This window comes from Oncorhynchus kisutch, linkage group LG22 (assembly GCF_002021735.2).
Source record: "Oncorhynchus kisutch isolate 150728-3 linkage group LG22, Okis_V2, whole genome shotgun sequence".
NCBI classification, from domain to species: Eukaryota; Metazoa; Chordata; class Actinopteri; order Salmoniformes; family Salmonidae; genus Oncorhynchus; species Oncorhynchus kisutch.
This window is the reverse complement of record NC_034195.2, coordinates 2,833,584-2,977,762: the sequence shown is the minus strand read 5'-3', so window position 1 is coordinate 2,977,762 and position 144,179 is coordinate 2,833,584. Positions and strand designations below refer to the sequence as shown.

The 144,179-nt window shown below is 41.4% G+C and overlaps 1 protein-coding gene across 1 annotated transcript; it reads left to right on the top strand.

Moving 5' to 3' along the window:
* Positions 1-29,802: 29,802 nt before the first annotated feature.
* On the top strand, positions 29,803-139,770 carry LOC109867644 (chemokine-like protein TAFA-5). The gene is made up of 3 exons (XM_020456897.2): positions 29,803-30,747; positions 73,836-73,985; positions 139,616-139,770. The coding sequence occupies exons 1-3, from the start codon at positions 30,657-30,659 to the stop codon at positions 139,768-139,770; spliced, it is 396 nt and encodes a 131-aa protein (XP_020312486.1). The 5' UTR covers positions 29,803-30,656.
* Positions 139,771-144,179: the final 4,409 nt, after the last annotated feature.

The following is a 144,179-nucleotide window of genomic DNA, read 5'->3' as shown; positions in this document are numbered from 1 at the left end:
GCCATAACATGCTGATTTGGCACTTTCAATACTTTTATATATTGCATTTGGACATTTCTGATTGCATTTGGCAATGGTTCACTGACTTTTGACTTCCTATGATATCATATTGGATATGGACAAAACATATGCCTCATGGACACCTCAATAAAACATGATAAAGGTATGTTCATACAGTTCTTATACATGTATAATTGACAAAAAATCGACCAGAAAGCACTTTTTTAGAGTGATAGATTATTATTTTTTTTTATTAGGCTTTTTAGACATGTAGTTGTTCCAAAGGTCTGTGTCAGTGGCTTGTAGGCTGTGCGTGGAAGCCAGGAGATGACAAACATGTTTATGCTAATTGATGACCGCATCCTGATTTTTTTAATTTTACCTTTATTTAACTAGCCAAGTCAGTTAAGAACAAATTCTTATTTTCAATGACGGCCTAGGAACAGCGGGTTAACAGCCTTGTTCAGGGGCAGAATGACAGATTTTTACCTTGTCAGCTCGGGAATTCAATCTAGCAACCACGAGGGCAGGTAGCCTAGTGGTTAGAGTGTTGGACTAGTAACCGTACTAGTCCAACACTCTAACCACTAGGCTCCCTGCCACCCCTCAATAATCATGATTAACCATTTCCTAAGGTATTCACTAAGTTTGATTTAGGCTTGCAATTACATTTAATTTGTTGCCCCTCAGCAATCTGGCAGACAGGCGGAGAAAGGTAGACAGCAAAGCATAGGCTATTTACTTTTCTTAGTCAGCTGGCTGGATAACTTCTGTAGTCCTTTGCTAGCTAGCAAATCTTTCCTTGTCCTTTTTACCATCAAACCGCCACATTACTTACAAAAGTAAAACAAGAATGCCAGAGAACAGGGACTACTGAGCAGTTAAATCCTTGCATTTTTTGAGAAACTGTTGTTTTCCAGCTGTTGTGTTGTATAGCTTACTGGGCTCTCTGTCCCAACTGCCGAATGGAAGGTTGATGGATGTGCTCAGGCAGGCTAAGTATATGATGTTAAAATGGCTTTTTACTCTGTTCCATCTGACTGCGCAATCCAATGTCTCATCAGCCCAGCTAGGCTATTTATAAACTTGATCTCCACTATAAAAATCAGCTAGACATTATCTCACATTTCTTTTCGTTTTCAACAGCAGCTATTTGTATAAAACTTGCTGTCTGTCGCTCCGACATTTGCAACATTGTGTCAATATTCAAATTCGTTCAAATTTGCTGTCCCATAGTAATGAACGTGTCCGGACGAGACAGACAGGCAGGCTGTAAGGGGTGCGTAACTGGTGGCAGGGAAGTCAGACGTAGGAGAGAAGAACTAGGTAATAGCCGGAGCAGTTTAATTGCATAACGAAATAAACAAACATGGGTACAAAATCCGACGCGCACCAGTAACATGTGCACAAGCACTTACAATAAAACATTTCACACAAAGACATGGGGGGGGACCAGAGTTAAATACACAACAATAAATGAGGGAAATTGAAACCAGGTATGTAGGAAAACAAGACAAAACAAATTGAAAATGAAAAATGGATCGACGATGGCTAGAGGACCGGTGACGCCGACCAACGAACACCGCCCGAACAAGATGAGGAGTCATGACAGTACCCCCCCTGTAATAGCTGTGTTATTGCATGTACATTGCTTGGTTGATTAATTTGATGCTACACAAATATACATAACATACCGTTTTCTAAACTAATCCAATCTGTTAGTAATTTGATTTATTCCACCCATTGCTGAGATGGTTGTTTCAGTTTAGATTATTGAGGGAGTCTAAATATTGATGATTACCTACTGGCAGTCAATCTGAATGCAGGTTGCAGATGATTAACAATTCCTCTTGTTGGATATCCTAACTCTGTCTGGATTCCAATAGGAATTACACATCACTTTTGCAAGCCAGTTTAATTGACCTGCAGACCTGATGAGGTCATTGAACTAGGAATTCCTAACAGTCATGTGTTAGGGTATAATTAGGTCCTCAAATAAAGGCCTTACTATGATATATGTAATGTATTGCTACAAATACATGTTATAGGCCAATAAGGCTGGTGGAACCATCCAAAGATTAAAGGGTTCTCGGTAGAACCCTTCACAGACAGTTCCAGGAACAACCTTTAGATGATATAATGGTTCTAGGTAGAACCATATATAGGAGGCTCTGTAAAAAAAAACCTGCATAGAAGATCAAATCCCGGTTCAACTTATCATCTTTTTTTTCTAAGCTTGTATCTTATTCTTTTCATCTGCCCACAGAGTTTATCCTGCTAATGTAATGGGCATATTATCCAACCTACATCGATTTAAAGACACACTCTTGGATTTATAGCCCAGGTTTAAGTTTATTGTTAAGGAACACCTTAGGCAGATGATCTTGCGGTATGTGGGATGATTAGAATAGAGGGGGAAGGCTGGCTAAATTAAATGCAAGGCATTGGTTATACATCAACAGGTTCCTCGAGCAGTCCACTTACCCTGGACTGGTCTTATACCAGGTAGCTGCAGGCTGATGAAATTGCAAATACTTTTTTGTAAATAATAAATACAACTCCAAGCCTGAGGTTTTTCATTGAGTAGCTGTGGCTGCTAAGTGGCTAAATCTCAGACTTTGTGGAGTGTTCTTAAAAACCTAATCTTTCAATCAGAATAGCCTTATTTGGCAACTACATTTACACATACCCAGATTTTGCCTTAGTATAATGGTGCTGCCAGCAATAGACAATATACATGCATAATACAGACATAAGTCCACCTCAAACAGAAGAATATCAGTACATTAAACATAACACAAAACTCTGTAGTATAGACTGAATGCAGATAGAATATACAATTTACAGAGTGGAAAGCATGCTGCCTTAACGAATATATACAATGCATATACAGTGTTTTGTAGACGTGTACATAGTGCAAATGCAGCATAGTGCAGATTAGTATTTGAGGGGATTAATGACAAGGTGCAGTAATTGACCCAACAACCTCAAGTGGGAGGAAAAAAATCACAGCAGTGACCAAGATGGCTCGACAGAGGACGTACTATCTGTGCCAGCTGAGGAAACACAAACTCTCTCAGACAATTCTGGTTTGGTTCTACACGTCCATCATTGAGTCCGTCCTCACCTCTTCTATCATCGTCTGGTTCGGGTCTGCGTCTGCCCGATGCAAGGCCAAACTGCAGCGCATCGTCTATTCTGTGGAGAAGTTCATCAGCTGTCACCTGCCCACCATCAAGGACCTGCAAATCTCCAGGTCTTGGAAGCGTGTCAGTTTTCCGTCTATCTGTATGTGGGGATGAATTGGAGCATCACATGGTCCGAGTTCCCCAGTGATGGCTGGGGACAGCACGGTATGCTCATTTGATGGTGCCGTATAAATGATCCAACGTAGTCTGCTCTCTAGTTTTGCATTTCACCAGTTGTTTATATCTGGGCAGCTCGTCGCTCAAAAATATGTAATTAAAATCCCCCAGGATGATCAGTCCGTGTATTTCTTTACACTTCCGTGATCTGGTCAGCCAGTATTGTAATGCTGTGTGGTCACATACACTAGGAGGAATGTAAACACCCGCCAGGATTAAGGAGACAAATTCCCACGGAGAATAGAAGGGCTTGCAGTGGATGAAAAAGGATTACAGATCAGGACAACATAATTTAGAAAGTTCAGTGACATCATTACACCATCGCTGATTGATGTAGAAGCACACACCACCATTTTTACACTATTTTTGACTGAGTTCAGGGATGTGATTAGCTCTGTACACTTGAAATCCGGGTATATGTATTGCTTCGTTCGATGTAGTGTCATACAATCAGGTTTCCAGAAAGCAGAGGTGAGAGAAAAGTATTTATTTTGCAATTTCATCAGTTTTGATGACGAGTGAATGCATGTTGGAGAAGAACAAGCCAGGAAGCGGAGCACAGAGCCCCATCTCCTAAAGTGCACATGAGTGCATCTCCTCCTCCCGCGTACAGTCCCATTTTCTTGGATAGTATTCCAACTCGTAGTCGAGGTGTCCTTACATAGTATTCTGTTGTCAGGGGACAGAATTTAGGGGGGATGAAGCCGGTCGGACGCAACCCAGGCAACATGGAGATGCAGGGATTCATGGTCGGGCGAGAGCCAAAGCAACCCTCCTGACCCTCCCAGCCCAGATCCCCCTGTGCCGAGGGAAGGGAGAAGCGGAGGGCATGGGTTCGCTACCCTACCCAGTCCTCAGAGAGTCACAGATACTCCCGCCTTCATCAGATGAACTGCAGCATGTCGGTTGAAGCGATTTAATGAATTAATGCGTTTGAAAGTTTTTAATAACGTGATAGTGAAGAGCAACATTCCTCTCAAGAGAATTAACATTACAGTTACACCAACTGGTAGGCTAATCACACATTTGTACATGAAAATGAAAATACTGGCAGATCCAAAGAAATTCCTTGTACAGTAGAAGATCTAATTACATTTAGAGGATTCAAAATTGATATCTAAGGGACTTTTATACAATTATAATGCAGGGTTAATAGAAAAACTGTTTTAAAATGTATATGTTTATTAAGTAGTCTTGCTTGTCTCAGAGCAGTGCATAACGGTGCTGAAATAGTTGACCACACTTTGGTAGACTTTTGCTTGTTGTGGGGGGGGATTTTCTCACAGTAGCCAGGCTATTAAACTAATCATTGGATAACAGATTGGCTCTCGGAACTCATTGACATGCGTTAATGTGTGTGTTTTGATATTTTCTCTCTCTCAATGTCTTGACCTATGAATGCTCAGCTTTGAAAAGCCAAATGACATTTACTCCTGCACTCTAAAAAGAAAAGTTTTCTGGAGTATCCTTTAGGTCTTCTTCAAATAGAAACTGTGGGGGAACCCCTATAAGTTCTTCGAAGAGCCTTTGAAAAGGTTCTTCGAAGCAACCCTTATAATGCAACCCTTATCATTTCTGGAGTTGATGTTTTTAACTCCCTGTCCACCCTCCCACCATTATAAAAGAAATTGTAATAATACAAATATTGGCATTATTGATTTAAATAATTCATTATTTATTTAGTGGAACCACAAATGTTAATTAATATTTACAAACAATTTACCAAACAATTTATTTAACTAGGCAAGTCAGTTAAGAACAAATTCTTATGTACAATGACCGCCTACACCGGCCAAACCTGGACAACGCTGGGCCAATTGTGCGCCGCCCTATGGGACTCCCAATCACAGCCTATTGTGATACAGCCAACCTAACTAAGAAATACATTTGATGATACAATTATCCCCCTACCCTCCTTGGCAAGAGTCTATTGTCCTGCTAATAGCCCACATTGGCACTGTACAATGTGACCAGTTGGGAGTAGGCTACAGTACCACAGTAAGAGAAAACATGTTTTTTTACATTTCCACACCCTAATTGAAGTCTAACCAATACCCAAATGGAAATTCAGAATCTCATTGATTTATCAAGACCTGTCTCCATGCTTGTCTTGCTCTCTTTTCCACCTTCCACTTGGATGTACTGCTAAATTCTTTTAAATTATTTTGGAATCAGTGTAATGTGTAATCAGCATCTTGATATGCCACACCTGTCAGGTAGATGGATTATTTTGGCAAAGGATCAATGCTCACTAACAGGAATGTAAACAAATGTGTGCACAACATTTTAGAGAAATAAATAAACTTTTTGTGCGTATGGAACATTTCTGAGATCTTTTATTTCAGCTCATGAAACATGGGACTAGCAATCTACATTTGATATTTTTGTTCGGCATAATGGACAAATTAGTGAACAGAGTACTTTCAACAATCATTTTGTTATCCAACCATAGATTATTCTTGCTGTCAAAACTGAGAGGACAATACAGTGCTGCTGCGAGTCATTACGTTTTTTGGGGGTCAAAGTGGTTCCATTCATAATATGGAGTTGGCGCCCATCTCGAGATTATTCCATTTGAAGCACAGATTCCCTTCAGAGTTTACCCACAGTATTGTTTTGCACCCGCAGGCCGCTACAATTTCAACACTGTAACCCTTGTAAATTGTGTCCCGTACAGTGAGCAGAAGTGATATTGCCGAAAATGTATCAGTATGATGGTAAAGCAATAGAAAAAAGCAACATACCTTTGCCCTACAATAGGTCGTTCATCAAAATGAGGAATTGTCAAAGCAGAGCTCTATGACTTCTTCCTATCTGCAAGGCATTTGTTGTGTAGGATATCACTGTTACTGAAATTGTTTTTCCCCATACCGTGTGCAGCCAGCCATCATGCCCTTTGCTCTGAGCTTTTCTTGTAAACTAAATCAAGTTAAAGTTAAATGTGCGAGGCATGCCAAAGCGGAGTCTTGAGGACCCTGAATAATGTAAAGAAATGGTTCATTTGGCTTGTTCAAGAATCTGCTAGGGGTTGAACTAATTTATAGAATGCTTTCAAAACAGTCACATAACCATAATGGCTGTATGTGCATGCTTTTCCAAAGTTCTCAAAAACAAGTTACCGAATGCAGAAGACCAGACCTTAAATCCATTCATTTATTTACATTATTCTTTTTCCTGTCTAATTTGCAAGCCCAGATTGCTTTGTGGTTTAGCTGTAGCCCGTTTAGCTGTAGCCAATCACTGAGGCATATTTTACACAACAATAGGCTTTTAAGATCAAGTGGAACTCTGAACCCTGTCCATTGGGTTCACTCTGAATACACTGGGCCAGCAATATGAGCTGTGTGTGTGTACACGTGTCTACATTACATATTATAAATATAATATTTTTTTTTATAACTAGGTTATAATTCTCCCAACATTGGGACGTTCATTGGCATTTGAGTAACTCACACTCTTGGATACCCCTTATAAAAGTCTGTGCTCAAAATATAGACAACAGATGAACTGGGATGACGTTTACTCTCACGGGTGGCTAAAATAACTTTCTGAAACCACGCCTCCAGTCTTCTGCTCTGACCCAGCATCCCTAACGCAACAACCCAACTGAGTAACCCAACTGGCTGGGTCAAAATAGTGCAACTTGTCTTCTGTCCAATATTTACCCCAATTGGGTTGCTTTTAACCCAGCATGTTTTAGAATTTAGCATTTTGTTTAGATTGCCCCCATGAGATCCATTCAATGCAGTAATAATTAGACTATGGGGCAAAAAGCCAAAGTCCTAGTGTCACTTTCTAATAATTTTCCCTTAAGGATTCTAAACAATTTGCAGCCTTCTGCACACTCCAAAAAAATGCTTGTTTAAAAACAACCCAATTTGGGTAAATATTGGACAAAACACAAAGGAAGTTCGGTCACAAACAACCCATTGTTTTTAAATTGGGTTGTTGATGCTGGATTATTGAGCTATGATCCACCAGGTCAGAACAGAAGACTGAAGGTGTGGCGTAGGTTTCAGGTATTTATTTTTGGCCACCCGTGAGAGTAAATATAATTCTGGTTAATCTGTTTTGTTGTATTGTCAGTTCATTCTTTAAGCTGTGCACTGACCCTGTTGTTGCTTTAATAAGGGTTACACAAGCCTATGAGTTCCAATGTGTACCCCAATGTTAGAATAGTGTTAAGGGATTTTTTATCAATAATGACTAATTATGTATACATTTCAATCAGGACTGACTAATCAGAATACTATCATGTTACTGTATATGTATGAATTTTCTTTTAATCCTAGTACTGAATATAATGTGTGTAATTATAATCAAGAATTAGAACAATGACTGTCTGTTCCTTGGTAGAAATGAATGAACTTATCGTCAGACTGGCTAGAATGCTTATCTACACAGGAAGACCTTGGCTCAGTCATAAATTATCTAAAGTGGTGGGAGACTATGTGGGAAGGCTTGAGAACTATACTGCCATTGTACTGGAGTGGGGAAGAGACGGGACAGTTTGAAAACTAATGATGTCATTTTCAGTTTATAACCTGTGGTAAATTGTATCGTGTTCAGTACTCTTGAGAATAAACGCTACAGATTGATTTTGAGACTGGTCTCTGTCCATTTTATGCAAATAAGGGTCTTACAAATTCTTAGGAGTGGGCAGAGTGCTTAATGGAATTGGTTAAATAAAACATAAAGGAATTTAATTCCTGTAACAAATTGTCACTGCTTTGCTATAATATTATATTAATGGTCATTTCAGTAAAATTGTCCAAATATCATTACAGATTCAAATGTTTCCTCAGTTTAAAAGGAAATTCACATAATTGAATACACCATTAAGGTCAAATTCAAAATAATACACAGACTAATAATAATAATACACAGAGTAATCAATCCAACTTAGGCAAATCAAATGCTACAAAACATATTTTTTTAACAACAACAAAATACCAAATGCAATCAATCAAAAGGGAGTGGTTGATGGTGTATGTGTGTCTTTCTGTTGGGAAAGGGGAAAGGGGCTGTGTCTGGGCTGGCAGTTGTTGGATTGAGGTGGCAGTTGTGATTGGTCGGTGCAGTGTCCAGGTTTGGCGCTGGTGTTGTGGCTGGGACTGAGAACCTGGGTTGCTACTGGAGTTGTGACTGAAAGTCGTACTGGGAACGAGACTGAATACCAGGGTTTGGAGCTAGGTCTGGTGCAGGGACCGGGAAACAGGAACTGCGGATACTGCAGGTGTTGGATCAGGATCTATAGAGTGGAGGAAGGACAACCTGAGAAGCCGATACACAAGGAAGACCCGGAGGTCAGTGGTAGCACACCCTTATGGCCTGCTCACTCCAGGTGATGGTCAGGTGTTTAGTCCCTCCTCGCACCACTTCTGGTGTGCTGATGAATGGTTCCTTGTTCTGGTTTGGTTCTGTGAGAGAGATGGGTGTAGTGTGAGCAAGGGGAGAGTGTTAGAGAGGGAGAAGGGGGTGGGTGTGGTGGAAGGTATGTCCATCAGCCTGTGCTGGAGAAGGAGCAATGTGATGGAAAATTTGGGCGGTGTCTGTGTTAAGGTCTGGGTCTGGTTCTGGGACTTCGTTGTTGTTGTTTTTTGTGGAGGAGGTAGGGGGTTGGGATTTGGGTTAGTGGGGCTGATGTTGGCGTTGGCCCTTGTCCTGCCGGCACAGGAATTGGTGCAGGTTTTAAAGAAGTGCCTCCCAGGTCATGGTTTCTCGTCTGGAGGTTGTTGATGCTGCTCCCTGGCAATTTGCAGCTCCATCCTCGGTAGCCTCCTCAAAGGGGATTAGTGTCAGTCTCACCACGTTGTAGCGGCACATCACTCCTGGGTTAATCATGGACGGTGGTGGCCAAGGATGGAGAGTGTAAGGCTGTTATTATTAAATGTGTGATGTGTTTGGGTTTTTGATCTTCCTCAAATTAAGGGAATGATGACACAATTTTTTCAAGAGGGAATCTTATTTAATTTGTCTTCAATTTACGGCTCAGTCATTTCATTCAGGGTAAGTGGAGTTAGCCTGCTCTGGAGCAGGTTAGTTCTGAACAATTCATTGCCATAGAAATTTACCTGGCTGGATGGTGAGCCACTTTCCTATGACTAGTTATCACGTGTTGAATCAGAGTTGACCAAAACTACCTTACAAACTTCTCAAACCTGCTTTGTAGGATACCGCTCTGGGTACCCAACATGTGTTCTGTCCACTATTTACCCAGCACTGTTGGTAAATAGTGTTGATTTTTCAGTGCCAACAACTCTAGTGTTGATTCAAGTGTTAAATGAACACTCATTGGTGTATAATAACCAGTGTTAATCCAAAACCATGCCCATCATTATCATATTTCCCAGCATGCTCTATTGCATGTTCTCTACAGCTAGAACGATCTACAAAAAAACAGCTGGAACGATCTACAAAAAAAACACGTGTTACTGAAATGGTTGTTCCTGTTTAGATGCTTTAGCTAGTCTCATATCTTAGTCTACCCCACCTGGCAGTCATTCTGAATGCTGGGTGTGGGTGAATTAAAAATTCCAACTATTGGCTATGCCCACTCTCGCTGGATTTCAAGCTAGCATAATATGACTTGCAGGTCTGAATGCCATGAGTTTCAGGTCACTGATTTAGGGTAAAGCTATGCTTTCCAACACCAACTTTTTCTGTAGAGTTTAGTTCAGTGAGATTGTTTCTCGAGGTCGGTAGCCACTGGAACAGGTGGTTTATGGCTTGCCTTGAGAATGTCCTTGTGTTCTTTGCATAGCAATGACTGGAAACATATATAAATTCTGAGCTGAATTTGGAATAAATGTATTCCCATTTGACCTCCGGCCGTAAAATTCATTAAAGTGTCCTATCTTTAATGGGTACATTAACTTTTTCCCCTTCGACTCTCAATGCAGTGTGTGATGTTAGAAAAGGAAACTTAACTATCTTCAGAGGAATGCTATGTCATTACATCTCTGGCCAAAACAATATTTTAGTCAAGGCAATATCTCAAAAGGATAAAGGACTTTTTTACCTATTCACAACCTCTGCTGAAATCCACTGTTCAAATGTATCTGAGGATCAGGTTTGCAATTGGATTGTTAAAACACACAGTTGAGATTCTCTGCAATATGTTTCCTGATATTTTTATATGGCATTACCATAAAAAGTCTTAGTTACTACATATTTGAAGTTAGGTATAAGCCAGACAGTTCCAATCTTTGGAGCAGACACTCCAGATGCTCTACTCCAAGAGGCAAAGATTTATTTCATTGAGCTACATGCTGATTGGGGCATATTTCTTCAGCAGTGTGATTTACTGTGCTGTCATGATTGTCATTGGTTGAGTGATGACAGAGGCGATTTATCACCCAGGTGTTTGGATTGGTTATTGCCTCTTGTCTCTATGGGATCTTTGGTTAACATAGTGCGGTTTGCGCTTGTGAGGATCGACGCTGGAGACAGGAAGTAGGTACAGGGAGAACATTTAATAAATAACGGACTTGAAACAGGACAGGAACAGCGTCTGGACAGGGGACAAAATAACAACATCAATGCTGACACGGGGATGAAACAGAGGGAACAGACAGATAAAGGGGAGGCAATCAAATAATAATGGCATTCAGGTGGGTCTAATGAGGTGCAGGTGCGCGTAACAGAGGTGACAGGTATGCGTAATGATAGGCAGTCTGGCACCCTTGAGCATCAGAGATGGAGAGCAGGAGCAGGCGTGACAGAGCTTGCAGTTGACTAGTTCAATTTATAGAAGAAAAAGCATGGATCAGTTTATTTGTCAGTCTTTAGCTATTACTGTGTAGCCAAATCTCAGAGCCCATGACCAAATCTGGCACTAGCTAGCTAACTCATTTAACTTATTTACTTCTTGGAGCAGAGATTGCTGTCAAAAATATAAATAGTCAAAGAAAGTAGCAAATACTGTTACTCATCCTTTGGAAAAAAGGATTCCTTTTGTAAATCAGCCTAATCACGCATGCTTCCCTGCCTCTGTCTCCATGGCAGCGTTGTACATGTATTTGAATAACATTATACAGGTAATTCTCCAGAGCAAAGGATATGTAGTTTAGAGATCTACAATTTTGGCCAAAATCAAAAAACTTGTAGCTAATTCTACATATACACGATACTAGTAACAAATCAGCATTTACTTTTTTTAGGTCATAGGAGCGTTGTCAAAGATCAGGATCAAAATGTCAACACAATTGTTTTCTCAAGAAATGTAATTGTGATGATACCTTGCAGAAAATGTCTCCTTGTGTGGGGCAGTTTCAGTTACAGTCAATGTCTACTGTTGGTTAAATTATTGTCTTTATTCCCAGGAATGTTTTAAGCAATTGACTATTGAATACTGTAGAGTGTAGATGTTCTCTAAGGCTTACACCACTATGGTAGACTGAGTAGTCTAGTGATAGTTGTAAATAATTCATAATGCATTTTTATCCCACACCAACCTGTGTCCAATAACGTGTGTATGGATTTACAAGTTGTTGGGTCAAAAGAAAATGACAAACATAAATGCATATTCCCTTAACATACATCCTATATGTCTAACCACTACTATTGCCAAACAGTCTGCTTTTCTGCAGAACCAAGAAATAGCCACATAGCTAGCAATAGAGTGTGACAGTTTCATTAGGCTCATCACATTACCATATGTTCCAGTGCTGCCCCTCTGTCCCTTGAGTCTTTGCTACAGGCCAGGCTTCTCTATCCCCACAGGAACCGGAAGGGGCCCAATCAGCTTCCTGGGAGACCTCTGATCTGCCATCCCACAAAGTCTTATGTTGATTCTGGATGGCTAAAACTATCTGGCCTTGCCCTGATAAAGTTGAGTCTGGGGTGCCCTGCGGGAGACAAGGAGGCAGACAGGGTTATGGGAAAGGATGGCTACAGTAAATAGACAGTGGGGTCAATTATAGTTCAACACATGAAATATAGAATTTAAATTGGAATTCTATTAACGTATTGGGAAGAGTCCATACGTTTCAATTATGTTTTTTTCCAGTTCATGAAGTGAATTTCATCTTACCACGTTAAAATGGATAATGATTGCAATGCTGTTAGATGCAGAGCTCTCTGTAGGGTACAGGTAGGGGACAGTTGATGAGCCCCAGTAGTCATATCTCCCTCTATGACCACTGACTACAGACAGGACTGGATAGGCCTCCACCAGATAACACTCACCTCTCTAATCCTGTCTCAGTAGTGGCTGTGATGGAAAGGACACAGGGAAAGTAAGCGTTGAAAGAATTCTAGCTACAGACTCTTGGGGACCATCTCTACAGATTTAACCACCAGCCACTTTATCCAACCACCTCCTGCTACTCCTAAATTAGAGCAGGAAGATTGATCACAAAGATTTCACGACAGGGGGGTTAAGAGAGGCCCAGACGCTTATCGAATCCTTCAACAGTTCCGGATCTGTCGCAGAAACTCCATCAATATTCCCAGCCACCCTTTGATTGTGATCTTTTCTATCAACTAGTCTCCGGGCTTGCAGGAGTTATTATTGCCTGTGCTTTTTTCTCATTGATTAACTCTAACTCTGCTGTCCATCAATGGCCTCTTACTTCATGTGAATGAAAGTGAGACATCAACCTGGACACTTAGACATCATCCATCTTGAAATCATGAAGGAAATGTAACTGTCCAACCCTCCACATGTTGGTGCTATTTTATTGCATTCCATGTCTCTGACATTTACAGATTTCTTGGCATGAGGAAACCCAGGCAGTTTTCAGAGCAGTCGACTTGAACTAGATTTGAGTGTCCTACGCTTACTGCAGAAAGTTTCAAGGGTAGACTATGTGTGAGGATGAAATGATTAACTGCATGGAAATGTGTGATATTTCACAGACCATATTGCTGATATATTGCTGAAAGAATCCACTGCATAATTTTCTCAATGGAATATGCAAACAATCTGCATACACTTCCATCACCATAAAATGTATGTAAATGTGAGTGTATTGCACACAGTAAATTAGTACGGGTGCTTTGCGGAAAAACTGGATTTATTGAAATGGGGAGCATGGTGCATTTATTCAAATTATCCCAGGCACCAACCAATGCGGAGGTTTAGAGTAAGGCTTTGTAGAGGCAGTAACAGTACACTGAAGATTAGAGTACACCTTTCTTTTCTTTCCTTCTTTCCTGCCTTTTGTTCCTCGAGGCACTATGCAATTAATTTGTGGCAGTGTGAGAATCCTCTTGACTAATGGCATTTAATTGGCATGTGGTTTTCACCGGGAGGCCTGGGAGCCGGTGGAGAGAACACCTGCATTTAACTGTAATTACAATGGATTGGTGCAAGCAGGTTGGTTGCTAGGTAAAGTGTTTACACATTACAGCATATTAATGAATATTTGTTGTTTTCACTTGCACTTCTTGAGACATTATTAAAAGCTTCCACACTGGCAGTGACTACAGGGCAAAACAGACCAAAAGGACACGCAAAATGTTCAACCTTTTAAGGTTTGAGGTTATTTTATTTGGTTATTCTCAAGTCAATACAGAATTCAAATATCAATCAAGTTTAAAAGAAACAATCATTCATGAGGGTCAATAAATATTAAGCAATTAAATCAAGTCATCAACTGAAGAAATCATCATCTCATAGCTAGAACACACAGATCAAATCAAACGGAAAATAAAATCCAATAGTTGATAGAAGAAGAAAAAAACACGAATTAAAACTAATAATAACTTCAAACTAAAATTAAACTAAATGTAATTTGTTGCATTTACCGCCCTCAAATGGACTATGAATCTTGAAGGATTTCAAATATATGCTCAGCACTTGTTGGCTGCTTTTCCTTCACTCTGCGGTCCAACATATCCCAAACCATCTCAATTGGTCGGGTGATTGTGGAGGCCAGGTCATCTGATGTAGCCTTCCATCACTCTCCTTGGTCAAATAGCCCTTACACAGCCTGGAGGTTTGTTTTGGGTCATTGTCCTGTTGAAAAACAAATGATAGTCCTTTTAAGCGCAAATCAGATGGGACGCATATTGCTACAGAATGCGTCTTACAAAGACACGGCGGTTGGAACCAAAAATCTCAAATTTGGACCAAAGGACAGACTTCCACCGGTCTAATGTCAGATTCATCATAGCTCTTGATGGTTGACTGACCTTAAAGTAATGATGGACTGTCATTTCTCTTTACTTATTTAAGCTTGCCATAATATGGACTTGGTCTTTTACCAAATGACTACTTTGAAGAATCTCAAATATAAAACATATTTTGATTTGTTGAATTTTTTGGGGTACCACATGGTTCCATGTGTGTTATTTCATAGTTTTGATGTCTTCGCTATTATTCTACAAAGAAAAACCCTGCAATGAGTAAGTGTGTCCAAACTTTTGACTGGTACTGTATATCACTCTTTGGCCTATCCCTCTGTCCTGGCACAGATCTAGTACTCACAGGGATCCTTTCAGGATCCCTCACCCTTGACCCATCATTCACTACTTTCTTCACTGCTTCAGCATAAGACGCCTTCTTAGACTCCTTCTGCACGACTCTGAGTCATGCCACCTCAACCTGCCTCAACCTGCCTCTCGCACCAGAGACTTCCGATTCCCAGCAACATGGGCTACAGTTGACTTTATTCACCGAAACTACACAGTCCTCTATCCCATGCCTTCCTGCACACTTCTCACATCTTGGAACCTCCCTCCTACAAACTGCTGCAACATGACAATAAACGTTGCACCTGAAACAGCTCAGTGGATTCGGCACAAAGCTCTAACAGGATAATTGATATATCCTAACATGTCAGGTAAAGACTGACTCAAAACACAAAAAGACTGACAGTGACTCACTCTGTTTCACCACGCTCACCTCCGGGTCTGCTTTGCACCAGGAATCTTCCATTTCAATTGCGCCACCTCCACACTTAACGCTACCCCAGAAATCATTCCTTTCAAATGGCAAAAGCAAATGGCAAAGCAAGAAACAGATCTTGACCCAAGTTGCGTGACACAGATAGCCTGCTCCCTCTAGTCAGAAAAAACACATGCAAATATCACAAGTCCACTACAGGTTACCTTCCCTTATTTATCTGCACCCAACTCCTTCCCCACCCACCCTGAAACCACAATTGGTCTGCAAAAAGGCAAGGATCCACTTTCTCCAAAGATATCACTTCTACTGGACCAGACTCTACTTTGTCATGTCCATTGATACTAGGCTCGGGTTCCTGGTTCCACCTCACTTAACTCGCCCTCATTCACTTCCATTTCACCTCCAGAACTCAGTCTGCGCAAGGCTCACTGTTTGCACTTGACACCAATCTTCTTCAACACCTCATCTACATTTTTATCGCCATCTTCCTCAAATTTAAATCCAACCTCTGCTTTCCTCATTCTCGTTAACTTCTTCTTCCTCTTTTCCCCTCCATTCCTCCTCAGAAATCCCCCTTTCTATGGCCCTGTCCCAATTTCCACTTCTTAAGGTCTTTGCTTGTGGCCCGATGGCATCCCGACATAAGTCCATCTCATAAACTTCCTGCTCACCTCAGAAATGTTTCTTCTCCGGGAGCCAACATTTTGAGAGCATGAGCAGTGGCCACGCATGGAAAAACTGCCCCCAAACTCAACTCTGTTCTACTTCCGTCGCAGAGTAAAACCTTCAGCTCTCTCTTAGTACACAGATCAACCACAACTATTTTCCTGTTATTGTTTAAGGTCAATTTATCTGGTTATTCCAAAATTCATTACATGTAAAAATGTCAAATCAAATGTTGTTAAAATTCTAAATCAGAAAAAAATCTGACAATAAATATTCAACTTAATTAATGAAATCGAAAGAAAAACAAATAATTACCCCCTCGAAGAAATATACAAATGCATTCAATCAAACAACATGTAACAATCATCAGTCCATCAAATAGTGACTGCTTCATTTCATCTGGTATTTACAGTTTAAAATGTTCAACAAGTAAACATTCAATTAGTTATTCATTTCAAATCACAGATATTAAACAATAAGTGTACAATTTAAATTAGGCAAAAACAAACAGCCATCCAATCAAACAAACAATCAAAAACAATCAATAAATTCCATAATAATCTGAAAAATCTATCAGGTAATTCAGTCAGAACACAATGTGTCTTGTGAAGGGAATTGGCACTTGTGGTTGTTTGGTCCTGTGTCGGGTTGGTGCTGCTGTTGTGGGTTGGTCTGGTGTGTTTTTGCGGTCTGTCTGTGTTGCTGGAGGGGAAGGGGTGGGGTCTGGGATGGCAACAGTTGGATGGGGTGGCAGTTCTGGTTGGTCGGTGCTGTGTCAGGGTTGGTGCTAGTGTTGGGACTAAACTGGGAACTGTGCTGGTGCTGGGGCTGGGACCGTAAACCATGGGTTGGTGCTGGGCCTGGTGTTGGGACTGGGGACTGCGAACACTGGGGCTGCTGCAAGTACTGGGCTGGGATCTGGGACTGTAGAGGAGACTGGACAGAGATCAATGTTGGCACTCCACTGTGGTCTGCTCGCTCTGGGTGAATGTCTGATGTTTGGTTCCTCGTCTGGCTGGTTTTCAAATGTACCCCTTTTTCTCCCCAATTTCATGGTATCCAATTGTCTTAGTAGCTACTATCTTGTCTCATCGCTACAACTCCCGTATGGGCTCGGGAGAGACGAAGGTTGAAAGTCATGCGTCCTCCGATACCCAACCAAGCTGCACTGCTTCTTAACACAGCGCGCATCCAACCCGGAAGCCAGCCACACCAATGTGTCGGAGGAAACACCGTGCACCTGGCAACCTTGGTTAGCGCCTGGCCCGCCACAGGAGTCGCTGGTGCGCGATGAGACAAGGATATCCCTACCGGCCAAACCCTCCCTAACCCGGACGACGCTAGGCCAATTGTGCGTCGCCCCACGGACCTCCCGGTCGCGGCCGGTTATGACAGAGCCTGGGCGCGAACCCAGAGTCTCTGATGGCACAGCTGGCGCTGCAGTACAGTGCCCTTAACCACTGCGCCATGAGGTGGAAGTCCCGAGGCAAGGCACAGATCTGGGGAAGGGTACCAAAGAATGTCTGCAGCAGTGAAGGTTCCCAAGAACACAGTGGTCTCCATGATTTTTAAATGGAAGTAGTTTGGAAACACCAAGACTCTCCCTAGAACTGGCCACCAGGTTAAACTAAGCAATCGAGGGAGAAAGGCCTTAGTCAGAGATGTGAGCAAGAAGCCGATGGTCACTCTGACAGAGCTCCCGAGTTCCTCTGTGGAGATGGGAGAAACTTCCAGAAGAACAAGCCAGAAGGAAGCCGCTCCTCAGTAAAATGCACATGACAGACCGCTTGGAGTTTGCCAAAAGGCACCTAAAGCTCTCTTAGACCATGAGAAACAAGATTCTCTGGTCTGATGAAACCAAGATTGAACTATTTGGCCTGAATGCCAAGCATCACGTCTGGAAGAAAACTGGCACCATCCTTAAGGGGAAGCATGGTGGTGGCAGCATCATGCTGTGGGGATGTTTTTCAGTGGCAGGGACTGGGAGACTAGTCAGGATCGAGGCGAAGATGAACAGAGCAAAGTACAGAGAGATCCTTGATGAAAACCTGCTCCAGAGCGCTCAGGACCTCAGACTGGGGGCAAAGGTTCACCTTCCAACAAGACAACAATCCTAAGAACACAGCCAAGACAACACAGGAGTGTCTTCGGGACAAGTCTCTGAATGTCTTTGAGTGGCCCAGAAAGAGCCTGGACTTGAACCCAATCCAACATCTCTGGAGAGACCTGGAAATAGCTGTGCACCGACGTTCCCCATTCAACCTGACAGAGCTATGTAAATGTGATATTTCCCTTTTTTTTAATGCATTTGCAAACATTTCTAAAATGAAAAAAAGAACAATTGAATCCATTTTAGAATAAGGCTGTAACGTAACAAAATGTGGAAAAAGGGGTCTGAATACTTTCCGAATGCACTGTATGCAGCTTTTCCCACCAGTGGTGTGTTTCCACCAAACGGATTTGTCGCAGATAAAGGTCAGTGTGTTTAAAAAACAATTTATTTTACCTTTATTTAAATAGGCAAGTCAGTTAATACAACGGCCTACCAGAAGACAAAAGGCTTCCTGCGGGGACGGGGCCTGGTGTAATTAAAACATTTTTAAAATACAAAGATAGGACAAAACACACATCACGACGAGAGAAACAACACAACATAACAAAGAGAGACCTAAGATGACAAAATAGCATGCCAACAACACATGACAACAACATGGTAGCAACACAACATAGCAGCAGCACCACATGACATAGTGCACACAATGTAATTTTTTGCTTCAGCTTTCAGAGATCGAATATAAATCAAATGTTCAACTCTACCTATAGTTTTGTCACATAAACTGTTGCGTTAAATATAAAATGTGCCTACTCAGGTAAGCAATTTACAGTGCCTTGCAAAAGTATTTATCAGCAAGTGGCACCATCATGCAAGCGGCACCATGAAGACCAAGGAGCTCTCCAAACAGGTCAGAGACAAAGTGGTAGGAGAAGTACAGATCATATTTGGGTTATAAACAAATATCAGAAACTTTGAACATCCCACAGAGCACTATTAAATCCATTATTTAAAAAAAATTGAAAGAATATGGCACCACAACAAACCTGGCAAGAGAGGGCCGGCCACCAAAACTCACGGATCAGGCAACGAGGGCATTAATCAAAGAGACCAAAGATAACCCTAAAGGAGTAACAAAGCCCCACAGCGGAGATTGGAGTATCTGTCCATAGGACCACTTTAAGCCGTACACTCCACAGAACTGAACTTTACCTGATAGTGGCCAGAAAAAAGCTTTTGCTTAAGAAAAAAATAAGCAAACACTTTTGGTGTTCACCAAAAGGCATGTTTGAGACTCACCAAACATAAGGAAGAAAGTACTCTGGTCAGATGAGACTAAAATTGAGCTATTTGGCCATCAAGGAAAACACTATGTCTGGCACAAACCGAACACCTCGCATCACCCTGAGAAAACCATCCCCAAAGTGAAGCATAGTGGTGGCAGCATCATGCTGTGGGGATGTTTTTCATCGGCAGGGACTGAGAAACTGGTCAGAATTGAAGGGATGATTGATGCCGCTAAATACAGGGAAATTCTTGAGGGAAACCTGTTTCAGTCTTCCAGAGATTTGAGACTGGGACGGAGGTTCACCTTCCAGCAGGACAATGACACTAATAATACTGCTAAAGCAGCACTCGAGTGGTTTAAGGGGAAACATGTAAATGTTTTGGTATGGCCTAGTCAAAGCCCAGACCTCAATCCAATTGAGAATCTGTGGTATGACTTAAAGATTGCTGTACACCAGCGTAACCCATCAAACTTGAAGGAGCTGGAGCAGTTTCGCCTTGAAGAATTGGCAAAAATCCCAGTGGCTAGATGTGCCAAGCTTATGGAGAAATACCCCAAGAGACTTGCAGCTGTAATTGCTGCAGAAGGTGGCTCTACAAAGTATCGACTTTGTGGGGGGGGGGGGGGGGGGGGGGGGGGTGAAATGTTATGCACGATCAAGTTTTCAGTTTTTTTGTCTTGTTTATTTTTTGTTTCACAAGAAAAAAATTTTTTTTAGCTTCAATGTGGTAGGCATGTTGTGTAAATCAAATGATACAAACCCCCCAAAAATCTATTTTAATTCCAGGTTGTAAGGCAACAAAATAGGAAAAATGACAAGGGGGTTGAATACTTTCGCAAGCCACTATATAAACTTGATCTCCACTATATAAAGCATCTAGACATTAACTCACATTTCTTTTAGACTAACATTTTGTTATCAGTAGCGGAGATTTTTATAAGGCAGAATTTCTCATCCAGTCGAAATCATGAATCAGCTGGCATCATCTTTATGGATATATAAAAAGAAATGTCAATTGAAAAAAGGACAAATTAAATTAAGATGCAGCTAGTTTGCAATTGTGTTAGCTGTATTGTTTGTCAGCCCCTCTGAACAACAGTGTCCTGATGAGTGAGCACATTTTCTATGCCAGGCAAAATCATGCCTCATTAGATCTTTGATATGGATATATCCAAATAAATGTCACTAGAAAACATCTTAAACAAATGCAAATGCAGCTACTTTGCTGTTTTTCTGGCTGCACTTTTTGCCCTGACTGTAATTTAGCCTTAGTTGGCTAGCTAGCAAACAAGGGATAAGAACCTTGCCATTCGTTATGGCAATGGAACATTTAGAATGACTAGGTCATGTCCATAGTTACAGAACAAAAAGACAGAATGACTGGGTCTTGTCTCTATCAACCAAACTGAAAGAACGAATGACCAGCCCGCTTGGGTAGCAAACCCTACTTTTGTGTCAGGACTATATCTTGTGGAAGGTTGTAATAGTATGAATACATTTATCAAAATAAACATGTCAATCATTATTTCAATATTTTGGGAACCCGTTGTATAAAAATTATAATGCCCTCAAAACCAGTGTTTGGAGGATATTATCACTTAATTGTCAAACGGCAGTCGAGCATCGATCACCATGCCACCAGACTAAGACCCTCAATATCTATTGGAAGGAGCATCAAGATCACCATGGACTTTCACCACCCTGTAAAGTTCTTTGTAACTTATTTCATTTGTATCCTAATAAACTGCATGGTTTCCAGAGTCGTAGTGGGAAGACCACACCATATAATTTAGTGAATACAAGTTTACTATTATTTTGGTTACATCAATATTTGTACATACAGTTGAAGTCGGAAGTTTACATACACTTAGGTTGGAGTCATTAAAACTTGTTTTTCAAACACTCCACACATTTCTTGTTAACAAACTATAGTTTTGGCAAGTCGGTTAGGACATCTACTTTGTGCATGACACAAGTAATTTTTCCAACAATTGTTTACATACAGATTATTTCACTTATTATTCACTGTATCACAATTCCAGTGGATCAGAAGTTTACATACATTAAGTTGACTGTGCCTTTAAGCTTGTAAAATTCCAGATAATTATACCATGGCTTTAGAAGCTTCTGATACACTAATTGACATAATTTGAATCAATTGGAGGTGTATCTGTGGATGTATTTCAAGGCCTACCTTCAAACTCAGTTCCTCTTTGCTTGACATCATGGGAAAATCTAAAGAAATCAACCAAGACCTCAGAAAAACAATTGTAGACCTCCACAAGTCTGGTTCGTCCTTGGGAGCAATTTCCAAATGCATGAAGGTACCACTTTCATCTGAACAAACAATAGTACACAAGTATAAACACCATGGGATCACACAGCCGTCATAGCGCTCAGGAAGGAGACGCATTCTGTCTTCTAGAGATGAACGTACTTTGGTGTGAAAAGAGCAAATCAATCCCAGAACAACAGCAAAGAACCTTGTGAAGATGCTGGAGGAAACGGGTACAAAAGTATCTATATCCACAGTAAAACGAGTCCTATATCGAAATAACCTGAAAGGCCGCTCAGCAAGAAGAAGCCACTGCTCCAAAACCGCCATAAAAAAAGCCAGACTACGGTTTGCAACTGCACATGCGGACAAAGATCGTACTTTTCTGAGAAATGTCCTCTGGTCTGATGAAACAAAAATAGAACTGTTTAGCCATGATGACCATCGTTATGTTTGGAGGAAAAAGGGGGAGGCTTGCAAGCCGAAGAACACCATCCCAACCGTGAAGCATGGGGGTGGCAGCATCATGTTGTGGGAGTGCTTTGCTGCAGGAGGGACTGGTGCACTTCACAAAATAGATGGCGTCATGAGGAAGTAAAATTATGTGGATATATTGAAGCAACATCTCAAGACATCAGACAGGAAGTTAAAGCTTGGTCACAAATGGGTCTTCCAAATGGACAATGACCCCAAGCATACTTCCAACGTTGTGGCAAAATGGCTTAAGGACGACAAAGTCAGGTCTACAAACCTGACTCAGTTACACCAGCTCTGTCAGGAGGAATGGGCCAAAATTCACCCAACGTATTGTGGGAAGCTTCTGGAAGGCTACCTGAAATGTTTGACCCAAATTAAACAATTTAAAGGCAATGCTACCAAATACTAAATGATTGTATGTAAACTTATGACCCACAGGGAATGTGATGAAAGAAATAAAAGCTGAAAGATATAATTTCAAATTCTTAAAATAAAGTGGGGATCCTAACTAGGATTAAATATCAGGAATTGTGAAAAACAGAGTTTAAACGTATTTGGCTAAAAAACTAACATCTTCAACTGTAAATGCATTTCCACCACCGTTTCTTGCATAATTAACTTTACCGACACAACAAGATCCCACTGTTGAACAAACAAATTATCTGTAGGCATTCATTAAAATGATTTTTGCATATGGTATGACTTCATTCGCATAAAAACTGTTGATGGAAACGTGTTGAAAGAGTCATACAGTAGTTGAACATCACAAGTTATTTATACTTATCTGTACAAAATCTTCATCATGCAGTTCCAGATACAGCCCTGCAGTTAGTTCAAGGCAGCCAATTCAATAGTTTCTGAACAATAGTAATTTCCTAAAATATGTATTCACTTTCTCCAATCTGTATTAAATATTTTTCAAAAGTAGTTACTTTCTGAGGTTCCTGCCAGTGTTAGTGTAGACTACATTAATGACACCATGACATTTGAACGTCTCCCAGATAACAGGAACAGCCATCAGTGCCCTTGGTATTCTAAGGAGATAATACGTGGTGAGTATATGAAGATGAGGCAGGTGGAGGGAACTTAAATATGTTAACCAACACTACCTGATAAATATGGTGCTTTACACATAAATCACCTTGTGCAGGGTGGGTTATTATTTTTTGATGCATAAAGGAGAAACATGTGATTCGGTACAATTTAATAAATTACAACAGTTGAAACATCTGTCTGTGATACTTGCTGAATCTCATATCACCCTTAGAAAAAAAGGGTTCCAAAAGGGTTCTTTGCGGAGGGATAGGGATCTACCAAAAAAGACAAGAAGACAAGAAAGACGAGGGTTCTCTGTATGGCAAATGGTTCTACCTAGAACCTTTAACATTCTAAGAACTGTTTTTGGTAGAAACTGAAATATGCTGAGCACTTGTTGACTTTTTATATGAGTGTAGCGTGGTGTGGTGAAAAGCAAAGCATCATTGAATATTTTTCCACAATAGACAAACATAGGCTCATTCTGTTCAGAACAACTCCGGATATAACTTTACATCAAACATAGTGATCATAAACGTTGACACTGTATATGACATGAGTTTAATGATATAGAAATGTGAAGTGCACATTTTGACTCGTGGGCAATTGGCTTGCTTGTATAACTTCAAAACAGTGTTTATTATAACCCTCAACATCTCATCTAAATGACTATAATGTTATAATGTTTTAAACAAATCATTGAAATGACTTGCATACATTAAAAAAATATATATATATATTTTGGGGGGTATTTTTGTCGGTGGGGAAGAGGGGGTGCCGTGTCTAAGCCGTTTGCTTTCTCACTTGACTTGCATTTTTATTAAGTATATGTTTGTTTTTGTTGACAATTTCATTTCACCCCAACATTAATTTCTTACAGTGTGGTTGAGTGGGTACAATTCCAACGAAATGTACAGCCGTACTGGCCCTTCTGTTTATAATCTGTCTAAATAAAGCTAAATAAATCTCATCTATCAAATCGAGTCCTCTTAATTTACAGCATTTACCTCACACAGACAACAAAAAATGTGTGTAAGGCTTCGAAGAGTGATGGGTGTGAAGTCAGGCGCAGAGAGCAGAGGATTCGGAAAAAACATTTATTCCGTAACAATCACAGCGAACAAAAGAGGGTAACACCAAACACAGGCGTAAAACAATCCAAACGGTACAACACCGGTACATACGTTGTACAGCGGAAAATACAGCACCTTTCCTCCGGCCCGTACCCCTCCCAGTCCACGAGGTACTGCAGGCCCCTCACCCAGCGTCGAGAGTCCAGAACGGCCCGCACAGTGTACGCCGGGGACCCCTTGATGTCCAGAGGGGGCGAAGGGACCTCCCGCACCTCACCTTCCTGCAAGGGACCAGCTACCACCGGCCTGAGGAGAGACACATGAAACGAGGGGTTAATACGGTAATACGAAGGGAGTTGTAATCGATAACACACCTCGTTTATCCTCCTCAGGACTTTAAATGGCCCCACACACTGCGGACCCAGCTTCCAGCAGGGCAGGCAGAGGGGCAGGTTTCGGGTCGAGAGCCAGACCCTGTCCCCCGGTGAGGAACACGGGGGCCTCACTGCGTTGATGGTCAGCGCTCTTCTTCTGCCGTCCACTCGCCTGTCTTAGTGATTCCTGGATGGCCTTCCAGGTCTCCTTAGAGCCCTGCACCCACTCCTCCACCGCAGGAGCCTCGGTCTGGCTCTGATGCCACGGTGCCAGGACCGGCTGGTAGCCCAACATGCACTGAAACGGTGACATGTTGGTGGAGAAGTGGCGGAGTGATTTCTGGGCCATTTCAGCCCAGGGGACGTTTCTCGCCCACTCTCCTGGCCGGTCCTGGCAATACGACCGCAGAAACCTACCCACCTCCTGGTTCACTCTCTCCACCTGCCCATTACTCCGGGTGATACCCCGAGGTCAGGCTGACCGAGACCCCAAGACGTTCCATAAACGCCTTCCACACTCGGGATGTGAACTGGGGACCCCGATCAGAAACGATGTCCTCAGGCACCCCGTAGTGCCGGAAGACGTGGGTGAACAGAGCTTCCGCAGTCTGTAGGGCCGTAGGGAGACCGGGCAACGGGATAAGATGGCAGGACTTAGAGAACCGATCCACAACGACCAGGATCGTTGTATTTCCCTGAGACGGGGAAGATCAGTTAGGAAGTCCACCGATAGATGAGACCACGGCCGTTGTGGAACGGGGAGGGGCTGTAACTTCCCTCTAGGCAAGTGCCTAGGAGCTTTGCTCTGGGCGCACACTGAACAGGAGGAGACATAGAATCGCACGTCCTTAGCTAAGGTCACCAGTACTTCCCCCTAAGACTGTCCTCGAAATCCCCGGGTGACCCGACAAGGGTAGCCTTGGAGCCCACCGAATCAATTGATCATGGACAGCAAGCTGCACGTACCTACGACCCTCCGGGCACTGTGGAGGCGCAGGTTCCCCGCTTAGGGTCCGCGTCAACCTCCCATACTACCGGTGCCACCAGCCTAGCAGCTGGAATGATGGGAGTAGGATCGATGGACCGATCCTCGGTGTCTTAGAGGTCTATACGAGATCGAAAAATCTGAATCTGGTGTAAAACATGGCCCACCTTGTCTGACAAGGATTCAGTCTCCTAGCTGCTCAGATATACTCCAGGTTGCGGTGGTCAGTCCAGATGAGGAAAGGGTGCTTAGCCCCCTCGAGCCAGTGTCTCCACACCTTCAGGGCTTTAACCACAGCTAACAGCTCCCTGTCCCCCACATCATAGTTTCACTCTCCCGGCTCGAGCTTCTTCGAAAAAAAAAGCACAAGGGCGGAGCGTCGGTGGCGTACCCGAGCGCTGTGAGAGCACAGCTCCAATCCCAGCCTCGGACGCGTCCACCTCCACTATGAACCCCAAAGAGGGGTCCAGATGTGCCAACACCGGAGCGTCGGTGAACAGTGCCTTCAAACAGAGGAAGGCTCTGTCCGCCTCTGCCGACCACTGTAAACGCACCGCCCCCCCCTTCAGCAGTGAGGTGACTGGAGCCGCCACCTGACCAAAACCCCGGATAAACCTCCGGTAGTAATTGGCAAACCCTAAGAACCGCTGCACCTCCTTTACCGTGGTTGGAGTCGGCCAATTATGCACGGCCTTGACGCGGTCACACTCTATCACCACCCCCAGAGGTGGAAATGCGATAACCCAGGAAGGAAACGGCTTGTGTTGAAAACTCACATTTCTCAGCCTTAACGTACAGGTCATGCTCCAGCAGCCACCCAGGTACGCGGCGCGTGTGGCGGAGTAGATCAAGATATCGTCAATATACACCACCACACCCTGTCCGTGCAGATCCCTGAGAATCTCGTCTACAAAGATTGAAAGATGGCTGGAGCATTCTTTAACCCATATGGCATGATGAGGTACTCATAATGGCCAGATGTGGTACTAAACACAGTTTTCCACTCATCTCCCTCCTGAATACGCACCAGATTATACGCGCTCCTGAGCTCCAGTTTCGTGAAGAACCGCGCTCTGTGAAATGATTCCACCGCCGTAGCGATGAGAGGTAGTGGGTAACTAAAACCCTTCGCCAAGTCAGGCCCGTTCCAGATGGCATTGGCCCACTCCAGGGCTCTACCCGTCAAGCAAGAAACAAGGACGCTCACGCTCTCCTCGTCCGAGGGAGCCGGCCGAACGGTGGCCAGGTAAAGCTCAAATTGGAGCAAGAATCCCTGGCACCCCGCCGCCGCTCCATCTTACTCCCCCGGAGGCTCAATAAGCAATGCGCTGGTTCCGGATACCGCTGGAGGAGGTTGTAGCGTTGTAGGTGGGGGGGTTGGAGGGGAAGTAGGGAGACCACTCCTCTCCCATCGGTCCATCCTCTCCATCATCTGATCCATCGCCGATGCGATGGGGGATGGACGTATGATGAAGGAGGCTTCGAAGAGTGATGGGTGTGGAGTCAGGCGCAGAGAGCAGAGAATTCGGAAAAAATCATTTATTCTGTAACAATCACAGCGAACAAAAGAGGGTAACGCCGAACACAGGCATAAAACACTCCAAAATGTACAACACCGGTACATACGCAGTACAGTGGAAAATCATTGACAGGACACTCCTGAACCAAAAACAGCAAACAAGCCTGCACGAACACAGGTGGGCTAACTGAACTTAAATAACCCCAACCCAAACCCCCAAACAAGGAACAGGTGAAACCAATTAGACCAAACAAAACGAAAAGGGGAAAAGGGATCAGTAGCAGCGACAACCGTGGAGCGCCACCCGAAAGGTAAGGGGAGCCACCTTTGGTGATAGTCGTGACAATGTGCAAATGTTGCCCAATTAGCGAGAGAGATGGGGACAACTTCATGTTGTGTGCGGTGCTCAAGTTCAGAGTAACTGTCAGTCAAAACCCATACAGTTTAGAGCCTGAGCTCTGACATAATTCATAGCATTTTGTTAGACACTGAGTTCCAATTTATCCGTGCGCAAATATGCCATTTTCAACCCTATATGGGTATGTGTGTAAAGGGCTACAACCAGTAGCTTCGGACAAGAGCGTAAAAACATGCAGTAGTGCAATAAAAGGAAAGAGCCAGAGAGACCATCCAAAGTTTGAATTACCACTTCATGAACCAATACATTATGCAGCAGACCAATTCATTATATCACATTTTTGCTGAGACAAGATGAAGTGAATATTAACTCTTAGGCCAGTAAAATCTACATTATGTGAGGAATTCTTCTGAATATTGAAAATAAAGTATTGCTGATGAGGGCAAACTTTTTAATGTCCAGCTTAATGAAGAGCCTTTGTGGCAGGTGTTAATTTATATAAATCAGGAATCAAGCATATTCTGAGAAGGTACGGTATATCCCATTGTGTGACGTACTGAAAAATACTTTCCAATATGAACTCTTAGAATGAGTGGTGACTTGAGGAACCCTTGAGATCCTTTGAGTTCCTAAAGAGACAATTGCTAGTCAATGGTTCATATTTGCACCTTTGGTTAGTTGAGGGGTTCTTGAACGAATCTGTAAAGATGTCCTCTGGTGATTTTTTTTATTTTAATTTTGAAAAGCAATATCCCAAGTATAAATGCACACAGTACATTTTCAGGTGTTAAAATCTCGGTGTTGAGGTAAAAAAGTGTTGTGAGTTTTATATCTGAATGTTGATTTTAGTGGGGTTAACACGAGTGGGATTGAAATTGATGTGACCTGAGATAAATACATGTTTTAACCAAAGGGGTATCCAATAAGGCAGGTTTGAGCAGTTACTGAGGTAACTTTGGTGAACTCTGAGTTCAACTCGGGATAACCGGTCATATGAAAGTGGCTCACATTTTAGACAGGTAAATTTCTATGGCAACAAATCCTTCAAAACTAACCTGCTCTCGGGCAGTATAATTCACGGCTAACTCCACTTACCCTGAAAGAAATGACTGAGCCGGAAGTTGAACACCAATGAAATAATATTCCCTCCCTCTTGCAAAGATTGTGTCATCATCCCATCATTTGAGGAAGATGACTAATTCAATATTTTATTATTATTATTATTCTTTTAAATTTCATGCAATGTAAAGCTTTTGTATTACTTCAAAAGTATATAGATAGGAATGGGGGAAAAAAGGTGCTTGTGCATTGATAAGCACACTAAAGATGGCATTAACGATAAAATGAAAGCTGCAATTTTAAAAGAGGAAGGTCCTAAAAATGGTCAAAGACTCCAGCCACCCTAGTCATAGACTGTTCACTCTGGTACCGCATGGCAAGCGGTACCGGAGCTCCCAAATCTAGGTCCAAGAGGCTTCTGAACAGCTTCTACAGCTAATCAAATGGCTAACCAGGCTATTTGCACCCCCCCCCCCCCACACACACACACACATACACTGCTGCTACTCTCTGTTATTATCTATGCATAGCCACTTTAATAATCCTACTTGCATGTACATAATTACCTCAACTACCTTAACCGGTACCCCTTGTATATACCCCCACTATTGTTATTTACTGCTGCTCCTTAATTATTCGTTTTTCTCATCTATTACTTTTTTTGTATTTTCTTAAAACTTCATTGTTGGTTAAGGGCTTGTACGTAAGCATTTCGCTGTAACCTGTTGTATTCGGCACATGTGACAATTGTATTTTATTTCACACCATAGCCTGCTGAATTTGCAAGATAACTTTTCTTTCATTTTGATTTCGGAACAAATGAAAATGTGGCTCTGATTTGCCCATAGATTGATGTTTCAGCATTGTCTCAATTAAGATTTTGCCGTTCACCTAGCCATGTGTGACATGCACACGCAATGGGTGTTAAACTTCTGATCTCAAATGCACTTTGTACAAGTGTAAAGAGGTAACATAGCACTGACATACAAACTGTATGAGTAATTGTTAGTAAGGATTTCATACATTTGTCCTTCCCTGACTGATTTTCATATGTTCCAACACTTATCTTACCCCCTCTTTCACCTGCTCCATTTTTGTCCTTGTTGTCCAGGATTCTGTCAAGGTTGGTTGGTCTTAATCTGTGTGTTTGTGAGTGTGTGTGGATTTTCTCAAAATCCTGACTGTGAATTAGTGTGTCCTTCTGCCCATTTGTATGATACTGTCTAATTAAATCTTTCTCATATACATACCATTTTACAAGCCAAAATATAATTTTACTGGCACTACAGTAAATATTGTTCAAATTAGTTGTGGTTTGCAATAAACGTATACACATATCTATGTTTAAATCGGAGCCTGCACCGTTTATACTTGCATGTATGCCCCCCAATCTGCCATCAATCGTAAACGGTCTGTGGAATTGCTCGGAGATAAACACTTTAAATTGCGTGGACGTCACGGTCAGGTAGAGCGCAGTGAAAGTCGCTCGTGAACCTAGAACCGGGCAAACCCAATAGGTACAGTGATCAGCATAGTGACGCAGCAATGTCTCGCACGAGCTTCCCATCATTAATTTCACAAGTTATCAGGGGTTTAGCATTGAATGGCACTGGACCTGATGCTCAGCGTTGTCGGTGAGCAATGAGGTCCTATTAGATGTGGTTTCATCTCGACTTCATATCTATCAGTTGTGGGAATTTACAAGGAAGGTTGATCTAACTTGGAAACAGCGAAGATGGACGTATCGCAAACCAACTACTGTCTATTTAGTGATATCTCAAATTCGGTAAATATCGAGACAAAATTAATTTTACCGAATTGCTGCAAAGTGGTCCGGTGGCGCAGCCGTGTCATATAGGCATCCTGGAGAGTGTGGCTAGCCGAGTCACTGCGTTCGAACCTCAGAGAAGAATTTGCGGTGACAAGCAGGTTAATTTGAAAAGCCCGTGAGAAAATCTCTCACTTGTAATTATGTGATTGATGGTCTAACGACTTGAACTTTTCTCTCCGCTATCTTTATTAAAGAACGAAAAGGTTGCATTCATTTGGAATTGAAGGGATCATATCAAGTCTCTCTCATGGATTGTGCCGATGTTGTATTTTACTTTGAATTCAAGCCCACAGAGTCGCCTTAGGGACTTGCCAACTGATATTTGTTTCATTTTTCAACACCGCTGCATTGGATCAAAAATGGATTTGTCATTGTAGACTACTCCTGCCTGCTGCTGAAGACCGCGCTCTCCTTTGGGTGTTTTGGACTTTTCTTTCTCAACGATGCAGCTCATCCGACTAGCGTGGGCTTTAACGGGAGCTGCAATCTGCTGTTTCGTTATCCTCCTTATTCACTCACATGTTCTAAAAGAAGGTAATTCCTTATTTATCTCTTCTTGCCATTGTAGACCATTATTCTGAAACACACGTTCTATTTTACAAAAACTATGGCATCCTTTTCAAAGACTTTGTATTCATGCAATTTTATTGCATACGGTTTGGTCTAAGTACTTGGTTTGTGAAGATGATTGGTGGTCTGTGTTTCAACTATAAGACACCTATATGTCCCCTAAAATAATGATTTTAAGTATGCATAGATTTGTAAGCTGTAGTTAATCAAATATACACATTTCAACAGGTAATATTACAGTAAATAGTATGCCTGGTGCATATATATGACGTGTGTGTGTGTGAGTGATGAGGAGAGAGAGACAAAATGAAGAAAACTGAGAGAAAGACAGAGAGAGAGAGAGAGAGAGAGAGGGAGAGGGAGAGAGAGAGTGATGTTTTAGGGCAGTGGGTTGAGAGCTAGAAAGGTCTTCGTTAAAATTATTGATTTAGTTATTCTTCAATAGATGACACCAGAGTCATACTGATGTGCAATGCCAGGGGTCAATTGTAATGATATGTTATTAGATTTTTTTGGGGTGACTAATACATACAGTACTCAGTTCGATACACACAGTACATGCAGTTCGATGTTCCAAATTACATTCACATTTGCAGAGAATGCCAGCCACATGTTTTGGCTTTTGAAAGGGTCTGTTGTAATCATACGTTTACAGACAACAGTGGTTGCACACACTTAATGGTCATCATTTTAATTCACAATAAGATTGGTGTCCACTAATGCAATTGTGCCAGAAAATAATTACATCAAATTTGGAGATTGGAGTCCAAAAGGAATGTGATGGCGAGAGCTGTTGCAAACAATTAACTTGGCTTGTTCCTGGTGAGTGGGTAATCCACTGCTTTGTGACGGGTGCCTGGAATGGAAGAATGGGTGACGCACCGTGTCTCTTTCCCCTGCAAGTGGGCTTTGTAGGAATAAATGGCACAACCATTCCTTCATCCCCCTTCACCCCATGTTCCTGCTGAATCTTTGTGAGAAAAGCACACTGGTAAAATGAAGTGCTTTGTAACACCAAAACTAGTGGTAACTGAGCTGCCACTGACTTGAAGGAAACCAAACCTTAACTTTGCTGGAGTATTGAAACACATCGTGCAGAGATGTTTTGAAACCTAACATGGTGTGTTGAGTGTTATACAACACCTTGCCAGGGACTGGGAGCACTACTGGAAAGGCTTGAAAACATTATGTTGGTGTTTCGAGTCCTGTGTAGTGCCGAATTAGATATCTTCTTTGTTGGTGTCTTTTCCTCTCTCTGAAGCTTCTAAACACCGTTATATCTAAATGACTATAATGTTATAATGTTTTAAACAAATCATTGACATGACTTGCATACATTTAAAAAATATATATATATTTTGGGGGGTATTTTTGTCACTGTATTGAGACAGTTATGAAATGAGAGAGGGGATAAACAGATTGAAGAGATGGAGTGGTGAATTGAACCCTAGTTGACGGTGGGGAAGAGGGGGTGCCGTGTCTAAGCCGTTTGCTTTCTCACTTGACTTGCATTTTTATTAAGTATATGTTTGTTTTTGTTGACAATTTCATTTCACCCCAACATTCATTTCTTACAGTGTGGTTGAGTGGGTACAATTCCAACGAAATGTACAGCCGTACTGGCCCTTCTGTTTATAATCTGTCTAAATAAAGCTAAATAAATCAAAGTATTCTCAGCCCTGAAATCATCAATCAATATTTAAACCATTAATTGAATGAGAAATACAGTTTTTGTGTTTTGATGCTACATTTTACATGCACTGAAACCCTCAGTGTTTTCACAACACTCTTAAAAACACCCATATTAAGGTTGAAGAACCACTTTGGGTGTTTCAGGGGATGTCATTTATATTTGAAAACACATTCTGTGCATTAAAACACTTACCTTTGGTTTATATTCAAACACCAGATCTCATCTTAAGTGCACTACTTTTCATTAAGCAATCATGCTGTTTTGAGACCTTTTCTATGTTTACAGTGCAGAATGACCCATTGTGAACAGTAATTGCTCTCCCATGCATGCCCTATGTTTTACCAAGAGATTAAGTGCGAGTTCCCAATTTTGTTTACGAGATTAGAGACATTTCTTTATAAGATTCATTTGAATGGACGAGGTTAGTGGGTAGTTGCCATAATGGCCTAAGGTCATTTTCATATAAAAGGACACATGAGCACTAACATGTGTTCATGGGAGCATGTCAAATGAAAGATTAGTCTATATTTTTCATAAATTAAGACCCCTGCCAACTACTGAACACATATTAAGTATATGATATATTTTCTGCCTTCTGCAAGTTTAAAAAATATTTCCTTGAAATGTCATTACAAAAACCCCACATATATTTAAGATATTTTCCAGTTACTGTAATGATCTTCCCTCTTGAGGAGGCAAGGTAATCAAAGTTCAGATTACAGTAACTGTTTTCGTTCTCTTTCTGTCATCTGGTGGTCAATGCAAGAGTGCGAAAAGTCTGGACTCTCTCTCTGTCTCTCTCCAATTGTCACATTTTCTGTCGCTTTCTGACAACTACTAACACTGAGCACCGACCGACAACGGTCAATCTGAACCAATCATAGATGTATGTATATATATATATATATATCACAGGTTTGGACAGCACAGTGCAGTACATTATAGTACAGTAGAGCACAGTAGAGTACAGTAAAGAAAAGTACAGTACAGTCGAATAAAGTGGAGTAGAGTTCAGTACAGTACACAGGAGAGCACAGTACAGTAGAATAAAGTGGAGTAGAGTTCAGTACAGAACACAGGAGAGCACAGTACAGTAGAATAAAGTGGAGTAGAGTTCAGTACAGAACACAGGAGAGCACAGTACAGTAGAATAAAGTGGAGTAGAGTTCAGTACAGTACACAGGAGAGCACAGTAGAGTTGAGTAGACTGTAATGTGCTGTATTGAACTAAACTCTACTGCAGCGTTTCCCAAAGTTGGTCAAGCCCCAACTTTGGGGCTTGAACGAACCATTTCATACAATAGTGCGTTGAATTTGTCCTCTGGTGTGACATCGTTATTTAATGTCAATATAAAGGAAAGTTAATGATTCAGAAAAAGACACAAAAATTATTTTTACACATTATTAGTTACTTCTGTATATAAATCAGTCCTCATATTCCAGAATTTCAATTGAAAAACACATAATTTCCTTGTACAATGACGGTAACGAAGTGTTTCCATATTAAATTATGTGTAAGATTATTGAGAATTTAACCAAACGTAGATTTAAAAAATATATATATAATAATTTACTTGTGTATTATGATGATGTTACCTGTCATATGCTTAACAATTATTTTTACATTTTGTCCAAGACAACACGTTCTATTCCTTTTCATTTATCAATGTCTCTACATAGGACATTATGTCACACTGTTGGACACGACAGGCAGTCACATTCTACAGTTAAAACATAATGATGCTTTCAGAAGTTTCTGACCACTGTAAAAGACAACTTCTAAACATTAGAAATGGATCCTCGTCAAATATTTTAAAGTGTACTCATTCCAATTACAGAGCCTCGAGAGAGAGAGAGAGAGAGAGAGTGCTGTTTTGTTATTTTTAGTAAACTTCCCAGTCGGCTGTGGGTAATTTGCACGCCTGCTGCCTTAATCCTTGGGTATTGTAGCCATTTCTCAGGCTTACTCTCTGGAATCGAACCCTGATTCCCCATTTCCTGTGGTCACCACAGTATCACAGAATTAGCGTCAAAAGTTGATAGGGATGCCACAAAGGGCATGCAATCAGCTTGAGGTTATCTAGAGTCACAAACAATTTTGGGGGCACCCAAGACGACCCCACAAGGGTTTTGGGTTTGATAAATGCACCCATCATCGAAGTTCAATCTTCTTTGGCATGTAAAGCTCTAGAATTTCCACAGTTAACGTTGGAGTGATGAAAGGATCCATAACTGATGAGCCATTAGCAGTTTCAATGTACTGGTCATGTGATTACAGACTTGCATGGCATAATCGTTGAGACAAGCATATGCTACTGGTAGGATCAACCAGGTAGCCCCTAGCAGCATTGAGGTTAACCTGTGTGCACCCTGCAGGAGGCCTTGACCTGCCCACAGCCGAAGCCGTGGGAACCAAGTCGCCCCTTGAGAGGTGATATATTAGAGAGTTGGTAAAGGAGTATACCACACTATGGAGCCAACGACAGAGTTTTAGAAAAGTAATGTGTCTCTGATGCTGGCATGTACTGAACTGCCCTGCCCTGCCCTGCCCTGCTCTGACTTAGGAATTGCTGCCTGGGCGTGCCATGACCCGCACAGATATAACATCGGAGGACCACAAAGATAGGCGGGTTGACTGGGTCTCGCTCGGAGTGAGGTCGGTCAGGGCATATTGGATGCGGGGTGAACATTCTCCAAAAGAGGCCCTTTCGATGGGGGCCCTGCCAGGGTGTATCACATATGTCAATTGGTCAGGAGAAGTGAAGCTGTTGGGACAGTCAGAGTGGTACCAAGGAGATGGTTTGTCAAATGCAGGATGTGAGAACCAGGGGTATGAGCAGCACAGCCAGGCCCTAATATCCACCTGCACAATCAATAGGGCCAGGTAAAAGAAAATTGAACGTTCCCAGGTGGCAGAGACATTTCCCTGAGGTCGCTGGAAGATTAGTCACCTGCATGGAGTGAGAACCAGGCATGGGAGAATAAGTATGTAGAATTTGCACTCAGAACAACTTATAAGGATCGAAATTGCAAAAGGATATGAATAGGTATCATACTGTAGATTTTATTTGATGAATAATAAGCCTAAAAAGGTCATTTTATACGTTTATTGATGGGTTATGTCCAGAGTGACAGCAATTTCCTCTGGCGTGAGACCATCTTCATGTTACACCAATGAAAGAAAGCTGTCACACCATTGGACATCTCATTCTGTATGGTCCATTTGGGTTTTATTGTGAAGGGATGAATCGAAATGTACAGAAACTGTACCTGGAGGAAATTGAGGGAGAGTCATGCTTTTTACATTTCAGTCAAGGAAAAGGTTTAGTATTTTTTCAGTCTAGTCCAGGGGAGCGTCATGTAAATTGTAATTGATGAAATGTCAATATTTCTCAGTGTTTTAGAATTAGTTGCTTATTTGGCTACATCGATATGCCCCTCATCTCTGATTCTCTACTGGGTGTGCAATATCAAGTGTGCCTATAGGCTCTATAGTGTGGTCTCAATTAGAAGTCGACCAATTATGATTTTTCAACACCGATACCGATTATTGGAGGACCAAAAAAGCCGATATAGATTAATCGGCCAATTTGTAATAATGACAATTACAACAATACTGAATGAACACTTATTTTAACTTAATATAATACATCAATAAATTCAATTTAGCCTCAAGTAAATAATGAAACATGTTCAATTTGGTTTAAATAATGCAAAAACAGAGTTTTGGAGAAGAAAGTAAAAGTGCAATATGTGCTATGTAAGAAAACTAACGTTTCAGTTCCTTGCTCAGAACATGAGAACACATGAAAGCTGGTGGTTCCTTTTAACATGAGTCTTCAACATTCCCAGGTAAGAAGTTTTAGGTTGTAGTTATTATAGGAATTATAGGACTATTTCCCTCTATACCATTTGTATTTCATTAACCTTTAACTATTGATGTTCTTATAGGCACTTTAGTATTGCCAGTGTAACAGTATAGATTCCGTCCCTCTCCTTGCTCGGCCCGAACCAGCAACACAACGACAACAGCCACCATCGAAGGAGCGTCACCCATGCAGAGCAAGGGGAACAACTCCTAGAAGGCTCAGAGCGAGTGACATTTGAAACACTATTAGCGCATGATAACTAGCTAGCCATTTCACTTCGGTTACACCAGCCTCATCTTGGGAGTTGATAGGCTTGAAGTCATAAACAGCGCAATGCTTGACACACAACGAAGAGCTGCTGACAAAACGCATAAAAGTGCTGTTTGAATGAATGTTTACGCGCCTACTTCTGCGTACCACCGCTCAGTCAGATACTTAGATACTTGTATGCTTGTATGGTCAGTCAGATTATATGCAACGCAGGACACGCTAGATAATATCTAGTAGTATCATCAACCATGTGTAGTTAACTAGTGATTACGATTGATTGTTTTTTATAAGATAAGTTTAATGCTAGCTAGCAACTTACCTGGGCTTACTGCATTCGCGTAACAGGCAGTCTCCTTGTGCAACGAGAGTTGTGCTGGACTTGTTAACTGTAAGATTGCAAGATTGGCTTCCCTGAGCTGACAAGGTGAAAATATGTCGTTCTGCCCCTGAACGAGTCAGTTAACCCACCGTTTCTAGGCCGTCATTGAAAATAAGAACGTGTTCTTAACTGACTTGCCTAGTTATTATTTTTTATTTTTATAATCGGCAAATCGGCACCCAAAAATACCGATATCCGATTGTTATGAAAACTTGAAATCGGCCCTAATTAATCGGTCAAACTCTAGTCTCAATCAAATGATCCATAGCCTATAGGCTATAATCTACAAAGTGCATCCTAGGAGAAGCACAGAGCAAAGTTATATTTTGAAGAAAAGTATTTTTGCTCTGCTGGGATGGTGTAAATAAAACTGGGCTGCATTACACACTGCAATGGATATTCTCACCCTGAGCTCTGGCCTGCTGTACTCTTGTTGATCAAAACTTTTTTGGGGCAATTTAGGAGTCAAATTTTTAATTAGGCCTATTTCCAAAAAGTATGTATCTTCCACGTAGACTAATCTATAGCCTATGTGCGGTTCAGTTTGAAAAACTGTGCGCGAAGATGAGAAGAAGGACTGGAGGTTAACTTTGATAGCTTGCTACTATTATAATTGATTTGAATAAAAACTATATGTTTCTTGCCCATGATGTGTTTATCAGAGTTATTGAGTAACTTGTCATGCTGAAATGTTAAGCAACTGCCACGGCACAATCAATCAGAAATGGACAGCTCATGGTGCGGAAAGTAGGCAAATTCGAGGAAGCATAATTCATTTAAACTGTCTTCATTTTAATGAGACATTGAGACAAGAGGGCTTTGTGTTGGCACCTATTTCTTCATATTTAAGAAATAAGAGGTAGGCCTACCTGTGAAAGAAGAAATTAGGCTATAGGCTGCTATATCCATACATTTGTTGGCCAACTCCTGCACCCACCATGCACTCTTGAAATAGCCTACTTCCGTGTCAGTGAAGGGCTGGTCAAATGACCAAATTGCCCTCTAGTGGCCTCATGGGTGGAATTATATTAATATTCTTCAGAATTAAACATTATTTTTAAAAACATGCTGAAAATCTGGTGCTCTATTTCAGCGGTTTTGCTATATTTCAGTCTTCTGTGATGTATATAAAGTGTAATATTGGGGTGCAAAATCAAAATTGAATACATTTCAACTCCATATCTGACATTGTACATGCGTCTTCTTTTTTAAAGACCATAACCATGTGTGTGAGTTGTATACTTTTGTTTCAAAGTAGATTTGTTTAAGACTACCAAGAAACACTGTGTGACCCTGATTTAGCCCACTGTAGTAAAAGGTTCTTAAGTTAAAACCAGGATTTGAATTGAGGTGGTATGAGAGGGTATGCCATAGGCCTACCTTTTAGTCAAGAAAAATGGCAAAAGGCACAGGCCTACCCACTGTTAACTTAATATGTTGAAGATTTGAAAACCGGGCTGGTTATATAAAGTGATCTATAACAGTGCTTCGGTCCGTGATGCTTTAGGCTAGAAATAAGCTGTAAAATACGTGACTCCGATGCATATGGGGATATCATTGTTTAGTTTCTTTGACATTCAGAAGCTGCACTTCAACCTTCTATAGCCAAGGAGACAAACAATAGACTTGGCTTGGGAAGTAATCTAATGCTGTCACTATCAATTGATTAAGCTATTCACTTTCTGTACAATAGAAGATCTTTAAACCCAGACAGCTTTTAAGGAAACTCTTGTGACCTTCTCTCCTTGGGTTAAGCCAGGGATATCAAGGCACAAGGCAAGACCCATATGCAGGCACAGGAGGCAGATGGTTGCAGTCTTAAAATGTTTAATAATCCAAAATGAGTAGGCCAGAGAATGGTCATGGACAGGCAAAAAGGTCAAAACCAGATCAGAGTCCAGGAACAGAGTGGCAGACAGGCTCGTGGTCAAGGCAGGCAGAATGGTCAGGCAGGTGGGTACAAAGTCCAGAAACAGGCAAGGGTCAAAACCAGGACTAGAAAAAGAGAAGAGCAAAAGGAGTACAGGAAAAACAAGCTGGTTGACTTGACTAAACATACAAGATGAACGAACTGGCACAGAGAGACAGGAAACACAGGGATAAATACACTGGGGAAAATAAGTAACACCTGGAAGGGGTGGATACAATCACAGGTGAAACAGATCAGGGCGTGACAAGGGAAGCAGAGTAGCCAACAAGCTTCCATTTGTCTGCATCTGTGGGCATATGGGGTGGAAAGCTAGGCCTTTGAAAGTACCATGCTCAGATTCCTAATTACATCTCAGATTTAATTGTTTGCAAACATGTACAGTTGCATTGCAACCAAGAAGTGAGGGTATACAGTAGGCGTGTTCTCTGCTATCCACTTTGTTTAAATTATGTAGTCACACCAAAGGACCAAGAAACTAACCCCTTTTATGGAACTGGCAGAAAAATTTAAAATTTTCATTCATATTTCTAATAAAGCTTAGTCTATTCAGACCATGTGCTCCAGCAATGTCTTCTGTACTTCTTCATTGCAAGATAACCCTCACCGTGCAATGTTGCACAAACTCTTTTTTTTTTGTCACACCATGTGGACATTGATTTCATTTTGTGACAAAACCAAATCAGAACTATTTTGAAATATCATGAATTGACTTGAAAATATCATGAATTGATTATTTCTTGAAAAATTCTTAAGAGTTTTGATTTACAAAGCAGAACAGGGGAATTGTATTTGTTTTTTAATTCATATGAAATGAACAGCATTGGAAAAGTATCACATTTGGTTCAACATTTGGGAATATTTGTGCAAATATCTGGTATTCCCTTGATCATTTTACATAAACAGTACTGACATAGTGGATATTTTTGCCATGATTTGTGTCTTTCAAATGAATATTGTCTGTGATTTTATTGAGCAGAGAGTGAAGAATAGAAGGGAATATGACGTAAGCAGCATTGTATTGTATGGTGCACAGCAAATTGGTTAGTTTTACAGTGTGGATTTTTCAGTGTAACATTTATATTGTTGATTCAGGAGTTAAATGAACAATCAGTGGTATTAAATAACCCCCGTGTTGGTGTTAATAACCAGTGTTAAACCAAACCACGCCCATCATTATCATATTTCCCAGCATGCTCTTTAGCATGTTGATTTTCTGAATTGTTTGTTTTTAATATCTGTGTTTTTGCATTATACATTGATTGGTTGATTAGAGTTATGCTACACAAAGATAAATAAAAAACATTCTAAGCTATTCCAATCTGTTAGTAGTTGGACTTATTACACCCATTACTGAAATGGTTGTGCCAGTTTAGATGATTTAAGTAGTCTCATTCAGCAATTCTGGTGCTACTCCTGAATGCAGATTGTGGGTGATTAACAGTTAATATTTCTAGATTTCAATAGGAATTACACATCACTTTGAAAGTGAGAAACATTTGACTTGCAGGCCTTTTTTTATCAAGATGTGTTTTTTTGTCAGAAATGCCTTCTGGAACGTGTAAACTTTATTGGGCCTTAAAAATAAACTTGTATGCTATCTGTAAAGACGAATAAAATTGTTAAATTACAAACGTAGTTGGTTTAGCTACAGAAAAAGTGAGCAACCTTCTCGTTAGACATGATTTACTGAGATAATGAGTGGGCAGGACATGCTGAGAGATGAGTTCAAATTGGTCTGCCATGTAGATCAATTCTGTATAACATGAGCTGGTCAGTATGTGTAGGTAATACATTCTAACACAGCTTTTTTGAAAGATATTACGTAGTAGAACTGCATAACTGTTGCTCTCCACTTTCTGAAGGACCGAGTTTTGAAATCAGTGGAATTTGTCACAAACCGGCTCAAAGCCCGTAACAAAAGGGAGACAACGTGGAGATAAGGAGTAACATACATATTTATTAAATAAGTAACTAAGTACAATATACAATGGTGTGTGTAATTAGTAATCAGTAGTGTAAGTGAGTGTTTTGCATGCATGAATGTGATAATGCAGGGTGTTGAACGGTGCCAAAGCAAACAACCAAAAACCACCAAGATTCACAACAAAATCTATAAAGGTGTCTGCATGGAGAGAGTCTCCTCCATGAATGGGGAAGTGGTGTATTTATCCTGGGAGACACCGGGCCCAGGTGTTTCCCATGTAGCTGACGACCCTCCCAACTCCACCCACCGGCATCCTAATAAGGAAACAAGAACAAAGAGAGAATACTGCAGACAGAGTGGGAGGGTCGTCACAAATTAGACTATGATAGAGGAGATGGTGAAAAATTCTGCCATTTGATTACAAATAAGCAGACGGAGTTGAAAAGAGAACACACAGAAGGCTGTTGTATAAAACACCTGTGTCTGGATTTAGAGCTTTGGCCATATGCTTTTTTCCCACACTCCAACAACTTTGGTAACCAATGCCTCAGTTCAAGGACTGTATCAGCTTTACGGATCTTTAATGGCCCTCCATGATGGAGAAAAGTGGCATAGCTGAAAACGGGTTTCTTGTTGCAGCTGTGTTAGCTTTCCTTTTAGGATCAATTTATTTGGCAGTCCCCGTCTTTGTAGAACATAGGTAATTTGCTAAGCTGCTACCAATTATTTATGTTAAAAAACTGGGTTGACAACCTGTGATCTGTCCTGATACTACAAAGTGGCTTCCTTTCCTTGTCTCTTCCTGCACTGATCATAAATAATTGGGCAGTTAAGTTAGTGCCTTGGTAAATGTATGATATTTAATTCACCATTCCTGTATTTTAAGACCACTAAGCCAGTGCACATGTGGGAAAGGAGATTCGGAGAGAATGCCATACACTGTTGTGATACGACAGGGCTATGTTCCACACTATGCTGTGAGTAGAGTTGGCACCACAGGTCTCAGAGTGGTGTGGCAAAACAAACATTCAGGGACCCATAGATTTTCCTGATCCTAAACAAGTAAAACTCTGGACATTATACGGTATGACATAATTAGTCTGTTGTAAAAAGGTTTCATGTCAGCTATGATGGGACCAGAATGTTTCGAATCAGTTCACATGGTTTAAAAAGAAATCCTCGAATGACTCCTGGAGGATGAAAACCCTGTCAAACTGTAGCAACCTTGTACTTGTTCATATGAATTGTATTTTGAAGAAGGTTTGCATCGTTTAGTCCTGCCCTATGCAACTGTAGGCCTAATTACAAGTTAACTTACAGTCTGTCTGCTATTGTGTTTATTGATTAATTCCAGTTAGTCATTTTGGATTTTAAAAGTCTAGGATTTATGAAGTCTAGGTAGTCTAGTCAGCCCAAGTTTCTCACAAACAAATGGGCTATAACTAAATACACAATGTTACCGCTTCGTTTTCCCTGACCAGAGCAACAGGGTGCATAGTAGGCAAGGCTATGTAGCTGCTGCTGTTAGTATGCCAACAGTTGATCAGACTGAAATATAGTTTCCACGCAATGTTTCCCTTCAGCATGTCAGATCGCTAATGTAAATACACAATGTTACCGCTTCGTTTTCCCTGACCAGAGCAACAGGGTGCATAGTAGGCAAGGCTATGCAGCTGCTGCTGTTAGTATGCCAACAGTTGATCAGACTGAAATATAGTTTCCACGCAATGTTTCCCTTCAGCATGTCAGATCGCTAATGTAAATACACAATGTTACCGCTTCGTTTTCCCTGACCAGAGCAACAGGGTGCATAGTAGGCAAGGCTATGTAGCTGCTGCTGTTAGTATGCCAACAGTTGATCAGACTGAAATATAGTTTCCACGCAATGTTTCCCTTCAGCATGTCAGATCGCTAATGTAAATACACAATGTTACCGCTTCGTTTTCCCTGACCAGAGCAACAGGGTGCATAGTAGGCAAGGCTATGCAGCTGCTGCTGTTAGTATGCCAACAGTTGATCAGACTGAAATATAGTTTCCACGCAATGTTTCCCTTCAGCATGTCAGATCGCTAATGTAAATACACAATGTTACCGCTTCGTTTTCCCTGACCAGAGCATAGTAGGCAAGGCTATGCAGCTGCTGCTGTTAGTATGCCAACAGTTGATCAGATGTTTAGATGTTTAGGTGTTTGGCTGCTACATTTATGTAAAGAGTTTTTGTTTGTGTCTATCGGGAGTGATGTGTTATCAGGTTTGTTTGTGTCTATCGGGAATGATGTGTTATCAGGTTTGTTTGTGTCTATCGGGAATGATGTGTTATTAGGTTTGTTTGTGTCTATCGGGAATGATGTGTTATCAGGTTTGTTTGTGTCTATCGGGAGTGATGTGTTATCAGGTTTGTTTGTGTCTATCGGGAATGATGTGTTATCAGGTTTGTTTGTGTCTATCGGGAATGATGTGTTATCAGGTTTGTTTGTGTCTATCGGGAATGATGTGTTATCAGGTTTGTTTGTGTCTATCGGGAATGATGTGTTATCAGGTTTGGGAATGATGTGTTATCAGGTTTGGGAATGATGTGTTATCAGGTTTGCGCACCTTGAGCTTTGTTCGTTGTGCCTGTCATGCAAGACTTGTGGTTTCCCATGAATCTGATGTGAAGGACAGAGAAATTGTGTACGAGTTGACAAATCATGAGGCAAATCGAAAGAAGGCAAGCAGCCCTTTGCCCTTCTTTTTAAAGCTTTTTATCAATATATTAAACCAAATCAAAGGTGGTGTGGAGCTGCCACACTTGATTGAAAAGTTCTGTGGCAAATGCTGCCTCAACACACATATTATGGCAGCGAGGCTATGTGGAACAAGTTGTGTGAACCTTTCTTAAGTTGCAGTTACACCCCCAAAACGTCTGACTTTCCATGTGTTTCCACTTTCCAAACTGCTTTGACTTTGGGATCAGGAAGCATCATGACATAGATGATAGGGTCTGGGTTTGTTTATACGCCATGATAATAGAGATATTAACCATTATATGAAGAACAGCAACCGACGATGCATGATGTCAAAAGCAATTTCAAACTAATCATTTTTTCCCGGTCTCGATTTAAAGGCCAAACCAGGGAACCTTAATTTGTGGCATGGCCATGTAATGCAGAGTGTGATTGTTATTCTTATTTTCAATTTGGAGGGGGGGAAAAAAAGAAGCTGTTTAATGAATATCCCATATCAACTAATGTCACTTTCTCTTATTCCCTCATCCTTGAATAAATTGCATGCCAGTTGCAATTGTATTATTATGTTATGATTCAGGCTAAGTGAAAAGCAATATCATCATTTATCACTATTCATTATTTGTGATAATGAGTGGGCCTGGCTATAGCTGAGATGTTCATTCCACAATGTAGAGCATCACATTTAGTTAATTTGCTCTCATTGCCTTTTGCCTTTCACTATTTGTCTTCCTAATGTATCATGGGCGCCATGAATCACATCTCTCTACCTGAAATAGGAGAAATGGAAATGACAGAAAGTGTACCTGATTAGGATATGTAATAACTAGCAGTTGGTGTAGATCCTCAATAACCACCTGTATTAATAACCACCTGGAGCCTCTTTGGATTCTTAAAAAAAAGACCTTGTTAGTGGGGTTGCACTGAATAGTTTTATATTGATAGCAAAGTGACCTTCATTTGAATGAATTAATATACCATCAGATCTTAGTTGATGGAAATGCTTGAATTTCATTCTTAAAAGATCCTTTGTGCAGCAAATTATTTTGGCTCTTTCTCTTTGCGTATCTGTACATCAACTTTACTTATTTTCTATCATTTAAGATCTATATAAAGTATTGCATGCACAATGTTAGTTACTATATTCAAGAATAACTCGAAAGGCTTTCTCTGCTAGTAAATGTCACACTAAAACAAACTAGACAAGGAAGTGCCCTTGACAAATGGCTGTATTCACTTATCTATCCTGCGTCATCGATCAACCCAACATTTTTTGCCATGCATCTTTCAATCATCCATCCAACCTTCCTCCATCCATCCAACCTTCATCCAACCTTCATCCATCCATCCAACCTTCATCCAACCTTCATCCATCCATCCATCCATCCAACCTTCATCCAACCTTCATCCAACCTTCATCCATCCATCCACCCATCCATCCATCCATCCATCCATCCATCCATCCATCCATCCATCCATGAAACCACAACATTTATTAGGAAATGCTGTCTTTGTTAATGGTGGGGAAACATGCAGGTGCACATGTACAGTATACTGTATTGATTGTGTAAAGTCTAAACGCCACGGTCCATTTGTCAAAATTATTGTCATACTGTTGCCCACAAATGGTTTGTGGTAAAATGTAAACAAATGGTCAGATTCTTGCTGAATGATCTCAACAGTGGCTCACTTTTATAATGACGTTCACACCATAAACAGAAATATGCCAGGTTTGCATATTCTAACAGAGTAGATTACTTACTGTACGCTGCACAATACAAATTGTTATACTCAACAAAAACTCTGAATATGTCTTTGGAGATTAAGTGAATGTGCCCTTGTCAAACAAGCAATAAATGTAATTTAAAAACAGTACAAATGATAGAGTTCAAAGTCATATGGTCAGTCAGTAAATACAGGCGCATACACATACATTACATGAAAAGTGTTTGTGTTTATTCCACGTTCAATGCAGAGTCCTGTTGCTTTTCTTGATTCTCAGTCCTCTGAGAACTCTGTCTGAATGTCCCTATAATATAAAGGCCTTTAATGAAACGTTCACGTGACGAAGAAAGTGACTTGTGCCAAAAATCACACGCAACATTTGAACTTAAAGTGGTTGTGAATGTGGGCTTTAGCATTTCTTCATTAGCTGCTACCTTTCCTTTATCTTGTTTACACCTCCCTATTGAATGCGTCTCCCCCACCCCCTATATATGTCTGTTTAGACTTGGAGACAACAACTCTTGGTTTCTAGCTGTGCAGCATGGTAGATGGAGGAGTGAAGGATAGCAATGAACTGGAAGTAATGAGCAGACAGAGATGGGCAGATAGAAAGAACGCTACTGCCATTCTCTGTGGTTACCATGGGATACCCATTAGACTTTCATCTTTGGCTCTCTGACGCATCTTACATCATCTAAATGTTGACAGAATGCCAATTACTGCAAATAACTACCTTTCTCTTGGGCTTCAACTGGTGCTGAACCAGGTCTTTTCTGCGACATGTGATGCAATATAATTGAAGTAAAAACCTCTGCTTGTGGCATTCAGAAATGTATGGGGTATAGAGCTTGGTATAGACAGCAATTTTCCAATATGTCTGTTGAGGCCAATTCCTTTTGGATGGCAGCTGGTTCTGGAGATGGCAGACAGGTTCTGGAGATGGCAGACAGGTTCTGGAGATGGCAGACAGGTTCTGGAGATGGCAGACAGGTTCTGGAGATGGCAGACAGGTTCTGGAGATGGCAGACAGGTTCTGGAGATGGCAGACAGGTTCTGGAGATGGCAGACAGGTTCTGGAGATGGCAGACAGGTTCTGGAGATGGCAGACAGGTTCTGGGTAGTATAAATAAAGGTTTGGGTGACCTGGTGGGTCACAATACATTTTCAAAAGCTTTATAAATGTCACAATATGTTTATGCAAAAAATAAAGACATTTCTGTCAATTTTGATTTCTTCATTGAAACCATGTATTGGTAGATGGAGTGCATATTCTGATGAAACATCTTTCATGTTTACCTTTAGCCATGTACACACAAGCTACATGAAAAATTCCTTTTCAGTCGAATGCAACCATTTTGAAATGTTGACCTCTGTCACTTTTCTTCATGGAAATAAGCTGTCAAGCTTTGATATCTCCATGTGAAAAGAGGAAGATGTGATAACCGTTATCAGACTCTCTTTCACTGGCCACCTGAGCAGTGGGAATTAGAGTGATAAGATACTTTTGACCATGTAGTGTATGTGGACACCAGCCTCCACTCGTCTGGGATAGCATTCCACTAGATGTTGGAACATTGCTGCAGGGACTGATGCTAGGCGATTAGCCCTGGCTCGCTGTCAGCGTTCCAATTCATCCTAAAGGTGTTCGATGGAGTTGAGGTCAGGGCTCTGTGCAGGCTAGTCAAGTTCTTCCACACCGATCTCGACAAACCATTTCTGTATGAACCTCGCTTTGTGCACGGGGGCCATTGTCATGCTGAAACAGGAAAGGGCCTTCCCCAAACTGTAACAAAGTTGGAAGCACAGAATACTCTATAATGTAATTGTATGCTGTCACATCCATGAAAAACAGCCCCAGACCATTATTCCACTGCAATTTACAGGTGACACTATGCATTCAGGCAGGTAGGTTTCTCCTGGCATCTGACAAACCCAGATTAGTCTGTCAGACTGCCATATGGTGAAGAGTGATTTCATTACTCCAGAGAATGTTTCCACTGCTCCAAAGTTCAATGGCGGCGAGCTTTACACCACTCCAGCCAACGCTTGGCATTGCGCATGGTGATCTTAGGCTTGTGTATGGCTGCTCGGCCATGAAAACCTATATCATGAAGCTAACGAACAGTTCTTGTGTGACGTTGCTTCCAGAGGAAAATTGGAACTGGTAAGAGAGAGAGAGTTGCAACCAAGGACAGACAATTATTACATGCTACGCGCTTCAGCACTCGGCAGTCCCGTTCTGTGAGCTTGTGTGGCCTACCACTTCGCCGCTGAGCCGTTGTTGCTCCTATATGTTTCCACTTCCCAATAACAGCACTTACGGTTCACCAGGAAAATGTTATGAACTGACTTGTTGTAAAGGTGTCATCCTCTGACGGTGCCTTGAAAGTCACTGAGCTCTTCAGTAAGGCCATTCTACTGCCAATGTTTGTCTATAGAGATAACATGGCTGTGAGCTTGATTTTATACACTTGTCAGCAACGAGTATGGCTGAAATAGCTGAATCCACAAATTTGAAGGGTTGTCCATATACTTTTGTATATGTACAGTGGGGCAAAAAAGTATTTCGTCAGCCACCAATTGTGCAAGTTCTCCCACTTAAAGATGAGAGGCCTGTAATTTTCATCACTTCAACAAAAACAAAATCTGAAAATCACATTGTAGGATTTCTAATGAATTTATTTACAAATTATGGGGGAAAATAAGTAAATAAATAATAAGTTTGGTCAATAACAAAAGTTTATCTCAATACTTTGTTATATACCCTTTGTTGGCAATGACAGGTCAAACGTTTTCTGTAAGTCTTCACAAGGTTTTCACACACTGTTGCTGGTATTTTGGCCCATTCCTCCATGCAGATTTCCTCTAGAGCAGTGATGTTTTGGGGCTGTTGCTGAGCAACACGGACTTTCAACTCCCTCCATAGATTTTCTATGGGGTTGAGATCTGGAGACTGGCTAGGCCACTCCAGGACCTTGAAATGCTTCTTACGAAGCCACTCCTTCGTTGCCCGAGCGGTATTTTTGGGATCATTGTCATGCTGAAAGACCCAGCCACGTTTCATCTTCAATGCCCTTGCTGATGGAAGGAGGTTTTCACTCATAATCTCATGATACATGGCCCCATTCATTCTTTCCTTTACACGGATCAGTCGTCCTGGTCCCTTTGAAAAACAGCCCCAAAGCATAATGTTTCCACCCCCATGCTTCACAGTAGGTATGGTGTTCTTTGGATGCAACTCAGCATTCTTTGTCCTCCAAACATGACGAGTTGAGTTTTCCCAAAAAGTTATATTTTGGTTTCATCTGACCATATGACATTCTCCCAATCTTCTTCTGGATCGTCCAAATGCTCTCTAACAAACTTCAGATGGGCCTGGACATGTACTGGCTTAAGCAGGGGGACACGTCTTGCACTGCAGGATTTGAGTCCCTGGCGGCGTAGTGTGTTACTGATGGTAGGCTTTGTTACTTTGGTACCAGCTTTCTGCAGGTCATTCACTAGGTCCCCCTGTGTGGTTCTGGGATTTTTGCTCACCGTTCTTGTGATCATTTTGACCCCACGGGGTGAGATCTTGCGTGGGGGCCCCAGATCGAGGGAGATTATCAGTGGTCTTGTATGTCTTCCATTTCCTAATAATTGCTCCCACAGTTGATTTCTTCAAACCAAGCTGCTTACCTATTGCAGATTCAGTCTTCCCAGCCTGGTGCAGGTCTACAATTTTGTTTCTGGTGTCCTTTGACAGCTCTTTGGTCTTGGCCATAGTGGAGTTTGGAGTGTGACTGTTTGAGGTTGTGGACAGGTGTCTTTTATACTGATAACAAGTTCAAACAGGTGCCATTAATACAGGTAACAAGTGGAGGACAGAGGAGCCTCTTAAAGAAGAAGTTACAGGTCTGTGAGAGCCAGAAATCTTGCTTGTTTGTAGGTGACCAAATACTTATTTTCCACCATAATTTGCAAATAAATTCATAAAAAATCTTACAATGTGATTTTCTGGATTTGTTTTCCTCATTTTGTCTGTCATAGTTGAAGTGTACCTATGATGAAAATGACAGGCCTCATCTTTTTAAGTGGGAGAACTTGCACAATTGGTGGCTGACTAAATACTTTTTTGCCCCACTGTATATTAGCTACCATGTAGCCCTGAGGCTGGGGAATCACAATAGAATGGACCTGCACCGATTGGAGTGGCCCAGAGTCATATCTTATTACAGGCTGACAAACACAATTACGAGGTTACTTAAGGTTATGGCAAGACAGACACTCACACTGCAGATTTCAACATGCTTTTTGGGTTCGTATTAGAAGGAATATTATGAAATCCAGGAAGATTGCCCCCATCGAAATATATGTTTTGCCACTTTTTCTGTGGACTCATCCTGCTGATTAATTTATCCTATAATGTATTTTTTCATGCTGCATTTTGCTTAAGATTTTGATTTGAAGGCTGACATCTCTCTTTTCAAATGTGTCTTGGAATAGCAGTCAGTATTGGCTATAGACCCTAGGAGTAACAATAGATGGCTTTTTAAAAATCTCTAGTCTGTCCACCAAGTCCCAACCAATGTCTACCTCTCCTTGTTAAATATCTACTCAACAAAGCTTGTTAGTTGGACATTGGCATTGCATCTCCTTGGCCTTTTCAATAGGAGTGGGACCTATCGGCAAATAACTGAAGCACTCAAGTGATGTCACTCCATTGCAGAGTATGTCACATCTCTCCTTTTCACAAATAAACAAACCCTGATTTTGTGCTTGATTTTTTTTTTTTTTTTTTTTTTTTTTTCCCACCTTTATTTAACCAGGTAGGCTAGTTGAGAACACCTTTATTTAACCAGGTAGGCTAGTTGAGAACACCTTTATTTAACCAGGTAGGCTAGTTGAGAACACCTTTATTTAACCAGGTAGGCTAGTTGAGAACAAGTTCTCATTTGCAACTGCGACCTGGCCAAGATAAAGCATAGCAGTGTGAGCAGACAACAAAGAGTTACACATGGAGTAAACAATTAACAAGTCAATAACACAGTAGAAACCAAAGGGGGAGTCTATATACAATGTGTGCAAAAGGCATGAGGAGGTAGGCAAATAATTACAATTTTGCAGATTAACACTGGGGTGATGAATGATCAGATGGTCATGTACAGGTAGCGATATTGGTGTGCAAAAGAGCAGAAAAGTAAATAAATAAAAACAGTATGGGGATGAGGTAGGTGAGAAAGGGTAGGCTATTTACCAATAGACTATGTACAGCTGCAGCGATCGGTTAGCCGCTCAGATAGCTGATGTTTGAAGTTGGTGAGGGAGATAAAAGTCTCCAACTTCAGCGATTTTTGCAATTCGTTCCAGTCACAGGCAGCAGAGTACTGGAACGAAAGGCGGCCAAATGAGGTGTTGGCTTTAGGGATGATCAGTGAGATACACCTGCTGGAGCGCGTGCTACGGATGGGTGTTGCCATCGTGACCAGTGAGCTGAGATAAGGCGGAGCTTCACCTAGCATGGACTTGTAGATGACCTGGAGCCAGTGGGTCTGGCGACGAATATGTAGCGAGGGCCAGCCGACTAGAGCATACAAGTCGCAGTGGTGGGTGGTATAAGGTGCTTTAGTGACGAAACGGATGGCACTGTGATAGACTGCATCCAGTTTGCTGAGTAGAGTGTTGGAAGCCATTTTGTAGATGACATCGCCGAAGTCGAGGATCGGTAGGATAGTCAGTTTTACTAGGGTAAGCTTGGCGGCGTGAGTGAAGGAGGCTTTGTTGCGGAATAGAAAGCCGACTCTTGATTTGATTTTCGATTGGAGATGTTTGATATGAGTCTGGAAGGAGAGTTTGCAGTCTAGCCAGACACCTAGGTACTTATAGACGTCCACATATTCTAGGTCGGAACCATCCAGGGTGGTGATGCTAGTCGGGCATGCGGGTGCAGGCAGCGACCGGTTGAAAAGCATGCATTTGGTTTTACTAGCGTTTAAGAGCAGTTGGAGGCCACGGAAGGAGTGTTGTATGGCATTGAAGCTTGTTTGGAGGTTAGATAGCTGAACATCTGCTATCTGGATTTGGTTAAAGGAGAACCTGGAGAGGCTTGGGCGAGGAGCTGCGGGGGGGGGGGGCGGAGCTGTTGGCCGAGGTTGAAGTAGCCAAGCGGAAGGCATGGCCAGCCGTTGAGAAATGCTTATTGAAGTTTTCGATAATCATGGATTTATCAGTGGTGACCGTGTTACCTAGCCTCAGTGCAGTGGGCAGCTGGGAGGAGGTGCTCTTGTTCTCCATGGACTTCACGGTGTCCCAGAACTTTTTGGAGTTGGAGCTACAGGATGCAAACTTCTGCCTGAAGAAGCTGGCCTTAGCTTTCCTGACTGACTGCGTGTATTGGTTCCGGACTTCCCTGAACAGTTGCATATCACGGGGACTATTCGATGCTATTGCAGTCCGCCACAGGATGTTTTTGTGCTGGTCGAGGGCAGTCAGGTCTGGGGTGAACCAAGGGCTGTATCTGTTCTTAGTTCTGCATTTTTTGAACGGAGCATGCTTATCTAAAATGGTGAGGAAGTTACTTTTAAAGAATGACCAGGCATCCTCAACTGACGGGATGAGGTCGATGTCCTTCCAGGATACCCGGGCCAGGTCGATTAGAAAGGCCTGCTCACAGAAGTGTTTTAGGGAGTGTTTGACAGTGATGAGGGGTGGTCGTTTGACTGCGGCTCCGTAGCGGATACAGGCAATGAGGCAGTGATCGCTGAGATCCTGGTTGAAGACAGCGGAGGTGTATTTGGAGGGCCAGTTGGTCAGGATGACGTCTATGAGGGTGCCCTTGTTTACAGAGTTAGGGTTGTACCTGGTGGGTTCCTTGATGATTTGTGTGAGATTGAGGGCATCTAGCTTAGATTGTAGGACTGGCGAGGTGTTAAGCATATCCCAGTTTAGGTCACCTAACAGAACAAACTCTGAAGCTAGATGGGGGGCGATCAATTCACAAATGGTGTCCAGGGCACAGCTGGGAGCTGAGGGGGGTCGGTAGCAGGCGGCAACCGTGAGAGACTTATTTCTGGAGAGAGTAATTTTCAAAATTAGTAGTTCAATCTCAAAGGACAAGCAACTTAATGTCCTAAATCATCATGAATGCATACAATCTTGGTGTCCTTGCTGTTCTCCATACATCCACACAATACAGTACATTTTCTACTCAACAAGTGTGTATGTTGATACATGCATACATACTTTACACGTCTATGTCCTTTGGAACAAAAATATAAAGGCAACATGCAACAATTCCAAAGATTGTGCTGAGTTACATTTCATATAAGGTAATCAGTCAAATTAAATAAATTCATTAGAGCCCTAATCTATGGATTTCATATGACTGGGCAGGGGTGCAGCCATGGGTGGGCCTGGGAGGGCACCCACTGGGGAGCCAGGCCCAGACAAGCAGAATGAGCTTTCCCCCCACAAAAGGGCCTTTATTACAGACATAAATACTCAACTGTATGGGTGGCTGGTCGCAGACAATCCCGCAGGTGAGGAAACCACATGTGGAAGTCCTGGGCTGGAGTTCTCACAAGTGGACTGTGGTTGTGAGGCTAGACATACTGCCAAAATCTCCAAAACAAAGTTGGAGATGGCTTATGGTAGAGAAATTAACATTAAATTATCTGACAACAGCTCTGGTGTACATTCCTGCAGTCAGCATGCCAATTGCACGCTCCTTCAAAACTTGAGACATCTGTGGCATTGTGTTGTGTGACAAAACTGCACATTTCAGTGTGGCCTTTTATTGTCCCCAGTACAAGGTGCACCTGGTTAATGATCATGCTGTTTAATCAGCTTCTTGATATGCCACACCTGTCAGGTGGATTCTTTTGGCAAAGAAGAAAATGAAAACATTCAGAGATTTTATTTCAGCTCAATGTTTTACATGTTGCGTTTATATTGTTGTTGGGTCTATATATATTCCAACACTTTACTGTGTTAATTTTTGCAATCCACTGATGTGGGAACTAGTATCACTGTCAGTGCTGGCTTATGGCTGTGGTAGCCCACGGATGTCTGCCAAAATGATCTGGCAAGGGGAAAGATAACCGGCAGACTCCCGCCACAGTATACCCAGGCCTCCAAGGGGTCACCACGGAAACGTCCTCTTCTACGCAGCGCTCTCTATATCCCAGCAGCCAAATCAGGAATGCTGGTTTGGTTTTCAATCTTTATGAACTTCCTGTAGCATCCATGTTCGATTGTTGTATTCCATCCCCATGATTGTTGTTGTGTCAGATAAGGCTATTGGAGTGAATTTTCTGTCTGTACCTCCGGGTCATATACTTGTCCTTGACTATTTCAGTAAGCGCTTTACAATGGATCAGACACACTAACACACATGCACACAGTCAACACTGCTGTTTTATTACGTACTATTTAGTCCACTGCGTGACCAGTTCACTACTAACTTTATATTTGTAAATACAGTTCAAATACAGTCCAATATTACTATGCATACTACCTCTCTTATTTCTTCTGTTACTTGTTATTTTTGACTTTACTCTATTGTTATTATTGATATCAAATCAAATCACATACACATGGTTAGTTAATGCAAGTGTAGCGAAGTGCTTCTAGTTCCGACCATGCAGTAATATCTAACAAGTAATATAATCTAACATTTCCACAACAACTACATTACACACAAGAATACGAATATGTACATAAAAATATATAAATGAGTGATGGCCGAACAGCATAGGCAAGATGCAGTAGATGGTATAGAGTACAGTATATACATATGCGATGAGTAATGTAGGGTATGAAAACATTATATGAAGTGGCATTGTTTTAAAGTGGCTAGTGATACATTACATCAAGATGGCAAGATGCAGTAGATGGTATAGCGCACAGTATATACATATGAGATGAGTAATGTAGGGTATGTAAACATTATATAAAGTGGCTAGTGATAAGTTGATTACATCAATTTTTCCATTATTAAAGTGGCTGGAGTTGAGTCAGTATGTTGGCAGCAGCCACTCAATGTTATGGATGGCTGTTTAACAGTCTGATGGCCTTGAGAGAGAAGCTGTTTTTCAGTCTCTTGGTCCATACTTTGATGCACCTGTACTGACCTCGCCTTCTGGATGATAGCGGGGTGTACAGGCAGTGGCTCGGGTGGTTGTTGTCCTTGATGATCTTTATGGCCTTCCTGTAACATCAGGTGGTGTAGTTGTCCTGGATGGCAGGTAGTTTGCACCCGGTGATGCGTTGTGCAGACCTCACTACCCTCCGGAGCAGCTGCCATACCAGGCGGTGATACAGCCCGACAGGATGCTCTCGATTGTACATCTGTAAAGGTTTGTGAGTGTTTTGGTGACAAGCCAAATTTATTCAGCCTCCTGAGGTTGAAGAGGCACTGCTGCGCCTTCTTCATCACGCTGTCTGTGTGGGTGGACCATTTCAGTTTGTCTGTGATGTGTACGCCGAGGAACTTAAAACTCTCAACCCTCTCCACTACTGTCCCATCAATGTAGATAGGGGGCTGCTCCCTCTGCTGTTTCCTGAAGTCCACGATCATCTCCTTTGTTTTGTTGACATTGATTGTGAGGTTATTTTCCTGACACCACACTCCGAGGGCCCTCACCTCCTCACTGTAGGCCGTCTCGTCGTTGTTGGTAATCAAGCCTATGTAATGTCGTCTGCAAACTTGATGATTGAGTGTGAAGCGTGCATGGCCACGCAGTCTTGGGTGAACAGGGAGTACAGGAGAGGGCTGAGAACACACCCTTGTGGGGACCCAGTGTTGAGGATCAGCAGGTGGAGATGTTGTTACCTACCCGAGCTTAATGACGAGTGTGGAGGGTACTATGGTGTTAAATGCTGAGCTGTAATCCATGAATAGCATTCTTACATAGGTATTCCTCTTGTCCAGATGGGTTAGGGCAGTGTGCAGTGTGATGGCGATTTGCGTCGTCTGTGGACCTATAGGGGCGGTAAGCAAATTGGAGTGTGTCTAGGGTGTCAGGTAGGGTGGAGGTGATATGGTCCTTGACTAGTCTCTCAAAGCACTTCATGATGACGGAAGTGAGTGCTACAGGGAGGTAGTCATTTAGCTCAGTTATCGTAGCTTTCTTGGGAACAGGAACAATGGTGGCCATCTTGAAGCATGTGGGGACAGCAGACTGGGAAAAGGATTGATTGATTGAATATGTCTGTAAACACACCAGCCAGCTGGTCTGCGCATGCTCTGAGAACGCGGCCGGGGATGGCGTCTGGGCCTGCAGCCTTGCGAGGGTTAACACGTTTAAATGTTTTACTCACGTTGGCTACAGTGAAAGAAAGTCTGCAGGTTTTGGTAGCGGGCCGTGTCAGTGGCACTGTATTGTCCTCAAAACGAGCAAAAAAGTTGATTAGTCTGTCTGGGATCAAGGCATCGTGATCCGCGACGGAGCTGGTTTTTCTTTTGTCGTCCGTGATTGACTGTAGACCCTGCCACATACCTCTCATATCTGAGCCGTTGAATTGCGACTCCACTTTGTCTCTGTACTGATGCTTAGCTTGTTTGATTGCCTTGCGGAGGGAATAGCTAGACTGTTTGTATTTGGTCATGTTTCCGGTGACCTTGCCCTGATTAAAAGCAGTGGTTCGCGCGTTCAGCTTTGCGCGAATGCTGCCATCAATCCATGGTTTCTGGTTGGGGAATGTGTTAATAGAAGCTGTGGGTACAACATCACCTATGCAATTGTTAATAAACTCGCACACCGACTCAGCGTATTCGTCAATGTTGTTCGCCGCAATGTGGAACATATCCCAGTCCACGTGATTGCTTCAATCTTGAAGCGTGGATTCCGATTGGTCGGACCAGGGTTGAACAGACCTGAGCGCGGGAGCTTCCTGTTTTAGTTTCTGTCTATGGGCTGGGAGCAACAAAATGGAGTCGTGGTCAGCTTTTCCGAAGGGAGGGCGGGGGAGGGCCTTATATGCGCCGCGGAAGTTAGAATAACAGTGGTCTAGGGTTTTGCCAGCCCTGGTAGCACGATCGATATGCTGATAGAATTTGATACTGACTAATGTACTGCATTGTTACAGGAGCTAACGCAAGTATTCCGCTGCACCTTTTATACCTGCTGTATACTGTGGATGTGATGAACAAAATGTGATTTGATAAATAAATATAATGTTTGAGTGGGTAGCATTAGTCCTTTAACAGTAAGATGGCTTTTCATACTGTCACGTCTTTTGAAATACATGACATGGTCAGGGGCAAAAGCCTCTTTTGGATGACACAGTTCTGTCAGTTTGACGTCCATGTGAACGATGGGCTAACTGAAGTGGAGTGTGGTGGATGAGGTAGCAAGCAGTTTCACTGTCACTCGGTACGTACACACACCCAAGACACGTTTGTCTTGTCGAAGTTGCCGTTATCGTCCATCAGGACTTTGGGGTACTTAGTAGGGCTCAGCTTTATCACTCCAAGCCATTTGGGCGGATTAGTGTCTGTTTGATAAGCTACATGGTTGGGCTTATTTTCCCTTCCAAACAACATGGTCCTTGACATCTATTTCTACAAAAGAACACAACAGCTTTTTTTTCTGTGGAAGAGTGAACAACTGAGTGCCATTTTTAATATGAAATACTTGTTGTGTTTCCTTCGTCATTCTTAAGTACATAAACTGTACAATAGGGACATCTTAAGGGGTTTGATTAGGTAAGCAGCTCTTTTCACCAGTGCCACAAGATAAATAATACATTTTGAGCATCTTACATGTTTCAAATAAGACTTCAGCACTTCAGATCTTTCCCAACGTTATGTAGAGGGACGCTTTATTTTAGGAGCCTATACAAGGTCAGAGCTCACCAAATGTTCTTAATACATGCTCTTCACATGAAATGCTTATGGAGTGTTGCGCTTTGGTCTCTTACTGCTTTGCACTGTGATTTTTCTATCCAGAGTTATATGGAGAGAAGGGATTGAACAGTGAGAGAAAAGGGAAGACAGGGAAAGTCACACGGGAGAAAGTACTAAGACAATGTGTGGAAAAGAGTTAGAGATGGGGAGTAAAAGAGTAAAAGAGGAGGGGCAGAGAGAGAGGAGGAAAGAGGGAGGATGTGTTTGAGTATATTTACCATACAGCTGAGCCAAAGCACCATGGCTGAGTCTGAATGAATGGATGAAGGCGAGATGAGAGATTAAAGGCATGGGGAAGTCTGCATTCAGTCACTGCAGTGACCGCAGGTGCCCTCTCGCATGCTGATGAACTCCCATGAATGGCCCCATGGACTCTCCCCACTCCAATATCTACCAGGCCCCAACAGCTATGGCCTATATGCAGCAAAGGACAACAAACAATTGGCAGTGTTTCTCTGTAGAGAGACCACGGTTCCCCAGGATCCAAATAAGGTGGTGGAAAAAGCTAACAACATTTCTCATGGAGTTCAGTCATTGTTCTTCTTGTCCCCTCTTTAATGGTGTTTGTAGTTGTATAGCTGTTTCTTAAAATGGAAAGGTATGCTGGGTTGTTTGGTTGACCGAACTGCTGGGTTACTTAGTTGGACAGTTTTTTTTTTAAGAGCAAGGTAGGGTTGTTGATGCTGGGTTATTGGAGCTATAGTATTGTGATATGACCCAGCGGGTCAGATCAGATGACTGGAGGTGTAGTTTAGTAGGGGCGTGGCATTTAGATAGTTATTTTTAGCCACCCGTGAGAGTAAATATCCTTCTTGTTCATCTGTTCTGTTGTATAGTTATTACATGTGAAGGTTGAACATTGACATGATTATAGCTTAAATGAGGCTTACAGACGTATTTCCTAAAAGTCTATCTGAAAGACACACCGCTAATACGCCACTCCTGAAAATAACCTAAGGATTATGTTAAAGTCCTAGCTGCTAGGATGAAAGTAAAAAATACCCAACTAGGTGGTGAGCTGAAGAGTTTTTGATATCAGTCCCTGGCAAGGAGCTGGTTTTTAACATATTGTGTATATTTATTGATTCTGAACACTTATTTTTGTTGGCAATTATTTTTTTATTATTTATTTTTCAGGGGGTGGATCAGTTTTTAATATTGGGAATAGATTATCCCTTCCATCAATGTAATTGTCTGCATCGTTTCCAATCCCCCATGTATTTTGGGGGTGTGTGTATATATTTATATACAGTTGAAGTCAGGGGTTTACATACACTTAGGTTGGAGTCATTAAAACTTGTTTTTCAACCATTCCACACATTTCTTGTTAACAAACTATAGTTTGGGCAAGTCGGTTAGGAGATATTACACATATTATCGGTGCTATCTTTTGAACTGCTGGAAACAAGACATTTTCTCTGTCGTAATGGTGAAACAACGGTCATGAATCTGCACTCAGTTTATTCTCTTTGGCTCTCAGAGGCTGTGTTACAACAAGCCTATCATCACAACAATTATTATCTGAGTAATTATTTTCTTGTTCACACAGAAAGATATTTAGAGCAGACCAAAATGGCTTGTGTCAACTTGAGCTAACTAACTAGTTGATCTATTAAAAGATGCAGTAATTCAACATTGGCTAGCAATAAAGGTACATATAAATAAGTCAAGGTACCTACCCAGCAGCTGCTGAAAATATTCTTCCACTTCAACACCGCTTCAACAGAATATTTGCTAAAATTGTCTGAGCTTCATGTGTCTCACCCGACAGCATGAGGTTGGCACTTTAAATTGATAATTTAAAGCTCCAACCTACAGTAGGCATAAGTTATTACTGTAAAGAACTACAGTATGTTAGTCATTTTTACTGTTTATAACAGTATTTCACCATTTTACCTATAACATAGTTCAATCTACTGCATTAATACTGTAAAACACATTTACAGTATTTTACTGTGAATTCTACAGTGTTCTACTGTTGAAATTACACAAGTATTATATTGTAATACACTCATCAAGGCATGACTCACTTATTTCATTCATAGTGACAAATAAAAATACCACATTATTCGCTACAGATTGTATGCCAGATAATGTTATATCCATTACTGGGCATTACAGGTTTGCCTGCACAAAAAGCCTCCATAGATTCTTCAACTAATCTGGTATTGGCGATACTCTCGTCGTTCTCGCTTCTGGAATACAGTTATCTTATAAATGTCTGTGTTGGTTCTGCGTTATTAAAATATAACCCAGTGGGTCAGATCAGAAGACTGGAGGCGTAGTTTAGTAGTGGTGTGGCTTTCAGATAGTATTTTTTGCTAACCATGAGAGTAAACGTCATTCCTGTTCATGTGGTCTGTTGTATAGTGGCATGTTGAAAAATGACATTTACACAATTGTATGATTTTCTTAAAATCTGGTATAAATCCCATTGTTGGGATGTACCAAGGTGCTTACCTTTATTTGTAATTTGTAAAGATCATCCTAATATTGCTGAAGAATGTGAATTTGCATTACGTAATTTAATGTGATGAACAGGAATTACATTTATTCTCACAGGTGGCCAATAAGATGGAGCTGAAAGCCCCAACTTTAATTAACCATCCTCCTGGAAATAACTTAAGGATTACATTAAAAAAGACCCAGCTGCTAGGTCAACCCAGTATGAGAGTAGAAAATACCCAATTCATAGTTAAATTAAGCGATGTTTGGGTAATCCCAACAACCCAACATGTTGAGTTATTAACACAACCCAAATGAGTCAAAATAACCCAGCATGTGTTCTGTTCAATATTTACCCAGCGCTGGGTTACCAAATTATCCAAATCGGGTTATTATTAACCCAGCATTTTTTAGAGTGGACAGCTTGGGTTTTATTGCTGAGCTGCACACTCACCTACAGAACTTCTGAACAAAACATACCAAGTTTTACATACATGGGCATTCAGAAATGTGACTTGATTCCAGAAACTAGGTGTCGCAAGTCACGACTTCACAGGAGAGCTGTTTGAACGTAAAAAAAAGTGTTTTTATCAAAATGTGATCTTCTCGAACATGTGAACTTTCATGTGCCTTAATATCAAACTTGTATGCCATCTGTAAATAGAAATAAAAGTGTTAAATTACGAGCCTAGTTAGTTTAGCCACAGAAAAAAGCAGCAACCTTCCCGCTAGCCATGATTGGCTGAGATTATGAGTGGGCTGGACATGCCGAGAGATGAGTTTGGATTGGTCTACCATATATCACGCGTCTGTCTATTGGAGCTGGTCAGTACGCCTACGAAATTGTGTCAAATTGCTGCTTACATTTTTTTTATTGTGTTGTAAAACTGCGTAAACCTAATGTCAAGTTAAAGTGTACTGTTAGCTAGCTAACGTTAGCTGGCTGGCTCGCTAGCTAACGTTATGTGTATGTTTTCCACTTTCTGGAGGACCGAGTTTTGAAATCAGTGGAATTCGAGTATGATAGCTAAGGAGATAGAGAAAACACCAGTCTGGATTACATTGTCAAACTAAGGGCAATCATGCATGGCATCATACAGGAGACACATCCAACCATGATGTATACTGGTAAAATAGTCTAGCTAGCTACATTTTCAGATATTACACGTTTGACAGAAAGAGGTTTAATTTCAAGTGTACTGTCTGGGTAGCTAGCTAACGTTAGCTGACTGGGTTTCTAACTAATGTTATATGCATGATCTTATTCTTTGTATCTCAGACACATTTGCTTGACTAGTTATCGCCATAGAACCTGGCTGGTTAGCTACCTGCAGATTCATGCAGGGTAGTAACATGATGAGATGTGATTATGGACCATTGTTTAACTAGCTAGCTAGTGACATGTCTTAACAAAAGACTCCACTCTAATTTTGACAAAGTATTTTCATTTCAAGTTAGTGTACTGTTAGTTAGCTAGTTAACGTTAGCTGGCTGGCTCGCTAACTAACGTTACATCATGTGTTGGGATTCATTGTTTACCTAGCTAGCTATCTAGCTACATTTCTTAACAAAAGACTCTCTCCTTGGTGTGCCAGAGTGCAGAATAACTGATGCATTTGTGAACTCTCAACAACTGTTGAGTATGTCCGGTGTCAGTAAATGTTGGCAACAAAGCATAATTCAGTTGTTGCCAGCAGCACAGTTATGGTCACCAACACTCTGGATAAAATGAAAACTGCCTAATCAGCTCTGATAGGGGGAGTAAAATGGTCAGAGTGGGGTGTCTGGAAGTAGCTAACCAATGCTAGCCAGTTAGCTTGTGTGCTTGACTGTCGTGAGGTCAGAGCTTTTGGAACAACCCTACTTATTGGCCAGAGCATCCACTGTGCGCTCTGAACGCGAAACGCTCTGAATTTGCAAATGGACAATCTGACAGCACAGTTGCAGTCACCATCGCTCTTGATAACATAACAGTCTAACCAGCTCTGCTAGGACGAGTAATGTTGAGTGAGCTGTTCTCCCTCTCTTAATGTCTGGAATTAGCTGGCAAGTTAGTACAGAACGCACAGATCAACCCTTAAAGAAGTAAAATTGGAAGCAAGTGAACATTGAAATAACTATGAGAGATACTTGGTTTAGGTGAAAGGGAGAGAAATCAAATCACCTCTTTGAAAATCTTTCAATAATCACTGAAGCGCTGGAGCAACTCAGCCACCCAAAATAGATTGGATTGAAAGAACTTTCAGTTTTATGATGAACAGTTGCAACAAGGTTTGTCCAGGAACGTTTTAGATTTTGTTTGATAGAGAAGTGTTATTTATTAGCCGTTGTAAATGTTGACTGAATTATGATGAGTAACAAACTCTGCCTTGGATTAATTGATGAGGCAAACAAAGACATCAGGAACTTTATTTGTTGGGTTTTGGGATTTATATGATGTATGTATCATATTGTTACTGACATTGTGCACCATTGTGGAAATGGGCAGTAGTGAATGCAGCCTCTGGCAAAAATGATTTAACATTGAACTTCGGACTGGCTATAAGATATGGGCAATTCTACAGTAACAGAACTATGCAGATTTTTAAAATGTATTTTTAAAATGGTATACATTTTTAAAATGTATACCAAAAGCAGTGATTTAAAAAGTTTAACAAACCATATTTACAAGGCCAACTTTTAACAATTTCCAGTGTACATTGTTTAATGTAGTCATTGTACATAGAGTTGTATGATTTGTTAAACTTTGTTTTTGTTTGGCATACATTTTAAAGTGAAAAATCTGAGTATCGGGTAATTCTGTAACTGTGAAATAACCCATATGCCATTGGGTTGCATGATTTACCAAACATTGCTATTGGAATATGACTTGCGATATAATTTTTTTAATATATATATATATATATATATATCAAAAGTCAAATTGCAATAGCAATGTTTGGTAAATTATTTATAAAGTGGAAAAGAAGCAAATTGGAGAAGAAGCATCATTCTTGTTTGGAACAATCTGTTGACTGTATTTGACCTAACAGAACAGCATGCAAATATATAGTGAATTTAACAATGAGGAGCTTGAGTGACAGGGGGCGAGGCAATGTGTGTGGGAAGCAATCACAAGACACAAGGCTGAGTGTAGTTTGAAATATTGCATGCTATATGCAACACAATCTCCAAAGAAAACGCAGTCGACCTCTGTAACTGCAGCAACAGAGATATGACATCGCTGGCCATTTTAATTATGACATGTAGAGCCCTCTGTGGTAACTTCTGTAGATTTATGGGCTGTGTAGCCATTTTAATTACTGAATATTTTGCCGTAGGTTAGCTGTTAGTCAAACTGCGCAAAAGTGAAACCGAAGCTTACTTCGACAGTTACATTTTGGAAATCATTCTGAGATTTTGGTTAAATTTAGGCATCAGGGTTAACCTGTTTTAAGGTAAGGGTTAAGGTTTGGAAAAAAAACTATGCCTAGCACTGAACCCACTATCCTCTGAGCGTTAGCTCACAGTTCAAACCTATCCTCGATCCCAGCCACAATACGTCGGGAGCCCACTAGATGGTAATAGGCACTCACATTGCCGTTAGTGGACGGTAAGAATTACACATAATGCAGTAATTTCACCAATTCAGAAAAATCCATAATCCAGTAGAGTCTGGCGATATGGATATATCGATATGGAGCTCTTGCAATATGGTTATTACACATTAAAAAAACTTTGTTTAACAATGTTTGTTGAGGTGCTCAGCAGGCATAGGACAGAAATAGACAGCAACAATGGAAAGCAGAAATTGCGTACCTGAAAAAGAGCCTATTGGATCAATGCATGGAATGATAAAAATGACATACCTTTTCCCCAGTGTGCGGCCTCTTATTTTCAATTGCAACTTTTGAGAATGTTCCAGCTCTGGAAAGTAAGCATGTGAAGCATGGTCATAATGGTCATTTACTTAAATAAATGTAAGCCATTAGATCTAAACTGCTCATGATGCGACAGGGATTTTTGAGCAATATTGAATATACAGTTACTCCCGAAGGTTTAATATCCATATGAAATTGGATAAGATAATGGCCTTTTGTGGTTTTTCATTTAGTAGATTAACAAGGTAGAGTTAAAATGGGAGCAGTATTTTACTCAACTGTACCTCAGAACATGTCAAAGACCTAATAAGAGAAGAAGCTAACCAATGTTTTCTTATTCTCAATTTGAACAGCAAAAGGACAAATCAACCCCTTTTTGTAGATAGGCATGCTGTGATACTAAATAAAATAATCGGCTTTCATTGCTGAAGGCTGTTATTTTGGAAGCCTTGAGAAGGAGAAACAATTTTCATGGACAAGAATGGTAGTTTTTATTTGCAATCTACCAATCAATCCAAATGAGAATGAAAGCAAAACAAGGCAGGGAATGTAGACATACCCACAAAGCGCCCGAGTAAAATGTCAATAATCATATTGATTATGTAGTTATACATTAGACTACAAATCCATATCCATCTTTAAGATTTTGAATGAACTTTTAATTTCTGCATACACTAAGTGTACAAAACATTAGGAACACCTGCTCTTTACATGACATAGACTGACCAGGTGAAAGCTATGATCCATTATTGATGTCACTTGTTTAATCCACTTCAGTGTAGATGAAGGGGAAGACACAGGTTAAAGAAGGATTTTTAAGCCTTGAGACAATTAAGACATGGATTGTGCCATTCAGAGGGTGAATGGGCAAGACAAAGTATTTAAATGCCTTTGAACGGGGTATGGTAGTAGGTGCCAGGTGCACCGGTTTGAGTGTGTCAAGAACTGCAACAATGCTGGGTTTTTCACGCTCAACAGTTTGCCGTGTGTATTAAGATTTGTCCACCACAGACCTACACACAACATTCCACATAATGTCAAAGTGGTATTCTGCTAGTTTGTTTTTACAAATTAATAAAAAATGAAAGCTAAAATGTCTTCTGTCAACAAGTATTCAATCCCTTTGATATGGCAAGCCTACATAAATTCAGGAGTAAAAATGTGCTTAATAAGTCAAATAATAAATCGCATCATTTCACTCTGTGTGCAATAATTGTATTTAACATGATTTTTGAAGGACTACCACATCTCTGTACCACACACATACAATTATATGAAAGGTCCCTCAGTTGAACAGTGAATTTCAAGCACAGATTCAACCACCAAGACCATGGAGGTTTTCCAAGCGCCACGCAAAGAAGGGCACCTATTGGTAGATAAAAAAAGCATTCAGTGAATATCTTTTTCAGCATGGTAAGGTTATTAATTACACTTTGGATGGTGTATCAATAAACTCTCACTACAAAGATACAGGTGTCCTTCCTAACTCAGTGGCCGGAGAGGAAGGAAACCACACAGGGATTTTACCATGAGGCCAATGGTGACTTTAAAACAGTTAGAGTTTAATGGCTATGACAGGAGAAAACAGAGGATGGATTAACAACATTATAGTAACATAAATGACAGAGTGAAGAGGAAGCCTGTACAGAATAAAAAAAGATTCCAAAACCAAAACCTGTTTGCAATTAGGCACTGAAGTAAAACTGCTCAAATGTGGCAAAGAAATTAACTTCATGTCCTGGATACAAAATGTTGTGTTTGGGTCAAATCGAACACAAGACATTACTGAGTTCCACTCTTCAAATTTTCAAACAATGTGGTGGCTGCATCATGTGATGGGTATGCTTGTCATTGGCGAAGACTAGGGAGTTTTTTAGGATAAAAAGAAACAGAATAGAGCTAAGGTTGAGAGCTTCAAATTCCTTGGTATCCACATCCAACTACAAACTAGATTGGTCCAAACACACCAAGACTGTCGTGAATAGGGCACGACAAAGCCTATTCCCCATCAGGAAAATAAAAAGATTTGGCATGGGTCCTGAGATCCTCAAAAGGTTCTACAGCTGCAACATCTAGAGCATCCTGACCGGTTGCATCACTGCCCGGCCTCCGACCGAAAGGCACTTCAGGACCTCTACGCCATCCAGGATCTCTACACCAGGCGGTGTCAGAGGAAGGCCCTAAAAATTGTCAAAGACCCCAGCCACCCCAGTCATAGACTGTTCTCTCTACTACCTCATGGCAAGCGGTACAGGAGTGCCAAGTCTAGGACAAAAAGGCTTCTCAACAGTTTTTACCCCCAAGCCATAAGACTCCTGAACAGGTAACCAAAAGGTTACCTCTCTGTTTATCTTATATGCATAGTTACTTTAACTATACATTCATGTACACACTACCTAAATTGGCCCGACCAACCAGTGCTCCCGCACATTGGCTAACCGGGCTATCTGCATTGTGTCCCACCACCCACCAACCCCTCTTTTTACGCTTCTGCTGCTCTCTGTTCATCATATATGCATAGTCACTTTAACAATACCTACATGTACATACTACCTCTAAGCCTGACTAACAGGTGTCTGTATATAGCCTTGCTACTCTTTTTTTTTCAAATGTCTTTTTACTGTTGTGTCATTTCTTTACTTACCTACACACACAGGTACCTTTTTTTCGCACCATTGGTTAGAGCCTGTAAGTCTACACCTGTTGTATTCGGCACACGTGACATAAACTTTGATTTGATTTGAAGCACAGGCAAAATTCCAGAGGAAAACCAGCTTCAGTCTGTTTTCCAACAGACACTGGGAGACAAATTCAACATTCAGCAGAACAATAACCGAAAACACAAGGCCAAATATACACTGGAGTTGCTTACCAGGATGACATTGAATGTTCCTGAGTGGCCTAGTTACAGTTTTGACTTAAATTGGCTTGAAAATATATGGCAAGACTTGAAAATGGATGTCTAGCAATGATCAGAGCTCTAAGAGACTTACTCAGAAAGACCCACAGCTTGTAATCTCTGCTAAAGGGGATTCTGACATGGGTGTGAATATTTATGATCAGAGCTCTAAGAGACTTACTCAGAAAGACTCACAGCTGTAATCTCTGCTAAAGGGGATTCTGACATGGGTGTGAATATTTATGATCAGAGCTCTAAGAGACTTACTCAGAAAGACCCACAGCTGTAATCTCTGCTAAAGGGGATTCTGACATGGGTGTGAATATTTATGATCAGAGCTCTAAGAGACTTACTCAGAAAGACCCACAGCTTGTAATCTCTGCTAAAGGGGATTCTGACATGGGTGTGAATATTTATGATCAGAGCTCTAAGAGACTTACTCAGAAAGACCCACAGCTGTAATCTCTGCTAAAGGGGATTCTGACATGGGTGTGAATATTTATGATCAGAGCTCTAAGAGACTTACTCAGAAAGACCCACAGCTGTAATCTCTGCTAAAGGGGATTCTGACATGGGTGTGAATATTTATGATCAGAGCTCTAAGAGACTTACTCAGAAAGACCCACAGCTTGTAATCTCTGCTAAAGGGGATTCTGACATGGGTGTGAATATTTATGATCAGAGCTCTAAGAGACTTACTCAGAAAGACCCACAGCTGTAATCTCTGCTAAAGGGGATTCTGACATGGGTGTGAATATTTATGATCAGAGCTCTAAGAGACTTACTCAGAAAGACCCACAGCTTGTAATCTCTGCTAAAGGGGATTCTGACATGGGTGTGAATATTTATGATCAGAGCTCTAAGAGACTTACTCAGAAAGACCCACAGCTTGTAATCTCTGCTAAAGGGGATTCTGACATGGGTGTGAATATTTATGATCAGAGCTCTAAGAGACTTACTCAGAAAGACCCACAGCTGTAATCTCTGCTAAAGGGGATTCTGACATGGGTGTGAATATTTATGATCAGAGCTCTAAGAGACTTACTCAGAAAGACCCACAGCTTGTAATCTCTGCTAAAGGGGATTCTGACATGGGTGTGAATATTTATGATCAGAGCTCTAAGAGACTTACTCAGAAAGACCCACAGCTTGTAATCTCTGCTAAAGGGGATTCTGACATGGGTGTGAATATTTATGATCAGAGCTCTAAGAGACTTACTCAGAAAGACCCACAGCTGTAATCTCTGCTAAAGGGGATTCTGACATGGGTGTGAATATTTATGATCAGAGCTCTAAGAGACTTACTCAGAAAGACCCACAGCTTGTAATCTCTGCTAAAGGGGATTCTGACATGGGTGTGAATATTTATGCGAATGATATCTGTATTTCATTTTCAATACATTTGCAACATGTCTAAAAACATGTTTTCACTTGGCAATTAATTATATAATCCATATTTCATCCGTAAACACAACATGCAACAATTTCAATGATTTTACTGAGCTACAGTTCAGATAAGAACATCAGTCAATTGAAATCAATTTATTAGGACCTAATCTATGGATTTCACATGACTGGGCAGGGGTGCAGCCATGGGTGGGCCTGGGAGGGCATAGGCTCATCCACTGGGAGACAGGTTCAGCCAATCACAATGAATTTTTCCCAACAAAAAGGCTTTATTGCAGACATAAATAGTTCTCAATTTCATCAGCTGTCTGTGTGCTGATCTCAGATGTTCTCGCAGGTTAAGAAGCCAGATGTGGAGGTCCTGGTTTAACGTGGTTACATGCCGTCTGGGGTTGTGAGGCAAGTTTGACGTACTGCCAAATTCTCGAAAAACAGCGTTGGAGGCAGGTTATGGCAGAGAAATTAACATTACATGCCTTGTCAACAGCTGGACATTCCTGCAGTCAACATGCCAATTGCACGCACCCTCGAAACGTGAGACATCTGTGGCGTTGTGTGTTAAAACTGCACATTTTAGTGTGGCCTTTTATTGTCCCCAGCACAAGGTGCACCTGTGTAATGGTCATGTTGTTTAATCAGCTGCTTGATATGCCACACCTGTCGTGTGGATTATCTTGGCAAATGAGAAATTCTCACTAACAGGGATGTAAACAGCTTTTTGTGTGTATGGAACATTTCTGGGATCTTTTTTGAAACATGGGACCAATACTTTCCAAATTGCATTTATATTTTTGTTCAGTATATATTTTTCTTAAGGGTAGCTTTAGTGTAACTAAACTTTATTTCATTATGAAGTAATTGGTAGCTTGGTAAATTATATTTTCAGAGTAGCTTCCCCAACACTTCCCCAACACTGTATTGAGTATTGATCTAAATACCAGTGCATCTACATATTCAGGTACTTGGATCTAAATGTAATTGAACTACAAAGTAACGGATCTAATGAATATGGCGCATACAGTACACTGTAAAAAGGGAATTGTTCTGTTAACAATTTCAAGTAGTAAGTAGTTCTGCTTAGTAATTTGCAGTGGTGGTGTATCAATGTTTATCATTGTTTTATTTATTTGGTGATACACCTTAGCAGGCATTGTTAAGCATGTTTCTCATTCCTCTAACAATAACTGGTGGTAAACTGTAAGCGTTTTTAGAGTGATGCCCTCTATCATTAAGACCTTGCTGCTGGTGAGGAATGGCTCGTTTCATTATTGAACGTCGGTTTGTCCAAACGTTTTTATATATCTGTTCCCAATGAGCACCTCATCACGCAATAAACGGCTTAATACTCTTTTAGAAATGTACTTTTATTTCTTCACAACGTACATACAACATTGTGTACCACGTGACACTATTACCTATTCATAATAATACCTCCTATGAGCACAACAAAATCAGGTGTTTATGACTACTACCTTATGATTTTAGGTAAAGACATAAAACGTAATAGAATCAAGTAAGAACAACTTATTAATAAATGTTACATTGACTTTAAAATATTAAATAATCATAACTTGTAAAAACTCAATTGTTTAGATTAGCAGAACACAAATAAAAAAAATATATTTCCTCAATAACCTAAAAGTTGTTAACAGTACTCAAAAACATTAAGTAATAAGAAATCTTATTGACATAGTACCGCTTTTTTTTATTTGAGTTCTAGTGACCTTTGTAAATGTTTGAGTAGCACTAGTCAATATCTTTAATGAGTTAGGCATTGATTTTTTTCACAGTGTACTAACAGGTGTAGAACAAGTCAAATACAATGTCTTGGAACTGCGTTGTATGGAAGGCAAATTCCAATGTATTTACAGTGCATTTGGAAAGTATTCAGACCTTGACTTTTTCCACATTTTGTTATATTAGACTCATTCTAAAATGGAATAAATCAAAAAATTTCCTCAGCAATTTACACAATAACCTGTAATGACAAAGTGAAAACTGGTTTTTAGATTTTTTTGCAAATGTATTAAAAATAGAAAACAGAAATACCTTATTTTCATAACTATTCAGACCCTTTACACTTGAATTTTAGCTCAGGTGCATCCTGTTTCCATTGATCATACTTGAGCTATTTCTACAACTTGATTGGAGTCCACCTGTGGTAAATTCAATTGATTGGACATTATTTGGAAAGGCAAACACCTGTCTATATAAGGTCCCACATTTAACAGTGCATGTCAGAGCCAAAACCAAGCATGAGGTCGAAGGAATTTTCCTTAGAGCGCCGAGAAAGGATTGTGTCAAAGCACAGCTCTGGGGAAGGGTGCCAAGAAATGTTTGCAGAATTTAAGGTTCCGAACAAACACAGTGGCCTCCATCCCATCATTCTTAAATGGAAGAAGCTTGGAACCACCAAGACATTTCCTAGAGCTTGCTGCCAGGCCAAACTGAGCAATTGAGGGGAGAAGGTCATTGGTCGGGGAGGTGACCAAGAAGCTATGGTCACTCAGACAGAGATGGGAGAAACTTCCAGAAGGACAGTCATCTCTGCAGCACTCCACCAATCAATACTTTATCATAGAGTGGCCAGATGGAAGCCACTCCTCAGTAAAAGGCACATGATAGCACGCTTGGAGTTTGCCAAAAGGCACCTTAAGGAGTCACAGACCACGAGAAACAAGATTCTCTGGTCTGATGAAACCAAGATTGAACTCTTTGGCCTGAATGCCAAGCGTCATGTCTGGAGGAAACCTGGCACCATCCTTACGGTGAAGCATGGTGGTGGCAGCATCATACTGTGGGGATGTTTTTTCAGTGTCAGGGACTGGGAGACTAGTCAGGATTGAGGCAAAGATGAATGGAGAAAAGCACAAGAGATCCTTGATGAAAACCTTCTCCAGATCGCTCAGTACCTCGGACTGTGGTGAAGGCTCACCTTTACAATGGGACAGCGACCCAGCCAAGATAATGCAGAAGTGACTTTGGGACAAGTCTCTGAATGTCCTTGAGCGCCCCAGCCAGAGCCCGGATTTGAACCCGGTCGAACATCTCTGGAGAGACCTGAAAATAACTGTGCAGCGACTCTCCCCATTCAACTTGATAGAGTTTGAGAGGATCTGCAGAGAAGAATGGGAGAAACACCCCAAATACAGGTGTGTCAAGCTTGTAGCGTCATACCCAAAGAGAACTCAAGGCTGGAATCGCTGCCAAAGGTGCTTCAACAAAGTACTAGGTAAAGGGTCTGAATACTTACAGTACCAGTCAAAAATGTATACACACACCTACTCATTCCAGGGTTTTTCTCTATTTTATACACTGTAAAAAAAAATGTGAATACATAAACTATGAAATAACACATATGAAATCATGTAGTAACCAAAAATGTATTTTATATTTGAGATTATTCATAGTAGCCACAGCTTTGCGCACTCTTGGCATTCTATCAACCAGCTTCCTGAGTTGGTCACCTGGAATGCATTTCAATTAACAGGTGTACCTTGATAAAGGTTAAATGTCTTTCCTTCTTAATGCGTTTGAGCCAATGAGTTGTGTTGTGACATTGTAAGGGTGGTATACAGAAGATGGCCTTATTTGGTAAAAGACCAAGATCAGCTCACATAAGCAAAGAGAAACGACAGTCCAACATTACTTTACTTTAAGCTGAAGGTCAGTCAATAAAGAACATTTGAAGAATTTTTGAAAGATTCTTCAACTGCAGACGCAAAAAACCATCAAGCGCTATTGTAACGGTTCGCCTCGTCATCTGAGGATGAGTAGTCAAGATCGGACCAATATGCAGCGTGGCACGTGTCCATGTTCATATTTGTTAAACAGAGAACACTAAACAAGATAACAACGGCGAATGAAACGAAACAGTTCTGTAAGGTGACATACACTAAACAGAAAACAAACACCCACCAACACAGGTGGAAAAAGGCTGCCTAAGTATGGTTCTCAATCAGAGACAACGACACCTGAGAACCATACCAGGCCAAACTCAAAAACCAACATAGACAACCCACCCAACTCACGCCTTGACCATACTAAAACAAAGACCTAAATAAAAGAACTAAGGTCAGAACGTGACAGCTATGTTGAAACTGGCTCTCATGAGGACCGCCACAGGGAAGGAAGACCCAGAGTTACCTCTGTTGCAGAGGGTACGTTCATTAGTTACCAGCCTCAAATTGCAGCCCAAATAAATACTTAACAGAGACAGAGTAACAGACACAATTCAACATGAAATGTTCAGAGGAGACTGCGTGAATCAGGCCTTCATGGTCAAATTGCTGCAAAGAAACCACTTCTAAAGGACACCAATAAGAAGAAGAGACTTCCTTGGGACAAGAAATGCAATGGACCTTAGACAAGTGGCAATCTGTCTTTTGGTCTGAGGAGTCCAAATTTGAGATTTTAGGTTCCAACCACCGTGTCTTTGTGAGATGCAGAGTAGGTGAACAGATGATCTCTGCATGTGTGGTTCCCACCGTGAAGCGTGGAGGAGGAGGTGTGATGTGCTTTGTTGGTGACACTGTCAATAATTTATTTTGAATTCAAGGCACACTTAACCAGCATAGCTACCACAGCATTCTACAGCGATACACCATCCCATCTGGTTTGTACTTATTGGGACCTATCATTTGTTTTTCAACAGGACAATTACCCAACACACCTTCAGGCTGTGTAAGGGCTATTGGACCAAGAAGGATAGTTAAAAAAAATGTTTTGCTTTATTTAACTAGGTAACTCAGTTAAGAACAAATTCTTATTTTCAATGACAGCCTAGAAATAGTGGGTTAACTGCCTGGTTCAGGGGCAGAATGACAGATTTGTACCTTTTTTACCTTGTCAGTTCAGGCATTTGATCTTGCAACCATTCGGTTACAAGTCCAAAGCTCTAACCACTCGGCTAGCTGCCGCCACAGGAGTGATGGAGTGCTGCATCAGATGACCTGGCCTCCATAATCACCCGATCTCAACCCAAGTGAGATGGTTTGCGATGAGTTGGTATAAAATAGTAAAATTAATATAAAAAGTGTGATCCAACTTTTGACTGGTACTGAATATAAATGTATATAAATGTGATATTTCCGGCTGGGTTTTTGTAATACATTTGCAAAAATGTCTAAAACAGTTTTTGCTTTGTTATTACGGGGTATTGTGTGTAGATTGATTAGGGAATAAATACATGTAATCCATTTTAGAATAAGGTCTTTAACATAACAAAATTCTGAAAAATGTAAGGGGTCTAAATCATTTCCGAATGCACTGTATATGTAAATCAGCTCTTGCTTTGTGGATACTGGCCCACATTTGTTGTGCTCCTTTTTTAACTTGGAAACCTGTGAGAGACTTGAACATTTCTCTCTGTACTTTTGAATCACTATCCTAGACAGCCCACTATTACTCTGAATGTGTCTCTGCAGTAAACTTAATTAACTCCCCCGAACCTCTACACTGTGACTTGGGGCCAGATTAAATTACCACACCACGGTGCTTGCAAATTATAATCACTGACTCTGAGAACCCACTGAGTCCCTATGGAGAATGCCCCAGGGCCAGTCCACTCACACAGGTTAATGTCCTATCAGGAGATAGGTCAAAAGGTCCCAGGACTTAGATACATCAACATCTCTGGTGTCTAATCAAACAACTGGTCCACCTCATCCATGCACTGAGGAAGGGAAATTAAACAGTCTGAAATATGACTGGGATGTATAAATGGATATCTAGGGAATCCTCTATCAGCAATGTTATCACGTGTGACGTTGTCAGAGATGGTGTTAGCCTATAGGAGGTGAGGGGAAAGGTAACTGGAAAGGACCTTTGTTATTAGTTGGTGGTGACTGGTTGATTGGTGGTGAATGATTGGTTGGTTAATGTTCTTGCTTTGTATCCATTCAATGCAACCTTTCACTTAAATGTTTCTACACTGGAAATATTTTTCTTGAAATGGTAATTCCACCATGTAGAATACACTTCACTTCCAATTGTTATCTCTCTCTTACATCATTTCCTTTCATTCTTCCTGTCTTTAGGTCAGTTGGCAGCGGGTACTTGTGAGATAGTTACTCTGGACCGGGACAGCAGTCAGCCACGGCGGACCATAGCACGACAGACGGCGAGGTGTGCCTGCAAAAAGGGTCAGATTGCAGGCACCACGAGAGCCAGTCCGGCTTGTGTAGACGGTAAGAACCAAGATCCACCTCCATCCTTAACTTTCAGAGAGAACCCCCGAAGCATGGGGGTTGAGGGGCTTAAAGAGCTTTCCTCAAGGGCCTCTTGTGCCACCACCCCCTATGCATCTAAGACCATTTCTGATGTTGTGGTTTACTCCGTTATCTCTGTTAAGGTGGTTTAGGCATCTCGAATGGAGTGTTGCATTGCATTTCATCACCTGCTGTCCTTGTCCTGGGTGCCATCTGGGGAGAATTGGAAAGCAGCTGCTGGATGCACATCGAATTGCCTCTCTCTGTGGGGTTGCATTGTGCTTATATTACTTTTTGTGCTTCAACGGGAACACTTGGATGTTTTATCAAGTTGAAATACCTTCTCTCCCTTTGCGCAATACTTACAAAGACTATTGACAAAAGCCCTCATGGATCAAAAAGCCCCCATGGATCAAAAAAGGCTGACATTTGCATTTTTCCAGTGATTTGTATCCTTTCTATAATGTTGCCTGGCACCAGAGCGATTTATTTTAGGCACCCTCAACTTTGTTTTGGCATTTTGTGAAAGATGTGACCTGTTTTTCCAGCTTTACTGTTGACAACTTGCCTTTGACACTCTTCCTGCTGCAGTTGTTGCTATGATACCCATGTACCTGAGTGAAGCACATAACACAACATCCTAATAACAGGTTTAACACCTGAGGTGGCTGGTGGTTGTCATTGCGTTTAAAATGATGTTGGCAATACATCTTGGGTGACCTTTACTTACCTAGAGCATGGCACATCTTTGCAGGCTTGGTATTTATGTCAGGTTGCATCTTAGCTCAGGCACTCACTTTCTTTTGTTGTTTGTTCCAGAAATAAACATTGGTGAGCCATAGAGCAGTGTTTACTCTATCAGTGGAAAAACAAGTGAGATTTCAGTTATTTTTAATCTTCCCTTCAGTTCTCAAAGTCCTCAGGCTGCAGTACCAAATGCTACAAATGTCTCTTTCCTCTATCCCCATTCCACAGAGGTCACATTTCAAACAGGATAATCCATATATCCATCACAGTTTAAATCCTCTGCTTCGGCCAATCTGCAAGGATCTGGGCCAAAATATCACAAAAATGTTGCTCATAATGAGTTGGATTATATTTAGAAAGGCTCAATCAGAGAGTAGATTGCTTCTGCCTTTGTAGAAATGTTGCCATGGAATGGTTTCACCTGTGACCTCGATCTCATTGAAAGACCCTCAAGGTATCTTTTAATCACACAAGGAACAGCTCCCCATTCGCAAATTACTCTCGAAGAAATAACGAGTGAAACATTCCTTCAGTGTATGAGTTCTGAAGGAATTAGAGAATTCAACAGAATCAACTAAAAGCAGTGGTTGGTATACACTCTTGGTATTAAAGGTATGCTTAGGGTACCGTATTGTTCCCTGTGGTAGAACAAGATTCAAATACTGTCGTGACGTGACTATCATTAATGTGATGACTGTTATTTATCGAATCAACTAACTGTGTTTAATTGTTGCTCGATTAAATTAATCAAGAAGAAGTTGTTTAATGAGTTACCATCTCCCAAATTAAACTCGAATATATATAAATTATATATCGATAACAGGCACGTATTAATCATTACCTCATATCAGTCTCATTCTGAACGTTGCAGACTTCTTGAATCCGCAAGAACCCCGTTCTACACAAATGTATTTCATTATTTATTTTTTCTAACTAACTAAATAATAACACAGAATACACATACACACTTACATGAGACAAAAGTCCCTAGTGGACTGACAAGATATGACCACGTGTTACACATATGGAGAGGGAGAGGCAAAGAGTCAAACTTATCGTACATTTAGGAACTACCCTCAGAGTAATTATAATACTTTGCTCACAAACTGCCGCCCGTTTGGGTAATAAATGCAATGTAGTTACTTGTCTTTGTTCATTGTCTCTCTGTTGAAACCAACCAATCCTTCTATGAGGAAGGGGCTGGATGGGTGTACGGTTCTGGTTGTCCATCAGGGGTCACAATGTCCTACTTAGTTTTTCCAGCTTGTAGGGGATGTTTCTTCAGATGCACCAATGACTGTCTGAGATGGGATCTTCTCCTTCCTTTCTCAGGTAGATAGTCAAGTTCTAGATCCTTTTACATGCACAGCTGTAAACTGTCAAATTTTCTGGTCTTTATCTTCTTCACTTGTGTTGAGAGGTTCAGAGTTTATAACTATTTCAACGTGTGGCCAATGCTCCACGCTTTTCTGGTCTGATAGGTGAGGTTATCTTCTCACCTCATGTTGAGTCTTTGAGATTCAACCATTCGTAACTTTCAGCTCATGCTGTCCGTCTACTGGACTCAGCATTTCAAACGTGTCGACTACCTTCTCACGTTTTCTGGTCTGAATGTAAATATCGTTACCAAGGCTTTTATCCTCGGGTAAAAAGGGGGTGCTCCATCACGCCGACACAATGTTTGCGCTCACTTGGGTGTGCTTCCCGACTGGGCAAAAGTTATGAGAAACTAAAATCACATATTTTACACAACATTTAGATGTAAACTTGACATAGAATTTCAGAGTTACAGTTATTTTGTTAGACCATCCTTAATGACGTCACAAAATAATAAACAATATTTCATGATTATTCTTTAGATCCCCACTCACCATTTCAAACATTCAGATGTCAGAAATAATGTTCCAATAATGTTCACTTTTTTGAGAAAAAAGTTTTGGCGGCAAGTCTCTCTACACACAGCACAGGTCTGGCTATCTGTCAGCCATTTGCCAAGCTGATCTAGCACCTTTTGATCCTCACCCAGGAGAGTCATGACAATGCACATAATGTACCTTAAGAGCTACAGTACACATAATGATCTCACATGGTACAGTTCATTGCCTTTTAGGGTACATAAAGAGTATAACAGTACATTTTTGGAAGCAATATTTTGAATATAAATGTAAAATAATCACACTCACTCGCAAAAATAGGGGTACGGTTTCAAATCAAAAATCTAAGTTTATTGGTCATGTACACACGTTTGCAGATTTTATGAAAGGTGCAGCAAAATGCTCATGTTATTTAGCTCCAACACTGCAGGGGTATCTACCAATACAATAACAATACACACATTTTCAACCAAAAGATAAATAACAGAACGAACAATATCAGAACGAGCAATGTCAGAATGAGTTCGGGGTGTTGCTAAAATCATGATTTGGTCAAACAGTAAAAGTGCATTATCCTCAGGATTCCTTTAATGAAAGTGTCTGCCCTGCCCCTGTATCTGTGCCTTTGCTGGGACCTGTTGCTGTGATGAGCGAGCCACTCTCTTTTCCCCCATGTGCTTGAGAGAAAAATGTCTTCTGATTGTATAGCATTTAAAAATCGAAGTAATACTTAATCTCTATTGAACACATTTTTTTAGGTAGATATTCTAGAGTCTGATTTTGACATTAAAATGTAGCAAATATAGCCCTGTAATATTATTTTCCACTTAGGGTAGATGTTGATTTACTTTTTCACTCGTGAGTTCCAAATATCTCTAATGGTAGCCCCAGCATCAGTATTTTAATACACGTGACATCAGAATGCAATCACTGTTCCAAAATGTGATTGTTACGCAACAGGACTGTTAACCTGCGCTGCCCGCAAACCAAGTCACAAATGATTTTCTAACAAGTGTAAGTTTCTAACAAAAGTTTGAATTGAGGTGTGTTCCGCCTCCTCATTAATTCACTTAGAAGTAGCCAATTTCACTGTTGCGGAAATGTGTGTTTGAGGCTTTACTGAACTGGACAAACGTATCTCTTCAATGACAGGCCTATCACCTCCCCAGTGTTTACAAAGATCAAATATGCAGACATTAGTGCAGTCTAGCACAAACTTTTTTCCCCTGGAACATTTTCTGGCTGGCGCTCGCATTGCCTTCATTGTTGTTTTCCTTACAAATAATAACTTTGAACATTTGTGCATTCCAATCAAAGTAAGTGCCTTATTTTCTGTATATTGTGTTGTCATTTCTACTGTAGCATAGCGTATGTATGTATGTATGTATGTATGTATGTATGTATGTTTGTACAGTTGTAGTCATACTTTTTACATAAACAAGTTTTAATTACTCCAACATAAGTGTTTCAACCTCTCCAAAAATGTCTGGTTAACAAACTATAGTTTTGGCAAGTCGGTTAGGCCATCTACTTTTTGCATGACACAAGTAATTTTTCTAACAATTTTTTAAAGACATATCATTTCACTTAAAATTCACATTTCCAGTGGGTCAGAAATTTACATACACTAAGTTGACTGTGCCTTTTAAACAGCTTGGAAAATTCCAGAAAATTATGTCATGGCTTTAGAAGCTTCTGATAGGCTAATTGACATAATTTCAGTCAATTTGGAGGTGTACCTGTGGATGTATTTCAAGACCTAGCTTCAAACTCAGTGCATCTTTGCTTGACATTATGGGAAAATCAAAAGAAATCAGCCAAGACCTCAGAAAAGAACATGTAGACCTCCACAAGTTGCATCCTTGGGAGCAATTTCAAAAGGTACCACATTCATTTATACAAACAATAGTACGTAAGTATAAACACCATGGGACCACGCAGCCGTCATACCGGTCAGGAAGGAGACATGTTCTGTCTCCTGGGGGTGAATGTACTTTGGTGCAAAAAGTGCAAATCAATCCCAGAAACACAGCAAAGGACCTTGTGAAAATGCTGGAGGAACAGGTACAAAAATATCTATATCCACAGTAAAACGAGTCCTATATTGACATAACCTGAAAGGGCGCTCAGCAAGGAAGAAGCCCCTGCTCCGGTTTGCAACTGACAAAGATAATACTTTTCTGAGAAACAGAAATAGAACTGTTTGGCCATGATGGCCATCATTATGTTTGGAAGAAAAAGGGGGAGGCTTGCTGCTGTTCCAGTTTCAACTGACCTGAGCCCTAGGACCATGCCCCAGGACTACCTGACATGATGACTCCTTGCTGTCCGTGGTCTACCTGGCCATGCTGCTGCTCCAGTTTCAACTTCCACCTGACTGTGCTGCTGCTCTAGTTTCAACTGTTCTGCCTTATTATTATTCGACCATGCTGGTCATTGATGAACATTGAACATCTTGACCATGTTCTGTTATAATCTCCACCCGGCACAGCCAGAAGAGGACTGGCCACCCCACATAGCCTGGTTCCTCTCTAGGTTTCTTCCTAGGTATTGGCCTTTCTAGGGAGTTTTTCCTAGCCACCGTGCTTCTACACCTGCATTGCTTGCTGTTTGGGGTTTTAGGCTGGGTTTCTGTACAGCACTTTGAGATATCAGCTGATGTACGAAGGGCTATATAAATAAATTTGATTTGATTTGATTTGCAAGCCAAAGAATACCATCCCAAATGTGAAGCATGGGGGTGGCAGCATCCTGTTGTGGGGGTGCTTTGATGCAGCGGGACTGGTGCACTTAATAAAGTAGATGGCATCATGAAGTAAAATTATGTGGATATATTGAAGCAATATCTCAAGACATCAGACAGGAAGTTAAAGCTGGGTCGCAAATGGGTCTTCCAAATGGACAATGACTCCAAGCATACTTCCAAAGTTGTGGCAAAATGGCTTAACTTCTTGGATATAGGGGGCGCTCTTTTAATTTATGGATAAAAAAAACGTGCCCGTTTTAAGCGCAATATTTTGTCATGAAAAGATGCTCGACTATGCATATAATTGACAGCTTTGGAAAGAAAACACTAAGGTTTCCAAACTGCAAAGATATTATCTGTGAGTGCCACAGAACTCATGCTACAGGCGAATCCAAGATGAAACTTCAACCAGGAAATGGGCAGAATTTTTGAAGCTCTGTTTTCCATTGTCTCCTTATATGGCTGTGAATGCGCCGGGAATGAGCCTGCCCTTTCTATCGTATCTCCAAGGTGTCTGCAGCATTGTGACGTATTTGTAGGCATATCATTGGAAGATAAGAGACTACATTTACCAGGGGTCCGCCCGGTGTCCTTTGTCTAAATTGGTGCGTAATCTACAAGCTGCACGCAGTCATCCAGTGATTGAGAGGAGGCTTTCAACGAACGATATATCATGAAGAGATATGTGAAAAACACCTTGAGGGTTGATTCTAAACAACGTTTACCATGTTTCAGTCAATATTATGGAGTTAATTTGGAAAAAAGTTCGGCGTTTTGAAGACTGAATTTTCGGGGTTTTTTGGTAGCCAAACGTGACGCACCAAACGGAGCAATTTCTCCTAAACAAATAATCTTTCAGGATAGGCTTGAAGCTGTATTCACGATCCCGGATCCGGGATGGCTTCGACGCAACAGGTTTTAAGTGTGTGACAGTTAGTGAGTTGGTTCATCGGTTGGGTCTGATTGACACTGCATGTCTGATTGACAGGAACAACAGGTGAGGCTGTTAGTCTGAGCAGAAAGAATGAATATGTGTGTGCTTGAGCATTTAGGACTATATTATTTTATATATTTTTTTCGTTCTTTGAATTAGTTAATTCTATTAATTTAAATATTATTCATATCTAATTTTTTAAATATTTTTATAAATAGATTTGGCTCTTCTGATATGCGAGCCGAATCATTCGCAAATGACCCATCACTATTTACTCTAAATCAGTGCCCTGAAACTCATGTCTATTAGGCCTGCAAGTTACGAAGGCTTGCAAACTTGTGTAATTCCTATTGTAATCAACCAGAGTTTGGATATGCAACATTTGTCTTTTTTTTCTCACCCGCATCCTGCATTCAAAATGACTGCCAAGTTGGAAAGATGATGACATGAGACTACTTATACCATCTAAACTGATACAACCATTTCAGTAACAGGTGGATTAGTTAAACAATATGTTATTTATATTTGACTAGCATAAGATTAATTAATCAATGTACATGCAAAACCATAGATATTAAAACAAACACATTTAGAAAATCTACCCGCTGGGAGATATGATAATGCTGACTATTAATATTAATAATATTAAGATGATAAACACTGGTTATTAACACCAACACTTGGGTTCTTTTACAACAATGACTGTTAATTTAACACCTGAATCAACATTAGAAATGTTACACTGAAAAATCAACACAAGGTAACATTGGCCAATTTGCGGTGTGGTAAAGGATGTGAGACTAATATCACTACAGACAATAATCATTTTAATATGGAGGAAAATAGAGTGAAAGAAATGAAAGAGAATGGGGAAACAATGTGTTGACAACACTGCATAATAATGCATTGTAACCTTCTCCAATTGCATAACTAATTAACTGCAGTCAAGCATCCACATTTGATTCATCTTACAGTATATATAAATTGGTCCACCTGAACACCTGCAAACACTTTATCATTGTGTAGATTAATTGTTGCTTTGTGCAAATACTTAGGAAGCATCCTCCATGTAAATAACTACATTTATTCAAAGAGGAAATCCTTTAGTCATCACTTCTTTCATCAATATGGTTCTTCCAGAAAGAAGGTTGCTTGCATGTCCCTTGAAGCATAATAATGAAGAGGAGACACGTGTGTAGTGGCTTCCTTTCCTCTTTCCTCTTTGCCACTGCCCTGAAAGCGTTTTTTTGTTTGTACGCATACAGTCCACATTCAAGGTTTCCAAATGGCCAAAACATTCAATGAGATCCAGGGATATGGTGCAAAGGTTTATCTAACAAACAAAAAAAATTCCCTATTTCAAATAAAAGCATAGATTACTTGGCATGGAAAATACATAATATGACCTGTCTGTATGGTCAAAAGACTATACCGCTCCCGTGTCTAGCTAGGACTTCTTCCCCCGAAGGCCCAACTTCCTACTTTTATCCTAACACACTTACAGCAGTACAATGAAGGTGCAAGAGTTGGGGGGCAAAACCTAACTTGCACTAATAACAAATGAATATATCTCAATCAAGTGAATATAAATCATAAGGTACGTACCTAATATTTCATCAAATACGTTCATATTTAATATATTTACACAAATGTAAATGGAGCTCTGTATGTTGCCTTTTATACAAATATGTCCAAATCGGCACTAACAACATGTAGCTAACTTAAACATGCATGGTTTGTACATGTAGAGTTGAAGTCAGAAGTTAACATACACCTTAGCCAAATACATTTAAACACAGTTTTTCACAATTCCTGACATTTAATCCAAGTAAAAATCTCCCGTCTTAGAACAGTTAGGAACACCACTTTATTTTAATAATGTGAAATGTCAGAATAATATTAGAGAGAATTATTTATTTCAGCTTTTATTTCAATCATCACATTCCCAGTGGGTCAGAAGTTTACATGCTACCAAATACTAATTGAGTGTATTGCCTTTTAAATAGTTTACCTTAGGTCAAACGCTTCCCACAATAAGTTGGGTGAATTTTGACCCATTCCTCCTGACAGAGCTGGTGTAACGGAGTCGGGTTGTTGCCTCCTTGCTCGCCCACAAATTCTCTATAGGATTGAGGTCAGAGCTTTGTGATGGCCACTCAAATAACTTGACTTTGTTGTCCTTAACTTCTTGCGTCGAGCCATCCCGGATCCGGGATCGTGAATACAGCCTCAATCTCATTACCATAACGCAACGTTAACTATTCATGAAAATCGCAAATGAAATGAAATTAATATGCTAGCTCTCAAGCTTAGCCTTTTGTTAACAACACTGTCATCTCAGATTTTCAAAATATGCTTCTCAACCATTGCAAAATAAGCATTTGTGTAACAGCTAGCGCACCTAGCATAGCATTTAGCGTTAGCATCAACAGGCAACATTTTCACAAAAACCAGAATCATTCAAATAAAATCATTACCTTTGAAGAACTTCAGATGTTTTCAATGAGGAGACTCTCAGTTAGCAAATGCTCAGTTTTTCCTGAAAGATTATTTGTTTAGGAGAAATCGCTCCGTTTGGTGCGTCACGTTTGGCTACCAAAAAAAACGAAAATTCAGTCTTCAAAACGCCGAACTTTTTTCCAAATTAACTCCATAATATCGACTGAAACATGGCAAACGTTGTTTAGAACCAATCCTCAAGGTGTTTTTCACATATCTCTTCGATGATATATCGTTCGTGGAAGTGTGCTTTCCCCTCTGAATCCCAGGAGAAAATGCCTGCGGCTGAAGATTACGCACCAATTTACACAAAGGACACCGGGCGGACCCGTGGTAAATGTAGTCTCTTATGGCCAATCTTCCAATGATATGCCTACAAATACGTCACAATGCTGCAGACACCTTGGAGAAACGATAGGAAGGGCAGGCTCATTCCCGGCGCATTCACAGCCATATAAGGAGACAATAGAAAACAGAGCTTCGAAAATTCTGCCCATTTCCTGGATGAAGAATCATCTTGGAAGTATCATCTTGAGTTCTGTGGCACTCACAGATAATATCTTTGCAGTTTTGGAAACCTTAGAGTGTTTTCTTTCCAAAGCTACCAATTATATGCATAGTCGAGCATCTTTTCGTGACAAAATATTGCGCTCTTCAAAGAATAACCAAAGCAGCAGGGAGGGACAGCCCCAGCAGTCAGCTGGCTCAGGCACCAGGGCAACAGGAAGAAGAGAGATCAGATGGAGCAGAAGCACCAGAAGTAGTGCCACAAACATCTGCTGTTTGGATGCTGTTTGAGGAGAGAGCAACTGGGGATGCAGCACGAAGGAATCCCTCAGCAGATGCCTTAATGGAGGTCCGATCCTATTTGGAGGAGCCCCTCCAAATAGATCTGCAGATCCTCTGAGCTGGTGGAAGAACAAGGCCTCTGTCTACCCACAGCTTACAAAAGTCATGACAGGGAGACTCTGCATAGTGGCCACATCCGTTCCCTCTGAGAGGGTCTTCTCGAAAACAGGACAAATAATTACTGGGAGAAGAAACTGCATCAGCCCCTTGAATGCAAATCTCTCAAAAAAGCAAAAATATGGTCAGCATTGCTGTGTGCTGCTGGTTATAACATGGCAATAAAGAAGAGTGAGAAAAGAGGGACCAGTTTAATGTTTTAAGTGGGATGCTGCAATTTTGCACATTGTTATTTATTTTTCTTAGATATGGTGAAAAATTATATTATTATGTTGTCAATCGGGTGTATAAGAGGCGTAGTTTCAAAACGAGAGCACTACATAAATCAAATGTGCTCAAAACACGGAACGTAACAAAAGTAAAGCCCGTAATAAGACAGCACAATAACATGAAACAATTACACACAAAACATGGTTAAAGGTTAAAAGGTTAAATACACGGTTAAATACAAGTAGATTGATTAGGGAAATGAAAACCAGGTGTGTATGGAAACAAGACAAGACAAATGAATATATGAAAAATGGAGCAACGATGGCTAGAAAGCCGCTGACGTCCGCTCCAGCGGCGCGCCGACACCGGCCTCGAGGACGAGGCGCAGGGCGATGCGACGGTGAAATTCCCGCAGCAGTTCTAGGATCCAAAACATCTGCAACCGGAACCCAGCACCACTCCTCCGGCCCGTACCCCTCCCACTCCACGAGATCTCCTCACCTGACGCCTCGAATCCAGGATGGAACTAACAATGTGCGCCTGTGCCCCCTGGATGTCCAAAGGGGGTGGAGGGACCTCCCACACCTCAGATTCCTGGAGCGGACCAGCCACCACCAGCCTGAGGAGAGACACATGGAACGAGGGGTTAATACGATAATCAGAGGGAAGCTGTAATCTATAACATACCTCGTTCACCCTCAGGACTTTAAATGGCCCCACAAACTGCGGACCCAGCTTCTGGCTGGGCAGGTGGAGGGGCAGGTTACGGGTCGAGAGCCAGAAACCTGCCCACATCCTGATTGACTCGCTCTACCTGCCCATTACTCTCTGGGTGAAAACCTGAGGTAAGGCTAATCAAGACCCCCAGACGTTCCATGAACGCCTTCCAAACTCTCGACCCCGATCCCACACTATATTCTCAGGCACCCGTAGTGCCGGAAGACATGTGTAAACAGGGCCTCCGCAGTCTGTAGGGAGACCAGGCAGAGGGAGGAGACGACAGGACTTAGAAAAACAATCCACAACGACCAGGATTGCGGTATTTCCCTGTGAGGGAGGAAGTTCCGTGACAGATATGACCAAGGTCATTGTGGAACAGGTAAGGTATGTAACTTACCTCTGGGCAGGGGTCTCTGAGCCTTACACTGGGCACACCGAGCAGGAGGAGACATAAACCCTCACGTCCTTAGCCAAAATGGGCCACCAGTACTTCCCAGTCAGACAGCACACCGTCCGACCGAACCCCGGATGACCAGAGGAGGGTGACGTGTGGGCCCAAGAGATCAACTGGTCATGGACGGCAGACGGAACGTACATACGCCCAACGGGACATTGGAGGGGAGCGGGCTCTGTACGCAACGCTCAATGTTCGCATCCAGATCCCACACGACCAGCTCTACCAGGCAGGAGGCCGGGATTATGGGAGTCTGATCTATGTGCCGCTCCTCTGTGTCATACAGCCGGGACAGTGCGTCTGCCTTCTTATTCTGGGAACATGGTCTGTAGGATAGGGTACACACAAAACGGGTAAAGATCATGGCCCTCCTTGCCTGACGAGGATTCAGTCTCCTCGCTGCCCGGATGTACTCACTCTCCATCTCCATGCCTAATGTGGAAATGCGATACCCTAGGAAGGAGACGACCTGCTGAAAGAACAGACATTTCTCAGCCTTGACGTACAGGACATGCTACAACAGTCGTCCAAGTACCTTGCGCACCAAGGACACATGCTCGGCATCAGAATGTCATCGATATACACCACTACACCCTGCCCGTGCAGTTCCCTGAAAATCTCATCTACAAAGGTTTGGAAAACTGATGGAGCATTCATCAACCCGTACGGCATGACGAGGTACTCATAATGCCCTGTGGTGGTACTGAATGCGGTCTTCCACTCGTCCCCCTCCCGGATATGCACCAGGTTAAACGCACTCCTGAGATCTAGTTTTGTGAAGAAGCACACGCCATGCATTGACTCAATCGCCATGGCGATACGAGGTAGCGGGTAACTGTACCTCACCGTGATTTGATTGAGACCTCTATAGTCAATGCACGGGCGTAAACCTCCATCCTTCTTCACAAAAAAGAAACTCGAGGAGGCGGGTGAAGTAGAGGGCTGGATGTACCCCTGACATAGGGATTCAGAGACATATGTATCCATAGCCAGCGTCTCCGCTTTCGACAGGGGATACACGTGACTCCTGGGAAGTGCAGCATCTGCCAGGAGATTTATCCTACAATCACCCCGTCGATGAGGTGGTAATTGAGTCGCCTTCTTTTTACAGAAGGCGAGAGCCAAATCGGCATATTCTGAGGGGATGCACACAGTGGAGACCTGGTCTGGACTTTCCACCATAGTAGCACCAACGGAAACCCCTACACACCTCCTTGAGCACTCTCGCGACCACCCCGTGAGAGCCCTCTGTTGCCAGGAAATAGTGGGGTTATGCAGAGCCAACCAAGGAAGGCCTAGTACCACAGGAAACACAGGAGAGTCAAGGAGAAAGGGACTGATTCTCTCCTCATAATTCCCCTGCATAACAATGGCCAAGGAGATGGTGGCCTCCTTGATTAGCCCAAACCTTAATGTTCGACTATCTAGAGCGTGTACCGGGAAGGGACTAACTATAGGAAATATGGGGATCCCTAACCTAATGGCTAATGCTCTGTCAATTACAATTCCCAGCTGCGCCTGAATCGACGAGTGCCTTATGCTGGGACTGTGGGGAAAACTCAGGGAAACAAATACCTGCTCCTGCTGACTCCATTGGAGGTGTGTAATTCTGTCAATCGGGTATATAAGAGGTGAAGTCAGGTGCAGGAGAGTAGCGTGAGGTAAAAACGAGAGCACTACATAAATCAAATGCTCCTGGACTCCTCTAACCGGGGTACCTGCTCCTGCTGACTCCATTGGAGGTGTGTAATTCTGTCATTCGGGTGTATAAGAGGCAAAGTCAGGTGCAGGAGAGTAGCGTGAGGTAAAAACGAGAGCACTACGTAAATCAAATGCGCTCAAAACACAGAACATAACAAAAGTAAAGCGCGTAATAAGACAGCACATTTACACACAAAACATGATGGGAAACAGAGTGTTAAATACAAATAGATTGATTAGGGAAATGAAAACTAGATGTGTATGGAAACAAGACGACAAATGGATATATGAAAAATGGAGCTGCGATGGCTAGAAAGCCGGTGACGCCGAACGCCACCCGAACAAGGAGAGGAACCGACTTCGGCCGAAGTCGTGACAGTTGTTCAGATTGTATTTGTTTGAATTGTTACATTTAGCACTTTGTTTATATACATAACATAATAACATCCTTTTTTACATTTATTTCAATTTGTGGGATGCTGCAGTTTTGCACATTGTTATTTATGGTGCAATATTCTATTATGCTGTTCAGATTGTATTAGTTTTGAATGGTCAGATTTATATGCACTTTGTCTATATACATTAAAAAGTTATACTTTAAATGCAAATGTTTAATAGCATTATTTTTTATAACAACCCTATACATTTTTAAATACATTGTGGTTAAGGTAGAGTATGATTTAATTTAATGAGAATTGTTTTCACACCAATCATAGTCAAATTATCGCAAACTGTTTGACTTGTTTTAATACAAAACATATTTTTTTAAGCCGGTTCTTTTTGATGTATGTGAAGGAGAGGAGACAGGTTAAATAATGCTTTTTAAGCCTTGAGACAGTTGAGAATGTGTGCCATTCAATAGTACAGTGGGGGAAAAAAAGTATTTAGTCAGCCACCAAGTTCTCCCACTTAAAAATATGAGAGGCCTGTAATTTTCATCATAGGAACACTTCAACTATGACAGACAAAATGAGAGGAAAAAAATCCAGAAAATCACATTGTAGAATTTTTTTACGAATTTATTTGCAGATTATGGTGGAAAATAAGTTTTTGGTCACCTACAAACAAGCAAGATTTCTGTCTCTCACAGACCTATAACTTCTTCTTTAAGAGGCTCCTCTGTCCTCCACTCGTTACCTGTATTAATGGCACCTGTTTGAACTTGTTATCAGTATATAAGACACCTGTCCACAACCTCAAACAGTCACACTCCAAACTCCACTAGGGCCAAGACAAAAGTGACTCCCCATCCCGGGTCCGGGAGCGTAATCATCGACTGACACTAATTAGCATAACGCAATTGACATAAATAGTCCTAGAAAATATTCCTATTTATGAAAATCACAAGTGAAATATATTGAGACACAGCTTAGCCTTTTGTTAATCACCCTGTCATCTCAGATTTTCAAAATATGCTTTACAGCCAAAGCTAGACAAGCATTTGTGTAAGTTTATCGATAGCATAGCATTTTGTCCAGCTAGCAGCAGGTAACTTGGTCACGGAAATCAGAAAAGCAATCAAATTAAATCGTTTACCTTTGATGAGCTTCAGATGTTTTCAGTCACGAGACTCCCAGTTAGATAGCCAATGTTCCTTTTTTCAAAAAATATTATTTTTGTAGGCGAAATAGCTCTGTTTGTTCTTCACGTTTGGCTGAGAAATCGACCGGAAATTGCAGTCACGAAAACGCCTAAAAATATTCAAAATTAGCTCCATAATATCGACAGAAACATGGCAAACGTTGTTTATAATCAATCCTCAAGGTGTTTTTCAAATATCTATTTGATAATATATCCACCGGGACAATAACAAAGGAGAGGATTGTGGACTACAGGAAAGGGAGGGCCAAACATGCCCCTATTCACATCGATGGGGCTGTAGTGGAGTGTGTTGAGAGTTTCAAGGTCCTTGGTGTCCACATCTCCAACAAACTATCATGGTCTAAACATACCAATAGAGTTGTGAATAGGGCATGGCAACGCCTTTTCCCCCTCAGGAGACTGAAAAGATTTGGCATGGGCCCCCAGATCTTCAAAAAATTCTACAGCTGCACCATCGATAGCATCCTGACCGGTTGCATCACCGCCTGGTATGGCAACTGCTCAGCATCCATCCTTAAGGCGCTACAGAGGGCAGTGCATACAGCCCAGTACATCAATGGGGCCAAGCTTCCTACCGTCCAGGACCTACAGTATATACTAGGAGGTGACAAGATTTTGGGCCTTCCTCTGGCAAAGACTCCAGTCATCCAAGTCATAGACTGTTCTCACTGTTTATTATCTATACATAGTCACTTTACCTCTACCTACATGTACAAATGACCTGAACTAACCTGTACCCTCGCACATTGACTCAGTACCGGTAACCCCTGTATATAGCCTCATTATTGTTATTTTGTATAACTTTTGTTATATTTTTCACTTTAGTTTATTTAGTAAATATTTACTTAACTCTATTTTCATACAACTGCATTGTTGGTTAAGAGCTTGTAAGTAAGGATTTCACGGTAAGGTCTTGTATTTGGCGCATGTGACAAATAAAATTTGATTTTATTACAAAGCTACACATGCTTGCGCGTTGGGAAAGATTACACACATGCACACTTGTATTGCTGTCATTTGTCCTTTTGACATGTTTTTTCAATTAATTTAGCAATCTTCAGAGAAGATCTTTGGAAGTGCTTACAATGTGACATGGAGAGAAGCATGTTGACTCTTCGGGGCAGTAAGATAATGGTCTGATAGCACTGCACATAAGGCAGGATTTGAGGATAGTATCTCTCTATTGAAAATAAGCTAAGGTCTTAGTCCTTTCATGTGATTATGTTTAGACAATATGATGAGACTCCCTACAGTTTCTAGTCATTGGGAATATGGAACGATGTTGTTTGTTAGGCCATTAGCGACATCACAGAGATGGTATTTTTCAGAAAAAGCCTAGTGTACAGCTAAAGGATGTTTACATATGGAACTCATTCAGCAGGCACTCTGCTGTAACACAAATAGCCAAATTTGTCATATTATGACTATTATGCCTTTTTGATTACTTTCTGTGTTATTGTAATGTAGTGGACTTATGACATTTATTTAGTGTTGTTGTTTAGTGAAGTTTCAGGGGAAACTATTTTCTTGAATATCTTCCTTTTACTGTTGCCAGTATTCAATCAATTAAAGACGTATACAGCATTGTATCCCAGGGAGGGAGTTGACACTTGATTGAAAAACTGGCAGTCCCTTGTCCTGTCCTTTTCAGTTCTGATGGCAAACCTGAGTCACACAACACGACTGTTTCAACCAGCTGTGTAACTGGGAAGTTGTTGCCTGTACTTTTGTCTTTGCAGCCTACAATTATGCTCTTTTGTTATTGGCAAATTATGTCCCAAAATACGTTGGAATATTAGGTGAGCAGACCTTCGTCCTTGGGAATGTTGACAATGAGGACATATATCATTATCCCACACAACATCCATCTGGTCTGGGGCCATATAAAAAAGTGCACCTCCTTTCCTTCTGTCACTCCAGGTAATTTTCATAAGAAGGTGTTCATGGCATATACAGAGTGGGGGGGCTCACAAAGTGTGTTTCACTACAGCGACAAACCCATAAGGAGAAATATGTGAGGGGTGGCAAAAAGACAAATGATTATAGATGATATCTACAAGTAGAAAGGATAAATGATGTGTGAATGAATATGTACTGTAGCATCATGGCAGATTATTTCCCCCGTGACCCCCTTTCCCAGAGAGACCTCTCAATGGATCCAAATCAATCAGCATAGACTCACGAGCCAAGCGCTATAAACAGAAGCCAACATTTTCACAATACAGATGAGCTTAGCTTCTTTGTAACAGGAATTCGACACAAACAAATGGCATGAATACAAATCAATCATTGAAAAGGTATTTCATTAAAGGATTTATTCAGTGTTGCAAATTATGTATGCCAATTAAGTGTAAATACAGTACCTAGTGAAAGTCTGCACACCCCTTACAGAGTCTACATTTTGCTGCCTTACAATTTAATCTAAAAATGGATTCATTGGATTTGCTTTCATACAGGTCTACACAACCTGCTCCACATTTTCAAAGTGAAATATAATTATAGAAAATTGTCCAAATTAATTAAATTAAATAAAAACCTAAGATTTCATGATTGCGTATGTCTTCACAGTTAATACTTAGTGGAAGCACTTTTGGCAGCCATGACATCTGTGAATGATTGTTAAATTTTTAAGATAAGATTCTACCAGCTTTACACCAATCTTACGGTAACAATACTTTGTTTTTGTAAAAATGTCTCTAACTCAGTAAATTGGTTGGGAATCATTGATGGACAGCAATATTCAAACCTTGTCTTTGATTTTCAAGCAAACGTAAGTCATGACTGAGACTGGACCACTCAGTATCACTCAACGCCTCTTGGAAAGCCAATCTGGTGTGTCTTTTAGCATTAGCATGTGTTTAATATTCCCTCTGAAAAATACAACTCTATCCCAGGGTTAGGTATTCAGAGGACTGATGCGGGTTTTCCTCTAACATTTTACCTGGGCGTTGCTCCTTTCATGTTTTTTTTATCCTTACAAACTCCCCTCCCAGTGACAAGCATACCCATAACATGATACTGCCAACACAAAACTTGAAAATACAGAGACGTTTTCTCTGTGTTGTGTTGTATTGGATTTGACCGAAACATGTCGTTTTTCAATTGGGCCAAAACGTTTATTTCCTTGCTATGTTGTCTTCCACTATTACTTAATGACCTTGATGCAAATAGAATGGATGATTTGGAGTGGATTTTTTTAACACAGGCTTCCTCCCTTTCACTTTGTCTAAAGGCCAGTAATGTGGAGTTGCAATGTTGTTGATCCTCTTTATTCTCAAGTATTGTGGTGGCAGCATCATGTTATTGGTATGCTTGTCACCGGCAGGGACTGGTGAGTTTGGTATTGTGGTGGCAGCATCATGTTATTGGTATGCTTGTCACCGGCAGGGACTGGTGAGTTTGGTATTGTGGTGGCAGCATCATGTTATTGGTATGCTTGTCACCGGCAGGGACTGGTGAGTTTGGCGGGATCAAAATACATTTAAAAGGAGCAAAGCCCAGGTAAAACTTTAGAGGAAAACCCACCATAGTCTTCTGAAAACCAAACCCTGGGATAGTTTTATTTTTCAGCGGGACAATCTTATTCAAAATTACTCACAGCTGTAATGGCTGCCAAAAGTCCTTTCACTGGTGTATGAATACACACGCAATCAATACATCTTCATTTGTATATTTTTATTAACTTCGACAATTCCATAATTGTTCTTTCACTTTGAAAATGTGGAGCAGGTTTTAATTATAGTAGCTTTTCTTGTGCTTCAAATTGAATCAAAGAATACATTAGTCAAGGAAGGGTCTTTCTTCTTCCTGGATAACTTTGATTTTAATTTGTACGTCTATTAGAGACATGAGATTTGAAGCCCGAGCCCTGCCCATGCCCGCTTCGTTCAGGCCTTACTCTACCCAGGTTCGATTGCTTGTGCAAAATTTAAGGCCCTGCCCGAAACCTGAAGTAACTTCCTTTGTTAGTAACTCCATTAGCTGCTCCAATCTGTCTGTCACTTGCTTCTGTGCACTGCTTGCTCTGTATGCGCTCTGCGTCTGTGAGTATTCATAGCAACGGCTCCGCTTGGGCTGTTCTGCTCAATAACAAGATATTAGAGAGCAGTTAGCCAATAACTACTTTTCGTCACTCCAAACTCCGACAAGGAATATGATTTTTTTCTGTGAAATAATCTCTCCTGTCTTATATTTGACGAGGAACTTCTTCTGACATAAACATTTCAGCTTCGAAATGTTAGTGATACCCTCACTGTACCCTAGTTATTATTATTTTTTAAACAGCTCAACCTGATGTACAATGTTGGGGCCTGTCGAGCTTAGCTCGGGTAGCAGAGCTCTAAGGTGTATGAATGTTTGCATATTTGTGTGATGAGTAACCTTGCCTGACATCTGACGACTTGTGTTAGTTCTCTGAGCTAATACCTAGGCTTTAGATCAGTCTTTTGACGCACAAAAGACCCTGGTTCAAAACCAGTCGGACACACCACTGGTGTACCGGGTACACCTCCGTAGCCCTCGCAAGCCGGTGGGCCCATGTGCCTGTCATTGATGTCTATTTTATTTAATAACCTCCAAACAGTCATTCATAAACCTTTTTTAATGTTCATATATACTAAGTGTTTGTTTCTTGGGCTTCAGGAATGTGACTGAACAAGTGCCTCAGTCCTTGAAAAATAAAATATTCAACTGGGATATCAGTGAACGAATGATGTGGTGAAGGCTGCGACAGCGCCAGTGCAATGAGTGGTGCTTACTCTGGTGTTAAAAATCGCATATCAGACAGAGCTGTGTTAGAAAAATTATGTATTTACCAGATTTATTTGATATTAATGGTTAACAGTTAATATTTAACTAATAGTAAAGATATTTCTGTTCTACTAATGCTGTGTCTTTATGATCTCTACTCTAGCTTCCAACAGGTAGTCTGGGCATATGGTCAATGAAACTTTTTTTTCTCACGGTAGCTTGAGCTGACAATGACTTGCTGATAAAAACCTAAAGCCATAGACAAGATGTGGTGTGTTTGACCCAGATAGAGAGAGCCTAGAAGAGTATAGAACAATCGCTCATTGTTTCATCTACCTGGCATCAGGGAAACTAAGCCGGGTTGGGGGTTAAAACAACACCCCCCGTGCAAATGACCACAGGATAAACCCAAAGTGGGTTTATTGTCATGGGTGGAACCAGCCATGACTAAGCATTCTTAGTGTCAGCTATAGAAAAACTTGCATTGTCTGTAAAGGTTAGGCTACTCGGCCCAACAGTCAAGAGTGTTGGGTTGACAGGTCTCATTATTTCAATAATTAATTCAAATTAAATCAAGTTGATTGTTTGAAGATATGACAAAGTCTCTCTCAGTATGAATTTCCACAACATTTTTGGCGACGAGGATGTAATCTGCAACTTGACCGCTCTGGGTAAACTGTGCACAGGGGATCAAAAATGGTAAACTCTGGGAAAACCACACATATTACTGTGCAGTTGGACTAGCCTAAGATCTGAGAGGAAGTGGGCACGGATGGATGCCAAATCTCGGATGACATAGTACTGAGAGAGATAGACTTGGCAAATCTATCATTAAGTGATGTAATTATGAAGACAAAATGTAAATGATAAAAATTTAAAAGTCCCTGAAGGTATGCTCAGAGTGAGGTCTTCCTTTACCTTTTTGGGATAGGGGGCAGCATTTTCACTTTTGGATGAATAGCGTGCCCAGAGTGAACTGCCTCCTACTCTGTCCCAGATGCTAATATATGCATATTATTATTAGTATTGGATAGAAAACACTCTGACGTTTCTAAAACTGTTTAAATGATGTCTGTGAGTATAACAGAACTCATTTGCTAGGCTAAAACCTGAGAAATATCCAACCAGGAAGTGGGACATCTGAGGTTTGTAGTTTTTCAAAGCTTGGCCTACCGATTTACACATTGAGATCTGGATAAAGTTGCACTTCCTACGGCTTCCACTAGATGTCAACCGTCTTTAGAAACTTGAATGAGGATTCTACGATAAAGGAGGGGCTCATGAGACCTCTTTTAGTCAGTGGTCTGGCAGAGTGCCTTGGTCTCATGACGCGTGCTCCCAACAGAGTTATCTCTCGTTCCAGTGCTTTTCTGAAGACAAAGGAATTCTCCGGTTGGAACATTATTGATGTTTTATGTTAAAAACATCCTAAAGATTGATTCCATACATTGTTTGACATGTTTCTAAAGGACTGTAACAGTTTTTGTCTGGATGAAGTGCCTGCGTCTCATGAAGATATATTACTGGGCTGAACACGCTAACAAGTGGCTATTTGGACATAAATGATGGAACATTATGGAACAAATCAGTCATTTATTGTCGAACTGGAATTCCTGGGAGTGCCTTCTGATGAAGATCCTCAAAGGTAAGTGAATATTTATGGTGTTGTTTCTAACTTTGTTGACTCCAAAATGGCGGATATTCCTCTGGCTGTTTTAGGTTCTGAGCTCCGTTCTCAGATTATACTTTTTCCTTAAAGTTAAAAAAAAATCTGACACAGCGGTTGCATTAAGGAGAAGTCTCTTTCATTATGTGAATAACACTTGTATCTTTTATCGAAGTTTATTATGAGTATTTCTGCAAAATCACCGGAGGTTTTGGAATCAAAACATTACTGCATGTAAGGTGCCAATGTAAACTGAGATTTTTGGATATAAATATGCACATTATCGAACAAAACATACATGTATTGTGTAACATGATCTCCTATGAGAGTCATCTGATGAAGATCATCAAAGGTTAGTGATTAATTGCTTTTTGTGCTTTTTTTTTCTTTCTTTGGCTGGAAAAATGGATGTGTGTTTTTTCAACTTGTCTATGACCTAACATAATCATATGTTGTGCTTTCGCTGGAAAGCATTTTTTAAATCGGACACAATGGGTAGATTAACAAGATGTTTGTTTTGATGTTATTTTTTTGCTGTATTGGACTTGTGTAAAAGTTACATACTTCTAAAAAATATTTTTGAATTTCGCGTGCTGTCTTTTCAGCGGAATGTTGTCGAGATTCATTTTTATCTCTATTTCTGACTTGTGTAACTCTTCTACTTGGCTGGTTACTGTTTGTAATGATTTGTCTGCTGGGCGATGTTCTCAAATAATTGTAAGGTATGCTTTCGCCGTAAAGCCTTTTTGACATCTGACCGTGGTTGGATTCACAAGAAGTTCACCTTTAAACCTATGTTTTCTGAATTTTTATAATGATTATTTCTGTATTCTTACGAGAGAACTCTGCTTGGTGAAGCTCATTGAACGAGGGACTAGAGTGCACGTGACGCCTTGCGAGGGCATCCGGCTTGATGCCGGATGCCAAATTATAACATTGAACGAGGGACTAGAGTGCAGGTGACGCCTTGCGAGGGCATCCGGCTTGATGAAGTTCAAATTATATAATTATGTAATGTATTGATAAAATGTTTTGTTAAGATGTAACTGTATGAGTTGCGTTATCCCAGGAACTAACCCTGAGATAGAATTTTGAAATTATTCCTGCAGGTTAACAAAAAAATATTTTAGAAAACAACGAATTGATTAAGTATGTTTTGGGAACAGTACTCTGTGTCCTGTGAATGTGATGTGTGAGTGTGGAAATAAGTGTTCATCTGACATTTGGATAATATATAGAATAATAATATATAGAAATGTATATAATAAGCTGATTAAAATGTTGGATAATAAGTTTCAATATGCAGAGTTATCTTGGTTCTGTACATCACTGCCCATCATAGACTATCATGGAGTGGTATTGAGTGCGGGATGCTATTTTAGAATGTAGCGGCAAGTCTATAATTTCTGAAAGTCTAGGGAACCATGGAAGATAAGTATGGAGCATTATTCCTATGACCCACCGTGCAGCGTCCAGGGAGCATGTACGCACAGCTGACACTTCGTAGCAGTTGAGTCGTTGAAAACGCACCTGGAGTGGTTAATTATTGTGATTACCTAAGATTTCCTATGTTATGCATGGATTCTGTGAAGATATGAGAAAAAAGTGAAGTTGTATGCATATAATCATTTACTAGAGATTTAATAAAGTAATACTGCGAATAATTATATGCAACTTAAACAACCCCTACGTAGACGTACGTAGGTTCAGAGATCATTTGATAGAGCATTATATGATTGTCTACAGGATCTGGGAGATAGTCATAAAAAAGTTTGGCATATATTAAAACTGTGAGGAGAGAGGAACAGAAACAGTAGATGTACTGCACTAACTATTTGTTAGGTAAATTGAGGTAGGAGAAACGTTCTTTGACAGTTTCAGATTATTGTTGCTTGGTTTTGTAGTTTAGGTAACAAAGTAAATTGGAGCAGGAAGGCAATGTCATTTAAAACGATAATCTGTTTCTATTACGTGGAACAGTGACAAGTATTTAAAGAATGTTTTTACTATTGAATATTGAGCTGACTTTTTGTTAAAACAGGTTTTATATTTTCACTAAATTAATGCAACAGGTTAAACTGATAAGATTGCCGGAAAGGGGCTCTGCGTTTGTTTACCTCAGAAGGTGTCTATTCCACTTAATGGAACACTGTATTATCTGATGTGTTTGATTGGATTCATTCTTCCAGTACTGATGGAAGTCCACTACAGAATGTCTGTTAAGGGAGCTTCCACATTAAATAGAGCATGGCAACTTTAGTTTGTCTCTACCCTACGTTATGAAGATGTGGTCGTGTTTTTAATGCTATGTCTGATTTGTTGTGAGTGGTCTATTGTCATTTGGTTCTATTGGGTATTTCACAGTTAGAGAAAATGTATCTTAAAGGGGCACACACATTATATTTTCTGAAGTTTTTATTTTTTGATTTTTCATTGAACACATGAATTATTTTGATAAATGTACTGAAGAAACTTAATGTGAACCTGGGATATGAAATATATGACATGTTTGACTGTTTTTAAATACTTAGTCTGATAGAGAAAGAAATACTTATTTGAAGGTTTTGAATGACCTCTGACCTTCGTCCTGGCTTTCTAGTGTGGTTTGATCGCCCTCACTGGGAAGTTGAGAGATGGTCGAGTGATGATTTCTTGTTAAGCCTATGGGTTCCCCTACAGGAACTCCACCCCCCCCCCGTTCAGCTGAAACGGTGGCACAGGGAATGCTAAAATATTCTTCGAAATATTTAACCTCCACACATTAACAAGTCCAATACCTCAAATGAAAGATAAACACCTTGTTCATCTACCCAGCATGTCAGATTTTTTAAATGTTTTACGGCGAAAACATAGCTTATATTTATGTTAGACCACCACCAAAACAAAGACAAAACGTAGCCATTTTGTACCACAAAATATAAAATGACAAAAGCAGGATAAAAAAATAAATAATTCACTAACCTCTTGAAAATCTTCATCAGATGACAGTCATATGACACGTTACACAGTACATTTATGTTTTGTTCGATAATATGCATTTTATATCCATAAATCTCGGTTTACATTGACGCCATGTTCAGAAAATTCTCCAAAATGTCCGGAGGAATTATAGAAAGCTACGCCAGATAACAGAAATACTCATCATAAACTTTGACTAAAGATACATGTTCTACATATAATTAAAAAGATACACTGGTTCTTAATGCAACCGCTGTGTCACATTTGTTTTTACCGTTACGGAAAAAGCCTAACATTGCAATAATCTGAGACAGCGCTCAGACGTAACAATATTTCTCCGCTATGTTGGAGTCAACAGAAATACAAAATTACAACATGAATATTCCCTTACCTTTTGTCTTCGATCAGAATGTAGTGCAAGGAGTCCTACTTCAACAATAAATCGTTTTGTTTCATAATGTTCAATTGTAGTGTCCATGTAGCAGCATCTGCTACCACTTTCAGCTCAAATGCCCAAAAAATTACTTCTGGTCCAGGATAATTTTGCATCAAAACTTCCAAATGACATGTTACAGGTCGACGAAACTGGTCAAATTAAGTGCAGAATCAATCTTCAGGATGTTATAAACGTACAAAACGAATGGCATTCCAACCGGGCAATCCTAGTTCATCTCGGGCTGATTGGAACAGATGACTCACTCCAAACGCATACGCGCTTTCAAGCACATGAATCTTTTGCGACACTGTAGCAATTTACTTCCCATTAGGTCAAAGTTCACAGCAAATGCTCCATTACACTTTCTACTGAATGAGGACATCTAGTGGAAGACATAGGAAGTGCTACCAGATCCATAAATCGTTGGGAAGGGAGGGGGCGATGACGTCAAAGTTGCCCCAACTTTCAGGATTCCAAAACTAGTTTGGAAGATTGCCTGCCCCGAGTTCTGTTATACTCACAGACATAATTCAAACGGTTTTAGAAGCTTCAGAGTGTTTTCTATCCAGTAATAATAATAATATGCATATATTAGCAATTTAGGACAGATTTTGATGCAGTTGGGCACGCAAGTCATCCAAAGGGGCCTCTCCTTCACTGCAGCCGAGGTGAGTAAAACATTTAAACGTGTTAACCCTCGCAAGGCTGCAGGCCCAGACGGCATCCCCAGCCGCGCCCTCAGAGCATGCGCAGACCAGCTGGCTGGTGTGTTTACGGACATATTCAATCAATCCCTATCCCAGTCTGCTGTTCCCACATGCTTCAAGAGGGCCACCATTGTTCCTGTTCCCAAGAAAGCTAACTGAGCTAAACGACTACCGCCCCGTAGCACTCACTTCCGTCATCATGAAGTGCTTTGAGAGACTAGTCAAGGACCATATCACCTCCATCCTACCTGACACCCTAGACCCACTCCAATTTGCTTACCGCCCAAATAGGTCCACAGACAATGCAATCTCAACCACACTGCACACTGCCCTAACCCATCTGGACAAGAGGAATACCTATGTGAGAATGCTGTTCATCGACTACAGCTCGGCATTTAACACCATAGTACCCTCCAAGCTCGTCATCAAGCTCGAGACCCTGGGTCTCGACCCCGCCCTGTGCAACTGGGTACTGGACTTCCTGACGGGCCGCCCCCAGGTGGTGAGGGTAGGCAACAACATCTCCACCCCGCTGATCCTCAACACTGGGGCCCCACAAGGGTGCGTTCTGAGCCCTCTCCTGTACTCCCTGTTCACCCACGACTGCGTGGCCACGCACGCCTCCAACTCAATCATCAAGTTTGCGGACGACACAACAGTGGTAGGCTTGATTACCAACAACGACGAGACGGCCTACAGGGAGGAGGTGAGGGCCCTCGGAGTGTGGTGTCAGGAAAATAACCTCACACTCAACGTCAACAAAACTAAGGAGATGATTGTGGACTTCAGGAAACAGCAGAGGGAACACCCCCCTATTCACATCGATGGAACAGTAGTGGAGAGGGTAGCAAGTTTTAAGTTCCTCGGCATACACATCACAGACAAACTGAATTGGTCCACCCACACAGACCGCATCGTGAAGAAGGCGCAGCAGCGCCTCTTCAACCTCAGGATGCTGAAGAAATTTGGCTTGTCACCAAAAGCACTCACAAACTTCTACAGATGCACAATCGAGAGCATCCTGGCGGGCTGTATCACCGCCTAGTACGGCAACTGCTCTGCCCCAACCGTAAGGATCTCCAGAGGTTAGTGAGGTCTGCACAACGCATCACCGGGTGCAAACTACCTGCCATCCAGGACACCTACACCACCTGATGTTACAGGAAGGCCATAAAGATCATCAAGGACAACAACCACCTGAGCCACTGCCTGTACACCCCGCTATCATCCAGAAGGCGAGGTCAGTACAGGTGCATCAAAGCTGGGACCGAGAGACTGAAAAACAGCTTCTATCTCAAGGCCATCAGACTGTTAAACAGCCACCACTAACATTGAGTGGCTGCTGCCAACACACTGACTCAACTCCAGCCACTTTAATAATGGGAATTGATGGGAAATTATGTAAAATATATCACTAGCCACTTTAAACAATGCTACCTAATATAATGTTTACATACCCTACATTATTCATCTCATATGTATACGTATATACTGTACTCTATATCATCTACTGCATCTTTATGTAATACATGTATCACTAGCCACTTTAACTATGCCACTTTGTTTACATACTCATCTCATATGTATATATGGTACTCGATACCATCTACCGTATCTTGCCTATGCCGCTCTGTACCATCACTCATTCATATATCTTTATGTACATATTCTTTATCCCCCTAAACATGTGTGTATAAGACAGTAGTTTTGGAATTGTTAGTTAGATTACTTGTTGGTTATTACTGCATTGTCGGAACTAGAAGCACAAGCATTTCACTACACTCGCATTAACATCTGCTAACCATGTGTATGTGACAATTAAAATATGATTTAATTTGAAATACTGCCCCCTATCCTTAACTTATTTTAACGGTCATATGTAATACTGATTTGAAGGACATTTGTAATACTGATTATTATGGAAGAGTTTATAATGAATATGTGTGATTCCGACCACGAGAAGGATAGACCTCTCTCTAGTCTATTTTTACTATGAATTGATAGGTAAAAAAATATATTTATGGAGTTAATGGTAGTACATCATTTGATTTGCGGTGTTGTTGTTTTTTTACACATTGTGAGTCATGTATCAAAATAGGGGAGTGACCAGTCCTCTGAGGTTTTTGGATTGAAGTTTACACACCTTGAGTGATATGTAGAAATATATCAAGTGAAATATGAAGGAGTGTATTGTTGCTCTGTTTGTTTTTTGTTTTGTTTGATAAATCTCACCAGATTGGCTGAATTATCGGGATAATATCCTGACTCTGCGAGGAGGTTGACAGTGTGATAAGGGGAGTATAAGCCAATTTGGGGAAAAAATTAAACAGAATGTGTTATTCTCTTTGACATGTGTTTTAGAGATTTGCATTGGGAATGTTGGTAGTAGTAATCATTTGTCATACAGTCAATGCTTGTCTGGATTTCCTGAATCAGAAATTAACTGAACTGAATTGTTGTTCTGATCTGTCCTTTCTCGAGGTTATGGTGAAAATGACTACAGATGGTATATTTCTGATGGAAGGGATAATTTGACCACACGTTGTGGACCTCAAAACCCCATCTAAACGGCTGAAGAAATGACATTCAATACGGCCCTGTCCTGCACCACTTCTACCTACAGAACTGAGTCCGAGCCAGCAACCGGTGTACAGCATCCAGTTGAAGCTATCAACTGCCTTTTCTATCATGCTTTTCACTCAGGAATGTAACAGGAGTCCACGTGGAGTGAGTATGAAGAGAGATCCGTTCCAAAACTTCTCTCATGTTGCTGGTATACATACTGGTTGCCAAATGAACAAGACATAATAGGCGTTGTGGTGGGGCTCAAATGAGACGTTAGTCTGTTTGCGAAAATCGAATTATTCCTGAAACATTAAAATTGGGACATTATAATTGGCCATCCACTTTGAACTGTGAAGCTATCTGAAGAAGAAATGAAGAGATGTCAGAAGATTGAGTGCCAGGGAAGGAAGGGGTTGGTCATCTGTGCCTGTATTTGATTTAGACTTGTCTAAAATTGTTATCTGGGGTATCAGGTTGATTGTGGAGGTTTACACACTGCTATATTTATAGTAATTTAGGCTAAGAATGCATTGAGATACTGATCTGTAATTATAATTGAGATGAGAAAGTTAATACTGGAATTAATAATATTGAATGTTAATATATATGTAATACATTTTACATTTTTAGTTATGTGTGTTAAGTTGAGGGTTTTAATTTTGAGTGATAGAATCAATGTGAATCCCTGAGCAATGTCATTCAACATTTTGGTTGGATAATTAATTGGGTTTAATTATGTTTTTTTTAACTGACAGATTTTTTGTATATTAAAAACTATATCAACAATTAATGTATTATGGATTGATTGTTGTTATGACTATTTTCAGCATGCCCTGGTGAATGGAGAGGATGAACTCTGATCCTGACAGTTAAACTGATCCTAATCTATTTGATTTATATCCATTACCAAATTGCAATTTCTAATAATAATACTCAGGAACTATAGCAGGTTTGTGCCAATGGCACATAGACATAGGTGTTGCCTTATACTTAGTGGGATCATGATGCTTGTCCTGGGTCATGTTCATTCGGCACAAAACAGAAGATATGTTACTTAAACCGGGAGTCACTACCTGGATTTGTCCGACAAGATATATTAATTTTAGTTTCTACCATGCTGGCCAATGGGGGTGTGATCAGTATCAACATGATACCCTCTGTCCTATTGCTGAATATGCAGTCGCTGGAGAACAAACAAGATGAGCTTTGTCTGAGACTATCCTATCAACGGGGCTTGAAGACCTGTACTATACTATGCTTTTCTGAGTCATGGCTGAACATTCACTCATCGCCATAGTCTCGTAAGTGTGTCCGCATGGCGTCCTCTATAGCAAAGTTTTTTCTTCTTCCGAGTCTGAGGTGAGCAGTTTGTCCTGTGCTGAAAAATAGTTAAGATCAGCCCCCCCCCCAAAAAAAAATTGGTCAGGAGCCCGTAAAACAGCGGCTTTGCATCCCAGCGCCATCTTAGAACCCATTGCTGCTACTACTATCTTTAATTGAGCTTCTCATTCTCCTTAATTGCCAGGTTGCATTATCAACAGTCCCTTATCTCTGGTATATCTTAGCGTGCATCATTCAAGACTAAGATTAAATTGTGTGCAGCGCAATCGACATACACTACATTGCCAAAAGTATCTGGACAAAGCAATACTCACTACCAAGTTCCAAACAGCCTCTGGAAGCAACGTCAGCCCGGGAGCATTGTGCAATGGTTTTCCATTGCCGAGCAGCCACACACAAGCCTAAGTTCACCATGCGCAATGCCAAGCGTCAACAGGAGTAGTGTAAAGTTTGCCCTTATTGGACTCTGGAGCAGTGGAAACGCGTTCTCTGGAGTGATGAAACACGTTTCACCATCTGGTAGTCCGACGGCCTAATCTGAGTTTGGCGGGAGAACAGGAGAACACTACCTGCCCGAATGCAAAGTGCCAACTGTCAAGTTTGGTGGAGGAGGAATAATGGTTTTGGGCTATTTTTCATGGTTAGGCCCCTTCTTAACGCTACAATCTTAACGCTACTACATACAATGACATTCTAGATGATTCCGTGCTTCCAACTTTGTTTCAAAGGTTTGGGGAAGGCTCTTTCCTCTTTCAGCATGACAATGCCTCCGTGCACAAAGCGTGGTCCATACAGAAATGGTTTGTCGAGATCTGTGTGGAAGATCTTGACTGACCTGCACATAACCCTGATCTCAACCCCATCAAACACCTTTGGGATGAAATGGAATGCCAACTGCGAGCCAGGCCTAATCGCCCAACATCAGTGCCCGACCTCATTAATGCTCTTGTGGCTAAATGGTAGCAACCCATCAACAATGTTCCAACGTCTAGTGGAAAGCCTTCCCAGTGAAGGGAGGACAAACTCCATATTAATGCCCATGATTTTGGAATGAGATGTTCGACGAGCATGTACTTATAATGCATAATGTCTCAGGAAGGGCTGTCTGGGTTGGCAATACTCAGTAGAGAAAACAGTCAGGGCTGAAACCTGGACCTACAGGACGTGGTGAAAACATTTGCTCACAAAAATGCAAGCGACACGGTCGCATCCTGAAGCAAGCATAAGTCTCTACATAGAAAAAAGAGAGAGAAAGACACAGACACAAAGAGACTTTCCTTTGAGAGGAAGAAAGAGAAAATGAGACACAGACAGAGAAAGAAGCAGCAAGGAGGACTTCAGGAGACCAGAGTGTCTCAAGTTAGTTGAAATTCACCTTGAATATTGCAGCCAATTTGTGTAGGGTATTATCCAGAAAAACCTGCTGCGTTCAACCATAAAGCCAACTACTTTTTCTTCATTGTTAGGCTATTTGATGTGTAATTTTTATAAAAATGTATAAATAGCAGCTAAATATTGTAGGCTATATAGCTATAGATAGTAGACTACCCTGCATAATTAAACAATCCCTAGTAAGCTCATTGTTTGGGGTGTATTGACTGTGTTATTTGTTATTAATAGACTGGTTTTATGTACAACAACTTTCTATCCAAGCTGGGAGAGAGTGCTAGGATGGCTTGTCATGCAGGTTCAGGTAGGCTATACAGGATAGTTGGTATATTAAAATAAAACATAAATTGGTAGCTGATTTGTATGCTGTTGCATTGAACATTTATTTTACAATCTGCAATGTTTGAATTCCCAATATTAATTACTGAACAAGTAATTACGTTATTACCGCCAGCATTGGCAGCATTGCCACACCACGCTTCGGGAAATGTTAGGCTTAGCATGAGAAAATAACAACCAAATAGGCTTATAAACATTTATCCATTAGCTAAAGCGAAGCTAAAGGCTACATGCCCTGCCACCACATAAAGCATATCCTTGATTTGATACGTAGTCACATAGACATGTTGAAATTTCAGCACCATGGACAGCGATCGGTAGTCTAGTTTGTGAATGGGGGCCCGAACTCCGACCTTGCAAGGGTGTCCAGAGAAACTGTGTTACGCCAGTGACACACACACTCAACCCTTGTAATCTGGAAACATTACAACCACCATCAATATGAATGAAGCTCATTTACATGGATGCCTCTATTAATATGGAAGAAGCCTACGTTTGCTGTCAAGCACATTTTCGAGAAGAAGCAAGAGGGCCTGTTAATGCAGATGTCTGTAACTTAGGGTTGAGTGCAGCCACACGACTTTCCCAGCGAAATGTGGGTCATAAAGGAAAGAAAATTGGGGCGCCAGTTATGTTTCACATTTAGCACATTTTGGTAATTGTCATACTATATTATTTCAACAACATTCAGGGATGATCTTTCATTGTATGATGTCTAAGATCAAAGTTACAATTTGGGCAATTTCAGACAGAGTATAGGAGATATGGAAAGCCAGTTCAGACTAAAGACGCATCTGGACTGCTGACGTACCCAGTGCAGTAAGACTCCATTGTACACTCTTAAGTTTGAGATCAATGTACTCAGGCGCAAATTTAGAACAAAAAAAAGCGACACAAAATTCAGTGAAACTCAACTTGGTGAGCCCTGGAGACTCGGAACACTACTTGAAATGTTGCAATACTGAACAGAGATATGTGTTAAGAGGGCTGCTGTTGTAATACTGAACAGAGATATGTGTTAAGAGGGCACTATAGCGGCTGCAGCACCTTTTGAAAGATTTGAATTTGTCAAGGGATCGGGAAATAATACATCGACCGGTTTCAGTCATCTTCAGGCTGTGACAGGGAACACGATGCCAACAGGGCATAGCAGGACTCCTACGCCCCTTTTTTAAAAATGTTTTGCTGAGAAATAGAGTTTTGGGCATGTGGAGCAATCAACGTTCAGTTGAGTTGTAGCCCCTTTCTCTTGATAGTCTCACTAAACTGGAAACTGATTGGCTCATTAGTTATGGAAAAAGCTGGAATTCCCCAAACTTGCTTTCTCATGACTCCAATGACAAATTAAATATTGATCAGTTGTTTCCCTTTGGGTGAAGATATATCTTGGACTTTGCTGTACAACTTTTCTAAGAGGGTGGCTCTGTTGAGGCAGTTACTGTATGTGTGCAGTGTTGAGGCCTTTCTTCAAACCACCTTTTTCACTTGGTAAGACTTTCTGCTCCTGACGTGTGGCAGTGCAGGATTTGTCCTGTTTCTGATGGAATTTACAGAAAAATCGATGTGGTTGCAATCATTTTTACTGGGACTTCCTTTTCATAATTTAGCAAAATGAGGTGCTCATTGAAACCAGTGTTTTAGATTCACTGCAATAAAATGATGTTTTTGTTTTATTTGACCCCTAAACTGTCTGAAAGAGCATCAAGACATTTTGCCCATGATAATGATATGAGAGAATTAGCTGGAAAGAACACTTATGAGCCACTGGAATTCACAGTTAATATCTGTCCTCCACACTCACAACACAACAATCCCATTTCATTTCCATCAGAGCAAAAACAAGTGCATACCTCAAAATGCCCTTAATGTGCATCTCCGCCACTTTTCAACCTCATATTCATTGTCTCCAGCTCCAAACTAGTGTTTATAAACTCAGCAAAAAAAAGTAAACGTCCATTTTTCAGGACCATGTCTTTCAAAGATAATTAGTAAAAATCCAAATAACTTCACAGATCTTCAATGTAAAGGGTTTAAACACTGTTTCCCATGCTTGTTCAATGAACTATAAACAATTAATGAACATGCACCTGTGGAACGGTCGTTAAGACAGTAACAGCTTACAGATGGTAGGAAATTAAGGTCACAGTTATGAAAACTTAGGACACTAAAGAGGCTTTTCTCCTCTGAAAAACGACAAAAGAAAGATTCCCAGGGTCCCTGCTCAACTGTGTGAATGTGCCTTAGGCATGCTGCAAGGAAAAGAGGACTGCAGGGCAATAAATTGCAATGTCCGTACTGTGAGATGCCTAAGACAGCGCTACAGGGAGACAGGGCGGACAGCTGATTGTCCTCGCAGTGGCAGACCACGTGTAACAACACCTGCACAGGATCGGTACATCCGAACATCACACCTGCGGGACAGGTACAGGATGGCAACAACTGCAACACAATCCCTCCATCAGTGCTCAGACTGTCCGCAATAGGCTGAGAGAGGCTGGACTGAAGGCTTGTAGGCCTGTTGTAAGGCAGGTCCTCATCAGACATCATCGGCAACAACGTCGCCTATGGGCACTAACCCACCGTCGCTGGACCAGACAGGATTGGCAAAATGTGCTCTTCACTGATGAGTCACGGTTTAGTCTCACCAGGGGGGATTGTCGGATTCACGTTTATTGTCGAAGGAATGAGCTTTACACCGAGGCCTGTACTCTGGAGCGGGATCGATTTGGAGGTGGAGAGTCCGTCATGGTCTGGGGCGGTTTGTCACAGCGTCATCGGACTGAGATTTTTGTCATTGCTGACAATCTCAATGCTGTGCGTTACAGGGAAGACACCCTCTTCCCTCATGTGATACCTTTCCTGCAGGTTCATCCTGACATGCCCTCCAGCATGACAATGCCACCAGCCATACTGCTCGTTCTGTGTGTGATTTCCTGCAAGACAAGAATGTCAGTGTTCTGCCATGGCCAGCGAAGAGCCCGGATCTCAATCGTATTGAGCACACCTGGAACCTGTTGGATCGGAGGGTGAGGGCTAGGGCCATTCCCCCTCAGAAATGTCCCGGAATTTACAGGTGCTTTGGTGGAAGAGTGGGGTAACATCTCACAGCAACAACTGGCAAATCTAGTGCAGTCCATGAGGAGGAGATGCAATGCAGTACATAATGTAGCTGGTGGCCACACCAGATACTGACTAATATTTTTTCAGGGGCACATAATTAAATTGATTTGTTCTGAACTTGCTCAATTTATGTCTCAGTTGTTGAATCTTATGTTCATACAAATATTTACACAGTTTACAGTTTTCTGAAAATAAATGCAGTTGACAGTGAGAGGACGTTTCTTTTTTTGCTGAGTTCACATGTGAAATTTCAGGTTTTGAAAATCACAGTTTTTCTTACTTTTAATCATACCATGTAGGAGAGAAAAGTGAGAAGCTTATCTTTTTAAATACAGATCATAGAAATGAGCCATTTTCACATATGTAGACACTGGTTTGGTTTTGGAGATAATGAATATGAGGTTGAAAAGTGGCAGAGTTGCCCTTTAAGGGGCTTCCAGTCTGTTTGGAGCAGCTTATGCCATTTCCGATCGTTTGTGGAAGGGAACCTGCTCAGAGACGGTCAAGCATTTTTATTAGATGGGGATCAGCGCCAAGCAGACTGACTTCATATAGTAGGACTGGAATGTTGCTGTCATAACCTTTGCTATTGATTCGAGCTAATTTGTTTATAATGTCAAGTATAACACCCGGGCAGTCAGTGCTCACAGATGTTAGCTCTCTGACCTTCTGAGCTATGAACTGCACAGTGTAACTGACGGTTAGCCATGCCAGTTTGTCATTAGTTCTACTGACATTTTCATAAATTGCTAATATTCTCTGCATTTGAATAAACTATATTACACAAATGGCATATGCTGTATTATAGTATGTGCTGGCATAGAGAACAACACTATCTATTATCAACAGAATTTACTGAGGGGACACCTGCTAACAAGACAGAAATAATGGGACTATATAGGAAACAGACTTGTGAAGTTGCACTAGCCAAAGCTCTCCCAAAGTGTGTTGCAGTGTCAACAAGAGTTTGATTCATCTTTTTGTTTGTTTTCTAGTGTCCGTGTCTCTGAGGAAAGCCCACAGGCGTAGGCTTTCCTTTCCATGCAAATGAACACACTACAGACAGCAACGCAAGGCTGTGTGGCGCTTACCAAAAGTCTTTATCTAAATATATAAATAATCTCTCGTCCAACACAAAGCCCTTCTCATTTATCGTCTCAATAAATCTTGTCGGCAGGTCTCTTGCATCGGTCATCAGTCATTGCCTACCTTAACTGGGTCAAGACCGCCGATGCTCCAGAGACCGTTTCCCCCTCTTTGTCTGCGGAACATTGGCGGAACACAGCTGGGATCGGGCCATCGCTCCGGCCTAATAGGGATCCGCAGAATGCAGGAGGAATTCAGGGGAATGTGGTGTGGCCGTTTGGAGAAAAGAAGGGCTCGCTGCACCTTTAGTGCAGCTCCACTGTGCAATGAATGGTATTTTTTTCATGTGAACATCTTTTAATGGCAAGATTTGTGCAACAAGAGGATTTTTCTTTGCGGAAAGGTTTTTATCTATGTATAGTAGACTTTTGATCTTAGCTACCTGACCACCACATGCTACATACTTCAGGTGCCTTTAAGGTAAGGGAGACCCGATGCCTTCTTTTTCAGTGCTCTTCAGATAGAGCTTGAAGTCGGTCAGTGCATCATGCTGCAGAGCAAGGATCCCTTTGAGAGCCTGGTGCTTGTAGTATACATACAAGCATGTCCATGAGCAGCAGCACCATGAAAGCAGAATTCAGACCCATAACCATTCAGATGGTGGTAGACTATAGCGGGGTCCTCTAGCTCTTTAGGATCTAGCTGCAAGGCTTCCAATAAAAGCCGCTGCGAGAACCAGCAAAGACAAGTGACTGAATTATCAAGGGAGGCGTGTGGCGCACGCACTTATAAAAGGTGTCCTGGGATGATGGAGGATAGAGATGTAGCTCCAGATGTTCCCAGGGAATTAGATTAAGGAACAATGGCCCTGCAAGAGCTCACAAAGAAAAATTACCTCTATTTTGCAGAGTTTAATATACTCTTTGCTTGGAAATAACACGACAAACAGCCTTTTATTTATTGGTTCTGTGATAAAATCTTACATGGAAAACAGGTGGCTGCTGTGTTCTCTCTTACCTTATTTATTTAAAAAACGTTTTGCCCCTGACATTTCTCTTTTACACGTTTAAATAACAATACCCATACATATTACAGAGTTTATAAGGGTATGTTTTCAAATAGGGAAATTCTGTACATTCTCCATGAAACTCAAACATTTCCCCATAATTTCCTCAGCAGGGGAGAGTGGGGTATGTTGAGCCATTTGTTTCATTACCATTACTGCATCAAAGGAAATATAGTGTTCGTTCTAACAAATATATCTATATATTTTTCAGGATGGAGTGCATCCCTGTAAATAATCAGAATTTGTGTAAACATAACAGTTTTGAAAATATAGCTTGTCCAAAAAAAGTGGTCTCTTAGCACAACTTATAGGTATGGGGTAAATTGAGACTAAGGACAGGGTAAGTTGAGCCACCTTGGGGTAAGTGGGTGCTGGTAGTTCAAAGTTTAATTCATGGAATGGGGGTGTGATGTATTGTATATCATAAATGTATGCCTACATTCTGACATAGATCTCTCTGTACAATATCGCTTACCCTTCCATTTTGTGACTAGATGTCTGGGACGGGGATTTTGTTTCGATGTGCCAATTCTCTGCATTTGAGGCTACTAATCCCATGAAACTGGTCCGTGAGATTCACGATAATTTTAGCAAGCTCAGACAACATAGCATCAGATAAGACCGTGTGTGCCTCTGCTCCTCTATCACAGCCTCTCATTTGCACAGGTACATATTTGTCTATTTCTTTGTCTCTTGCTGCTGCTCAAATGGACTTCATCCCTTCTCCCGCTTCCTCGGCTGCTCTCTTAAGAACCTCAAGGGGGGCTAGAGCCCTGCTTATTGTATGTGTATATACACGGGCATGATGATGTCTGCTCTGTAACAATACCAATGCATGACACATGGCCAAAAATATTATGCAATATTATGCCAAAACTGTCTAAATGTAATCATCATTTGAATGAGGTATGGTTGAACTTACTCCATGGCCATTGGCTCAACTAAACTCAAGATAAGCATGTAGACTCTATTAGCTCACACAGCTACAAGGATGCAATTTCATGCTCGTTTTATTATATTGTAGCCCATAGAGACCCCTACTGATGTACAGAACAATCTTGAATCTATCTGCTGGAAACAAATATAAATCAAATCAAATCAAATCAAATTGTATTTGTCACATACACATGGTTAGCAGATGTTAATGCGAGTGTAGCGAAATGCTTGTGCTTCTAGTTCCGACAATGCAGTAATAACGAACAAGTAATCTAACTAACAATTCCAAAAACTACTGTCAAATATAAACGCAACATGTAAAATATCCCAGACATATTCCATATGCAAAAAAGCGTATTTATCTCAAATTGTATGCACAAATGTGTTTACATCCCTGTTAGTGAGCATTTCTCATGTGCCAAGATAATCCATCTACCTGATAGGTTTGTCATATCAAGAAACTGATTAAACAGCATGATCATTACACAGGTGCAACTTGTCCTGGGGACAATAAAAGGCCACTACGCTGAGTGCAGACTTTAATGTTAATTTCTCTACCATAAGCCTCCAATGTCATTTTAAACAACAGGCCCTTACAAACGCAGACCATGTGTAACCACTCCAGCCCAGGACCTCCACATTCGTCTTCTTCACCTGCGGGATCATCTGAGACCAGCCACCCGGACAGCTGATGAAACTGTGGGTTTGCACAACTGAAGAATTTCTGCACAAACTGTCAAAAAACATCTCAGGGAAGCTGGTGGCAGTGGGGTTATGGTATGGACAGGCATTAGGTACAGACAATGAACAGAATTGCATTTTATCGATGGCAGTTTGAATGTACAGAGATACCGTGACGAGATCCTGAGGCCCATGTTTGTGCCATTCATCCACCACCATCACCTTATGTTTGCCAGCAGCATACCACCCTGCATACCACTGCTGGCTTGATTCTGAAGCTAAGCAGGCTTGGTCCTGGTCAGTTCCTGGATGGGAGACCAGATGCTGCTGGAAGTGGTGTTGGAGGGCCAGTAGGAGGCACTCTTTCCTCTGGTCTAAAAATATATCCCAATACCCCAGGGCAGTGATTGGGGACACTGCCCTGTGTAGGGTGCTGTCTTTTAGATGGGAAGTTAAATGGGTGTCCTGACTCTCTGAGGTCATTAAAGATCCCATGGCACTTATCGTAAGAGTAGGGGTGTTAACCCCGGTGTCCTGGCTAAATTCCCAATTTGGCCCTCAATCCATCACGGTCACCTTACAATCCCCAGTTTACAATTGGCTCATTAATCCCCCTCCTCTCCCCTGTAACTATTCCCCAGGTCATTGCTGTAAATGAGAACATGTTCTCAGTCAACTTACCTGGTAAAATAACGGATCAATAAAAAATGTTTCAGCATGATAATGCACAGCCCCATGTCTCAAGGATCTGTAAACAATTCCTGGAAGTTGAAAATGCCCCAGCTATTCCATGGCCTGAATATTCACCAGACATGTCAACCATAGAGCATATTTTGTTCTAGTTCCCGCCACAATCCAGGAACTTGGCACAGCCATTGAAGAGGACTGGGACAACATTTCACAGGCCACAATCACCAGCCCGATCAACTCTATGCGAAAGAAATGTGTCGCGCTGCATGAGACAAATGGTGGTCACACCAGATACGGACTGGTTTTTTGATCCACGCCCCTACTTTTTCTTAAGGTATCTGTGACCAACAAATGCATATTTGTATTCCCGGTCATGTGAAATCCATAGATTAGGGCCTAATGAATTTATTTAAAATGACCGATTTCCTTATAATAAATGTAACTCAAATGTAAAATATTTGAAATTGTTGCATGTTGCGTTTATATTTTTGTTCAGTGTACTTTGGTTTAGATACAATCATCATGAAACATGTAACACAATAAATACATTTGACTTTGTGAAAATCTGTTTTTTGGGTTAGGGTTAACCCTAACCCTAACCCTAACTTGCTTACTACTTTTTCCATGTGGTTTCTTCCTTCACAGACTCCTTTAAATTATGACCTCTTCCTAAATATTTGGTCACATGATTCATTTTGTGTATGGTTTCCTGGAAATGAGGGGTGGCACAACTAACCCTTTGGCTCAACTTACTGAGCCAAAGAACTGCCATCCAAATGTCCACAAACAAACAGGCTTGTGACAAATCAGAGGAACCAGCACAGTAAGTAACTGGGATCCTTGCATACCTTTATTCTCAGGGCACCTACCAGAGCCACCTCATATTGCCTTAACTTACCTGGCTGACTAGTCAGTTACTTACTGTGCTTGTTCCTCTGATTTGTCACAAGCCTGTTTGTTTGTGGGCATTTGGCTGGCAGTTCTTCAGTTCTGGGTTCAGGCGAAGTACAGCGCTGTGATGTATTGATTTAGAAAAGGCTGCACTGAGAACAGCTGCGTTCCTCCATAGACTGCGTCCCCGCTGAGTGACAGGCGCTCCGAGCGGCAGAGACAGCGGCCGTCTATTTAGAGAGGGAGTCTTAGTGAGTGGCTCTGTAGCCATGACAGCTAATAGGGGTGGGAGTCTGTTTGTTTGTTTCATTAAATCCTGCTTGCATTAATCCCATCTGAGAACATTTGGAAAGAATATCGCAGATGACTGAAATGACTGCATTGATATTACAATGCCTCTCAAAATATGCTATTAGGCTATGGTTTGACACATGAACTGTGCTATCAGCGTAACTCTGTCATCAGAAGGAATACAAATAAATTGATATAATCATTCATATTTAGCTGATTTCAAGTTATCAATTTCACATTTTGGACTTGAGAACCTGATCAGTACAGTAGGAAAGATGTGTGTTGGTGCAGAGATACAGCCCGTTAGATCATCTTCAAGGTCTTTGTTGTTTAATGACCTGGGACATCATAAAAATACCAGAACATCCATGTGACATTGATGCTATGTCATAGATGCTCAGCTAGACTAGAAATGTAACTTTCTACCCAGTAGCTTCAAAAATATTTATATATTTTCATCTCCTTCATTTTGGGGACCCTCATCAATCCCACCAACTGAGTGGAATCATCCCATTAAAACAGGGGCCATGTATGAGTAATTACGTAGTAGGACTTTGTTCCTATCGCGAACACAGCACTGCATAGTAACCCCTGCAATTTGGTGAGAAAGAGAAGTGAATCGCACCAGTGAGCTGATGAATAGAGAACATTGTTAATTAAGCAAATTACTGTGTGCAGCACAGAAATAGAAAGCACAGATTTTCTAGGCTGAACTCTTCAGGAACCTGTTATGGCATCGAAGCAGATTGCAATTCGATATATGTTTAACCTCTAAAAAGCTTAAGCAGTAGGCCTATATACAGTTTAGGAAAGCAGAACATCATGACTGAGCAAATTAAAGACTTTTAGGTATTTTGAGATTTTACTTATTCCACAAATAAGGGGAGCAGTGAATCCTGGAATGTTGTTGTCTCTGTTGACTGTTTTGTAGCTATCCCTCTTATGTGGGATGTGTTTTCTTAATGTGGCCTTAATGACCCTAGCCTCTGAGAGGAGTTGACAGAGTCTTAGCATCAGAGGCTACACTGTGAAATTAAGACACATTGAATTAGCCTAAAAGGCTCATGGAGCTGTCATTACAGTATTTGGTGGTGAATGCTAATGCATTTTGGGCGACTGGCAGGCTTTAACCCTATAGGGGTCTGGTTATGCTACTCTTGCAACTCTGCATGTACTCCCAGACTGAAACAAGCAGCAGCATTTACAAAACTCACAAATGACTCACTGACATCTGACTACAGTCACAATGCGAAGGAGTATTCACTGTCCTACAATGAATCAACAGGAAGGGCTGCAAAATGAATATGCTATTTTCACGGTTTATAGACTGCCTATACCATGAAAGTAAAATATGAGTTGCACCTGTATAATCAGTTACTTTGTGAGAAGATGTTAAAGTTCACAGTTAGTTATGTAAATGATAGCTGAAAAGTACCAGTGGCCTGGCTTCGGCCCCAAGTGAGAGCAGATCCGCCATAGCCATAGCCCAGTGAGACACGGGTGCAGGCCCGTGTAGATGGAAACTGAAAAGTCTGAGCCTTTTGGGTAAACTATTGAGGTAAATCCTGTATGGAAATGCGCTAGTACAGTACCAGTACCATGTGAGTACCTAACAGTGTATTTGAAGTATCCTATGAGTATAACTGTAGAACCTGTCATTGGTTCCAACTGGTACCACACAGCAAAATTGATGGTTACATTCGATGTTACTCCAGGATAAACTAATGTATAGAAAATTCACAAATTCTACAGAACAGCAGCAGCGTAATGTCTTAAGTGTTTAACTAACAATGACTCAATAATCCATGCCTTCTGGGAATGCCATAAAGTCCAAAGGTTATGGGCAGTGTTAGGAAGTTGGTTGTCCGAAGTATACAATGTAAATGTACTTTTAATCTGTCTGTCTGCATATTTCAAGACATGGAATATGAGGGTACAGTGAGATATCTGATGGATATCAAGATATTTTACTCGCCAATCATCTTGAAAAAAATGTATACTTAAAAAGTGGAAATCAACCAATCCTTGGAAAGGTCAAATGCGTTATTATCTAAATGTTGAAAGTGCAAGGATGACGGAAAGAAACAAAAAGGTAGAGTTTGAGGCCATGTGGCGGAGAGTAATGCGGTGTTGGATATTGGGACATAATTAGCCTATTTCCCAGGGTGCCTTTTCTTTGAGTGCATTGCAGATTTACCACCTATGACTGTATTTGCTAGTGACAGAGACATGGCAATCAAAGTCTTTTCTTTTAAAAGCCTGTGGTGTTCACCAAGTGAGTACCAAGGTGAAAGCCATCATCAACATCTTACTCTAAAACAATTCATACTGTATGTAGTGGTGTTAGGAAACTTCTGGTTTATAGGCCACATCAGGCCTTCAAGTCACATTATTCTGGCTTACAACTTGATGTGTAGTGATGGGGAAATGAAAGCTTCCTGATGCATTGAGGTTTTCCAGCCAATTGTGTTGAAACTAGGTTCATTATTCAAGGTTTTGACCAACACTATTGGCACCTGCTGGTCAAAACAATTTATCGACGACACCCCACATCCCATTGCACGTGCTCAGTGTAGCCTTTTTTGTTTTCTTCCAAACCAATCAGGTGGTTGTTCGATAAAACAAAGCTTCGGACATCATTGAACACGTGTTTCTGATAAAGTGATACAGGCATCAGCATACTGCTTTGAAGTACTTCTTGGCATTCATCGGAGCTCTGGCATCAAACATAATATCGCTAGTGATGTGTAATTCCTACTAGAATCCAGACAGAGTTAAGATATCCAGCAGTTGGAATTTTTATTTAATCAAATGTTTTTATAAGGACCTTTTTACATCAGCAGTTTTCACAAAGTGCTTATACAGAAACCCAGCCTAAAACCCCAAATAGTAAGCAATGCAGATGTAGACGTACAGTGGCTAGGGAAAACTCCCTGGAAAGACAGGAACATAGAAAGAAACTTAGAAAGGAACCAAAATCTGATGGGTGGCCAGTCCTCCTCTGGATGTACCGGGTGGAGATTATAAGAGAACACGGCCATTAAAGACAGATCGTCCAAGATGTTCAAACATTCATAGATGACCAGCAGGGTCAAATAATAATCACAGTGGTTATAGAGGGTTCAACAGGTCAGCACCTCAGGAGTAAATGTAATTTGGGTTTTCATAGCTGAGGATTCAGAGGTCGGCAAAGCAGATGCAGTAGAGATAGAGGGAGAGAGAGTTGAAAGGTCAGGGAAAAGGTAGCACGTCCGGTGAACAGGCAGAACAGCAGAAACCGGAACAGCAGCACAACAAGGTACAGTGGTTCCTCTTTTAAAAGTTGCGAGCTTGAAGTACCCAGCGTCACAGCTTCATTGCTCCATTATGCATTTGGTTCCCAAGGTTTTTATATGACCAATCATATAGTATAGTATTTGCGGACACAGGATAGTATTTATATGAGTTACTTAATTTCAACCAGTGGAGAATGTGAAACGCTTTATTGAAAGAAGATCATTATCCAGGTGTTATAAATACATAAATGCATTATAATTACAAGTTCAATCTGTACTTCAATGCACATATGGTGTGCATTATTAAACAAGGAAGAAAGACGAGGTGGGGATAGAAGTGTGGAAGACAGAAAGGGAAAGAGGTAAGAACAGCAGCAGACAGCATATGATTCATGAATTACAGTGCCACCCTAATATTCTATCAGTTCATAACAAATGCGGTGTCTCCTAACCAGACTTAGGCACCCAGTTGGCCCGAAGGTTATCTTAAGAGCGGGTGAGGTGGCGATGACGGGACTGGCTTCCTCTCTCACAGCAAAACATACTTGTAGACGAGAGAATGATTAAGCCTTGTTTTTTTTTATTCTACCACGGTCAGTCATCTTAAATCAGGAGGTGAAATGCAAAACTGACCTGGGATCATTAACTCTGGTACTACTACATCTGTCTGTATTTCAATGTAAAGCATCTCTTTAATAATACTTCCTGTTGACCCGACCAAGTGACATCTCACCTATGATCATGCTGTGCCCTCTGTCAGCAAATTCTGATGCGGGTGGGGTTCACCAGAACAGCTGATATAACCTAGAGGATTTAGGGAGAAGGGGGAGAGGGATGAAGTGAAGAAGAGAGACTGCTATTGTGTGTGTGGTCTCACCTGGTGTCCACAGTAGGTGACTACAGAGTACTTTATGCTGAAAAACAGACACGTGAGGACAAACAATACAAGATAATGTCAATAGAAGATACTATATGTGACGCAGACACCTATCAGAGTGTACCTGAAACATTTAAATATAGAGGGCTATGTGTCAGGGAAATCATGACTTGGCAGCAACAGACAGTCCAGTGAAAATGGCTCTGTTTATGTGGTGTAAATCTGAAAATTAAAGCATGTGAGACAGGTTCCATGTACAGCAAGACAGGCAGAGATGGAGAAAAAGAACACAGAACAATTTAATTACCTCTAGTTATGGACACTTTTGCCAGCAATAAAGCTTCCACGGCCTGTTCCTCAGACAGTGAACATCTGGCAATATCTCCATTTGACCCCTTGGTCAGCTCGCTCCCTGAAAGTAAATAAAACATTTTTTATATGAAAATAATACCTGAGATATGACCGTTGAATCTAAAGCAGCAGATGTCATTTTTAGGATACGTCAATACTTCGTAGGTGTCCGCTTTGACTTCCTTTGTGTCGGAAAAGTTTCAGATGTATTTTTTTTTTAATTGAAAATAAAAACGTTTTTTCTCTCGACAAAAAATACACAAATGTACCGCCATAGCATATAAGAATTTGCCTGTGAATAACCACACCTTCATACAAACGTGCTACTGTATGCAGAATTCTTGACGAGCAACCGAAGATGCTGCCATATCCTGCCAGCATGCCCACAAGCGAGCCACTGAGAATGATGACGTGTGGAAGAGGGAAAGGAATGAGTTGGGAACTGCAATTTGTTGCAAGTTGGGGAGGAGGGCTAATAGCTGAACAATAGACATTTCAACCTTTTCTAAATCACAGACCAGATTTGACCTAATGACCAAGGGGTAGCTTGCTACTCAATGTAATAAAGTAATGCCTTTTCAAATAAGTTACCTTACACGTTATGTTTGTTAAAGTTTTCTTCCGGTGAGAGAGAGGAGGACCAAACTGCGGTTATTTCGATTCATGTTTAATAAAAAAGATAAAACACAATACAAATAATAAACGTGACGTGAAAACCTAAACTATCTGGTGCAAACAAACACTGAGACAAGAACAATCACCCACGAAACACTCAAAGAATATGGCTGCCTAAATATGGTTCCCAATCAGAGACAACGATAAACACCTGCCTCTGATTGAGAACCACTTCAGGCAACCATATACTTTTCTAGACAACCCCACTATACCACAATCCCAATACCTACAAAACCCCAAGACAAAACACACTACATAATAAACCCATGTCACACCCTGGCCTGACTAAAATAAAAAAGAAAACACAAAATACTAAGACCAGGGCGTGACAATGTTGGCTGACAATTTGTTAGATACGCTGTCCTTACAGCAGTATGTACCAGTATGTTAGCTAGCTATCTAACATTAGGAGTTATGCATGAAATTTGCCAGTATATTAACTATAGGCTATCCAACTACCCAACGTTTATTGACTTCATTATTCTCGTCATTCTTAGTTTAGCTAAATGTTATAGTCATTGTGCTTTCTCAATGGACATTCGGGTGCTTTCGTAAATTCGCTCTGGCTATCTATAGGCTGGACAATAGAACAAGTCAAAATTCCCCCAAGGCTGAAAAACGGCTTAAGGATGTTGGCTGAACTGGAACACTAGCGTGAGCCCATAGGACATTGATAGAATGGAATGTTCGCAGAGCCTGTTTTAAATGGAGTGATGCTTAGAATTCCATAACAAAAGGTATCCCTTTTTATTTTACCACTACAATCTGTTTGTCAGACGAAACTGGGAAAAAACCACTTGTGTAGAACGTAAACATTCACACCGGAATGGTGTCAACTGTGCTTATGTCTGCGTAATGAAAAAGTAGGGAAAACATTTAAAACTTCTGACTATTTCTGGTCTAGGAGATTCTCCTGATTAAAATGTTGCCCATGTAACAGTTTTGCTTCCGTCCTTCTCCTCTCCCCTACTTCGGCTTGAACCAGAGACCCTCTGCACACATAGACAACAGCCACCCTCGAAGCATCATAAAACATCGCTCCACAAAAGCCACAGCCCTTGCAGAGCAAGGGGAAGAACTACTTCCAGGTCCAGAGACAGTGACGTCCCCGATTGAAACTCTATTAGCGTGCACCCCGCTAACTAGCCATTTCACACTGGTTACACCCAACTTGAAAACAATAAAATATACACATTGCGAGATATTTGGCGACAGACAGACATGCCTATATTTCCCCCATAGGGAAGAACACGTTCCAATATTAGTTTTGTTGTTTACATTTTAACTATAAAACAACGTGAGCAGGTCTCATTGCCAACAATAGCGAATCAGGGATTGTGACGTTGAACATTAAGCTGGGAATAGAACGTTCGGAAGGCGAGTTGGTGCCACGGTGCACAATATAACTAATAGGAGCTGGCATGGTGAAAAATTCACTAAAATGAGGCCTGTTTCTTCGCGATTACTTCAAAACGACGGCAAGCAGCTAGGAAATATGGTCATATTCTGAATCTTGACCCCACGGCGGTAGCAATGAACTAGTTCTCATCAGAAAAGAACGTCAAAATGTCATGTCTCCAGCTTACTATCTACATGGATTTCAGAGCACTCTTGTCTGAGTGTACCAGATTGCAGAATAATTACTTTACTAGACATCAACATCCGTTGAATATGGTCGGTGTTTGTAAACCTTGGAAAAAAAACACAATTAAATTGTTTCCAGCAGCACATTTACAGTCACCAACGCTCTGCAACCTGCATTCAGAATGACTGTCAGGGTTAGGAAAGTTAATAAGAAGACTACCTTAACCTTTTAAACTGGAACAACCATTTCAGTAATGGGTGCAAAAAAATCTAACTAACTGATTGGATTAGTTTAGTAAAATTAAATAAAAATAGTCGCACTATCACATTTCAAGTATGATACAGACCGTGTCGAATATACAAAAGTTTATTTCAAATACAGGGGCAGGCAAATGACAGGTCAAAGGCAGGAGGTCAGTAATCCAGAGAGGGTGTAAAAGGTCCAGAACGGCAGGCAGTCTCAGGGTCAGAGCAGGCAGAGGTCAGTAATCCAGAGAGGGTGTAAAAGGTCCAGAACGGCAGGCAGTCTCAGGGTCAGAGCAGGCAGAGGTCAGTAATCCAGAGAGGGTGTAAAAGGTCCAGAACGGCAGGCAGTCTCAGGGTCAGGGCAGGCAGGGTTCAATAATCCAGTGAGGTGGGGCAAGGTACAGAACAGCATTCAGGCTCAGGGTCAGGGCAGGCAGAATGGTCAAAACCGGAAAGCACAAGAAAACAGAAGCAAGAAACAGGCAGGAGCAGGGGAACACATGCTGGTAGGTTTGAGGAAACAGGAGATAAGGGGCTGTGAGACTGGGGGTGGAACCTGGCAGACAGGCTAACCGACGACCCAATGAGATTGCAGAACGCCTTCCAGAACTGGGACTGAGGACCCCGGTCAGAGACCATGTCAACTGGCAGTGCATGGAGCCGGAGGACGTGCTGCACCATCAGCTGGGCCGTCTCTTTGGCAGAGGGTAGCTTGGGGAGAGGAATGAAGTGGGCGGCTTTGGAAAACAGATCCACAACAGTCAGGATGGCAGTGTTGCCATCAGTTAGAGGGAGACCAATGCGAAAGTCTAGGGAGATGTGAGACCAGGGACGGTGAGGGACAGGCAGAGGTTGGAGGAGAGCAGCCGGAGTTTGCCGATGAGTCTTGTTCTGTGCACAGACCGTGCAAGCGGAGATGAATACAGAGACGTCAGGTTCATAGTAGGCCACCAAAAGCGTTGTTGCACAAAATCCAGGGTCCGTCTGGAGCTCGGGTGGCAGGCAAGCCTGGAGGAATGGGCCTACTCCAGGACTGCGGAGAAGACCGCGTCAGGGACGAACATCGAGTTATCTGGACCCCCCGGGGTTCGGTTGGGAACACTGCACCTCCCGAACCTGCTTCCCTATTCCCCAGCTGAGTGTCGTCGCCAGGCATGAGGTGGGAAGGTTGGTCTCGGGTTCCGGGGTATTAGCCATGGGGCTATAGCGTCTTGACATTCTTGGATCCAGGTCGGTATGAGGGTGAAATTGAACCGGTTGAACATTAGGGCCCACCTAGCCTGCCTGGAATTGAGGAGCTTGGCAGTGCGGAGATATTCCAGGTTCTTGTGGTCGGTCTGCACAATGAATGGATGGATGTTCCGCCTCCTCCAGCCAGTGCCTCCACTCCTCCAACGCCATCTTCACCGCAAGAAGCTCACGACTCCCCACATCGTAGTTCCTCTCCGTGGCGTTGAGGCGGTGGGAGAAGAAGGAGCAGGGATGTAACTTGAGGTCCAGGGCAGACCACTGGGACAGGACAGCCCCCACTCCCACATCCGAAGCATCGGCCTCCACCACGAACTGGCGGGACGGGTGTCGTTTACAATTGTCTCAGAAATATAATACTCTTACAAGAACTTGTGAATTCAATATAGATTTAATACAAGTTATTAAGAGCCGTGCTGGTCCGCAGAATAGCCGACCCTTCTTAGCACTGGCTCTGCGGCAGGGTAGCCTAGTGGTTAGAGCGTTGGACTAGTAACCGGAAGGTTGTGAGTTCAAACCCCCGAGCTGACAAGGTACAAATCTGTCGTTCTGCCCCTGAACAGGCAGTTAACCCACTGTTCCCAGGCCGTCATTGAAAATAAGAATGTGTTCTTAACTGACTTGCCTGGTTAAATAAAGGTAAAAAAAATTAAAATAAAAACATACATAGCATTTGTGTACATCCCATATGTAAATTAAGTTACTCCCCCTTAGTTCGTCTGCCACCATTATATTCCTAATCAGAGTTCTTTGCTTGTTCACGCCCACTAACGTTCACATCTACTTTTGGTTAGGTTATAACGATGACAGAACTATTTCCATGTTCTAAAAATAATGTATGCATTGCATGCTTATGTTTTACGTGTTAGTCATCAGTTATCCTGCTTCCATCTTTCTTCCTGTATCCTCCTGACTATAGTACGTCCAGCTGTCCTAAACGTACGTTTGGTCTTGGTTAATGTACTCTTTCAAAAATAGAGTATAGCCTGAGTGTCATATGGCCTGGATGTCATCTTCTCTTAATGTGCATGTCCTTGCTACTTCAGCTGACTTCTCCTTAATGGTTCGCTCCTACACGGGTCAGGATGAACCAAGATGGGAGCTGTTGTGAAGCGGTGTTTGAGATCCCCGAACGCCCGGTCACCAGCTGGGGACCACGTGAATGGAAACTTGGGAGAGGTGTTTGCAGACAGGGGGAAGCCAGGGTGCTGTAGCCCTGGAAAAAGCAGCCATATAAGTTAGCGAATCCCAGGAAAGGTTGCAGCTGTACTTTGGACGTAGGCTGGGGCCAATCCACCACCACTCTCATCTTCCCGGGATCCATCTGTACGCTCCCTGCAAAGATGATGTAACCCAGTAAGGGGATGGTGGAGCGATGGAATTCGCACTTCTCTGCATTTACAAAAAGCTGGTCCTCCAGGAGGCATTGGAGGTCCCGTCGGACATAGAGCACATGTTCTTGGGTGGAGCAAGAGAAGACGAGGATATCACAGAGGTAGACGAAGATGAACCGTTTCTACATGTCACGGAGAAAATCATTACCAGAGCCTGGAACACAGCATGGGCGTTGGTAAGGCCAAAGGGCATGACCCGGTACACGTAGTGACCACTGGCCGTGTTGAAGGAGGTCTTCCACTCGTCCCCTTCCCGTATCCACACCAGGTTGTAGGCGTTCCGTAGGTCCAGCTTGGAGAACACAGTGGCCCCCTGGAGCGGCTCGAAGGCAGAGGAGATGAGAGGTAGCGGGTAGCGGTTCTTCACCGTGATGTCGTTGAGACCTCGGTAGTCGATGCATGGGCACAGGGTTTTGTCCTTCTTCTCCACAAAGAAGAATCCAGCGAAATGGCCCTAGCCTTACTGAACACCTCCCGGAGGGAATGGTGGAGGGGTCTGGGGCAACTTCCGAGCCCCCAGGAAGACGTCCCTGGGGAGGCTGCACTAACTTCAAGCAATGGGCGTAGCAGAACGGGCTCCAGCCCATGATGGCACCGGCAGACCAGTCAATGAGGGGATTGTGTCGCTGGAGCCAGGAGAATCCCAATACCACAGGAACCTGAGGAGACTTAATGAGCAGGAACTGGATCGTCTCGCTGTGATTACCTGACACACGTAGGTTGATGGGGGTGGTATTGTGGGTGACCCAATTGTGGGTGACCCAGTCTATAGAGCGCCCATCCAGTGCTCTAACATCCATGGGAATGGAGAGGGGCTGAGTGGAGATATCCAGCTCGGAAGCCAGGCTAGCGTCCATAAAGCTCTCATCGGCAACCAGAGTCGATGAGTACCCTGAGAGATTTTGACTGGTTCCCCTACAGCAACATGGCATGAAAAGGGATGCGAGTAAGGGGAGAGGAAAAGTTCTCCGTGTGGCCCACCCGAGTACTTGCTCCTACCGGTGATCCTGGTCTTTTAGTGGACATGTGGAGAAGAAATTACCAATAGTCCCGCAATACAGGCAGCTCTTAGTGTGAAGCCTTTATAGCCATTCAGCTGGAGACAGCCTAGCTCTGCCTAGTTGCATGGGCTCGGGAAGAGGTGAATCGGTAGTCTTCAGAGGCTCCCGGGGAACCTCGGGTAGCCTCGGGTTCTCGTGGCAGTGGAGCCATCAGGGACTTCCAGGATACCTTGGAGACGAGGTGGAATCCTTAAACGGGCGAGTGAATTCGAGTCTCCTCTCCTTCCTTCCTTCCTTCCTTCCTTCCTTCCTTCCGTCATTCCTTCGTTCGTTCTCTCCTTCCCGTAGTCACCCATAAATCCGAATGGTCAAGGCGATGAGCGAGTTGAGAACACAGGTACTGTATAAATACACAGGGGATAATGGGGAAGATGGGCGACACCTGGAGGTGGGTGGAGACCAGCACAAAGACAGGTGAAACAGATCAGAGTGTGACACGCACTCTCTACATACAATCTCCAAGTAATTTATTGGGTAACCACTAATGTTTTGGCATCACTGTCCATAGGATTAATCAATCAATCAATGTACATGCAAACACATAGATATAACAAAAACATCCTAAAAAGTTAACCTGCAGTAGAGCTGAGAAATATAATAAGCATCTGGATGATTTTGATGGGACCTTTTTACTCTCCAAAGAGTTAAACAAGAACTCTGGTTATTAACAGCAACACTTGGGGTTCTTTTACACCACTGAGTGTTAATTTCACTCTTACAGGGTGAATTTAACTGCTGAATCAACACTAGAAATGTTCAACTGACAATTTAACACTAGCCAATTTGCCGTGCAGAAAATTCTGTATGAGAGAGTTCTAAATGGGATTGTAAGGACAAAACAAATATCCCACCTAGGGTTCCATGTGAGAGGGTTCTAAAAAATCGAAATGTTCTACAGTGCCCTCCACTAATATTGGCACCCTTGGTAAATATGAGCAAAACGGGCTGTGAAAGAAATGTGCTCTTGGTTTTTCATTCAAAATATTCACAAAAATTGCACCTTCAATTGAAGTAAAATGATTGAAAAAAATAAATGTGAAATAAATTAAATAAATATGTTTCTCCAAAACATATGTGCCACAATTATTGGAACCCCTAGAAAGTCTCATGAGTAAATCCACCCACACAAGTTGCTGGCTCCAGGTGGTAGGGTTGGCAGAGACGAGGCAACGAAGAGTCTTCTCCAGGTCCAGATTGGCTTGCTCCAACTGGCCGCTAGATTGGGAATGAAACCCGTTGTGTTCTGCCTAGTAGATAGTTTACAGAATTGTTCCAACAATGCATTGAAGGCATGGTCAAGGCCGATTCAGTCTTCCCAGCCTGGTGCAGGTCTACAATTTTGTTTCTTGTGTCCTTTGTGTCCTTTGTGTCCAGCTCTTTGGTCTTGGCCATAGTGGAGTTTGGAGTGTGACTGTTTGTGGTTGTGGAAAGGTGTCTTTTATACTGATAACAAGTTCAAACAGGTGCCATTAATACAGGGGACGAGTGGAGGACAGAGGAGCCTCTTAAAGAAGAAGTTACCGGTTCGTTTTGATTTAGAAAGGACCATTATCATGCATCTGTCTCAAAACAGGGGCAGTGGGAAAAAATACATGTCATCTATAGGTCAAACATTTTTTAACACCTTTTCAATCAAGGGTGCTGCATCACATGACCTGGCCTTCACAATCCCTCGAACTCAACCCAATTGAGATGGTTTGGGATGAGTCGGACCGCAGAGTGAAGGAAAAGCAGCCAACAAGTGCGCAGCATATGTGGGAACTCCTTCTAGACTGTTGGAAAATCATTCCAGGTGAAGCTGATTGAGAGAATGCCAAGAGTGTGCAAAGGGTGGCTATTTGAAGAATCTCAAATATAAAATATATTTTGATTTGTGTAACACTTTTTTGGTTACTAGATAATTCCATGTGTTATTTCATAGTTTTGATGTCTTCACTAATATTCTACAATGTAGGAAATAGTAAGAATTTTTTAAAATCCTTGAATGAATAGGTGTTCTACAACTTTTGACCGGTAGTGTATAGTTAAATAGCGAACGGAGGACGCTCTTCCCGTGGTTCATTTTCATGCCAGCCAGGTAGGCTATAGCCCTGTTGTAAAGTTAAACAATGTGCTTAATATTAGGAAAGTTGAGAAATAAATGTTGCATAACATGAGCTCATGGGCAATCATGAAGTGATTGATTACAATTTTGAAGACATTTGCATTAATGTCCGAGTGATTAGAGGGACAATAGAGTGCTGAGTACTAGGCATTTAGCATGTTTGGTAGGCTACTAATGACCATCAGCAGCATCATAGCTTAGAGAAGCCTAATTACTGTGACTAAACAGTCATGTGGATTTTGACTGCCTTCATGACTCATGACCCCCGATGTGGAGATAATACAGACACCGGAACAGCCCTAGTTACATCCCTTTTTGGGCTTGCAGTATATAGAACACTTTTTTGGGGGTTCTTTTTAGAACCTTTATGGAGATTGGTTCTATAAAGAACCTTTCTAAATCTCAAAGGAACTTTGTGAATCAAACATGTTTTTTTATTCTGGTTATGTTATTTTGTTAAAGCACACTTTTAAAGTCTCAGTCACAAATGACAGCTCTAATAAACTTCTTATGGTGAACCACGTGTGAACGAGAGGCTTGAAAAATCAAGTGCATGCTCTGGGCATTACTTACTCAAATAAATGAAATGAGTCAAAAGATTCGTTCTTTGGACTGAACCAGTCAAAAAGAGCTGAACTTCCCATCACTAACACTGGCAATAGTCGTATACTGAATAACATGTACTAGCATAACACAACAGATTAGATCAAGTGGAATGACAATCTCATTCAAAATTGCACAAAACAAGCTCAGTAAACCATGCCCAAAATATTTTCATGAGCAGTCACCCCTACATTTGAATTATGACTAAAAGAGCAAAGAACCGTTTAGTGAACTGCAAAGAACCATTGAACGGAAACCATTGTTTCCAAATCAAATCAAATCAAATGTATTTATATAGCCCTTCGTACATCAGATGAGGCCATGATTATTTTCATCATTGTGTCAAGAGATATAGTACTAAAACACTTGAGCGTCTCTCTTGATCCTAGGTCCTGGCAGAGTTGTGCAGACTCAGGACAACTGAGCTTCGAAGGAATATGCAGATTTAAAGAGGAGTCCGTAATTTCCTTTCTAATAATCATAATCTTTTCCTCAAAAAAGTTCATGAATTTATCTCTGCTAAAGTGAAAGACATCCTCTCTTGGGGAATGCTGCTTTTTAGTTAGCTTTGCGACAGTATCAAAAAGGAATTTTGGATTGTTCTTATTTTCCTCAATTAAGTTAGAAAAATAGGATGATCGAGCAGCAGTAAGGGCTCTTCGGTACTGCACGGTACTGTCTTTCCAAGCTAGTCGGAAGACTTCCAGTTTGGTGTGGCGCCATTTCCGTTCCAATTTTCTGGAAGCTTGCTTCAGAGCTCGGGTATTTTCTGTGTACCAGGGAGTTAGTTTCTTATGAGAAATGTTTTTAGTTTTTAGGAGTGCAACTGCATCTAGGGTATTGCGCAAGGTTAAATTGAGTTCCTCAGTTAGGTGGTTAACTGATTTTTGTCTTCTGGCGTCCTTGGGTAGACAGAGGGAGTCTGGAAGGACATCAAGGAATCTTTGTGTTGTCTGTGAATTTATAGCACGACTTTGGTGTTCCCTGGTTGGGGTCTGAGCAGATTATTTGTTGCAATTGCAAATGTAATAAAAATGGTGGTCCGATAGTCCAGGATTATGAGGAAAAACATTAAGATCCACAACATTTATTCCATGGGACAAAACTAGGTCCAGAGTATGACTATGACAGTGAGTGGGTCCAGAGACATGTTGGACAAATCCCACTGAGTTGATGATGGCTCCCAAAGCCTTTTGGAGTGGGTCTGTGGACTTTTCCATGTAAATATTAAAGTCACCAAAGATTAGAATATTATCTGCTATGACTACAAGGTCCGATAGGAATACAGGGAACTCAATGAGGAACGCTGTATATGACCCAGGAGGCCTGTAAACAGTAGCTATAAAAAGTGATTGAGTAGGCTGCATAGATTTCATGACTAGAAGCTCAAAAGACGAAAACATAGTTTTTGTTTTGGTAAATTGAAATTTGCTATCGTAAATGTTAGCAACACCTCCGCCTTTGCGGGATGCACGGGGGATATGGTCACTAGTGTAGCCAGGAGGTGAGGCCTCATTTAACACAGTAAATTCATCAGGCTTAAGCCATGTTTCAGTCAGGCCAGTCACATCAAGATTATGATCAGTGATTAGTTCATTGACTATAATTACCTTTGAAGTAAGGGATCTAACATTAAGTAGCCCTATTTTGAGATGTGAGGTATCATGATCTCTTTCAATAATGACAGGAATGGTGGTGGTCTTTATCCTAATGAGATTGCTAAGGCGAACACCGCCATGTTTAGTTTTGCCCAACCTAGGTCGAGGCACAGACACGGTCTCAATGGTGATAGCTGAGCTGACTACACTGACTGTGCTAGTGGCAGACTCCACTATGCTGGCAGGCTGGCTAACAGCCTGCTGCCTGGCCTGCACCCTATTTAATTGTGGAGCTAGAGGAGTTAGAGCCCTGTCTATGTTGGTAGATAAGATGAGAGCACCCCTCCAGCTAGGATGGAGTGGTCCTTGGTCCTGTTTGTGGGTGAGTCCCAGAAAGAGGGCCAATTATCTACAAATTCTATCTTTTGGGAGGGGCAGAAACAGTTTTCAACCAGCGATTGAGTTGTGAAACTCTGCTGTAGAGCTCATCACTCCCCCTAACTGGGAGTGGGCCAGAGACAATTACTCGATACCGACACATCTTTCTAGCTGATTTACACGCAGAAGCTATGTTGCGCTTGGTGATCTCTGACTGTTTCATCCTAACATCGTTGGTGCCGACGTGGATAACAATATCTCTATACTCTCTACACTAGCCAGTTTTAGCTTTAGCCAGCACCATCTTCAGATTAGCCTTAACATCGGTAGCCCTGCCCCCTGGTAAACAGTGTATGAATACTGTGGGTAATGGAGTCGCCAATGACTGACTAGAGTTTTCAATTCGTCAGAGCTAATGGTGGGAAGCTTCGACGTCTCAGACCCCGTAACGGGAGGAGTAGAGACCAGAGAAGACTCGGCCTCTGACTCCGACTCGCTGCTTAATGGGGAAAACCGGTTGAAAGTTTCTGTCGGCTGAATGAGCAACACCGGTTGAGCATTCCTACAGCATTTCCTTCCAGAAACCGCGAGAAAGTTGTCCGGCTGCGGGGACTGTGCCAGGGGATTTATACTACTATCTGTACTTACTGTTTCATCCTTTCCTACACTGAAATTACCCTTGCCTAACGATTCCACATTGTACCATCATCCTTCCCAAAGAACCTTTGAAGAACCCTCTGTGCGTAGCTGATGTAATGAAGAACCATGCAAAGGGTTATTGAAAGAACGAATACAGTGAAAAATGAAGAACACTTTTTTGGTACTAACTAGAACCTTATTTTTTAGAGACTAGAGCGATGCTCTCAAACCTTTTTCCCGGAGAGCTACCCTGGAGAGGCATTTAAGGTGATGACTGATAATCAATAAATATAGAGTGTTATATGAAGAGCAGAGGCATTTCTCTCAGTATTCCCTGTCTTGTCCTTCGGGCATATTAGCAGTCCCAGACTCTTTCTTTCTGGACCCCTAGCTTCTGCCGTTTTTTATCTCAATTTAAAATAATTTATGTGGAACAATAAAGTACCTTACTGTGATTGTATTCAGTAAAAAAGAAAAGAAAAGAAAAAAGCTTAGCACAGAGCGATTTCTCAAGAAAGAACTGTCTGGGAGTGGTCTGAGTGGGGAGCGGAAAACTGAAAACGAGCTGTTATTGGCAGAGAGGTTTGTAACTCTCTTTCGTAATGGTCTATTTACTAATTTACCACCTGGTGATGTCACCAGGCAGGCCAAAACACTATCCCACCAAAAGAGGCAGAAATTTCAGCCGGTTCTTATCAAACAGCTCTTCCACACCTCAAAGTGTGGAAATACACAGAGTGCACAAAACATTAGGAACACCTTCCTAACATTGAATTGCCCCCCCTTCTCCCCTAAGAACAGCCTCAATTCATTGGGGCATGGACTCTACAAGGTGACGAAAGCGTTACACAGGGATTCTGGCCCATGTTGACTCCAACACTTCCCACAGTTGTGTCAAGTTGGCTGGATGTCCTTTGGGTGGAGGACCATTCTTGATACACATGGAAAACCCAGCAGCTTTGCACTTCTTGACACAATCAAACCGGTGCGCCTGGCACCTACTACCATACCCCGTTCAAAGGTACTTAAATATTTAACCCTCTGAATGGCACATAAACAATCCATGTCTCAATTGTCTCAAGGCTTGAAAATCCCCTTCATCTACACTGATTTAAGTGGATTCAACTGGTGATCAATAAGGGAGCATAGCTTTCACCTGGATTCACCTTGTCAATCTGTCGGTGTATATAAAAGACGGCAAAATCTCATTTTAAGCAGTATTTATCACCCAGGGTGGCCAGCAGTTGATAGCTCATTGACATGCTATTTCACAGACATACTGCCCCACTGGTGAATGTAATGATGTTATTTATCACCCAGGGTGGCCAGCAGTTGATAGCTCATTGACATGCTATTTCACAGACATACTGCCCCACTGGTGAATGTAATAATGTTATTTATCACCCAGGGTGGCCAGCAGTTGATAGCTCATTGACATGCTATTTCACAGACATACTGCCCCACTGGTGAATGTAATAATGTTATTTATCACCCAGGGTGGCCAGCAGTTGATAGCTCATTGACATGCTATTTCACAGACATACTGCCCCACTGGTGAATGTAATAATGTTATTTATCACCCAGGGTGGCCAGCAGTTGATAGCTCATTGACATGCTATTTCACAGACATACTGCCCCACTGGTGAATGTAATAATGTTATTTATCACCCAGGGTGGCCAGCAGTTGATAGCTCATTGACATGCTATTTCACAGACATACTGCCCCACTGGTGAATGTAATAATGTTATTTCTGTCTTATCTCTGCAAGTTGAACAGTGCCCCCATCCGCCCCCACCAACTCTCTATCTGCACTCACACACATTCATGAAGGTAGATTATATCCAGGTTTTTTCCTTGGTGCTTTGGTATTAGTGATATGTGTATCACTTCCACAACCCCTTCCCCATCAGATAAAGGTATGGGAAAATGTTAGAATTTAATTAAGTACCCTTTGTGTTGTTCAACTCAAAATGTTATTGATAATTGAGACTATTACAGTCACTATCAAATTGCCAGTCTCAATAGGCCACTGGATAATGTATTACCTTATTAAGCAGTCCGTATACAATTTACTTTTCTTTGTCATCCTCTGGTCACCCTACCGGATTGTAATTTTGTGCAGGTTATCCGAGTGCATTTTGAATAGTATAAATGGTTTTGCCTCTCTGTGTTATCTATATCTCTGGCTTTCAAATTCCTCCCCATGTGAATTGTTCATTTTCAGAAGGATACCTACTGCACACCTGGCAAACTTTAATTTCATTGAGATTGAGGTGATGTGAATTTATATTGCATGTCATTAATTAGATATTTTTCACTCAAAGTTAAATCTTTTGATCTTTTTTTCCTTCACCCTTTTACCTTGTCTAGTTCCTTTGTGGTTGCATATGTCCCCTTTTAGAACATTGGCATCAGCTGTTCCCATTACAACATCAAAACACATTTGGTATAGGTTGTTGCACCAACAATAGCCCTGATGTAGAGGGCTGACAGATATCATTTTTCATGCTGCGGGCAGAAGTGGGCGGTCAGACAGAGCTCAAGAGAAAGTGCAAGTGTCCGCACTCTCTCCTCCTCTGCTCTCTTCAAACTATGTCTAGCCTATTGGCTGATATAGCACAGAAATCCCACTAGCCTAATATAATGGTCCACGTGAGAATCTCAGGTAATTTAACCTATTTCATAGGTTATTTTTGCTCATTTTGATATTGCCTATAGGACCCAAAATTGCTGGGACCGTGGCTGGCAAGCGAGCTGTTACATGGGCCTAAATTAACATTCATGACTGCGGTTGGGTTGGGGACCAGTTCTTGCTGGAACAGTTGGGAGTGGACAGAAAGCCAGTGGGAGCGGGGTGAAGAAATCAGTCCTGCGCAGACCTCTACCCTGATGTTTCTGTTGTGATCCTCTGTTGGAGGAAAACATGTTTATTTTTATCTCTCCATTACAGCTTAAATCTACTGTAACTTGATTGAGTTTGTACAATGGATTTTTTTGCAATGCTTGTGGAGGTAATTGAGATTGCTTCCTTGACATTGCTCTCTGTGTGAAAACAATAACATTGCCCTTGGCTTTAAGTTCGTGCAACAGTGATTTGTTCCTCTTCTTTGCTGTATGTGCTGACATTTGCATAGTTTTATTTTTTGTTTGTTATCATATATTCTGCTAAATTATTAATTTCCCCTTGACCTAAATATGTAACTCTCTCTCTCCCCCTATCCCTCTCTATCCCTCTCTCTATCCCTCTCTCTATCCCTCTCTCTCTCTCTGAGGGCCAATTGGGGTGTCATGATATGCAAATTCAAGTGTGCAAATGCCCTACTTTCTTATGAATAGCCATTTGTGTATGATCAAGTATAAAAACAGGTCTACATCAAGAGAAGAAAGCTCTTTGTAGAGCTAAAATGATCTGTTTCATAATACAGATCTAATTATTCATTGGCGGGTTTTATTCTGCCATTTTTCTTTCCCTTTGTCATTACGGATGCCCTTTCTGTGTGTTGTTTTCACTTCTGACCGTGCAAGTGAACAGGAATTGGCTTTAGGGGATTGATAATAACGCTTGTTCACACCCTCTCCCAACATGTGGTATTGTGGTGGAAGGTTGCAGTCTCCAGTGTCGAGCAGGTGTCGAGCACACGTGCGCGCACATGCATACCAGTGTTGTGTATGTATTCATGGATGCCAGGCTTCCCTAAAACTTTGACACATTTTTTATGATAAAACAAAATTGTCTGTACCTATCTGACCTGAAAAATAATCAAAGCAAGGGAAACAGTGCCCCTCTGTCTCAGTATGTCTAGCCCATGTATCTGATGCTGTCATAGAGAATGATATAGGCCACTAGATGCCAAAAGGCTGTATTAGCGTGGGCAGCGCCATTGAGGGTTTCCCCCATTTGTATGTAGTCAACTGGGTGGGACTTCCAACTTCATCGGCTGATCCCTCCTGGTGACCCTGTTGGAGTCATGTCCAACTTGGTCATCAGAAGGGATCAGCCAATCGTGATGAAGAAAATGTACTATTTCAAAATGGCTCAATGGCAATGCCCATGCTGTCACAAAGACTATAATGGCACAGATACAAAGATGAGTCCTCTATCTATGTCTATGGGATGCTGTCTGGACAAAAACAGTAAGACTTTGCCGCCGTAGCAATGTCAATAAGCATTTGGCCTATTTTGATTTAAAAAAATCTATAAAATAATTTGCCAATCAGCGTTGAGCTGAGCTCAACTGTGGGTGGCCCTGGCGACCATGCGAGGAAGTTAGGCTAGAAAGCATTTTAGCCAGGTAGCTAGTCTAGGACATCAAAAGCAAAAAGCATTTACTAAAGTACGACAGCCATGGACCGTTATGCCAAATTGAAGGAGAGGAGGATGGCATTGGCGTTCATCTAGTCTTCAAGTATGGTGCCTCAGTAACATGTTTTTTTCTACTTGTGTGCGCACACACATACAGTGGGGCAAAAAAGTATTTAGTCAGCCACCAATTGTGCAAGTTCTCCCACTTAAAAAGATGAGAGGCCTGTAATTTTCATCATAGGTACACTTCAACTATGACAGACAAAAAAAAAAGAAAATCATATTGTAGGATTTTTTATGAATTTATTTGCAAATTATGGTGGAAAATAAGTATTTGGTCACCTACAAACAAGCAGGATTTCCTGCTCACACAGACCTGTAACTTCTTCTTTAAGAGGCTCCTCTGTCCTCCACTCGTTACCTGTATTAATGGCACCTGTTTGAACTTGTTATCAGTATAAAAGACACCTGTCCACAACCTCAAACAGTCACACTCCAAACTCCACTATAGCCAAGACCAAAGAGCTGTCAAAGGACACCAGAAACAAAATTGTAGACCTGCACCAGGCTGGGAAGACTGAATCTGCAATAGGTAAGGTAGGCAGCTTGGTTTGAAGAAATCAACTGTGGGAGCAATTATTATGAAATGGAAGACATACAAGACCACTGATAATCTCCCTCGATCTGGGGCTCCATGCAAGATCTCACCCCGTGGGGTCAAAATGATCACAAGAACGGTGAGCAAAAATCCCTGAACCACACGGGGGGACCTAGTGAATGACCTGCAGAGAGCTGGGACCAAAGTAACAAAGCCTACTATCAGTAACACACTATGCCGCCAGGGACTCAAATCCTGCAGTGCCAGACGTGTCCCCCTGCTTAAGCCAGTACATGTCCAGGCCCATCTGAAGTTTGCTAGAGAGCATTTGGATGATCCAGAAGAAAATTGGGAGAATGTCATATGGTCAGATGAAACCAAATTACAACTTTTTGGTAAAAACTCAACTCGTCGTGTTTGGATGACAAAGAATGCTGAGTTGCATCCAAAGAACACCATACCTATTGTGAAGCACGTGGGTGGAAACATCATGCTTTGGGGCTGTTTTTCTGCAAAAGGGACCAGGATGACTGATCCGTGTAAAGGAAAGAATGAATGGGGCCATGTATCGTGAGATTTTGAGTGAAAACCTCCTTCCATCAGCAAGGGCATTGACGTGGCTGGGTCTTTCAGCATGACAATGATCCCAAACACACCACCCGGGCAACGAAGGAGTGGCTTCGTAAGAAGCATTTCAAGGCCCTGGAGTGGCCTAGCCAGTCTCCAGATCTCAACCCCATAGAATATCTATGGAGGGGGTTGAAAGTCCGTGTTGCCCAGCAACAGCCCCAAAACATCACTGCTCTAGAGAAGATTTGCATGGAGGAATGGGCCAAAATACCAGCAACAGTGTGTGAAAACCTTGTGAAGACTTACAGAGAACGTATGACCTCTGTCATTGCCAACAAAGGGTATATAACAAACTATTGAGATATACTTTTGTTATTGACCAAATTCTTATTTTCCACCATAATTTGCAAATAAATTCATTAAAAATCCTACAATGTAATTTTCTGGATTTTTTTTCTCATTTTGTCAGTCATAGTTGAGGTGTACCTATGATTAAAATTACAGGCCTCTCTCATCTTTTTAAGTGGGAGAACTTGCACAATTGGTGGCTGACTAAATACTTTTTTGCCCCACTGTACATGTAGAAATCAGTACCATGGACAGCCACATGATGTTTAGCAACGTTGATTGGACTTAATTATTTTAGGTATCTTTAAGATTGTTTCCACTCTATTAGACAAATCATATATACAGTTGTAGTCAGAAGTTTACATACCCCTTAGACAAATACATTTAAACAGTTTCACAGTTTTTCACAATTTGACATTTAATCCAAGAAAAAATTATCTGTCTTAGGTCTGTTAGGATCACCACTTTATTTTAAGAATGTGAAATGTCAGAATAATTGTAGATATCATTATTTATTTCAGCTTTTATTTCTTTCATCACACTCTCAGTGGGTCAGAAGTTTACATACACTCAATTAGTATTTGGTAGCATTGCCTTTAAATTGATTGACTTGGGTCAAATGTTTCGGTTAGCCTTCCACAAGCTCCCCAAAATAATATTCCTTCTGACAGAGCTGGTGTAACTGAGTCAGGTGTGTAGGCCTCCTTGCTCGCACACAATTTTTCAGTTCTGCCCACAACTTTTCTATAGGATTGAGGTTAGGGCTTTGTGATGGCCACTTCAATACCTTGACTTTGTTGTCCTTATGCCATTTTGCCACAACTTTGTAAGTATGCTTGGGGTCATTGTCCATTTGGAAGACACATCTGCAACCAAGCTTTAACTTCACCTGACTGATGTCTTCAGATGTTGCTTTAATATATCCACATAATTTTCCTCCCTCATGATGCCATCTATTTTGTGAGGTGCACCAGTCCCTCCTGCAGCAAAGCACCCCCACAACATGATGCTGCCACCCCCATGTTTCACAGTTGGGATGGTGTTCTTTGGTTTGCAACCCTCCCCCTTTTCCTCCAAACATTACGATTACTATTATGGCCAAACAGTTCTATTTTTGTTTCATCAGACCAGAGGACATTTCTCCAAAAAGTACGACCTTTGTTCTCATGTGCAGTTGCAAACCGTAGTCGCTTTTTTATGGCAGTTTTCGAGCAGTGGCTTCTTCCTTGCGGAGAGGCCTTTCAGGTTATGTCGATATAGGACTTGGTTTTACTGTGGATATTGATACTTCTGAACCTGTTTCCTCCAGCATCTTCACAAGGTCCTTTGCTGTTGTTCTGGGATTGATTTACACTTTTCACACCAAAGTACGTTCATCTCTAGGACACAGAATGCATCACCTTCCTGAGCGGTGTGTTGGCTGCGTGGTCCCATGGTGTTTATACTTGCGTACTATTGTTTGTACAGGTGAACGTGGTAGCTTCAGGCATTTGGAATTTGCTCCCAAGGATGAACCAGACATGTGGAGGTCTCCAATTTTTTTTCTGCGGTCTTGGCTGATTTCTTTTGATTTTCCCATGATGTCAAGCAAAGAGTCACTAAGTTTGAAGGTAGGCCTTGATATACATCCACAGGTACACTTCCAATTGACTCAAAGTATGTCAATTAGCCTATCAGAAGCTTCTAAAGCCATGACATAATTTTCTGGAATTTTCCAAGCTGTCAACTTAGTGTATGTAAATTTCTGACCCACTGGAATTGTGATACAGTGAATTATAGGTGATATAATCTGTCTGTAAAATATTTTTGAAAAAATTACTTGTGTCATGCACAAAGTAGATGTCCTAACCAACTTGGCAAAACTATAGTTTGTTAATAAGACATTTGGGGAGTGGTTGAAAAACGAGTTTTAATGACTCCAACCTAAGTGTATGTAAACTTCTGACTTCAACTGTTGTCTAGTTGATTTGATGATATTTAAATGTTTAAGTTGAAATGGTGCTGGAATAGTGGAGGCAGTGCTCCCTTTGTCTTTGTGCTGACTTTCTGTAACTCTCTGTGGTTCTAAATCAGTAGTTGTTTAGTAAACTGTCTGTCACGTTCTGACCTTAGTTATTTTGTTATGTCTTTGTTTTAGTATGGTCAGGGCGTGAGTTGGGTGGGTTGTCTATGTTTGTTTTTCTATGAGTTGGTATTTCTGTGTTTGGCCTGGTATGGTTCTCAATCAGAGGCAGCTGTCAATCGTTGTCCCTGATTGAGAACCATACTTAGGCAGCCTGTTTTCACCCTTGATTTGTGGGTGATTATTTTATGTGTCTGGGTGTTCCACACGGAACTGTTTCGGTTTTTGTTATTTCACATTGTTATTTTGTATTTTTCTGTGTTCTATTAAAAGTATCATGAACACCTACCACGCTGCGCATTGGTCCTCTGATCCTTCCTACAACTCCTCGTCAGAGGAGGAAGAAGACTGTTACACTGTCAGAAACATTCAAATGCTTGACCACGCTGTAGGTCATGAAACTCTTTGTTACATTCAATATTTGCTTTGTGGACTTCACCGGATAGATACTGCTCTCCAGTTTTGTGATGAAACAAACACTTGGTTGAATTAATTTCGGCACTCCGTGATCGTTGTCTTTTTATTATCTCGGCATTATTATATATCATATGGAGTAGGTCTATTCTCGGTTACCCAGAAGTTAAATTCTCACGAAAGTTGTCATTCCCATTTAACTTCTGTGGGGAATGACATTAACAATTGTGATTTCCATTTTGTGAAGGAAGGAAGCAAAGTCTCCTCCCTCGCAGAAGGAACTCTCGGCCAAATCCCTCCCTTTCGCTAATTTCACCTGTGTTTCTGATCCGTGTGAACACACGTGTGAAGCACTAAACATGGAAGAAGTGAGTGAGAATGTTTTCAACCTAGCTATTTTGAATCTTAGCAGTGTCCATTCCATAGTCCCAGTCAGTATTAGATAGAACGGGAAAACAACCTGTGGTTACCTTGACACCTTTCAAACACAATTTGATTGTTGTTGGGGTACAATAACTACTGCTCACAGGGCTTGAAATCACCGCCCCAGTTTAAATGCCGCCTTTGCGTAATCCTGATTCATCCAAATAATCAATTACGAAAACCCAAAACGAAGAACTACTGCTGCTTGTAATCGCATAATTCTACAGATTCTTGACAGATTCTTGCCGTTCACACGTGAATCTGACCATGACGGATTTGACCATGAAGGTCGAGGAAGCTTTGCCGCAAACCACCGTGAGATCTATGCCCATGCATTGGTTGGTTCCCTCCAGTGGGCTGCGCATAATTACAACCAGAGCTCAGATAGTGTACAGCAGTGTACTGATCATTAGAGTGTTCCTGTTTCATAACTTTAATGATCATGGTATTTCATGCATAACATGTCCCTTGTCCATCCATGTGCTGCAAATCCTACATTCTCATGTTTATCACACACTTTATCTTGCATCCTTTATTAAGGACACCGAAGTCCCTGTGTCGGTGTATATAATAGATTATTCTCTTTCTCTCTCCTCTCTTTGTCACTTACTCTTTCTCGCTCCCCCTTTCCTTGTCTGTACACAGGTGTTTTTCTAGTTTCCCAGCAAGCACATAACGTTCTGAGAACCTTTCCTAGAACTTGGTGAGAGTGTGGTTGTCCTATGGTTATTTAGCATACAACCGTCCCACAACATTCTGGGAATGGTGCAGAATAGTTGCTTGGCTTTGGTACATCCTCAGCAAATTTAAGGAAGTTGACAAAATAATGTTATTTTCTTGGCCTTTCATTACTTTAAAATAACCCTTAATTTTTGTTCTCAAAACGTTAATAAAACCTCCCAGGAAAAAAATCCAGGAACCATTGTGAAACATTCTCAGAACCTCCCTGCAACCTAAAAATATACATTCCCAGAGCAGGCAAAATGTTGACTTCCATTATCAGAACGTTTAAAAAAACGTTCCGTTTTACTGGTCAGAAAAATGTATGGCTTTGTTTTCCGAGAACCAATGGGAAACCAAAAACATACGTTCCCACAACTTCCAAGGACCCAAATGATAGCTGGGCAGTTTGCAAAAGCAGCCTGCAAACTTCCAGACACTGCCATACATTTTGAAAGAATTTCTCTCACATATGTTGTGCAAAACTGTTCATCCATTCTGCATCTGACTGGATGTATTTGGATTTTGTGAATTGATACCATTTTGTGATTTTGTCACAGTAGTAAAAAATATTTGATTTAATATATTAACCATTGACTTGTAATATAGATAGATAGATAGATAGATAGATGAGCTAATGGTACATCAGCCACAGAGCCACGGCCATAACGAGAGTAAACCATCCCTCTTCCTCTCCTGTCCTCTCCCCACAGCTCGCATTGTGAGGAGCCGGCAGTGGTGTGATATGATGCCTTGCTTGGAAGACGAGGGCTGTGACCTCTTAGTAAACCAGTCGGGCTGGACCTGCACACAGCCTGGGGGCCGGGTGAAGACCACCACGGTAAGACAAGACTGCCAAGCCTCGTAACCACACAATCTGTCACAGTTAGAGTGACCAGAGGCCATAAGACCTGTCCAGGGACCTTTGTTTGGCCTTGATGTGTTTCTGGGAATGGCGTAGAGGCCCCTGTAGAAACATTCAGAGCTACAATGCCTTTCATTTGCTGGAGAACGTAATTTAATGTGAGCCTTTGCCACCTATGTCTATGTGGTCATTGCCTGATATAATCAGTTGTTTGTATGACTGCATCACTTAGCTATTTGAATGTGTTACAGTATGTGTTATTTTTGTCTATATGTGGTAACAAAGAAAACCAATGCTTAAGTTTGTTGATGAAATAATTCTCACTCATGCACACTTAACGTCACTCACTGAATGTTGCTTCCGTCACTATCTTGTCAGGGCATCAATTTCACCGCTGATTAAAGAGCTCCATTTCAATAGCTTCATTATGCAGCATTAATTTGCATCCTCATCATTAGCATGTTGTCTGATGTTCATAAATGCATTTAAATCTACGGCACATGCATTGCAGCTAATCGACCTAATATACACTACCGTTCAAAAGTTTGGGGTCACTTAGAAATGTCCTTGTTTTTGAAAGAAAATCACATTTTATGTCAATTAAAATAACACATTGATCATAAATACAGTGTAGACATTGCTAATGTTGTAAATGACTTGGCTGATTTTTTATGGAATATCTACACAGGCATACAGAAGCCCATTATCAGCAACCATCACTCCTGTGTTCCAATGGCACGTTGTGTTAGCTAATCCAAGTTATAATTTTAAAAAGCTAATTGATCATTAGAAAACCCTTTTGAAATTATGTTAGCACAGCTGAATCCTATTGTCCTGATTAAAGAAGCAATAAAACTGGCCTTCTTTAGACTAGTTGAGTACCTGGAGCATCAGCATTTATGTGTTCGATTACAGGTTCAAAATGGCCAGAAACAAATACGTCAACTGTGAAGAGGCGACTCCTTCTGGCCTTCTAGGCAAAGTTCCTCAGTCCAGTGTCTGTGTTCTTTTGCCCATCTTAATCTTCTCTTTTTATTGGCCAGTCTGAAATATGGCTTTTCTTTGCAACTCTGCCTAGAAGGCCAGCATCCCGGAGTCGCCTCTTCACTGTTGACGTTGAGACTGGTGATTTGCTGGTACAATTGAATGAATCTGCCAGTTGAGGACTTGTGAGGCGTCTGTTTCTAAAACTAGACACTCTAATGTACTTGTCCTCTTGCTCAGTTGTGCACCGGCGCCTCCCACTGCTCTTTCTATTTTGGTTAGAGACAGTTTGCTCTGTTCTGTGAAGGGAGCAGTACACAGTGTTGTACGAGATCTTCAGTTTCTTGGCCATTTCTCATATGGAATAGCCTTAATTTCTCAGAATTTGAATAGACTGATGAGTTTCAGAAGGAAATTCTTTGTTTCTGGCCATTTTGAGCCTGTTATCGAACCCAGAAATGCTGATGCTCCAGATACTCAACTAGTCTAAAGAAGGACAGTTTTATTGCTTCTTTACTCAGCACAACCGTTTTCAGCTATGCTAACATAATTGCAAAAGGGTTTTCTAATGATCAATTAGCCTTTTAAAATGATCATCTTGGATTAGCTAACAAAACGTGCCATTGGAACACAGGAGTGATGGTTGCTGATAATGGGTCACTGTACGCCTATATAGATATTCCATAAAAAAATCTGCCGTTTCCAGCTACAACAGTCATTTACAACATTAACAATGTCGACACTGTATTTCTGATAAATTTTGATGTTCTTTTAATGGACAAAAATGTTTGCTTTTCTTTCAAAAACAATAACATTTTTAAGTGACCCCAAACTTTTGAACGGTAGTGTATATATTTTTTAAGAACATTTGTACATGCTTAAAGAAGGCGTTAACTGAATCTGAATAATTTACAAATGTATTATGGCATCTAACATAAACATCCTCCTAACATGCATATTTTGGGGTCTACCGACTTTTGTAAAAATCTGTGATATTCTTCTGCATTGTAAAGAATCAGGCAGAATTAGCTGAATTTCCATCCAGAAGTGTCTTGAAGGCTGAAGGGTAGTCATGCATGCTCAGGTCCTCAGTGCCATGGTTCGCAGGCTGAGACAGGAGGCTGGTGGGCTGTCAGTCTAGTCACTGAATAATGAAACCTGTCAACCCGAGGATCGCTTTCAAAGTCAAGCATTTTATGTGCAGAAATCCACTGTTCAGGTACCATTGCTTTTAATGAGTCTTCTTTTAAAGATGGACAGGAGGGGGCAAGGGAGCTGCTAACCCTGTAAATTCTGTTTCAAATAACTCACAGTTGTGTCTTGGTGGACAATTAGAGCCGTCTCCTGTATGGCGGCAGCAGACTCCATTCTCTACCAATTGTGGACGATGCTAAGGGATTCAGCTATTTAACCAAAAGGCTTTAACAGGGACAAACAAACAAGCCCATTTTTCTAACTTAACTACGAACAGACCTCCAAAGTTAAGCCCTGCCTTGGATGTTGTTATAGAATACATTTGACTCAATTGCGTTGAACCCCTTTGCCAAAGGATTGTGCAAGTCACAGTAATGTAACCTGCGACATTTTCAACAGATTGTCTCAAAACTAACTACTAAACTATTATCTTATAAACACATACAGGACATTAACACATTACAATCAGGTTACCAAAATGTTTATGCATTTTCCATGTGTTACTACACTGTAACGATGTGCGCTGAGAGTCGGGAAGCAAGTTCAGTGAGTGAGGGTTTTAATAAATAAACGCAACATAAAACAACAAACAAGAAACACAAACAATGCACAGACTTAACACTGGAACAAAAACAATGACGCCTGGGGAAGGAACCAAAGGGCGTGAGTCCAGGTGAGTCTGATGACGCGCAGGTGACGAGCAGCCTGGTAACCTAGAGTCCGGAGAGGGAGCACACGTGACATACACATTTATTTGATTATACAGTACTAAGTAGCACACAATGATTCTTGGACCCAGAACAATCAGGAGTGGTTATGTCAAACCGCCCTTACATACTTAAAAAATGTCTGAGTCATGGAGCTCCACAAGGGCTGTGCTTAATTAATTAAACAGGCAGCCCAATTCTGATATTTCTTCCACTAATTGGTCTAGGTGAGCAAGCTTCTGAGCCAACCCCATGGTAACACACCTACTATAGCTAATCAAGGGGCTGGTGAGCAGCTAATTAGTAGAATCTGGTATGCTAGGTTGGAATGAAAGTGTCCAGGTTGGAATGAAAGCCTGCAGGAGGGTATAGGAGCTTAGCAGTAGGGTTTCCCAAACTCTGTCTTGGGGCCCTCTCTGGGTGCACGTTTTGTTGTTGGCCCTAGCACTACATAGCGGATTCAAATAACCAACTCATCATCAAGCTTTGATGATTTGAATCAGCTGTGTAGTGCTAGAGCAAAACATGCATTTACAGGACCTTGAGGTCATTAAAGACCATAAACAAATGGCACAGACGGGCAACATCTTATGAGTTCCAACCTAACTGCTATTTAGTTACTTTTTCGGTGTTTATATTTACTTTTTTGTACAGCAAGTTCATACTATTATCACATTGACCGTCGACAGTTACTAACCTCAATTTGTCTTCAAATCCAAATTCAACTTTGATCAGCTGTTCCCTTGTTCATACCGGACCCCATTTCTTTGTTTCATGGGCTACCAAAGCGCCGCAGACGCGGTAGATGTGCCGGCATCCTGGTGAGGTTGAGACGAAGAGAAAGCCATCCGGCACCCCCCTCAGTCCTATTGGCAAATGTCCAGTAACTGGATGATCTTTGTTCGAGAGTCTCCTATCAGAGACTTGAAAAGCTGCAACATTCTATGTCTTGCAGAGACGTAGCTGGATGACTCTATGTACGTAGAACTCTGTGGTTTCTCGATGCAGCAGCTCGATTGGATGAAGGCCACCTCAGTCAAGTCCAAAGGGGGAGCAGTGTGCCTCTATGAATATATCTTTCATCTACTTCGGTTTTATAGCGGAGCTGTGCCTAATATGAGCAGCTGAGAAATAAATATAACACTTATTTCACTCCACTCATCAACCACTGTTTGAGGAGCACGCTTTCGCTGCGCGACAGGTGATATTCAGCCCAAACTCAGTATTTCACTCCACTAATCAACCACTGTTTGAGGAGCTTTCACTGCGCGACAGGTGATATTCAGCCCAAACTCAGTATACCCAGTGCTTAATTTGGGAAACAGAGTCAAATCTGTTCAGGAACATCGATAGTAACATGCTTTCGTAACCAAACATATTTTATTAAACTGACAGCCCCTCTGCACACTCGAGAAATTAATAAAGAAGAGAGAGAGGAGATGGAAAAGCATGGTGGTGAGATATTCTGTACCACCCAGTTAATTATACAAATATAATACATTTCCTATTACTAGGTTATTCAAAATC

What these genes read in the sequence shown, in the direction of transcription:
- LOC109867644 (XM_020456897.2), top strand. Translation starts at nt 30,657, where the DNA reads ATGCAGCTCATCCGACTAGCGTGGGCTTTAACGGGAGCTGCAATCTGC. An exon ending in CTCACATGTTCTAAAAGAAG is followed by an intron (nt 30,748 to 73,835) that starts GTAATTCCTTAT and finishes TCCTGTCTTTAG; the next exon opens with GTCAGTTGGCAGCGGGTACT. An exon ending in CAGTCCGGCTTGTGTAGACG is followed by an intron (nt 73,986 to 139,615) that starts GTAAGAACCAAG and finishes CTCTCCCCACAG; the next exon opens with CTCGCATTGTGAGGAGCCGG.